Source organism: Patiria miniata, unplaced genomic scaffold, assembly GCF_015706575.1.
Source record: "Patiria miniata isolate m_02_andy unplaced genomic scaffold, ASM1570657v1 HiC_scaffold_5, whole genome shotgun sequence".
NCBI classification, from domain to species: Eukaryota; Metazoa; Echinodermata; class Asteroidea; order Valvatida; family Asterinidae; genus Patiria; species Patiria miniata.
In genome coordinates, this window is record NW_024037072.1 from 20,659,870 (window position 1) to 20,781,765 (window position 121,896).

The following is a 121,896-nucleotide window of genomic DNA, read 5'->3' on the forward strand; positions in this document are numbered from 1 at the left end:
GAAGTGTTGCATATTTCCAGAGTGATTCAGTCATCGGATTTCTGTTGAAAAGTAAATTAGAGCTTACTTTGATCATAACTCAAAGCTTTGATTCACCTTCCCACTATAAGGGGAGAAATTCTGTTGACATAAAGCATATTTTAATCGGCGCTCTTCATAAGGGGCAGATTTAAAATGTTGACAATTTAAGGCTTAATTCCTTTGATTCGCCCTCTCAACAAAGGGACGGATTTCAGTTTAACGTTGAGAGCTTAGGCGGGCGGGCTAAATACCCCCTGTTCATTTACCGTGGGACGGTATTGTTACTGAGGAAGTGTGGGACCCTTCAAGCCAAAGCGGGAGACGGTCCACGCATGAACGCACACGGTACAGCCGTGCATGGTAACGGTTTGCAGTGGGGCTTGTATGTTTAGGGCAGACAAAAGATCAGAGGATTAGCAATGTACCAGGTCTTTGCGGTCGGTGAGTAGAAGCCGCCACTGATGGGTATGAAACCGCAGGATTCATTGTTACAAAAATGGTTATTTGTAGCGGGAGCCGGGAGTGCCAACCGTGGGACGGTTCGTAGAAACAGGTCACCCGCTTTCTTTTCAAGCGGGAGCCGATAAAAGAGGGGCTCCATTGAAAGCGGCTCCCGGTAAGTGAACAGGGGGTATTTAGCCTGTCCGCCTTACTTTGATTAGCCCTCTCAATATTAGGGTCGATTTCTGTTGCCAATTTAGAGCACTCTTTGATTCACCCTCTCAATAATAAGGTGAGGATTTCTTTCGTGTCCGCACTGGACTTTTTTTTGGGAAGGTTTTACCGAGACGATGGTAAAATGAGAAATGGTCAAATGTGACCACTGTCCGCACTTGGACTTTCGACACGGGAAAATTTACCCAGACCGCGTGGGAGAAGTGACCGAGCTGTCACAGTGTCAGTATAATGACTCACCGTACACAGAAAACAAATTGCCGATCACATTTTCAGCCGCCGATACGCACAGTAATATTACACACGCCATTTGCATGCACAACATAATCGTTTACACGATATTATTTCATCTTGCATTGACACGCTAAATCTTGACAAAAAGGCCATAATTCTGACGCATTTGTGATGCACGTCGTCGAAGCGATGCCGCTGTACGATGTTCCGTGCGGCAGCAGTGCCATCAGTATTCGTTGGTTCCCATCGCATGCTTACAGAATCGAAGCTATGATGTGGGCCAGGAACCAGTGACTACGGCCTACGTACGGTATAGACCATACGTAGACCATAGAAAATAACATACATCGGTGGAGAAAGAGAATTTCCGCAAATTAATTCTCAGAACGTGATCTCTCTTCTCTGTGTATGTATTTTGTCCATTGAAATATATATTTTAAAGAGATTTTATCGCTCGGACTTGATGATACACCGCAGCGTATTTCTACAAAATGTTCGGCCACTGCACGTGCAGGTTCGTGCGGTCTCTGTATGCATCACAGGGCGCTCGGGCCGGATGTACGCTTTAGCCGCTTTTACCGACTCGCACTGTCCAAGGGCGGATCCAGAACACAATTTTTTTTGGGGGGGGGGCAAAAAACCCCAAAAAGTGGGTCTAAAAAATTACGGGTCTTAAAAAATTGGATTCTAGATGCTCTGTGGTGCGATCTGAGGCAATTTCTGACCACTTTAACCAATTTATTTTGAGGAAAAGATGGTGGTGTACTCATTGCCGGCCTTTATTGCGATGTCACAATAAAAAAAAAAATTAGTTTCGTTTGGGGGGGGGGGGGGCATGGCCCCCTTTGGCCCCCCCTCCCTGGATCCGCCTTTGTGCACAAGCATAATGCACCTAAAGCTGGTGTCGAGTGTTGTAGCAGGGTTATACATGTAAATACATGGAGTTCAATGGCGGATGTTTAAGTACGGTGTGTATACACAGTACCTGTGATACCTGCGTCCGTTCCATTCACTGCATGGACGCCATTTTGTAAAATAAAAAAACATTTTGATACATTGCAATGACGCTGGTAATTACTTTTTAGTTACAATGTGCTACAGCAGGGGCGGAGCCACAAATCGGATGGGGAAGGCGTTTTAGTCATTAGTTGTGGCTTCTGAATGCATAAAGGGGACGAGACACCGTTGTTTGAAAAACACTCCAAGTTTAGATTCGGATACTCAAAGGAAAAGGAAAGAATAAATCCTACAAATGATGGTAATTATTGTCTTGCAGATGGTAGTTTCCTTTAAAGAAATAAAATCATGAGTTTCTGATCTGTGTAGTACACGTTCTTTTAAAGGTGCACTGGCACACACAGCCGAGAAAAACACATTATATAGTGCAGTGAAAACAAGGTTGCCGTATGTGTTCTAGATTTGTCAATTCTTCTTACTTCGGACAGGTTTTAATATGGCATCAATAAACTGTGTCAAAATAAACATGAACGTGTCGTTCCTAATCTCTGTGGCACATTTTCTCCATCAGTCATGCCACCAGACCACTGATGGGGTCAGTCTCTTCAAACAGTAGGACGTGTACCAGTCTAGTCTTAGGTTTCAAATCTAATCATTTTGCTTTCAGGTGCAAACTTTTGAAGAAAAGTGTCATTTAATACATTAAATTGAGACCTCAAACTTGAATGGTGAAACACTGAGGACCTTGCATTTGCCTCGTGAAATGTTTGGAGAATTTTGTCAGCTATTAAGAGTGAGTCAAGCTGGGCTAACCTTAGTTTTTTATGTTTTCGGCACTCACGGCCATATGGGCCCAAAAAGTGTCTCAACTGGACTGGAACACATGGTTTGGACGGTCCCAGACAATGTTGGCAGCATGCATGGTCAAGTTGGGGCGTAACATTAACGGCTATTTATACACATGCAATAATCTACGAACATGAAGACAATATGATCGCTCGATCAATTCTTTATGCAATGAGGAGGAATCATTTGAAAATTTTAACTGGTTCACAGTCCCAAAGGTTTGTGCAGAAATTGCCTGGTTTGCTATTGACATACCAAAATATAACCGATTTCCCAAATTGTATGGAACATTTAGTCAATAAAGGCTGCAACATTTTCTCTTGGGCTCACGATGTAAATTAATGGATTTTGAGATGATAACATCAGGATTCAACATTCGGGTCTGTACATGAGTTCATAATACAAGCCAAATCACATGACATCTATATATATTTTTCTCTCCATCAAAACTCAACCTCCTACTCAGACTGAGACTCAGATATAGGGCACACAGACTCGCACTTGGTGTACTCTGACTTTGATTCAGACTTTATGACAGGGATGTAACGAAATTGATCAAGAAAAACACAAAATATTGGTTCATAGGGTTTAAACGGGTCCTTGCAAGCCATTGCTGTATAGCTATGAACTAGAGCTCTGCCTGTGGCCTTGGAGTTGAGGCTTTGATGACGCACCTTTATGAAATTCCAACGCACTTATTATGCAAATGACCATAAGAAAAGATCAACATCACAAGCTTGCCATAGGTTGCTGCACAACTTGCACACGCATAATGCACCTAAAGCTGGTATCGAGTGTTGAATTTTAGCAAAGCAAAAACAAGTTTGGCCCCCGACGTGTCTGCTACAAAGAGACTAGGAGGGTGTAGCAGGGTTATACATGTAAATACATGGAGTTCAATGGCGGATGTTTAAGTACGGTGTGTATACACAGTACCTGTGATACCTGCGTCCGTTCCATTCACTGCATGGACGCCATTTTGTAAAATAAAATACATTTTGATACATTGTAATGACGCTGGTAATTACTTTTTAGTTACAATGTGCTACAGCAGGGGCGGAGCCACAAATCGGATGGGGAAGGCGTTTTAGTCATTAGTGGTGGCTTCTGAATGCATAAAGGGGACGAGACACCGTTGTCTGAAAAACACTCCAAGTTTAGATTCGGATACTCAAAGGAAAAGGAAAGAATCAATCCTACAAATGATGGTTATTATTGTCTTGCAGATGGTAGCTTCCTTTAAAGAAATAAAATCATGAGTTTCTGATCTGTGTAGTACACGTTCTTTTAAAGGTGCACTGGCACACACAGCCGAGAAAAACACATTATATAGTGCAGTGAAAACAAGGTTGCCGTATGTGTTCTAGATTTGTCAATTCTTCTTACTTCGGACGGGTTTTAATATGGCATCAATAAACTGTGTCAAAATAAACATGAACGTGTAGTTCCTAATCTCTGTGGCACATTTTCTCCATCAGTCATGCCACCAGACCACTGATGGGGTCAGTCTCTTCAAACAGTAGGACGTGTACCAGTCTAGTCTTAGGTTTCAAATCTAATCATTTTGCTTTTCAGGTGCAAACTTTTGAAGAAAAGTGTCATTTAATACATTAAATTGAGACCTCAAACTTGAATGGTGAAACACTGAGGACCTTGCATTTGCCTCGTGAAATGTTTGGAGAATTTTGTCAGCTATTAAGAGTGAGTCAAGCTGGGCTAACTTTAGTTTTTTATGTTTTCGGCACTCACGGCCATATGGGCCCAAAAAGTGTCTCAACTGGACTGGAACACATGGTTTGGACGGTCCCAGACAATGTTGGCAGCATGCATGGTCAAGTTGGGGCGTAACATTAACGGCTATTTATACACATGCAATAATCTACGAACATGAAGACAATATGATCGCTCGATCAATTCTTTATGCAATGAGGAGGAATCATTTGAAAATTTTAACTGGTTCACAGTCCCAAAGGTTTGTGCAGAAATTGCCTGGTTTGCTATTGACATACCAAAATATAACCGATTTCCCAAATTGTATGGAACATTTAGTCAATAAAGGCTGCAACATTTTCTCTTGGGCGCACGATGCAAATTAATGGATTTTGAGATGATAACATCAGGATTCAACATTCGGGTCTGTACATGAGTTCATAATACAAGCCAAATCACATGACATCTATATATATTTTTCTCTCCATCAAAACTCAACCTCCTACTCAGACTGAGACTCAGATATAGGGCACACAGCCTCGCACTTGGTATACTCTGACTTTGATTCAGACTTTATGACAGGGATGTAACGAAATTGATCAAGAAAAACACAAAATATTGGTTCATAGGGTTTAAACGGGTCCTTGCAAGCCATTGCTGTATAGCTATGAACTAGAGCTCTGCCTGTGGCCTTGGAGTTGAGGCTTTGATAACGCACCTTTATGAAATTCCAACGCACTTATTATGCAAATGACCATAAGAAAAGATCAACATCACAAGCTTGCCATAGGTTGCTGCACAAGCAAGGGCGGATCCAGAACACAATTATTTTTTTGGGGGGGCCCAAAAAAAACCCAAAAGTGGGTCTAAAAAGTTACGGCGTGGGTTTCTGGGCCCGCTTAAGGGCCCCGAAAAAAATTTGGATTCTAGATGCTCTGTGGTGCGATCTGAGGCAATTTCTGACCACTTTAACCAATTTATTTTGAGGAAAAGATGGTGGTGTACTCATTGCCTGCCTTTATTGCGATGTCACAATAAAAAAAAAATTAGTTTCGTTTTTTGGGGGGGCCATGGCCCCCTTTGGCCCCCCCCCCCCCTGGATCCGCCCTTTGCACTGTCCGCACCGGACTTATCGTCTCGGGAAAAGTGACCTGGTCAGTTTTCCTGGGCGCGTGGGAAGTTTTCCTGGGCAGCAGTTGACCAGTAAAAGTAACCGCTGGACTCAGGAAAAGTAACCGAGAGGAAAACGTCCTAGGCTGTCCGCACTGGACTTAAAATGGCTCACACGGTAATGTTTGGCACAAATGCAGGCGCGGTTCTACGGGGGGGGGGGGGCTGGGGGGGGGCTGGGGGGGGGGGCTGTATCCCCCCAAAAAGTTTGTCTAGCCCCCCCAAAATAAATTCTGTAAAAAAAAAATCGGCATTAGCCAAAAGAAGGATTTACATGTGAAGTACATGCGAACGGTCTCCCCCTAAAGAAGATATAGCCGTGAGAAGGGTGCATTAGTTAATATGGTGTGAATGATTTTAGGATTTTATTGGCGCTTCCCATTGAAAATATGGCATGAACCCCCCCCCCCCCCCCCCCCCCCCCCCCCCCCCCCCCCCCCCCCCCCCCCCCCCCCCCCCCCCCACCACCACCACCACCACCACCACCTATTGATTTTCGGAGGCCTAAGTGTCTGGAAAAAATCACCGGTCAACTGAATGCAAAGTTCTGAATGAATGTTTTAATAATAGGAGTCAGTATTCCTCGTGGTACCAGGATACGTTTTTGTATTTTTAGAGCCATGTTGATACTTATTACATGTATAAGCACGGTTTGAAATTGACTAATTTTGCGTGGTTACAGATATGCGGCCAAAACCTCTGGACTCCCTACCTCTTGCCATGATCTTAAAATTCTTCGAAGCCATTGGATTCAAATCGGATGATCCGAGAATTCATGGTCATTTTGATGAACTGAGGGATATCATGCACGCATGTTCTGTGTTGCCGTGTTGTTTGGAGCGGGATTGGCCATTGCCAGACTTTGTCTGGTACCGCGGTATTAACAGTGATAATGCGTGGACACATACCGTTGTGTGGAGCGGGATTGGAACTATGCTTTGCCCGTGCGTAACGGCGGGCCGTCTGGCATTCTGGTCGCATCGCGGTGTTTGCTCGGCGCGCGCCTGGACAGTGCGAAGGTCGGGGGGGGGGGTCGTAACTTTTTGGTTATGTGTGGTAAAAACCTGATTCAAAAATCAAGTTGTTGTTTATTTAATGGGGATTCCTATGATATTAAGCATTTTGATAGGTTTTGAAAATAAGATTTATAAAACATGCTAAAAGTAAATGATGTAAATCTTACAGAATAGAAACTCAAAATTTGGCCATTTAAATTGTTGTATCTCCAAAGGGCAAACACCTATGAGCCTGATTCAAACGCCATTGATTTGTTGTGTAATTTGCTTTCAGTGATATATACAAAACTTGAGATTTCTTTCTTTAAAAGATAAAATTCGCCGGACTCCCTACAAGAGGAAACCCATTGCAAGCTGTAAAGCCAGGCACTCCAAAAACTCAGTGAATTCAACTAAAAAGATGTTAAAACTCCAACATAATCTTAGACTGGTTTTATTGATTATATTTTATTACGTGTTTTGATAGCTAGCTCGAAGGTTGTGGCCTCGGCCTTGGCCTCGGCCTCGGAGGTTGTGGCCTCGACTACAACACTGCAGGCGCGGTTCTAGAACCAATATTTTTTTTGGGGGGGGGGCTAGCACGGTGGATCCAGAATTTTTTCAGGGAGGCGTGCTGAAATGTTGACCAGTGATTTTTTCCAGACACTTAGGCCTCCGAAAATCAATAGGTGGGAGGGGGGGGGGGCTCATGCCATATTTTCAATGGGGAGCGCCAATAAAATCCTAAAATCATTCACACCATATTAACTAATGCACCCTTGTCACGGCTATTATTTCTTCTTTAGGGGGAGACCGTTCGCATGTACTTCCTGGGCAGCAGTTGGCCAGTAAAAGTAACCGCTGGACTCAGGAAAAGTAACTGAGAGGAAATGGGAAAAGTACCCACAGTCTCGGTCAGTTTGATCAAAAAATGTCCAGTGCGGACAGGGGTTAATTACCGTCCCAGTTAAGGTGTCGGATTTCTGATGACAATTAAACTTTGTATAGTATACTTTGTGGAGTATACTTTGATTCGCCCTCCAAAAATTGGGGGCGGAATTTGAAAGTTAGGGGGCGTATATTGATTCGCCCTCCCAATAAGGGTGCACATTTCTGTTGACAATATAAAGCTCATTTTGACCCCCCCCCCCCCCAATTTAAAAGTTGAACATATTCCGAAACAAAGTCCTTTAAAGGCCGGTCTTAAAAACAAGAAAAACAGATTTTATAAATCGTATTGTTTGCCTAACCAGGGTTGTAAATAAAGAAATTGTTTGCTGCAGTTGTTGGCAGTTGTTGGAACAAGTATTCTGAGTCAATTTCTTTGTTGTTCCAAACAGTCCGAATACACAATAAACTGTCTTATTGTGTGTGTGATGAAACAGGTTTTAGGGTCATTGCGTTAAAATGTTGATATTCTCTGAACGGATTGAGCAATTTCAGTATTTTTTCATCTATAGCAATAGCTTAAGAATGGTATAAAAGCGATAGTTTGAGAATTGTAGCCTCATATCTCCAGACAAGCTCCAAATATAAGATGGACAATCTACTAGAACTCGTCTGCCCTCCCACCCCCGGCTCAATGGGTGGGCGACGCAGATAGTTCATCTATCCAACTTACAAACCAAACGGCTCTTTTCAGAGCCACCAAAACTTCACAAAAGAGATAAGAGCTTTCATGTCTGAAAAAAAGAACTCCCATGTTTTATTCCTCTCACTTTTCTTCTCCTTCTTCTCCTACTCTTTTACTATCACCTCTCCTTCCCCCATGCGTTCCACAAAAATATTGAAAAGCCTTTTCTCTTTTGTTTGAAGAGTCTAAAAAGTACGATAGAACAATCCACTTATCTATTTGCGAGCATTCTTTTGTCACTCATTTTGCTTAATTCCTCTCATAAAATAAATAATGCGAGTCTGGACTAGCCCCTTTCCACAATACAAAAATAAAGATGACGGGCTGCTCCTCACTCCATCCATGTATTAAAACATAGTGTCAGAAATCTAAATCTACACGCAATGATGGTAATTGAATCGTCGCTTCTCTCCCCACCTTACTTCAACGTTCTTCTAACCCCCCCCCCCCCCCCACCCGCCCAGCTGGTTCTTTTGCGCTTGATTACACACGTCTTGCAGTGACTTTGCACCCCGTCTTGCACATGCGCTGTACCCCTTACCTCGTCCCAGCTCCCACATATAAGTTGCTGGCATGCCACTAAAACCAAAACCACAATTTCCACGCTCTCTTGCAGACCTCATTCAGCCAATACTTATTGAACACAAGTTTACATTGAGTCTGCTTGAGCATGGCGAGGAGAATAATAAAAGCCAAAAAATAACAAAACGAATGCAGCCAAGAATAGATCTGTCCAATCTCGCCAAATAAGCAAAAAGCACAAGAAATGGGCGAAGACGATCTCTCTTGAGCTGAAAGCTAAACAGAGTATGCCTTATGTTAAGAATCTCTCGGACTCTCAGCTCTCTAACATTGAACTGATTGCTCTAGGCAGGGGTCTGAACTTTATACCCACCCCTAGAAAACCAAAAAGGTCCACCATCCTTCGCCATTCCCAATCATTTTTCAGAGAAATGAGATTACGTCTAAAAATGGCAGGGAGAGTGAGACCTTCAAATTCGCATCCTTTCAAATTGCCCTCCACTTGGAATCCCCAACCTACCTTCAACCTTAATCTAGAATCATACATTGAAGGTACTTTGGAGGAATTATCCAAGTTGGAAATGAAAAAATGTAAAATCTAACATATCAAAAGCGGAACGCATCGCTCTGACCGGCCTTAAGCAAAGACGAGACATAGTCATTAAACCATTCGATAAAGGCCGCGGTGTATGTGTGTTAAACAGACAAGACTATATACATGAGGGGCTACGACAATTATCAGGCCCACATTATGAAGAGATTGATAGGGATCTGACTGGGGAAACCGCGCAACAGGTCGCTCAAGCCATACGCAGACTTCACATTGATGGAGTAATATCCAAAAAAAAACATTTGAGTTTCTCAACCATGACAACCACGACATCAAAACTCCTTGCCTCTACCTCTTACCGAAAGTTCACAAAGAAGCACCCAAAAAAACGCGGTTTGTGGGGAGGCCTATTATTAGTGGTTGCGGAGGTCCGACTCAATCAATTTCAAAATACATAGACTATTTTCTGCTTCCGATTGTCAAACAACAAAGCACATACACACGCGATTCCGGGCATGTGCTTGAAAAACTAAACAACGTGACATTGAAGCAGGATAGCCTATTGATCACATTGGATATTGTGTCCATGTATACGAATTGCCCACAATTGAATCAGTCTGCGATGCACTTGAAGTTGCCGATAACAGTCTGTACGCAATACCCAAACCTACAAGAGAACACGCTCGCTGTCTCCTGGAACTTATCATGCATCGAAACATATTTGAATTCAATGGAAAGTTCTTCGGACAGAAAATTGGCGTGGCTATGGGAAGCGAATGCAGTCCAGAAATATGCGATATAACCCTGTTCAAATATGAACAAGAAATTATTCTCCCACACAATCCCTCAATTGTGAGTTACATGAAATACAGGGACGACGTCTTAATAATATTTAACGGTAACGAAGACCAAGCCGGTGACCTCGTCCAAACTCTAAACCAAATTCATCCCACGCTCAAGTTCACGTCAGAGGTTTCAAACAGTCAAGTCACCTTCCTCGACCTCGTCATCTACAAAGGCGAACGGTTCAAAACAGAAGGGAAACTGGATACTCGAGTAGCAACCAAAAAAACTGATACCTTTCAGTATCTTGCTCGAGATTCAGCCCACCCTGAGTCAGTGTTTGGCGGTTTGATTAAGGGAGAAATAATGAGATATGACCGTATATGCACACACTCAAAAGAATTTGAGGAGAAGGTTGAATTCTTCAAAGACAAACTACAAAAACGCGGATACAACCAAGAAGATTTAGCCCTTCTTCCCCAAAAAGGCGAAACTCGCGTGAACTCTAAAAAGCGTGCAAAAACCGAAAAGAATATCCCGCTGGTCTTTGTTTTACCCTACAACCCACAAATTAAACACCCAGCTCTTAAGCAGGCCCTTCTGAAACACTGGAATCTGATCAGCGATAATGACTTTCTTAGTGCACTCTTTGCGACCCAACCCATCCTGGCATACAAACGACAAAAAAAACATAAAAGATGGCCTGGTCCGATCAAGGATTAACCCATCTCCACCATCCAACCAAGAAAAAAACTTGGATGAGGAGAACGTTCAAATCCTTTTGGAACTTCTTGAAGAACAGAACTAACATAATGGTCATTTAGGCATGGATTTCGAAATAAAAATAAAAAATAAGGAATCCACTTAGTCTGATCATTACAAGAAAAGCTAACGCGTACAATATTCTTTACCATCATTAGCAATAAAGTAAATACGTAAAAAAGAATTAAACAAAGGGTGACTGATGAAGTGCGTAAAAAGGGCACAGAAAATATGCACTGTTTCCCCCGACACACAAAAAAGAAAAACAGGTGGGACGGCATATTATCACCGGTATAAATCAAATCACTAAGTGAACTAGAAACAAAAACCACATGTACACAAACCAGTCCATGCGTCGCCTAAACACCGGATGAGATTTTGAAACTCCCGCTCTCCGGTTATCACCAATCTAATGGGCCCGCTGGCGAGGTATGTGTTGACAAGTTGTACCCCACCCATCACCGCAACCCAGCAGTGGAACTGATTTTACTCCCTATATGCGTATTGTATTGAATTTCCAAAAAAAGAAAAAAACCTTAACAAATACGCTCTAGGCAGTTTAGTCATATACTTACACAGGTATCCATACCAGTGCTTCTAAGTCTTAAATAAACGGAAATCTTCCCTTGCTGGTTGCAAATACAATGTTTTCAAAAAGATTCATCAGCTCGCAGAGCCCCTCGTACTCCAATGTTATCATACATCCCATAAAAAGAAAAGAATGAGGAACGGCCCTGCTGATATGCTGATAGAAAATCCCATCCTCCTCCCTTGTTTTAACCCTAATTCACGGCGGCAACTTTCTTGGAATGACTCTGGAACTTTCCAACAAGTTATTAGTATCAACAGATTGTTCCCTGAATTTTGCTTGCACAAAACCGGTTCTTCCTTGCTATTTTCCTAGCCATAAAACACTTCTTTTTAAGAAAACACAAGTCTGATAAAAACTTAAATGCATGGTGGCGGCCAAACTCCATTCCATTTAACTTAAAATGTAGTGGCGACATGTATGATTACGCCTCTTCCTATTAAACACAAAACACCACAAGTAGGCTCTTATCAGTCTAAACATGTTAAAACATCAGGTAATCCGCTGCAGGCACTACATGCTTCATTAGGCTTGAACCTCAGAAACTGAGGTTCGAGAAAATGCATTATATCATTGTAAACAGAACTGGTTTGATACGTTTGATCCACCACTGTTTATTAAAAGCATTCTCGAACATGGTTACATTATTCCTTTTCTAAGTTTCCCACCAAAAGCCCTCCTAAAGAATAACAAGTCAAGTTTGGTCCATCCTGAATTTGTTATCGTAGCAATGTCAAAATTATTAATACAGGAAAAAAAGTATCAAAGTAAAAAAAAGTTCGGCTTGTTTTGTATCTACGCCCGTAAACCCATATACATATTGTAACGTGCGTCGCCAAGTAGGTTCCCTGCCTGTCTGGCCAGGTCCCGATGGAGTTGAAGCACCCGTGGTTGTAGGCCACAGCACCGAGGGACGTCCATCACTCCGAATTCCATACCACCAGGGCCAGAAGCACTAGAGCAGCGGACTTATAGCTTGTTGTGGGTGTGATTGAGTGGATTGGGTGGATAGCCCAGTGGAATGGGTGGATTAACCTGTGGATTGGGTGGATTAACCTGTGGATTGGGTGGAGTACCGGTGGATTTAGGGTGGCTGACCGGTGGCTTTGGGTACTGACTGTTGGCTCCCCGTGGCTGACCGGTGGCTTTGGGTTGCTGACCGGTGGCTGTGGGTGGAGACTACACCTCTAATTAGCAACAATTAGATAATAAAGCAGAGTCAGGAGACTTCTGTGACTTCTTTGGTCCCACCAAGCCAAGAAGTTAGGTTTATTCTCTCACACTCTGCCTTTTATGCATGATCCCTATTATATTTGCTTACACTAAATGCGCATCAGTGCTGAAGTACAGAGGATGCATTAACCAATCAAAATGTAGTATTGCTCAGTAGATGACTTAAGCCACGCCCACTAACAGTGCTGGCCAATTGGATTATGATATTCCAGCATGAGCGACTTGGCACTCTAAGAAATGTCGCTACACAATTCATGTTGATGTATAAAACGTATAGTTGGTGACTCATCACAATATGTACCTAAGTTTAAATGCGAGGGCCTTCCCGATTTGGCAGATATGTTTTCCCGACAATATGATTTCTTTACCTTGACCTCGAATCCGGATACCACTACATAGATGTTTTCACTCCCCATCGAAAGGGTTTTAGTTGGAACTTTGGAAATCGAATTTGTTATTTCACTAATGTGCTTTGAACACAGCTGGTCACTGTTTTACCAAAATGCTACGACCGCTAGTTAAGAGATGGCGTTCCATGGGACATTCCGCAACTGTATATCGATTGCGGTATTTCAGGCCATGCTGATAAGATTTCAGCTCTCACTGAAAAATTGGCTGGGTTAATTTTACCCAAGAAAAGGGTAAACTGCAACTATCCAAACTTGGGTTGTTCTTTACCCAACTGTTTGGGTTATAATCACTGCTAAATTCAGCAAAAACTTGTGGCCATAAAAGACCAAATTTAGTTCGGTCTTGTATGACAACAACTTTTGGTTGAATTTAACAGAAATTCTAACCCAAACAATTGGTTATAGAACAACCCAAACAATTGGTTATAGAACAACCCAACTTAGGGTAGTTGCAGAATAATTTCTTGTTCATATTTGAACAGGGTTATATCGCATATTTCTGGACTGCATTCGCTTCCCATAGCCACGCCAATTTTCTGTCCGAAGAACTTTCCATTGAATTCAAATATGTTTCGATGCATGATAAGTTCCAGGAGACAGCGAGCGTGTTCTCTTGTAGGTTTGGGTATTGCGTACAGACTGTTATCGGCACTTTTTTGGGTAAAATTAACCCAGGTAATTTTTCGGTGAAGCAGCAAGTCAGACCTAGCATTTTCCGGTTGGAAAGTCTCCACCTCAAAAAGCGACTTTGAGCCTGGACAATTGGGAGATTGGTTAGGAATGCTTATCGATACCGTTACCATGAAAGTTAGACTTCCAAACCAAAAATGTCGAAAACTCAGACCGATATGTGAATGTTTAGACAGAAGTGCGAGTCGTGTTCCGGTACGTGAGGTTGCACGAATTGCAGGTTTTATTGTATCTAAATCAATGGTCATTAAATCGCAATGTTTTCATCCTCTTAGATAAGAAATTCGGTCCTCACTCAATCGACAGATTTGCTTCGTACAACACCACCCAGCATTCTAGATTGAGCCCTGGCTAGCTGTGAAGCCGCATATTATTTTGCCCAAGATTGGTCACTTAAAAATAATAATAGGTTTGCCCCCCTGTCTCTATATGGTTCTAAAGGCAGTGCAGTACATGTTTAAAAAAAAAACAAAGCAGCGGGTACAGTGATTGTGCCGCAATGGCCGTCTGCATCATTTTGGCCAGTCCATGATCACCTAAATGTGGGTCATTGAAGAAATTCCTAGTTGACTTTATGTTTTTGCCGAATATCCCAAATTTGTGAATCATGGGTATAGGTCAGTGCATGACATACAATCCTGGTAAACGGCTCTTTCAGGGTTCCTTATGTTTCAAACTGGTGCCCCAGAGAGGCCACATAAAGCTTATATACTCGATCGTAACCCCATCTAAAAACACGTTAAAATTGTGTAGCAGCAGGATTCCAGTCAAACCAGTGAGTTAGGCGGTTAAGAGACACCATTTTACCACCAAAAAAAAAAAAAATTGCCGACGCGCATGGCTTCGGCGACACGCGTGCACACTCTAAACCGGAGACTTTTTTGGGGGGGGGGGCCTAAAAGGGATTTTTTATACTACAGTTTCATCAGTGGGAAAGGAGAAATCAACAAACTTCAATGCACATGGCAGACAATGCATAGGCCTAAGCTGTTTAAAACAATCTGCATTTTCATTCAATTTTCAGATGAAATATGATTTATGGATCCTCCTTCTTGCCTTAAAATTGGTCTGGGTAGAAACAGAAAGCATCATGTTATTTAAAGGGCGCAGACCTGTAAAAAGGCCCAAAATTGCCTACGCCGGCCTAATCACGATTTGCATGCCCTAAAATTCTTCAGTATTACAGCATTATGTGGGCCATGACCTGGAAGTTTTGTCCAAAAAATGAAGGGTGGAAGCCGTGCACAGGACTGTGAGCTTGTGTTTCTGTGACATTTGGATGAAATCGGGCACTAAAATGGTTCTATTTTGCAATGGAGCGTATGCATCAAAATGGCGATGGACTTCAGAACTATTTTAAGGGGTGATCATCTTTGGATGGAAATTTCTCCCAAAACACATAAGATTACCCCAACAAAAGTGAACAGAAATTAAAATATGATGAAATAAGCCTTAACTTTGATGTGTGTCTCGAACACCTCAGAGAGTTGTGAGTATTTTTCATGAATTTCCGAATTGGGGCATTTATCATTGGGGTGTATGGCAGTTTATTTTATACCGGTCTGCAATCCTACTTACAAAATGGACTCGACACCGCGTCACGCATATGCGCTATGCCGCGATAGTGGTTTTCCAGTGGGCGGGACCTGAGAGAAGGGAGGCAAAAACATTCCAAAGGGGTCACCAAGGGCGAATCTGCAACAAATGCTCACAAAAAGTCGAAGGTCCAATAGGCCATCGGCCGATTAAAGCAATTTCGGGAGGAAAACGGGGAGAGGGGTTGATTGGGGGTTGGGAGGAGCTGGAACTCAATTAACATTCTACAGCCAGGGAATGCGCATAAAAGCTGCCCATGTTCAGGCCTGATATCGACCTCAGTCAGTTTTTTGGTTTCTTTCATTTTTTTTTATCAAATACGAGTTATGGATCCATCCTCTTTCCGTTTTGGGGAAAATAGCAAACTTTCGGGTATATTAAAGAGCCGGAAAGTATGCCATTTTGTCCTTGAGCTTCTGGACCCCTCCGTGACCCTTCTATGGGCAATTTACACGGGGTTGCCCTTTCCCTTGCCATAATTTTTGACAGAATGATTTTTAACCGTAATCACCCCAAGAAACACTCATGTTGGAATTTTATCCTATAGGATACACGTTCGTTTTCACATCGCGTACTTGCGTAAGAACGAAAATTATAACGACGCCAAGATTTACCTACCTACATCCGATGTATTCTAGATTTAGTCGGGTTGGCTTGAATACAGTTCCTATCAAGAGTCATTTAAGATTTGTTTGTAAATGAGAATTGGTCCTTCAAGTTTCAAAAATGTTCATCTTTGTACGAGTGCTCTGAGTTCCACTAGTCCACATGTGTTTTAGATTTTCGGAAGTGTCGCAGTTCGACCCTTGCGCCGCTCTACTCAGACCAAAAACCAAGGAATAACTCAAAAGAACAGAGGACTCAACACAGGACTTATCAATCACAAAATTAAACTATTTATTACGAGAAAGAAATAAACCAAAATTAATTATATACATCCGTTTGATTACCGGCCAAAATTATGTTCACAGTTTGTGTCCCCAGAATGTTTTAGTGTTCGCGTTATATTGCCCCATTACAAACAACGTAAATCTGACACAGCTCTATTTATTACAATATAAGTATGACACAGCTCTATTAATTACAACATAAGCATTTGGGTCCGGCTTGAGCGTCGCCGTGGGACGATTCCCCCAGGAACATGAGAGCTTGAGAACCCGGTCTGCTGCAGAGGTAGGCCCCCTACGCACCGACCGTCGGAGAGTAGGTGGAGGTTCCCGTCACGTCAAACTTCAGTGAAAGTAAAGGACAGTGGCCGCCCCGCTAGCCATCGTAGGGTAGGATTACGGGAAGCCCTGTAATATCCATTAGGGCATTCTGATAAACATGCGAGTTGAACCAACGTTTTACATTAAGAAAATACACAGGTTATAAGTTGTTGAAATATTACAACTTCACACAATGAACACGGTTTTCACTTTAAATGCCGTCATGAAACGGGATTCATCTTAAATGTGAAAATACAGAAAGACATTAAAATACAATGAATCTTTCTCAACAAAAAATCAATTCTCCCAGCAAATCATGTCATCTTCCAAAGAGAAACCAAAACTTATAAAACAAAACTTGATAAATGTAAACTCATGAAAAACATTCTTCCAACTGTAAAACTATAGTATACAATAAATGATTATATATAACTAATAATAATAATTACTCACACGGCCTTCGGCTTCGTACGGGCCTATCCGTGGGTCTGGCGTTCCCGGGAGATTGCGATGCAGTACTAACACAATGGGCCTCAATGGCCCACAAGCGGGATTTTTAAAAACTCCCCTCTAAAAGAGGGTACAAGAAGTCCGCCCGACACGCAGCCTTCGGCGGCTCCCAACTCGACAGCCTCAGCGCTGAAGGTCCACACCCCTCCGCTTAGCGAACACCCAACTCGGCGAGACACACTCACTCCGGCACCCGCCCCGCAAAACTCAATCCGAAAACACGTGGGCGAGGTTTTTTTTACCTTTTTATACCTCCCCGGAATGCCAGTTACCCGATTAACCAATTCTGAATACAAACTTACTGGATCTTGCGCCACCGTTGAGCCCACATGGGTGCAAGCCCGGAATAGGTATGCAACAAAGGGAAAAGGAATTACGATTTTCATAATTCACCTAGCATCAACCTCAGACGTTACATAACACGTTACGGGAGTACAAAGTTAGTCTATTAATAAATTAACTCGGAAAATAAAAGGAATAATTTTCACACGTCTTGTGACAGGAAGTTAGAGGTTAATTTTCAGCACTATTTTTCTCTTTCACGTCATGCGATTTTTCAGTTTCTATAAATTGGGATGCTAGTCATAATTTTACAAAGACCTTTTCCGAGGGGGATATTTTTCTACATCAATGTACCCAAAAATAATTTTAAAAACTCTGACTTTTACACCCTAATTTTCCTGTTCGAGGGGTCCGGAAGCACGCCACCAAGGGTCAACTTTTCTGTATTGTCCATCGAAGTAATGGTCAAACTATAGCCATGTGCGCTATGGCTATACTGATGAATCTCATGTTAAATCCGACTACTTGTGATCTTTAATATATATTTAGTCACCTCTTTTTATTTACACAGGTTACATAGAAAACTAAATATAAGGTAACATATAAAATATACAAAAATTATCCTCCTTTAAATGAATGTATTAAAATCAATCTAAAACTTAAACTATTGTATAAACAAAACCTCGTACATTTCTTGTTAAACAAAAAATAAATCTACCCAAACCGAATGTTTTTTTTTATACCTTTTTATACTTTGACCTTTCAATCAGGTCTATCACAAAGTTTTAACACAAACGCGCACACAACGCAACACGCACACCAGCATGCATTTGCACACAAATGCCGCGCCGTGGAAATAGTACTTTGGTTGCTACGGGTATAGTACTTTTGGCCGTGCACAGAAAGATAGCAAAAAAGAAAGTATCATGTGACTCGCTCTCGGCTAATCAAGACACAGAACTGTGGGCGAGGTGTTATAATACCAAATACTCTATCAACTATTCCGCATGAAATGGTATCGTTCGGAAGAAAACAACCATTGAAGGTGGTTTTCAAAAGTGCATTTTAAGTGCATTAGCAATGGTGTGGTGTCAAGTCACGACACGCAAAAGTGTGCTGAATGTTCCACAGGCTATTTTGTTCAATTTTGTTGTTATAAACAAAACAATCCACACAAAAAAGAAAATTATTATATGATCCTACATGTCAAAGTCAAATAGCAGGCAAAACATCCAGAATGTGACACTTTTTAGGATGGTCGAAAAATACATCAAATATTGTTGTACACAGCAAAGTAAGAATGGCCAGCTCAATGATGTGAATTGTCAATCAATGCAAACTAATACTTAATATCCCCTTCTCAGTTAAAAAAAATGTGTAACCAATATTTTTCGTCCAAAAGATATATGCGAAGTACACACTGACAATGACCGGGGAAAATTAGAGTATAGAATAAGACAACTGTTATTTTGATTTAGAACGGTGGAAGGTAACAGGTTGTGCATAATAGTTTTGATGACGAAAGATTTACCCTCAGCAGTGAGATATATATTTATTTTTTTCAGTGCATACGGTTGTTCCCCCGTCAATTGGGTCAAAACGAGACGTAAATTCCAGGTTATTGAAAGAAAATTGCTGTTATTGAACCCTAAAAGGGCCGGGGGCGGAATCCGCCCCCACAGCTATTTCTTTATGCGATAGCCTTGAATTTTTTTTTTAAATGCGCACACCAAAAGAATATATGATCCTACGTGTAAATCCTCTCGAGGTTAGTTTCTGTGGTTGTGGGACAACGGTCTCCAGATATGCAAAATCGGTGATGCATGTCATTGACTGATCTCTGAAAAGGCCAAAAAAGTCTCCGGTTTCTGGTACTGAGCTTGCCCCAAAAGTGGTGCGGCGACGCGGCTTTTTTTTTTTACCAAAGAGCACCAAGGAATGGGAAATTGCACCAAGGCAAATGATCGAAAGCACCAAGGCAAATTATGGAGGACACCAATGTACATGAGGACACCAAAAAAGCAAAATAGTACCCCACCTTGTCTGTACAATCCAAGCTTGAAGAAAAAAAAGGGGAAAAAAAAAAAAAAAACCGCGTCGCCGCGTCAATTCCGGAACTTTGGTCTGACCAGAGACCGAATTTTTTTTGGGGGGCCTAATAGTTTTGACTCAAAATGATGACAAAGATTTACCCACAGCAGTGAGATATATATATTCTTTTTCAGTGCATACGGTTGTTCTCTATTCAATTGGGTCAAAACTAGATAGAAGTTTGCTGTTATTTAAGAATTACATTTTTGCAAGTTTCAATTTGTTTGGCCATATCGCTGCTCACTATTTCATCATGACTTGCGTTAGTAAACATTATTACACAGGACACAAAATGAGTTGAACAAGTATTTGCAAATCGTTCCATTTTGCAGTTTGCTCAGGTTTGTTAGTGATCCCTTCATTTTTGCAAAAACCACTTCACGTCGAATTTGTTTCATATTGGATTCAAAAATAGGTCCGGATGTGCTCTGCAGGCAATCCCTTGCGTTTTGGGCACTGAACTGCTTGAAGAAATCTCTTTGGGCCAAAACTTTCACACTGTTTTTAAAGTAGTTAGACCAAGTATGAAACAATAATGCTTCGAATGCAGATAAATGTCTGTCTTTTGGAGATGCCTGCCATTCAGAAGCCTTTAGGATAGTCTCTAGGAATGGATGACCTCTCTCAAACCTCATGAAAGAAAGATCGAATGAATTCTGCTCCTTACTTCCCCAAACTAGAGTATTTATCAACGAGAGATTGAGTTGTCGCAAGAGGACAACATCTGCGTCAATGTACACCCCACCCCATTGGAATAGTACCGCCAGTTTTGCAAAGTCTTTTTCGTTTAAACGGGATCCAAATCTCCGGAAATGTTTGATATCAATTTTGTTTTTCATTATGTTATTACCAATGCTGGCACTGAGGCTGTGTACTTCAATTGTGTAACCGGACTCTATTAATACATCAAACTGACCTGTCTGTAAACTATCACTATGAATGATAATCCTAGCATGCGGATAATGATAAAAAATCGATTCAATGGTCCGCCATTTTGGCCAGTCCAGGCTTGTAAGGTTTCTGGTACGGTTCAGGATTAAATGGAACACTAATTGATTCGGCGTGTTTGTGGCGGGAGGTGATAGGGGTAGCAGGCCAAATTTACGAGCGCTATCGTACAAAACTGGGTCCTGTCGAATCACATTCCACTCCGTGGCCCGAAGGCGCATGCGCATGCTTACGTCGGGGTTCGGCGGGGGGTTTCTCCAGTTGAAATCACGCAGCCATTGCGCAATCGATTCTTGAGACATTTTGAAGGTATCTACAGTGTGGAAAAGAGGTGTAAGTCCCGTGACACGAGAGGAGACTTTCAAACCACGTTCTGCGCCTCCCCCGGGCATGTGTTTGGAATTGATGAAAATAACCGGTGTTCCCATGGCAACACAGGGTAGTGCGCAGTGGATGCGTTGCGTAATAACCACACGTGCCTCGGAGTAGTTTTGTATCAAATCGTATGCTGCTTGAAAACGTTCCTTGATGGTAGATTTGCCGCCACCCACACCAATATGCGTGACACGAATGGCTATCCGTTCAATATCCGGAGGGAGAAGGGCAGCAAATGCTTTATGCACGTCGGCCAGGACTATTTGGCCTGAACGCTTGTTTTCAATGTTGGGAGTTTGGATGAGGAGTGTTAGGCAGCCAGAAAGGAAGGCATCAACGTCTTTTTGCCTCAGAAACTTCAGAGTGTCAGAATCCCTGCATCCTATTGGTTCTTTAGATTGAAGGTATTTGATATATTTTGTGAACATTGGCCTGATTCGAGGACTAATATGCACAGACAGCATGATGGGGTCGATGTTTCGCGGTGGTGGCCAAGTCATCCCTTTATCTCCATACCACGCGTTGAAAAACATCCGGATATGATTATCCCTCTTTGCTTTATTAAAGTTATCTCTATCAACAAAACGGTCAACGAAAGGTAAGAATTGTATCCCAGGGAAACCTTGTACCTCATCCCCAAGATTTGCGCGCTTAGATCGACTTGCTCTGCTTGCGTACGAAAGTGTTCCGAAATGGCGTCTTCTTGCATCAACTACAGAAATCCTTTCGAGGTCAGTTTCTATGTGTGTGGGACAATGGTCTCCAGACATGCAAGATTGGTTAAACATATCACTGACCGCTCCCTGAAAATCAAACTTCTGCAACGAGCGTGGATTTCCATTGGTAATATTCCGAGAGTATTCGCGACAAAACGCTTTGGTAAGATTCGCAATGAAAGCGCTGTGCACTGGAAACCGAGACACACTGAGAACTCCATGTGTTTTAGTTTGTGTGAGGTTCGTCCCAATACTAACCCAAGCCTCTTGGTGCCCTGGGATAGTGAACTCGCCGTGTTTGATCGAGGGATCGAAATGAATGCCACCATGATGCCATAACAGAGCTAACCTCACTGCCTCGTACACGTGATCTTCAAAGTCAACACCTGTCAGAATCTTGTGGATTGGATGTCGGGCTAACCAGAGCTCCAGAGGGGTATTCTTAAAGATGTCTGGTAGCACTAGAAATTCCCCTGTAATCTCTGGGTTATGTGTACCTTGTACTGCCTTCATACACTGGGAGGTACCGCAGAATACCTTCACGGTCATACCGGGATTCCTATCCAAAAAAGCTTCAATGTTTTCTACAACATTGTATGGAATCGGTCGTTCATATACCCAAGCTGTAGTGATGACTTCTCTCGGTTGGTATTGTGTAAGTTGCATTTGTAATTGGTTCATGAGTGCATCAGATCGAAAGAATCCCACGAACCAACAAAATGACGAAATACCAAAGACGATGATGGCAGGAGAGAAACATCGCCGCATTTTCATTATCTGCTTGAAAATGCGGCCTCCTTGATTATTATAATGTCCAATGAAAATAATCAAGAGACCAGTGACTGTCCAGAATGTAAACGGTGTAGAGAAGACAATCATATTTGCCAAAATAACAAACATTCTCTTCGAGAGGTTCAACATGGCATGTTCCACAGGACTAAATGCTTGGAGCACCATTATGGAGGCGGCGTTGTAGATGAAGTGGAAGGTGGCAGAGGTGCAACTCTCCAAACGAGGCAGTTTACCTAAGCTGCTCATACTCATGATCGCAAATGGAAGCAGAATCAGGACGTTCAAGTTAGAAACCACTGCAATTTTTTGAAGAGGGTCATCCCAAGACTGACCCAACTTCTTCAGGTAGATGTTCCGTATCGGGAAAGCGATGTTAGAAATAACAGCAGCACCAAGTCCCCAGATATTGAAGGACACCTCGCCTGAGATAAACAGACATGTGCCCACCACCATGGGGATGATTGAGAACAGCACATTGCGGGTCAAGTTACCACTGTTCTTGTAAAACAGCAGTGCGAACACAAAGGTGAAGATTGGTTCACATGATTTGATGACTTGAGTTAGACTCGAACTGACTGCAGCAAAAGATGCGTTAGTGGCCAGATTTCCCACTAGGTTGCCAGTCACTGCAAGTAGCATGTGTTTGGGATTGAGACTTTCTTTGGGAAAGACTGACTTGCGACGGACTACAAGGAGCCACGTGTTGGCTAACAGCGCCCCAAAGAGGTGTTGTAGCATTGTCAATTCAATCCACCTGAGATCCTTTAAGGCTGCTGTTCCTGTCCAAGTAGTCAGACTGTCAGTGGCGTCAGGCTTGATGCCACTCACTGCTTTTTTTGATGCTATAGTGGCAACCATGTTGGCAATCCACCAAACTGCCACAAATAGTACCACTGAAGCCATGCTGCTTCTCGTCGTGGAGTTGCGTAAGCTGTATACCTGCACAGCAGGGGATAAAAGACCCAAAGAAAAGAATGGCACAAGTGAAAATAAGTGAGAAGATCACCCAAAGTAAAACAAAATAATAATTATAATAAAGAAAAAATTACCCTGATCACAAATCGAGAACATAGAGATAATTATTATAGGCCCTATGCAAACTTTAACTATCGACATCTTTGAGGAAGCCTCCACATTACGTTACACATCATCGGGTCAGCTGAGAATTTTCGACCAATCAACGGCCGGGCTAGGCGTCATTTCTTATCAAAATAAATTCACAACTTAGGACTATACAAAGTCGTCAAAGATTGGTTGACGCACGGTGCTGGCGTTGCAATATATGCGCACACCATCCGGCAGTTTTTGAGAAGTGGGCTTCACCGAATTAAAGCTCCACTTATTAAAAAATGTTAACAATAAGCCCCACTTTCCTTTTTCTTTGGTTGAGATTACTTGGAGCAATTGGGATATTATGTTGGCTTCAAACCGTCCTGGTCATTAAAATAATTAATTGTTCACAAAAATGCACCCCGTCAATGTACAACTTCATTGTAAAAAATATATAAAGCCCTCTGTTGACACACAGAAGTCTACAAAATAATCTCTGTTAGTCAGGTGGCATATGGTCGAAATCGTGACCGACTGGTCCAAAGCTCCAAGCTTGGCAGATAGATTCTTATAGCCCTAGAGAACATATTTAGAAGGGGTGATACCTGAAATTCATTTGGGAAGGGTGCCTAATTTTGCATAAATCGTTAATTAGATTAGATTAGATTGAACTTTATTATCCCTCACGAGGGAAATTAAAAGTGCCTTGACAAAGTAACGGGTTATAAAAACATACAATCATTAATTAAAAAGATGTAAAAATGCAATATAGTTACCACAAACTTATATAAATCCAGTAATTACATGTAAAAAAAAAAATACTACATATATAAACATTATTACATTACGTGAATGAGGGATCAGAGTCAGCCACACGACAGCTCATCGTTCCAGTTGCTCATTGTACCATTTGATAGCTGCTGGATCGAATGAGCTGCCGTATCGCCGTGTCCTGATCCTTCGTTGTAAAAAGCGATTACTCCTGGAGTTGGTTTGGAAGTTGGAATGTAATGGGTGATGTGAGTCGGAAAGAACTGTCTTAATTTTATTGCACATAAGAGATCTGTATAATGCCTCTGGAGACTCTTGTTGTAAACCAATAGCTTTACTGGCTTGCTTAACTATTTTGTCTAACTTAATCCGATCCTGGCACCTCATATTTCCGTAAAAACAAACAAGACAAAAAGTGAGAATACTCTGTACAATGGACTGATAAAACAGTTGTAGAATAGTTTTATCAACGTGAAAAGACTTGAGTTTGCGCAGAAAAAAACAAACGTTGTTGCAGCTTGTTATATTTTGACAACGTGCGTCAGATTTCAATTGGTCATCAGTTCCCAAGTAGTTGTATGTACAGACACTGCTTCCACACATTCGCATTTAATGATAGCTGGTGTAATTGGAGATTTATTTTTCCTAAAATCAATCACCATCTCTTAGGTTTTGTTGATATTGATTTCGAGATAGTTTTCATCACACCACTGAGTAAATTGTGCCACCTCACCAGTGAAACAATCAAGAGATTCTTGTTTGCCATCCAGAAAGCCAACAATAGCAGCGTCATCGGCATACTTAATTATTCTATGTGATGTTGCCAGAGTCGTAAGATCATTTGTATACAAAGTGTACAGGACAGGTGACAAAACACATCCCTGCGGGGCACCTGTGTGAGTGTGCTGGACGAATGAAATTGTGGAATTCACTTTAACACATTGACTTCTATTGGTTATAAAATCGTTGATCCATAAAATAAGCCTGGGGTTAACATTCCAAATCATTAGTTTTCGAGCCAGAAGATGCGGTTGGATGGTGTTGAAAGCGCTAAGCTTGAGAATTCCACAAAAAGAACTTTAACGAAAGCCCCTGCTTTTTCTAAGATACCATTTATAGTGAGGTACATTAGTAACAAAATTGCTAACCGTTACACAGTGGACAAAAGCACCATTTTTTCACCAAAGCATCTCCATGGTATACCTTTTCGAAAAAAAAGACGGACGCAAAAAATTGGATGATGGAAAGGGCATGTATGACGTCATTATGACGTCATCAGCTAATTATTACATGAAAAAAATATAAATTAATAATAATCTTCAGAACTGCAAGCATCTCAACAACAAATTTGGTATCAAATAAAAGGGGACAACAAGATCTTTCATTTGAGTGGTATGTCATTGGGATGGAATATAGTTGAGGGTGATTTTGTGTGTCGGCTAAAAGCATGAATTTTGGGTAGTCACTTTGACACCTTGTTTTAACATGCAAACAGATGTTGTTTTTAAGTCAGAGAGAAAGGCTCAAATTCTATGCCAAAAGAGTTTTTGTAATTGATTATTAGTATCTTAAATGTTTAAACTTGTTCCAAAGATAAGCGGAAAAGTGAGGTACCTTAGGGGCCATTCAGAATTTTCAATGTTTTAATATTTCGATCTATTTTCCAAATTGTGGGTGGGTGGGTCAAGCTAAATAATTGAAAATCGAAATTCACTTTCCATGGAATTAAAAAAAAAAAAAAAACAAAGAAAGATAGATCTTTTGACTTGCCTGAACTACGCGCAAGCGTTCCGATATCGCGATGCGTGTTTCTTTTCCAGTGTTGTAGTCGAGGCCACAACCTCCGAGGCCGAGGCCAAGGCCGAGGCCACAACCTCCGAGGCCAAGGCCGAGGCCGAGGCCACAACCGCGAGGCCAAGGCCAAGGCCGAGGCCACCACCTCCGAGGCCAAGGCCGAGGCCAGCTATCAAAACACGTAATAAAATATAAATCACTAAAACAAGGCTAAGATTGTGTTGGAGTTTGAACATCTTTTTAGTTGAATTCACTGAGTTTTGGAGTGCCTGGCTTACAAATTTACAGCTTGCAATGGGTTTCCTCTTGTAGGGAGTCCGGCAAATTTTATTTTTTAAAGAAAGAAATCTCAAGTTTTGTATCACTGAAAGCAAATTACACAACAAAATCAATGGCGTTTGAATCAGGCTCATAGGTGTTTGCCCTTTTGAGATACAACAATTGAAATGGCCAAATTTTGAGTTTCTATTCTGTAAGATTTACATCATTTACTTTTAGCATGTTTTATAAATCTTATTTTCAAAACCTATCAAAATGCTTAATATCATAGGAATCCCCATTAAATAAATAACAACTTCATTTTTGAATCGCCTCTGTACCCCGACCTTTAAAAATGATTTGCGGCAAGGTGCGGCAAGCTTAATCATTTCTTTTTATAGGCCACTGCATGTTTCAGTAAAAGTCTGAACTTTCTGGGTACGATCGAGTGTACTAGTCCGTACCATTTTTCCACCATAAAGATATGATAAAAACAGTTACGATTTATCAAGTAGATTTTATTTTTACACGGTGATTTAAATGAAAGTTCCAGCTCACACGGTAATGTTTGGCGCAAATGGTCGATATGGAAAGCGCGATTTCAGAATTCGTTTTTCCATCCAAATGAATGCAAAGTTCTGAATGAATGTTTTAATAATAGGAGTCAGTATTCCTCGTGGTACCAGGATACTTTTTTGTATTTTTAGAGCCATGTTGATACTTATTACATGTATAACTATAAGCACGGTTTGAAATTGACTAATTTTGCGTGGTTACAGATATACGGCCAAAACCTCTGGACTCCCTACCTCTTGCCATGATCTTAAAATTCTTCGAAGCCATTGGATTCAAATCGGATGATCCGAGAATTCATGGTCATTTTGATGAATTGAGTGTTATCATAAACGCATGTTCCGTGTTGCCGTGTTGTTTGGAGCGGGATTGGCCATTGCCAGACTTTGTCTGGTACTGCGGTATTAACAGTGATAATGCGTGGACACTTATCCCGTTGTGTGGAGCGGGATTGGAACTATGCTTTGCCCGTGCGTAACGGCGGGCCGTCTGGCATTGTCTGGTCGCATCGCGGTGTTTGCTCGGCGCGCGCCTGGACAGTGCGAAGGTCGTGGGGGGGGGGGGTCGTAACTTTTTGGTTATGAGTGGTAAAAACCTGATTCCAAAATCAAGTTGTTGTTTATTTAATGGGGATTCCTATGTCCCACCAAGCGAAGTGGTGGGACATAGCATCGCGTCTGGCAGGAAATGAACTCCGAGGCCACAACCTCCGAGGCCGACTCGGAGGTTGTGGCCTCGACTACAACACTGGAAAAGAAACACGCATCGCGATATCGGAACGCTTGCGCGTAGTTCAGGCAAGTCAAAAGATCTATCTTTCTTTGTTTTCTTTTATCTTCTTTCCGTGGAAAGTGAATTTCGATTTTCAATTATTTAGCTTGACCCACCCATCCACAAATTGGAAAAAAAATCGAAATTTTAAAACATTGAAAATTCTGAATGGCCCCTAAGGTACCTCACTTTTCCGCTTATCTTTGGAACAAGTTTAAACATTTAAGATACTAATAATCAATTACAAAAACTCTTTTGGCATAGAATTTGAGCCTTTCTCTCTGACTTACAAACAACATCTGTTTGCATGTTAAAACAAGGTGTCAAAGTGACTACCCAAAATCCATGCTTTTAGCCGACACACAAAATCACCCTCAACTATATTCCATCCCAATGACATACCACTCAAATGAAAGATCTTGTTGTCCCCTTTAATTTGATACCAAATTTGTTGTTGTGATGCTTGCAGTTCTGAAGATTATTATTGATTCATATTTTTTTCATGTTATAATTAGCTGATGACGTCATAATGACGTCATACATGCCCTTTCCATCATCCAATTTTTTTGCGTCCGTCTTTTTTTCGAAAAGGTATACCATGGAGATGCTTTGGTGAAACAAATCGTGCTTTTGTCCACTGTGTCACGATTTTTTCACTAAGGTACCTCACTATTAGCAATGTAAGTACAGCATCCTCTGCACTCCTCTGAGGACGGTAAGCAAATGGGAAATCATGTATAAAATGATAGCATCTTGATATTTAGCCCGAAACTCAAAAAAGGGGGAAAATGAGGTGTCCGTAACTTGCGCTAAAAATTAGGCGAATGGTTGCCTAACGTGGGTTCACGTTATTTTCCATAAAGTTTCAATAGAGTAACTGTGCAATTAAGCAACTTGGTGAATTTGAAGCTCATCAATACTGAGGTCTGGTAAGGCTTCTTGATGATTTCTGGAGACAAGGTAAATGCGCGCAACTTATATAGGGTATAATAGTAGCCATTTTGGATCGTCATTACTTTGTCCTCATAATAATTCAGTCAATTTTATGCTTTAGAAAATGTTATTGAAGTAAGGATGTGTATGTAGAATCAGCAAAATATACTTTTCAAAATATCAAAAAATCAAAAATACACCAAATATGGGAACAAATAATACACGGCAGGAGGGCTATCTACGATTTATGCAAATTAGGCCCCCTTCCCAAAATAATTTCAGGTGTCACCTCTTCTAAATTCTTCTCTAGGGCTATAAGAAGCTATCTGCCAAGTGTGGTACTTTGGACCTGTCGGCCACGATGTTGTCAAAATTTGGGTGTAAGCCACCTGACTATGTGGTAACGCAGAATAGGCCCTGTTAGTACATAAAATGCGCCCCATCAATGTACAATGTCATGCAAAAATGCAAATCGAACTCTGTTGTCGCACAGAACAATCTACGAATCTATGTACTTTTACATAGCCCTTGCAATAGCAATTAACTAAGATAAATTCTTTCCGAAATAACAGGGACATTTGTAGCAGTGTGATTCGGCTTGCAGTTCGACGTACGGACGTTTATTATGCCCCACGCCATTCACTGCATAATCAACCTATCGCAGTAGAATCGCGTCAACGCAGCTTGTGAAATATTGTCCAATTACGTGATATAGGACGTTATTTCAACCAGTTAGATAGACGTCACTTTTATGACCTCACACAGACGCAATAAGTTGGTCAGGTTTTGACGTCTAAGTAACTTGCACTTACATGTAGTTTCAACCATAATACTGACCTTAATTCAAGCAATTGGTAAGACTGCATGACGTCATAATTTGACCATATGTTACGGACGTTAGATTTTCAAAAAGTTACACTTTCAACCATGCCCGGACCCCCAAAACAACGCCGGAATCGGTCGGAATATGACGTTGGCGGATAGACGTTAAACCGACCAAATATACCTGCCGTGTTTCTCTACATTTCAGAATACTAAAAAGTTATCAAACAGTACCTGATTTGTAGGGTAAAATTATGAACCTGGACCCTGTCAATATTCCTTCATCAGCAAGGGTAGTTTTACCAGCTCTCCACGCCAAACAAAATGATTGACGAGACATCCAATTGGCATTGTCAATTATCCACGTATTATATACAGGTGCCCCGAAAACATACCCGTTTATTTACCCACTGTACTGAGCTCTAAACTAACCGAACTGGCTCATGCCCATAACACGCATTGAAGCAACCGCTGCCATTCGCTCGTACCCCTGCCCTGCAAACAGGAAGCTGGGATACGCTGAGAGCGTCACAGAATCTTGTAAAGGAAGTGGCCTACGACCTATGCATAAAGCATCTGGCTGCAGCTGTTCAAGACCGCAGTTAGACAATGTGCGCAAATGCTATCCGAAAAATTCCCATAGAAATGCGCACGTTCCACACCGGATGTGATTTCTGTTTCATTGCGGACCATGCGGACAACATTTTGAGCATCGCATAATGCAATAATCCGATTGCAAGTCAATTTACAACACGGATAAGTTTTACAGAATTTTCTACATTATTGCGCTTTTCAACGAAAAAAAAACATCTCTAAACTGAAATAAAAGAGTAATGAATAAGTCTTAACGGCCGTTTCAAACCTTGCAGAGTCATGACCGTGATGACGCGCAGGTCACAGGTCACGCAAAATCCAACCAATGAGAGCGTGAATTCATCAGAGTATGCCAGCGTCCTGTTTGCAGCGCGGGGTACCAGCGAACCGCTGCCATCTTGGCTCACCCATAACGCAAGCGCAGTAAACGCACTTTTTAAGGGCAGTTGGTATCGGAGTAACTCAACCGAAGATCAATGTACAGTCGGAACTATTGTTGTATTGAAGTTCTGCATGTAGCACTTTCAAAATCTAGTATATAAAAGCCTAATTCATAAGCTTTCTTTTAGTACAAGAATCATTCAAATCACTTATGTACTTTTCCAAGTTACGGAATTTTTTTAACACAAAACCACCGTTTTAAGTGGCTTTAATATGCAGTGGCTTTAATATTTTTAGTGGGACTGTTCGCGTAAATTTGGGCCATAAGGTTGCCTCGAAGTAGCTACCAGAACTTGCAGAAGGGCAAAAATAGCCTAAAGGTCAACGTGTAACTATATGTTTTCGCCACTATAGTTATCCCTTCACGTCAGTTTATTCCAAAACGAAACCACACTCCTGTTGAAGGTCACATCCATTAAACAAATTGTAAACGCACAACCTTATTACAATACGTGACCTTTTGTTTTATTATACCCTTCTTATCTTCCAAGATTATCTCTAATTTTAGGTCTCTCACTTTGAAAGTTGTGCCCTTCTGCTTAAACGAAAAATCGATCGCCAGATCTTTACCACTATTATGTACAATATTGAATACTTGTTTTACTTTGAGAAACAAAATTCTCCAAACCACATTTCCAAACTACTAAACAAAATGCCCTAAATTGCTGTAAAAAAAACCTATTTAAAGGGAATATACATCATTTGCTTTTGCTGTAATTTTCAGAAATGGATGGGATTGGGGGGTTGGAAATATAAAGCAAATATAGTTACACTGACTTTTTGGAGGTTTTGGGTTCGAAAATGCTATAAAAACCAAGAAAAACGATCATTTTCCTGTAGTCTGGTTCCCTGACTCCATATAAGAAGAAACAGAGCAGTTTACATACATTGGGGAATTGTAAGGTCAGGGAACCAGTCTAGCTGGCTCGTACCCGTTCATAGGTTTGTAATCGATTGCAAACAAGTGCGATGGTCAATTGGGGCCAGTATTTGAAAAAAAGCCAGTTGTTTCCAACGCTGATCGGCCGATCAGCGTTGGAAATTGATACAAAAATACCACTTTTCTTGAAAATGACAGTATACCAGGTGCCATAATTTTACAGGATGCTTTAGACTGTCATTTACCAACATCCTATTAAGGTATTTCGCAAAAACTTGGTAGTTTTATTTTTCGATGTTTGCAAATGTTGTATATTCCCTTTAAGGGAACGAAATTAAACAAATAATGAATGAAAAGAAAAGCAATGACAGTTCACGTAGTATCCACTAGACTACATGAGTGACTCCTTCCACTGAGTTGTTGTATTCATTATATTATTGCATGTACATGTATTGCGCCATACGCGGCAATCATCCATGTAGGACCGACTTTGTGGTACAGAAAAAGCTTGCCTCTGGTCAATGCAGTCCTCGGCACGCCCTGGGGATAGGGCGCCCTCATTCGAGCGGCGCTTCATTTGAATTTTTTTTTTTTTTTTTACTTTTACCCACCTCCTTTTATAACATTAACAGGGTCCTGACTCCGATAAGTGTTGCAATTGCACCCAGTGTGGCAATTGCAAAACATAATAAGGACATTAAAAAGTCACTTGTGAGAGTAATTGGAGCCCAAATAGAGGATAAAATAAATCAGATTCCATAGGACGTGGTAAAGATAAGAATTGTCTTCCACATTATCAGCAATGTAGACCTACATGGAAATTAAACAAATCCTCGATCGGCCGTCGGACACAATGGGTCGGACATAATCGTTCGTCGGACACAATGGGTCGGACATAATCGTTCGTCGGACACAATGGGTCGGACATAATCCGCCGTCGGACACAATGGGTCGGACATAATCGTTCGTCGAACACAATGGGTCGGACATAATCCGCCGTCAGACACAATGGGTCGGACATAATTCGTCGCTTTGCTCACGAAGTGACAAAAACCTAAAAATTTGACAAAAGTTCATTCTGAGATAATCACATTTGAAGTTATTCATTATTTCAAAAGACATTTTCGACCACTTTGCAGTAACAGAATTCGGAATCTTTTGCATTGTCCGATAGGATATGATTTGCTCTTTGTTAATTCATAGTTGTTTGTTAAAAATAGTCCGTAATTAAACAGTAATTCATTAATAAAACTTTTTTGCACTTCGTGAGAACATCAAAACTTTGGGTCCCATATTTTGCCATTTACTTTGTACACAATTTTTTTTACTTCGTGGGACTTTTTTTGACGCAACAAACTTGTTACTTTTGTGCGTCACGACAGTTGAGCGCGCGCGCGTCTGTTCTTTTTCAACATCGTTCGCGCGCGCGTGTAAGCTCCCATCCTTCCGCGTGTAGACCACTGATCTCTATATAAAGACTGGATAGCGGATATGCATACAACATTCACACAGTAGACTTTGCATATTGACCAATTCGCCCCCGGTCTCACGAAGATGGCCGCGTATATACGAACGTTCTACGCGTAAATACGCGCGCGTTGTATCAACAGTTGACGCGCATTTTGGTCACGTACACATATTATGATGTTCTAAAAAGGACACATTTCCGTGGTGGTTATTATTTCAAAAACGCCGAAAAAGTGATTTGCGGCATTATAAAAGTAATCACGACGTTAGAAAAATTGTAGTAAACCTTGGTCAGTTGGTCAGTGGTGGTGGCCAAAATATAAGTCAAGTGAGTGAACCGCGACGTTACAAAAGAAATCATGCTGTCTATAAAGACGGCAACTTGTCCTTTGTAGATCACCAGCCGGTCTCACCAATATGGCGTCAAATTCGTACATTGTGCGGCTCTTTATTAGCTATCCAGTCTTTATATAGAGATCAGTGGTGTAGACCATTGTATAATTTCTGGCCCTGCTCACGAAGTGACTTTTTGTCACTTCGTGAGAACATTTTACACATTTTTACACTTGGTGAAAATGAAAATCGCCGATTTCAGGCTTTTTGTCAATTGTTTGTTTACAATAATTAAGAAAGTATACAATATTTTGCCTTGAAACTTGGTCAAATTGTTCCTTGAGACAACTATAATAAAATGGCTAGTAAAACTCAAAATCAAATAATTATCGATTTTCGAGGTTTTTGTCACTTCGTGAACAAAGCGACGAATTGTACGTCGGACATTATGGGTCGGACATAATCGGCTGTCGGACATAATGGGTCGGACATAATCGGCCGTCGCTCGTCAAAATCTGTTGTCGGACGTAATCGACCAAACGGACATAATGGTCGTGAACAGACGCGTGATAACGGCCCGTACTGGTGGCAAATACCATGAATACTTTTCAACAAAGACCACTGCGCGCGGTGGCTTTCAGATTTGCAAGGCTCTGCGCCCGATCTGGCCTCGAAGTCTGTCAAGCCAGCGAATTATATTTTTGAGTATTCATGAGTCTACGTTTTTGGTCTTTATTATTGAGTTCTGATAAGTGATAACTACATAACCATGGTAATGCCGAGCACAATATCTTTAGCTTTAAGATGAACAATGAAATGTCGCTTTTGCTTCATCGGTTCGGCATCTTATCTCTCTAAAACGTTTTAATAAAAGCCTAATTAAAAACGAAATTTGAGTATTAAACGGTGTTCTCCTCGAAATTTGACGTTTATTTCCCGGGTAAATACTTCATCTATGACGACAAAATCTGCACAATACCATCTGTTATATCCTGAAGTATTTATTTTTAAACAATTTTGGAACAATTAAATCTTAAATAAGAAGTAGTTTAACTTACAGTTTTATGAATATTTCCGTTTTAGATGTCGTGCAAAAACCCAACACAATGGCACATCTGGAAATTCGCGATTACGCGCCAACGGGTATTAATGCCCGTTATCACGCGTCTAACCAATTAAGGCAAGTCCATTGAGTGCATTTTGTACTATAGCTCAGAACAGTCGTTTATCCTGGTGTCTAGGATCCGTGGGGCAATAGGGTGCATTATGTTCCCCAATACCTATTCCTCAATACCTACTCTCTATGCAAAAGAGTGAAAACATCACTCTCTCGCCCGAGTGTTAACGCATTAACTCTTTTTTTCCAGTGGAATTCGCTCTGATTCGAGTGAAGAAATGCTACAAAGTCATCTAAGGGAAATCACTCTTTATCGAGTGAGCCACTATACCACTCAATATTTGGAGTGATTCGATGACCACTCCAGTTTCATCAAAATGCAAGAAAGCATGTAGAAGTTGTACATTTTTTTCAAAAACTTAACCGAATTTTTAACATACATAGGCCTACTGACATCCGAGCAGATGAGAGTTCTGGGGTACATGCGTTGTTGTCCTATTATCCCTTTTATTTAAAATTTCACTTCTGGGGTACCGTTTTTCTAAGGGTGGTGGGGTAACATTTGTGTGAGTACCCCACAAGTAGCTCTGGTAAGTACGGGTCTACGGTCATACAGAATTTAGTAACGGTTAGTGTTTCCCAAAACTTCGTTTAGGCGACACAATAAAGTCGTTACTATATAATTTTGTTCATTTGTCTCAGTGTTATTCCATTGCACCGGGAAATCTCGTACCAGTCCCAAGGCTCATAAAAATGTACAAACCTATTTTATTTTATTAATAAAAAAAACTCGCGTTGTCACTCTTTAATCTATAGAAGAACGATCCCATTCAAAATGTTTAATTTTTCTCATAATTATTGCTTAATTTCAAATGCAAAAGGTAGCAATAACAATTTACATTTTAATCTTCATAATGAGAAGAACTTTTTTTTTTTAAATCCCATATCAGACAGAACAAGAGATCGTGATGCTTAACAGGCAACTATAAACCAATCTGGGCACGCTATCAATTCTATCACGAAGGCCCCTTATAAATGGCGAATGTTCAGATAATCCGTCACAAGTCACGGTTGTCAAGCAAAGCTTATCCGATTACGCAGTTTTAGACGCTGTAACAGAGCAGTGTTGTAGTCGAGTACTTTTTTTCTGAGTACCGAGTACTGCCGAGTACCTAGGATGCCGAGTACGAGTACAAGTGCGAGTATACTTTTGCTTCCGAGTACAAGAACAGGTCTCCGAGTACGAGTACTTGAACGTCCGAGTACGAGTTCGAGTACGAGCACTTCCACTTACGAGTACAAGTACTTGTATTCCGAGTACGAGTACGAGTACTTGTATTTCTGAACACGGCACCGGGTACATTATTATGCTTGAAGCCTAAAATTATATGTACTGTTAATCACTTGTGATACAAACTAGGGTTCATCTTTGTTAGCTTTTTTAATTATTTGAAATTAATTTTGTTTTTAATCGGCAACAGCAGGAAGTATTTTCCAAGGAAATGCTACACAGCTGAGATGTCGAGATACAGGCGCTACGGTTGACCGATTTCGGCCCGGCAACACAGTGACGAAAGGCACACATGTATTAGCATATTCATTAGCGTCACTCGGCGTGACTTGGCTTGGGTCTCGGTATCGACCAATAATGAAGCCGTCAAAAAGGGTGATATTTTTCCCAAAACGAGATCCCACAATATAAAAAGAGGGCGTCCTCTCTCTGCTTTATGTTTATTCATGATGTCCAGGGCTTTAGAGAATAAGTTTTATAACAAGGAATAATGGTGTTTAAATCACCGACGACTATTAACTATTTTCCAAGTTGCAACTAACGGGAGTAGGGTTTCCATAGCTACACTGAATGTCGTCGCTCAGCCTCTGTTAATAGCTTTATGTTCAGTGAAAATACCAAATCTTTACTTTGATTGAAATTAACTACTCAGTAATAACCATGTAATTTTGACCCAGGACGTTGCGACTAAGCTCAGCGTATCCAGAAGGGCATTTCGTCCTTTTTTTCATTTCTTTTTAGGAAATGAAAGAAATACTTCCCCCGTTTTAACATGTGTTTTTTTTACGAACGACAAAAAGTGGGTTTTTTTTCAGAAGTTGTGCCTTCCCTGACTGGAAATACGGATACGCTAGTGCTAGAATAGATGGAATCCAAAATATCTACTATCTCGGAGTCTTTTTCTTGTCAGCTTTAAAATGATTCAGGTACGGATCGGTGCAGGTGTAGAAGGGAAAGCTCCCACAGCGCGGGCGATCCCAGGGGCGGGGGAACGTCTGCAGAACGCTGAACTGATGCGACTGCTGCTCGGGAATCGTCAGACGGTGTCTGGACACCGCCTCCTCCACCTTGCCGATGACCTCTACGACTATTGGGTCCTTGCTGTCCAGCGGGCTAGCCTCCGAGGGGTCCCTGGTTAGGTCGTACACTAGGGGCGGGTCGTGCTGGTCCGTGCTCCAGCCCGTGCAATCACACGTGTAGGTTTGGAAGCAGCCCAGCACGCCATGGGGCCCTGGAATGAGACGACTGGTTGTGTAGTGAACCTTGTACGTGGTGTCACCTGCGTAAGAGGCATAAACAATACCTGTCAATAAACACAGTGAATCGATCAATTCCGAGCTGTGGTACACGATGAGAAGTAGGCCTATTATTGCAACGAAACATTTATACTGTGATGACGTATTCCTATCCCAACTACGGGGTCAGTTCTACGGTAGAATAAGATGAATGCATTGTACTCTTTCATTCACTATAAAATTATAGTAAATGACATTCACCTTCTTATTCCTCCATCATGCAATTACTTACCCCCTTCTGGCGTGTACCGCACAGCGTTGATGAAGACTCCACAGTAATGGAACATAAACTCATGTGTCATCTCGCTACTGTCTTTAGTCAGTAATGGCATGAGGTCCCGACCATCGTAGATCCTGTCAGTGGGCAGCTTGACTCCGGTGACTCGGCCCACTGTTGGTAAGACGTCCGGTAGGTGGGTGGGTTGAGACACCACGGTGCCTGGCGGGATGACGCCAGGCAGTTTGACGATGGCAGGAACTCGGATGCCACCCTCCCATGTGTTACCTTTGCCTCCTATATAAGAAATTCCCAAAGTCACGGGTTCTATTTTCAAAGTCATATGCTTACTCTTCAAGATTTTACTCAGTGATCACTCTCATTGCCGTATATATAACGACTGCTATATGGTTGTCTCGATATTATGATGAAACCACTTGTGTTCAGTTTTTCTGGCTTTGGAAAGCGAATAAAGTGCAATGATGATATTGCTTCTGAGTGGGCAGACAACCTGCTGGAATCAAACTCGCTGTGCCCTAATTGTTGAGTTTGAACAAACTAATCAATCTACCTTTTAAATGTGTTATTATGATCGGCGATTTATTAAAAAGCTGGATTGTATAGGGACACCTGATTCACATATCGAGTTTGCAATACCTTTATAGATTCCGTTCCAGCCGCCTTCTCGTTCGCCATCGTCTGTGAACTCCTCCACGTGACCTCCATTATCTGACGTCAGATACACAAAGGTGTTTCTCTCCAGGCCCAGTTTCTTGAGTGACGACAGAACCTCCCCGACGCTCCAATCCATCTCCTCCAGGTTGTCCCCGTAGCTGCCGTGCACGCTGTGGTTGCGGAACAGGTCGTTGTTGTAAAGCGCCGTGTGAGCCTGTACGAAGGACATGACAAGCAGGAAGGGCTGCTGCTGGTGGCTCTCCATGAATTGGACGGCGCGGCTGTGCAGGCGCTCGGTCAGGTGATCGTACTGGAGTGGCTGCTCCACGATCTCACGGTTCTCCATCAGGACGCAGTTGATCCTGATTGCCTTCCAGTACATCAAGAGTGAACCGTTGGCAGCGAGGGCTACAAACAGGAACAGCACAACGCTCCTGTAGCCAATTAATTCCATCCACTTGAGGAGCATGGCGGCTGCCAGTGCGCCAAGTACCGAGTACGCCATCTTGGCGTATACCCTTCGCGGCTTGGCCCAGGCATAGGAGACGGTGCTCTCCGTTCCGCAGTCCCGTAGGTTAGTCACGGGAAGGCCGTAGAAATAGTCAAATCCTTGCGAATTAGGATCGGAGCAGGAATTCTCATCGGTGCATGAAATGCCCAAGTGCCACTTGCCTGTTGGAAAGGGAAAGTATTGAGGAAACGACATCAAGAACTATATTCACAACAAACAAAAAAGGATTTTGTGTGAAATGGGGGTAAACTTGCAATAAGGCTTTTTTCCAAAACAGCACGGCCAGAATTCTTCGTAGTTAACCCAAGTGGACGCACCAATATCCCTCTTATCAAGATTGACCGATCTGGTTTCCATTAAATGAAACTGTTAAAAGTTGTATTTTTATCACCTGGGTCCAAAATCGTATCACTTCTTTATTAAAAAAAAGTCACGTGAAAATCTATGCGTTTATTAAAGTACCAGTAAACTGGAGTCCAATTTGCAGATCACTATTAGGCCTCGTTTTCTTAAATGGGGCTTCAATGGGTTTTAACAACAAAAAGCTTACCTTTGCCTTTCTCTAAATTTTGAGTGGGGACACAAGGGGTAGGGCTACAGGCCTTGAGTGGGGATCCAAATGCTCCCCCTCCCACCCTTACACCACTGCCTAACACACCTACCTATCATGGCCGTAGCGTATCCAGCGTCTTTCAATAATTCGGCAACCGTGGTTTCGTTAGAAGGTACACCACCACGCGCCGATATGTAAATAAACACCCTCATCCTTCCTTCGGCCCCCATACCTATAAGACGACCAAACTTGTTAAGCGAACTTTGATAAATCCATGTAATTCTTTCAATGCCCCTTTGGGGGGGGGGGGGTTGTAAAAAGACATAGTTCAAAGATTCTACATTTTTGTTGAGGAAGAAACTTAAGTTAAGGCCTACGGCAGAAACCAGGCCCAAGGCCTTCTGCAACGGTTCACCAACTATCTAATGCCGTTACAGTTTATAACTAAGGTTTTGTTCCGAGCTGTAGTAATTTCATGTAACTCTTTGGTTTTGTTTGATTACAAAGGTAGACCATTGATTAAAGTCGGACTGTCGTCGGTAAGTGCACCTACAATCCAGACTCTTATCAATTCGATAGCAGTATCGAGAATCCTAATCAGTTAGACCTATACAAGGAAACACAATATCATTAATTCAATATTAGGTTTGCCAGACACTGTATACTCAGTGTTGTCCCAAGTGATTTTGAGAAAAAAACACTCGGGTGGGACTCGAATCCACCATCGGACCTCCTGCTTACTACTGCAGACGTCTTACCACTCGACCACCGATCTTGCCGGGGTCGGCTGGCTGGTTTGAATCTGATATAGCAGCGGGTACCGCAACCAATCTATGTATTCATTAATCAAATATCATTAATGAGTCATAAATCAGTTTTGTGCATGCAGTGGTACCTTTCTCGCTTATATTTCTACCTCGGTGACATTTTGTTTTGACGAAGAATTTGTTTCGTTATCATGAACAAATTCATTTAATGATAACATCGGAAGGTCTTAAGAAACATATCAGCCTTTTGTTCCGTGTCTATGGGCATTTTCACACTACCATGTATACCCGTGTAGATATCTACACTTCTAATAGGCCGATAGCGCACCCGGGTAAGATCGAACACGGGTTGGAAAGCCATAACGTCCTCACTACCTTTAGCGAGTCCACACTAACTAACGTTGGCCGTGTATAACGGGCCGTTTTACCCGTGTGCAACACGTGAAACGTTCACACTACGCATAGCCAACACGGGTACGAGTGAATGGAACCGCGGTAAGACTGGGTCCTGACAAAGAATATTGAGGGACTTAGAACCATTCTTCTGTCGAGGTCCGGCGTAGCTCGATTTTTGGGCTACAACTGTCACGGTTGCTACAATCATGGAGCTATTAAATAGCTCCATGCTACAATGAAATACCGAATTTGGTCGCGACACTGTGCATGTTAAATTGATCACTGGCACGTGTGCAGATTTCGCCTTTGTCCCGCGTATAACTGTTGCTTGTCTCCCTAGTAATGGGGAGGAGCAAACCGTGTCAAGCGCAACACGGAGATCGTTCACACTACCAATCTTTACACGGGTAAGCTACAAATTTCGATTGTCTACCCAGGAAGAGCCTCAGTCTACACTGGTCCCGACCAGGGTAGGATTTTACCCGGGTAGAGCACTGTACCCTGTGTAGGAGCCGTGTCGGATTCTTGCTAGTGTGAAAGGGATTGCTAAAATCTCCGTTTTCGACCCGGGTCCAATACGGGAATTTTTGATAGTGTGAAATGGCTTATATAGCATTTAGCACACACATTTTAAGATGTATTGGGCCTAAGCCATACAGTAATATCTCGTGGTGTATACAGTGCTATTTTCTATGCCTTTAAAAGTTACCGCGTGGAACCAAGCTAACTGGATTTATTTTAACAACTTCGGTCTTTTGTTCCTAAAAGACTTTTGAATGGTAATAAGAAACGTATTTGTGTTGCAATCAGTGACATTCCTTTTACACGAGCAACGACTTACCATATCGGACTGGCAGCCGACCAGTTATCAGCGCAGCTCGACTGGGCGTGCATAACGGCAGGGCCATGTGCTGTGTCAGTTTGGCTCCTTCCTGGGCCAAGTTGTCGAGGTTAGGCGTCTTGATCGTGTCGTTACCAAAGCATCCAATGTCTCCCATCCCGACATCATCCATTATGAAAAGTACAACGTTCGGCGGACGAGATTCCGCGTCGCCACAACGTGCGGCTGGAGCAAACGCCCACGCAAGAATCAAAACAAGCAATTTGGCCGATGTAGTGCGCGATCTGGTGCCCTGCAGGCTACCTCCCAGAACCTTGCTGAAATCCCTCATTTTCGGAGTAGTGCTTCTTGGTCTACTTCACCAAGAGGAATAACACTTCTCCACAAGACTCTCGGCTTCGCTGTAGGTAAAATTCACTCAGTTAGGCTCTATCTATCATAAAACATGTACGCGAAAATGGTTTCGCAAACAAAATCAACGTGAGTTCAATGTTCAAGGTATAAATAGTAATTTAAAACTATACGCACCTGTTGCACCCGTGACAAGTGTTTGTTTATATTCATAAATTTGTTTGCCAATCGATTCTGTTTTCCGTGTGAAAAATTGTTGCGATAACGATAAATTGCTACGGAACATTATATAGCCACGATGCTCCATTTACGCAATACAGGGGGAAGTGCAATGAGGACAAATAGAACTAGGTACGTGCAAAAGCAGTTCAAGTGATAATCATAAACAACGTAAATAAAACATGTTCGTAATAACTGGCCATGCATGGCTTATATACAGGTCTACCAGCAATACTGATCAAGGACATGTCGTTTATAACTGGATTTATACTAATGTACACTCGAAAGCAAGTCGTCTTTGGCCTCGCAGTACACCGGTGCATCATACCAATGAGGGTTTGACAAGGTATAGGTACGATGGGCTCCATTGGCGAATGGGTAACAAGCTTTGTCTCCACATAATAGAGCAAGGAACAAAGCAATTTCAAAAACAAAAAAAGGTCTCAATAATACACTAAAATATTCAGATTTTTTAAAGACCGTTCCCTCGTCACGTTTTCGTAATCACATTATGAGAAATAAAAACCCGATGACGTCACATCTGAAATCGATATAACGTATACATGGGCGCGATTTTCTATCCTGCCTAAACCCGTGCAAAAACCCGTGGACTCGCTGTGTTAAACGGAATCACACCCACAGCGCGCTGAAGACCATTCGACAATAAATTCTAATGCTTTTGCATTTTAACCGTTGAGAGATAATCATGCAAGGTCTTTTCTGAGACAGTGTTGTCTAAATAACAGCAGCATGTCCCAATTAACACCATGGTTATTTTGCGGTGATGGCAAAAGAGCAAGACCTACAAACAAGACTGGGCAAACAGTAAAGCTGGTCCCACAGTGTGCACAATTTTTTATTCAAATGATTTAGGGCGGCTAAAAAGTTCGTAAAATATAAGCTTCAGTGGTCACGTGATTGACATGAACAATCCACTTTCGCTCATCATGGAGACTTCACTAATTGCCTACACGTGTCGTGAAAGTGCATGAATCAAGCGGTGCCAGGTGTGACAGTCAGTGAGTGATAACCAGTCTAATTCACAAGTGATAGTCGGTGAGTGAAGTAGGTAACCAGTCTAATCCACAAGAGACACTGTGAGATCATGGAGTTCATATGTTGAGATCAGTCTGGATACCAGCAAAAGTAGGAACGCCACTACCTCAGAAGTTGGGCGTTAAACAAAATTGAACCATCATGGCATTTATATATTATAATTGCCATAACCTCAACAAGCAAACCGCCAAAATAAACATATGCAATTGCAAACTAATCGAGCATGTTAATAGCACAATGGTTCCTTATGAACTGGTTTCGATTTCCGCCGGACAGTTTGGGATTTTCTTTCAGTCCGCACGCCGCACGGTTGATCACGTGCACTTCCCCTCAAAATTCTAATTCTACAGTTTTCTCCCAAAAAAAATTCCGTCACAGGCCTCTGATCCATCATTTCCGGGAGGAAATTAAATGGAAGGACAAGTAATTAATGCCATATGTCGTGTGTGAGTTGAAAAGTCGCAAATTGGAAAAGGTAGTGAAACTTTTGGTAGCCTTCCTTTAGACATGGTGAGATTGTGATGAGGTTAAATGCAGGCTCGAGTCCTCGTCCAAGACCACAGTAAAACAGATAAACAAGTTATACGTTGATACTGGCTATGTGATTTATAGATTCCGGGTCAGTTCCGACCTCGTTTCCATGGATACGATCTTGCTGCGCCATATGTTGGTTCCCATCATGCCTTGCGCGATCTTAGGAACGCGCACGCGCCCATGGAGTCGAGGCTGGGTCAGTTCTTGCAAATTCAAACACTGTTATGATTGTGGTCTATTGTTGTGTTGCACGCATGTGACAGATGGTATATTAAAAGCATATCCAACATAGGCGGTGGTTAATTGAAATTGCACTTAATATCGACTGTGTCTTGTATGATTCGGTGAACTGCATAAGTTGTAGGCTCATTTTTGTAATTGTTTATTTTGTGCTGACCCTAAACCGGCCTTATACTTGCGAAAAATGCATTCTGATCATACAGAAATGAAAAAAAATGGCGTACTCCACAATGTGTAATGGAAGACTGCTCAACAGGGTCACTGTACATGTATACTTTTTTTTTTTTACAATCAAGTGAAATGATCTCAACCTTTGTTACACCGATCTAGGTATACCGAGCAATGACCAACAACAATACACCCTGGGAATTGTAATGTAGGGCCCTATACCGTGCAGAATACAATAGGATTAGGAAGAGGCCTTGGAAACCATCCATCACATTATGTACGTAGTAACCTGCAGGCGGGACGGTAATACATGTTATACGTGTCTGTACATTAAAGGCTCTTAAATGACTCTACATTAAAGGAACTGAATAAATAAATCAGCAAAATTTGTCGTCTGTATAATTACGTTTGAAGAAAAAAGCGGAGACGCGTTCTGTCTATCTTCAAATCAACCGACCAACAAAACAGCTGGACAGGCAGCGACAGTTTACGCGTACCCTTTTGGGGTGAACTAAATATGTGTATGGACGGATTGTAGCCTATACAATATTTTTCTTCATGAACAATTTTGAATTAATAGAGGTCACAACGATGATTTACAAACCAGACATCCGAACAGTGCACATGTATACAGGAGGAACGTTGGATTCCCCGCGATGCATGTGCACATAACAAAAAGCGACCTACTTTCTGGACGTCGTTCGTTCAATCGTTGTATGTGACCGCATTTCTTTTCAACAAAAAAGTACAGATGCGAACTTCTTACATTTACAAGGATGACAGCCGCTCCGCAAGTTGGCGTTGAGATTCGGCGGCTTAGGACAGCATGGGGAGACATGAGAGCCGGTCGGTCATGTTGGTAGTTGTGTCCGGAAGTAACTCAGTGCTGTACTACTCATCATGTCAGTACATGGTGCGTTCGTTTAGCTCACCCAGGTCGACGCGGGTCAGCCCCGTGCCGTTATACGCGTTCCATTAGCTCTGACGTTATTCACGGGGCTCACCTGGGTCAGCCACCACAGACCCTGCTCGTGGAGCAGAGTCACTGGTGGAAGTATACGTCATGCATGCGTTGTCCATTCCCTAGAAACGGACAAATATGGCGGCCGGACAGCGGAAATCTCAAGTGGACGGTTAAAAGTTGACTTTATGTGAAGTCCAAAGGTACTCATTTATTGAGTTCATTGCGACTTTTGAGGCTATTATTTCAGCCCAACTATTTTTTGAGTTTTGCAGTTGACTAAAAAGCAGTAAATCTAAAACTTTTTGGCGCTTTGTCAGTGGCTACTTCCGTGTACGGCTTATAAAGGCGCCATGTGAGGATCGTGATCGGCCCGCAGTTGAGCGTTCGATTAAGCCCGGGGCAAGTTCAAGCAAGGACTAGTGGCTGGTTGGTTGGTTCGTGACGTACCTAGCGCATGCGTTCTGAAGTAGAAGTGCGAACGACTCTAGTCGACCTATTGCCATGTCAATGACCGTCAAAAAATGGCGATCGCACAATTCGTCACCGGTTTCACGACGGGACGGGCATGTGGATTTTGAAGTAAAACCGTTTTCGAGATAATCGCAAGAGAAGTTTCTCCGTTTTTTAAACTGCGAAAACTACTTCTTTGCAACAACTTTATGCAATAAGGAAACCTTGACGTAATTCTTTGACAGGTAAACTTTAATTAATTTGAACCCAGTAATTATAATTAATACAGTGGTTAATTAGCCAAAATTAATAAGTAAAGATGCCCGTCTTTTCGTGAAATCGAAAATCTCACTTTTCCACACTTAGGCCTACGCCCTTTTTGTTCAATGTGTTTTTCCATAGGGAATGGGGTGCGCGTGATTACGCGCGCGCAGCTGAGAATGCAACAAAGATGCCCGTCCCTTCGTGAAAACGAAAATCGCCGTTGACCTACTTTACGCCTTTCCGTGCAATACGTGTTGTACGTGTTCAAGGGGCAGGCATGATCGCGTCTCTTCGTGAAATCGCAAATGCAATTATCGAGATGCCTGCCCCTGGCGTTGTTGTGCCCATTCTTGAAAATCACGCATTCTCGAGAATGGGCATGCACATTCTCGAGAATGGGCGCGCATTCTTAAGAATGAGCGCCCATTCTTAAGAACGAGCACGCGTTCTTAAGAATGAGCGCTCATTCTTAAGATTGGGTGGGAATATCATGTGCACAATTTATGAATTTTGCCCAATCTTAATAAACATTGCACGACATAATTATGTTAAATGAATTGTATAGCGGTTAAAAGGGAAACAATTCACATAAAGAGGAAAGAAAATGTGCTATGCTTCTGTACTCGTATAACTACGATAATTTGAATCAAATTAAACCTGTTATTATTGCTTTTTTTCTGCCCACTATGAGAAGTTTTGTAATAACGGAGGACTGGGAACTAGTCTGGGAAGTGCTTTGTTTAGGCTAGACAAGTTACAAGTCCCTGCATGTATCATATGCGTGCCACGAAAAAAAACGATGTCCAGAAGCTGCCAAAATTGCTCTTTTGACTAGATAGAATCCAGCTCTGCGACGTTATGGTGGGATGTGAACAATAAATTGGTGGCAATTTAAATGGGAAATAGCATTAGCACTATGGGATGTCGCAGTATTCATTCTCATTCTTCACATTCTTCATTCTTACGTCCCCCCCCCCCCCCGCTTTTATTATCCCAAAAATCAGAATTCTTTGCACTAGTATTATTATGTCTCTTATATTTTCCCGGTCCCCCCCCCCCATATCAATACGCCTTTACTTATCATATCCACTCTACTTTTCAGCGCCTTGCGTTGCAACAGTATAATTATTGAGAATCAGTGAACGAGGATTCAGCTAGACTTGCCAAGCGCAGCCGGTGCTCGGCATCGACAAGACCGTTATCTTGTCGCGCATTCTCGAGAATGTGCGCTCAATCTGGAAGAGTTATTTTTTGCCAAGATTGAGCAAGGATCCAGTTGCACATTCTCAAGAATGTGCATGCCCATTCTCGAGAATGCGTGATTTTCAAGAATGGGCACAACAGCGTCATTAATGTTATTCAGGAATTGATGATGTTTGGCTTACGGAAACATGTCAGAATGATAAAGTACCATGTTTTAAAGCAAAATAGTGAAAAAACTCGAAATCGAAAAAAATTGTCAATTTTGACATGCCCGTCCCTTCGTGAAACCGGTGACGAATTATTCAACATTTGTTGTTTCTCTTTATTTACACAAAAAGAGTGATTGTGTATAGTTATATATAGGATAATCGCCAATTATTGCACAAAGGTGACAAAGTGACATAATCGTAAACTAACATCGAAAAACTGTGCAATGAAAATGTAATTTAGCGCTCACAGTTTCGTTTTCCGCCATTTTTGTTGATAGATGGTCCCCTCTGCACTATGCTATAGCATACAAATATTGACTGCTTCGAGTTGTGTAGTAAAACTAGACTCCCGAGGTGATCCATGAAGCATTCTATTAATTTTTTCCCGAGGCGAAGCCGAGGGAAAATAGAATGCTCCTTGGAGTTTGTGGCCGCGGCCTCGGCCTCACAGTTGTGGCTTCGACTACAACACTGCTCAAAAAAGCATTGCGCGATCAGCCGCAGTAGGCTGGTTCCAAATACGAAATGTAGTCGACTAGCGTAGTCTACCATCGTCGACTAGACAGAGTTCGGGCTATAACTTTAGTCTAACTACGGTTAACCATTGATCACTAATAGTTCTTGCGCGAACTTGCCCTATGCTATCACATATTTTCCAGAATCAAACTACTGAGGGGCGCATACCAGTGCCACAAATCATAATGAGCATTATTCCCCTCATTTGATACCGACCAAACTTCCAGGCTGATGGCCTACTATGGCATACAGGCGAGGATGGAAAAAAGGACTTTGCATCAATTTAGTTGCCAATATCTCGATGGCTACCTCTGCCCAGAATGTCCCGTTTTGTGAATTTTAGGTTGCTTATCAATGCCTGGTACAGAAAATGAAATTATGCCGACAATTTCAAATAATTGCTAACGCTTGATATGTTTATTCACAATACCACAATCTCGAAGAACATACACCAATGGATTTTGTTTTAAATGCATACCTTTTAAAACCTGGCTCCTCTCAGTACAGCCCATGGATGCCCCATTGTTAGGACCACTCATCATCTCATCTCTGAATCAACCAAACTTTCTGGGTTTTTTTTAGTTGTAGGCCTACATTGTTAAATCTGAGGTAGGTGCATGTGCTCGGTCATCCAAATGACCACAGGGATTACAAATACAGAGCTCATGAAGTGCTTTGGAATAGGCAACCCCCGGAAAGTTTTTTTTTAATTCATGTTAACGTAGTGCATACAAACTCATTTTTAATTTATATTTATTAACTTTTTTTGATACACTTTGTCTTGGTATACAACTGGCACAGAAAGAAACTAAGCAGTTTTTATAATCGTCCTTGTTTGGACATTAATTGGTGAACAAAACATAACAAATATATGTTCTGTGACGGAAACTTTGCGGTTGCGATTTTCAATGGGAATTGCAACACACAATTGAATGCAATGATGCAGGCCCGCAATTGTGTGTTGCAATGCCCATTGAAAATCTCACTAAAAGTGCAACTTTTAGTTTTGGGGTTTTAAGAGGTTGTGGAATGCTGAAAGTCGTTTTGTTTTTTATATATTTTTTTATTGTAGAGTAGACCCATATATATCATAATGACAAACTCCCATTCTTTTGTAATGTGCGTTTATATGTTTATAAAACTGAAATTCATCGAGTAATTTGTTGGTCGGCGAGCGCATAATTGAAATCAACAGTCGTCGGGTTCTTCGTAAAATCAGAAAAATCGTGACGTAATAAACAGGACTCGTTTATACTACGCTGCATAGGGAGTCCTGTTTATTACGTCACGATTTACTATGTTTTGTTTGCTGCCCCCAACGACGACTTTTACACAAATTGCACGTTCGGGTCGAAACAGGACCTGAAAAACAGCTCTCAAAAGTACCTTTTGTATTCATTTCATGACAGAAACAATAGTCGTTTTTATTTCATCACACCTTAGGCTACATATACCCGAAAAATGACGGAAATGTCTTCGAGCATTCCACAACCTCTTTAAGGAGCTTCAGCGCTAATGCTCTCGTTATTTCTTACACAGCGTTCCCAAGTACAGGTATCACATTGAACTGGAAAGTTTCCATGACAAAACGTATACATGTATTTCGGATTTTTTATTTTGTTCACGGAGAAATGTCCAAACAGGGACTCGAATACAACACTGCTCGTGGCCAAGTTGAAGTTACTCAAAAATTCCCAAGTTAAGAATTATTTTCAGTGAATATAATTATATTGCACAACTACGACTGTCCAAAATTCAAAGAGGTTAACCTACCCCGTCTCCTTATTAAGTTTCATCTCAATAATTTATCACATACAAAATACCCTTAAAATCTCCCCTTTAAAAAAAAAAAAAAGGTCATTCAATATTGCAAATCCGAGCTCTGTCTACGGCCTAAGGAACAATTTTGTACTGTGGCTTAAAGTACTTTCAAAAAGTGTGCTTTTGGAGATAAACACATTTCTAAAATCGAAAGCACCTTTTAAATCTGGTTTTTAATCAAAGTTTCAAATTTGATCGAAAATAAATGTGAAATCAATGTTTCTTTGATTGAGGTTTGGTCGATTCTGCTGACATGTCCTGCTTGTTGAATATTCCTGGGTAGGCGATTAGCATCAGGACTGTTGAACCACCTATATACAGTTTAAATTAAAAACAAAATGAAAAAGAAATTATCCAGAGATTCAATAAATCAATCAAACATGAATAATTTCTAAGATTTCCTGCCCAAATTATCTTAGGTTTGCTGTATTTATGTTTCCCCTTCCTGGTTTGACATACAGTTGACTCTTGTTAGTACAAACTCTATTAATACAAATTCTGGTTATAACAAACATAAAGCCTTGGTCCTGACTTTGCTTTTATATGCACAATGAATGGGACTGATGTTCCTCTTAATACAAACTTTTGATATAACAAACAATTTGGCTAGATCCGAACGAGTTTGTATTAACGAGACTCCACTGTATTATTCTCCTTGTCCCCAAAACCGATAGCTGGCTGAAGTACCATATTCTTGCATGCAAATAATAATATATTGGACAGCTTTGAGAGAGATACAAGAAAAAAACTATGTCTATGTAATAATAAATAATATATTGCACAGTCCGGGTACTATTCCCAAAGTACTGTTGGGGGGGGGGGGGAGGGGGGGCGAAACTCCCCGGGCCAAACCTATAAGTTCGTTGGGACCAAGTCTGACACCTATTAGGGTGTAGCTGATCTTCCTGAACCCAAGCTTTCCCAAGACGAGAGACCACTCAGAGCGACCTCAAGGCTTATTGGGGAGCAGGTCAGTGTTGAAGGAAATGTACCGCTGATTATAAAGATTGTTATTACTCTCTGTTAATTGCACAATAAACCAGCAAGAAATACACCTTGATAACAGGATTGTCGGCACAACCAATGTGATCGTAATTTATTATACAATAATCAAGAAATACACAGCAGTGATTGAGTCTTTATGAGGTTGTTAATTAATTACTCTTGTGAGACAACTAACAGCTCACATATGCAGCAAACTTTACGCGCACAGCCCGAACAATGTGCGCAATGTACATGTACACCAATGTAAGTAGTACACCAATGTAAACAATGCACGCCAATATAAGTAATGAACACCAATGTTAACAACGCATGCCACTGTAAGTAATGTACGCCAATGTAAACAATACTTGCTGTTCAGCCTGAACCTGATTACGCTTTACCATGCAAGCTAGCGTCAGCATCGTACATTGCGCGTCAGCATCACACAGCAAAACTTGAGCAATCTGGGCATGTACACAGTGCAAGTCAGCATACACAAAACACAGAGCGCGAGCAATACACTACCTTAATGTCCACGACTCAACTCACCCGCGCGATCACGTGAGACTACCCCTCACGTAAACACGCAAATGCTGTACAAGCATATTTGCATGTACTTAACCTATGGGCCTCTGCGAACGTGCATTCAGTCACTGTGAGCACTACGCCACGCCCAGTCACGCACGCACTACATTTATAGTTCATGACATTAGAATACGATCACGTTCCAATAGCAACCGAGCATGGTGGGGTATGATCTCATACTCCATAACCTAATACAAAATAAAAGGAAAGTGTACCAAAAGCTTAACTTTCCCTTTATATTTCAATATAAAACATAAGGGAATCGCTGATTTCGAAGCTCATTAAATGATCACAATATATTGTACACGGTATAGGGGCACAAGAACACCAAATTTTACCTAATTAAATATTCACAAAATTTCACAGGGAAAGAATACTGTAATGTGGGGAGCAACTGCGCTGGCTCTGCTCCATTGATGTCGACCGGATCCTGGGTTTTCACTCACCAGACGAAGGAAACCACAGAAACTATTCTTCAGGGTTTCCGGGCTCTTGGCCATTTATTTTTGCCACTTTCTTACACGAGGCTCTCTTTTCATAGAACTCACCACGAAGACACATTATACAAAAATGTCACACAACTGAGTCGACGCGGTCTGGCAACGGGTCTCCCTGGCCAAGCGCAGGGGTCCCGACGCTACGGTTGCACCGTGAGTCCGTGCTGGCCCCTCTGCCCCCTCTACCCCCTCCAAGGACCCTTGTTTGTCCCCGAACAAGGCGGCACCTCCACTGGGGTCTCCTGGTCTCTGCTGTGGTCACCTCTGGGGTCTCCTCTGGGTTCTCCTCTGGGTTCTCCTCTGGGGTCTCCTCTGGATTCTCCTTTGGGTTCTCCTCTGGGTTCTCCTCTGGGGTTTCCGCTGGGGTCTCCTCTGGATTCTCCTCCGGGGTCTCCTCAGGGGTCTCCTCTGGGTTCTCCTCTGGGGTCTCCTCTGGGGTCTCCTCCGGGGTCTCCTCAGGGGTCTCCTCTGGGGTCTCCTCTGGGGTCTCCTCTGGGGTCTCCTCCGGGGTCTCCTTTGGGGTCTCCTCTGGGTTCTCCTTTATTGACTCCTGTGCGGAGCAACTGAGCCTGCTCATAACTTCCGGTCTTGAGCAGCTCTGTCAGCTCCACCAACTCTGCTCCATAGACTTCCTTGCGGAGCAACTGCACCGGCTCCACTCCATTGACTCCCGTGCTGAGCAACTCCATCGGCTCTGCTCCATTGACTCCTGTGCAGAGCAACTGCACGGGCTCCGCTCCAATTGACTCCCGTGCTGAGCAACTCCAAAAGCTCCACTCCATTGACTCCCGCGCGGAGCAACTGCGCCCGCTCCGCTCCATTGCCTCCTGTGTGGAGCCGACCCACAGGGGAACACGCATCCGACGCATGGAGATGCACGGAACGGAGCCGTTTCCGAAAGGAAACGTGCGTCTGTCTTATGAATGTGTGTGTTACAGGCTGTTCCGGAGGGAAACATGCATCCATTGTATGAATGTGTGTGTTACGGGGCTGTTTCCATCGTGGGCCCTGGCACTTGTGTTGATGCAGAAGGGGCATCTCTGGATGACCAAGCCCGGCCACCCCTGCTGCATCAACAGGCACAACTCGGCAGTGTTCTGAATGGAACAGAGCGTCTGTTGCGCCACTTACACAGCGTGGGGCGATACCCCCTTGGGACTTGGCACTAGGCTTACTGGCACAACCATCCTGTAGCCTCCCAAAATGAAGCCCCGCCCCTGCTGCATCGACAGGCACAGCCTGACAACCTCAGAGTCATCCAATGTGACGAACGCTTTGCTGGCCATCTCTAATTGGTCTACGCTCTGTGAGGCCCTGATCCAGCATGCGTACCCGCCGTGTGACGAGTCAGACGCCAGACTAACTTGGTGTATTCATGGCGAAAAACACTCCAAATTCTACCTTTTTTTCCTCCGTCAGACATATGCCACGGCTGCACCAATGTAACATCGACAGGATCCTGGGTTTTCACATGCTAGACAAAGGAAACCACAGGCATTATTTTCAGGGTTTCGGGGCTGTAGGCCATTTATTTTTGCCACTTTCTTACACGGGGCTCACGTTATACAAAATGTCACACTTCTGAGTCGGAGTAGTCCTGCAACGGGTTCCCCTGGCCAAGCGCAGGGGTCTGGACACTACGGTTGCACCATGAGTCCGTGCTGGCACCCTCTGCCGGCAGCCTGGCACTGACGTTTTAATATACAGAAATTGAATCAAATTTTGTTGATTAAATATTCACAAGAATGTTTACAGAATACACCATGATTTTATACAATTTAGAGGAAGAATGGTTGGATAATTTGAAGTGATTTGTACACATACTTTACCTGTTCAATTTAGGCCAGTTACAAATCAACAAGATTTTGAAAATTATGAAAATGGGGGGATTTTGATTAAGTGATTTTTCCTAATGACAATAAACATTTAATTTTAGTGAAAACCAACTCAACATTTTAAACAGTTAGATTGTTCAAAGCTGGTTTCCCATTGCGCTGGTTTCCCATCGCGCTCTCTTCGTCTGCCTAGACTTGACCAGCCTGAAGTAAACCCCTTGTGCTCCTTGATGGTGACTCCCTTGCCATCTGGAGGCCAGTCCAAATGGTACTGTTTAGTTCCTGTTGGATCTACCTTTTTGAAAACATGTACATGTACATGTTTAAATACATGAAAAGGCATTTTTGTTATTTTTGCATCAAAGAAAGAAAACATGGTTTCATTACCCATCAAAAACAAATATTAGGCTTCATATTAAATTTATGAAAGATCTAGGTGCGAAGAATGACTCAGGCATGTCAAACAAGTCGTTAACTCAAGCTATACTAATTGTTCCCTGCTGGTAGTAGGCATTCAACTGGTGCTGAACTGCCTTAAGGAAAATAAATCTTGAGATAAAAGAGAGATAAGAAAGCCTGGTACAGTCTCGATGAAAAAACCGACTTATAGGGCCAATGTATTTGGGTTTTCTTTTAAAAGAGATTCACGGCATTATTTACAAAACTTTGCTGGGAATTTCAACGAAACGCCCAATAGCCCTCACAAGCCTATTGATACTCGCTTCATTGGCACTCCGACTCGGTACTGCTGTAAGGGTGCAACCCTTCTCTTGTAAATACAGGGGCAACCCCTTCCCTGTGTATGCCATCACATCCAACTCATCATGAATTGAACTAACCTCAACCTGGGAGTTCACTTCCGCTGTCGTTCCCTTACGGGCAACTCTTTTCTCCCTTCCGGGATTAAAGACCAGCAGCGGAACATCGGCTTCAGTCTCAACCAGAGATCTGGCCAACACCAAGCCTTTCTTGGCAAGGTCACCGCCACCTTCCACTTGGACCATGGCTGGCCCAAGCAAGTCAGGACCCTTCCAAGCAATTTTGCCGGGGACCACAGCTTCATGACCTGGCGGGATTACCGTAGTTCTAGAAACTACAACGCATCCCACAAAGGGCTGGCCTGCACCATTTGTGCACTAAATTTGCTCATCATTGAGCCTCCACTCCTTTAATTGGAAGTCTATGTTTCCACCTGGTGGCATGAGAAAATCCATGCCCAGGATACCACTATTTTTGATTTCAGCAAATACTGCCATCACTTGGTGCGTGGTCCTACCAACTTGCACCTCAACCAAAGCTATGCCTAGCACAGCTTACTGGCTTCCGTCCACCTGTTATACCTGGACGTCTACCATCTCCAAGATGGGTCTTTTCTCTTTTGGGATTTGGTAAAACACCCCACTACTTATTAAAGTGTCGGTGGACCCCGTGTCAATCAAGAATCGACACTTGGTTGCTCTTACCAACCCATCCACAAGCAACCCATACCGAGGACCATGGCTTGGATCAGGCACAGTTATTACTCGTTGCCCATCCTCACATTTGGACCTCACATTTCCATTTTTGGTTGTACCGAGTCTACTTTTGAACCCTCTCGACCACTCAGCCTTCCCGCGGGTCCTCGGGGGAGGGGGGGGGGGGGGCTGACTGTCATTTCCCTTTACACTGATCCTGGACAAATTGTCCTTTCTCACCGCACTTGAAACACTAAAAGGGTTCCAGGTTCAGCTTTCCCGGGCTTGTTTGTCTTGGGAGACAGCACTCCCTTGCATGTCCCTGGCCTTTGCTCTGGTCGAACAATGACTTGACCACCTCGGCCACATATTTCAATGTCTTGGCCTGCTCGTTGAGACTTTCTTCTAGGGTTCCTAACCTCTGCTGTGTTACCGAGTCTATAGCCGTCGCCAATTTGGCGGGCTTTCGGTCCAGCAATCTGTGCTGTTCGACCTCAAAATTATCAGTTTCCAGGGCAGCCTGGACTGCTTTGTCCAAAGTTTTTGGACGGGCTCTATTGATGCCCTCTCTAATTGAGTGTCTGTCAATGGCATCTATGAAGTGGTTCTTTGCCAACTTCTCTCGAGCATCTTCTGGTATTTCAGGGTTCGCTCGCAACATTAACTCATGGATTGCCTGCCGTAACTCTAGCAATCCCTCTTTCGGCTTTTTGCGCCGGTGTCTGAGCTCAACGAGATACCTCTCACTCTGTCAAGCTGACCCAAGCCTACGCTCAAGCAACTTGAACAGCGCACTGTACGTGTGCTTTTGACCCAAGTCATCCACCAACCGTAGAGCATTCCCTTGCAAGCTTGCTGATAACCACTTCACAGCTTGCTCTTTGCTCCACTGGTTTAGCTCACGCCATGACTCAAAATGGCAGAAGTACTCCTTCCAGAGCACTTTCCCACTATACCGTCAGGGGTTAAGTTTGGCCTAAGATTTAATTTGGTGGCTCCAAACTTCCCTTTGGACCTAAGTCACCACATGGACATGTGCCTCTCATTTCAGTGGCCAAGGACCTACTGATGAGGTGTCCAATCTTTCAGCTGAACTGCCGTCTTTCGCCTCGACTGGTTGAGTTGCAAAACTTTGCAGTTCACTGTGCTCCTGTGTAGGGGTCACCTTTTTCCTGAACGAACGGGTTAGTACTTGGCCTACCCTGTTCCACACCACCTTTCCCGGACAGGAACAGCATCAGGTCGTCTAGACTCACACGTTCCAAGGTGATTGGCGCCAACCCTGCTAGGGGTTTTTCCTTTAGTCTGAGTCCTTCAGAGGTGTACTCTCTTAAAGCTCACTTACATCCCAAATTTTGGGACCCATTCAGGCACCACCTTTGTGCCTGACTCTCGTCTCCCCGTTGCTCTAGAGACATACAAAGTAGTCTCTTCAGGCAACCTTAGCTCAACATCGGTATCTACCTGATGGAAGATACTCTGGCTCCCACCTGGCGTGCTGGGGTTCCCTCTCTTTGGGGAACCACCCAACTGCAACTGCATGGCAGCGAGCACCAATCTTTCCCAAGATGAGCGACCTCAAGGCTTAGGGAGCAGGTCAGTTTTGGAGGAAATATACCACTGATTATGATGATTGTCATTACTCTCTGTTAATTGCACAATAAATCAGCAAGAAATACACCTTGATAATCAGGATTTTCGGCACAACCAATGTGATCGTAATTTTTTGTAATTTATTATACAATAATCAAGAAATATACAGTAGTGATTGAGTCTTCATGAGGTTGCTAATTATCAGGTTCATTTATTTACACTTGGAGACAACTAACAGCTCACAAAGGCAGCGAACGATAGGCGCACAGCCTGAACAATGTGCCCAATGTAAACAATACACTGTTAAGGCAACAATGTAAGTAATACACACCAATGTAAGAAACAAACACCAAAGTAAACAATACACATCAACGTAAACAATACACGCCAATGTAAGTAATGTACGCCAATGTAAACAATACACGCCAATGTAAGTAACGTACGCCGATGTAAACAATACACGCCAATGTAAGTACGGTACGCCAATGTTAACAATACACGCCGTTCAGCCTCAACTGATTACGTTTACCCATGCAAGCTAGCGTCGGCATCGTACAGTACATTCACTTGTACGGCTGCGCGTCAGCATACACAGAAAACAGAGCGGGAGCAAAACACTACATTAATGTCCGCTGTCCATGACTCAACTCACCCAGGCAATCACGTGAGTATCCCTCACGTAAACATGCAAATGCTGTACAAACATAATGTACATGTACTTAACCTATGGGGACCAATAATGTACGTGCATTCAGTCACTGTGAGGGCTAAGCCACGCCCAGTCAGGCACGCACTACATGTACAGTTCATGAGCATTGGAAATTGATACAAAAATAACGCTTTTCTTGAAAATGTCAGCACACCAGGTGCCATGATTTTACAGGATGATTAAGACTGTCATTCACTCATTCAACAGTCCGGTAATGTACTTCATAATAATTCAGTAGTTTTGTTTTTTGATGTTTGCAAATGTTGTAACAATTTCAATACTGTGGCTAAATGTTCACTCTTTCACATAATAACTGAAAATTTTGCTCAAGCCTACTGTAATTCGTGACTTTATTTTGGGCATTTTTTTGCAGTACAACAAACCTGCCACGATGAGAGGTGATATTACTCCAACTGTAAGGGCAGCCGTCTTGAATATGAGGAACTCGGCAGCAAAATAGGCAAGGGCTAGCACAAAGGAAAACAATGTAGCTATGTATAACCTGTTGGTGAAGAGGAACAAAAATTAGTTGCCACAAAATAAGTTGCCACGCAGTCTAGCTATGTTCATTTGATTAAAGTACTGTATACCACAATGCTGAAGAATCAGGCACAGATTGCAGAGCCTATGTCAAATGATGGTGTTTGTTAGGCTGACCCTTGAACTGTGGTCAGGGGTGAAAGGTCACGAGAACACTCCTATTAATAATACACAGTGTCTGCCCAGGAACATTGGGAGCAATGGCGAGAGAAACTTTTGAAAGATTTTCTCCAAATGCCACGTGTTGCTATAAGCCTGATCACAAATAGCAAATTAAACTACTGCGCAAAGCATTATGGGCAGGATAAGGGGGCAAAGAACCACGCACCAAAGCTGTGTTCGAACGCGCACGCCTTGTTAAGCCATGCGGCATATGCGTTGACAGCGTACGTACCTGGTCAATGTCCCTGAGTCTTCCCGTGATGCTCTCGGATTTTGCTATTTGCGATACTGCTTATGGATTTGAGGTGCGGCAATTCAAGCATTTTTTTAATGTGGATTTTCAAGTAATGCTGTATTAGCTAATTTTTTGTTTTAACTGAGAACTGTGTTTTACTGTGCTCAGTATCAAATCTGTAAGAACTAGAAAAGAGACTTACAATATGTTTCTCCTACATTTACATGTACTACTTCTCTTTCATCTCTCCTTATTGCAATGTTGCAATAAGCATGGAGGAAAACTGCTAGAGTACTTACGGTTTGCTATTGATGTTCAGGGCGCACATCGCTCGGACAACACCAGCAAGACAAGTCCAGGTGCCAAACAGTCTGCCTAAGGCTGGGGTGACTGCCAAAATAATTGAGGAGGTTATTAAACGTGCTTTGCTTGACATTGTGGTCATGAATTTCTTAAGAAATGATTACCAATTTTGAGACTATCCGCTCTGTACACAAGTACCCCCTCACCGGCAAAGAAAGTACAGTTGAGGGTGACCGAACGACGCCATCGTATCTTGCCTGACTGCAATATTTTGCCGCGAAGCGTGGCCACTGCGTGTGCATAGTACAAATCCCCTGGTGTACATGCATCACACACAAGGAACGGTGCACGCGCGTCAACCAGCAAAATGTATGTGTCCCGCCCACAGGACGTCGTTGATAGGTAAAAGGGCGCCCTCTTTCGTCAGTGCACAGAGCCCATACATGCTGTGAGGGGATCTATTGGCATTTGTACAATGATGCATACTGTACGTGGGAACTTGTCAGCTGTATCTTCATCATTGTCAGCTGTTTGATCTTGGGGCCCTTTCCAAAACGTCTTTAGCCTGACTACCCTTGGGCTCAGGCTCTGTACGTAGTGGTTTAATAAAGTTGGACCTAATTCAGACTTCACTTTCCCTTGGAGAAGAAACTCCTCCAAAGCTACCGTGACGTGAACTCATTTTGGGTCTGCGTAAAAAGTCTAAGTCGCATTCCTGTAACTGGATGTAAAACCAGAGGGGTTCAACAGATCTGTGGTCGAAGTGGGAAATGCATAATAATTTCATGCAACAAGAGCATGACCGCGAAGCTCAGAGCTGGCTATAACTATAGTACCAATTGAAAAAATATGTGGTGGGATGTTCTGCAATATTATTAATAGTGTCGGACTGACTTTTTCTTCTGTTTTGTCGGCTTCTGACCCTTTCAAGGTAAAAAAAAACAAACAAACTGAAACTGTTTTATTTTTCCTTAGTATTTTTTGGAAAGATGCCCATCCAACCCTTGAGTTTTTGCCTGTTTCAATCCTTGTATTTATTATTTTTTCTGAGCTACACTACAACTACACTGCACAGGATCTAATGTGATTGCACTTAATGCATGCAGGTACAGCAATGTACATTGTAAATCCTATACTTCCTTCAACTCTTAAATGTTCACGTAATAAAATGTACTGTATGTAGGCCAACATTACTACATGTACTCGCCTGCAACACCATGGAGTTTTGCCTACAATACATGCACTACCTACCTGCATCCTTTTCCAGTGTGTAAATCCTTTCTGCTAGGAAGGAGCTGTCCACGAAACATTGCAGCGAAGTGACTAAAGCCGTCAGACCTACAATGCCAACCCAAACGCGGACTACTGTTTCTAACATGACTGAGTTAGGACCTGAAGTTTAGAAATGTAGATTGTAAATTACTTGCTTGAACTTACATGTACATGTACACTAGATCGACACGACTCGACTAGATCGACAAGCCCAAGACACGTGCCACTGTACCAAGTAGGTAGCGCCCCCATGGTTTGGTCTTTGGACTCTATCCGAAGCTGAAAATAATACAATGTTTCGAATATGTCAGCCCATTAGTAGGGTAACAAGACGACACATTTATGAAAAGTAAGCATAACAGGTCTAGGTAACAGACATAGTAGAAGCTTTTTTTGTCGGCGGCTACGACTATTCGCTGTAACGTGCGAATTGCAACAACAACGTTACCGACGGCCCGGCCATAGCCGCAAGATTTGACGGAGTGTGTGAACTTTAATATGCGGCTGCGACTCGGAGTGAACAGTCAGTCGTGAAGCTTGAATTTTGAAGTCTGCTAAAACACTTTACAGTTATCATTATGATGTAAATGTTAAGTGAGTGTGAGCTCTAGTATAGTGTTTTCTGGTATAGCCTACTTAGGTTTTATTGATTCGAATTGTTCATTATATTAAAACTAAAATGGGAAAGAATGTTGCAGCAACCTGACGCCACTCAGCGGTTGTGTACAAAGTCGGGAGAGTCTAGCTTGAGTAACTCCAGCTGACATGCTCCATATTAAAGGGAATATACAACATTTGCAAACATCGGAAAATAAAACTACCAAGTTTTTGCGAAATACCTTAAAAGGATGTTGGTAAATGACAGTCTAAAGCATCCTGTAAAATTATGGCACCTGGTATACTGTCATTTTCAAGAAAAGTGGTATTTTTGTATCAATTTCCAACGCTGATCGGCCGATCAGCGTTGGAAACAACTGGCTTTTTTTCAAATACTGGCCCCAATTGACCATTGCACTTGTCTGCAATCGATTACAAACCTATGAACGGGTACGAGGCAGCTAGACTGGTTCCCTGACCTTACAATTCCCCAATGTATGTAAACTGCTCTGTTTCTTCTTATATGGAGTCAGGGAACCAGACTACAGGAAAATGATCGTTTTTCTTGGTTTTTATAGCATTTTCGAACCCAAAACCTCCAAAAAGTCAGTGTAACTATATTTGCTTTATAATTCCAACCCCCCAATTCCATCCATTTCTGAAAATTACAGCAAAAGCAAATGATGTATATTCCCTTTAATTCACAACATGTGAATGAATATGGAGCATGTCAGCTGGAGTTACTCAAGCTATGGAGAGTCAAGAACATTTTCTAAACTATGTTCAAGTTTTAGTCCGAGTAACTTGGTGGACCCAACTTATTGTCTTTTTAACATTCGAATGTTAAAAAGGTGATAAGTTGGGGCCAAGTTACTCGGTCTAAGTTAAAGTAGGGAGGGGGCCTCTTTCCGGAAAGATTCCCATATCATATCTAGATCTGGCCATCACTAATTTTTCCTTTCACAAGTTTCAGTGATCTATCAGCCATCAGAGAGTGATAATAATGTCCTAAAAAGTCCATTATCTGCACAGGTAACGCTTGCATACGCGCGCGCGTTGTCACACACAAATTGAAGGCATGGAAGGTGACAGACTGGGACCGTGAGTGCATAAAAACGTGCAAAATTACTACTGACGTTTTTTTACTCGCCATTCAGCTAATTAATGCCCACACAACACATACATCAAAATGCTTAAGTTGCAAGCATGTCACCTGCGAAATTTGAGACCTTAAATCCAATTTTAAGGCAAGTTTTTGACAGTTCAAAAACTATCCTTGTCATTCTCCATGCTCTAGAAATGGTCGTGTGAATTCCCAAGGTATTCTGGGTAGGTGTAGGAAGAGCCTTGCAGCTTACTTGTTTTTTAATCGATGGCCAAATGAACATAGCGCCCTCTGTTAAAAAATGAAACATTCTGCATTCACTCAGACCAACAAGAGGGCGCTGTTTTATCTACACGATGAAAATGTTTTAGCTGAGGAGTCTTTTTGCACAATGCATTGCAGTACACATAAACGTGATGTTTGCGTTTGGATTTCGATAACTCCCTGCAAAAATAGAATTAAACGCTGCATTTTTGGTGATGCAATGCTCACAACAGCAACTTTGCAGGGCAGAAGTTTCAGGGATTATTGAAGAAACTGTAGTGAGTAAGAAGCTTGCACATGTGATTCACACTGGTATTGTTATGCAGCACAAACTTTTGCACATTATGGATACCTTAAGTTTTGGGACTCTCATACACAGTATTGAGAGTCCCAAATTTTCGGACTAGGAAGGTGAGTGCGTAGAAAAAGGGCCGCGTAGTTTTAGGGGGTCTGAGTCTGACGATGCCCTGTTTTATTGTTTATTGAGAAAACACTAAGAGGAAACTTTCAGACCACTCTCTCATACGGTTTGTGCACAGGGTGACAAGTGATGGCCAGATATATTTATGGGAACATTTCCTTCATGGAGATGATGTATGAAAAAAAAGGTGTCAGGTTGCAACATTCTTTCCTTTTTTCCCCTAAAATGTTAGACTGACATAACCCGTTTCGCAGCTATTGCCATCTTGCTTGAAATCGTGATTTTGCAGTGGCATGAGGGGCCAGGGGGGAGGCTCATGTGACCCAAACTGAAAATCCGTAACGTAAAAGGCATGGGGAGGTCAGGGCTGCTCTGAAAATATCTCTCTTTTTTCATTGAACAGTAGTTACAGTACACAATGTTGGATCTGTATCTGTATGGTTACGTTGCAGAAACCTATTCAGACATTATCGCAACGGAGTATAGGTACTCAAGGCACTGGGAGTTATGTCTATTATTTGATGAATGAAGTACATGAGTTATATGAGACCCATTATGTAGCACCTTTTAAGAGTTTACAAGGTGCTGCGGCCACTGCCAGGACACCGGGGCGAACCCCTTCTCTTAGCGACAAGTGTTACTGGGTTCTTTAACGTGCATTAGACAACACACGGGACTTACGGCTTTACGTTCCATCCGAAGGACGAAGCAAGAATGGTTAAGTGCCTTGCTTAAGGGCACAAGTGTCTGCCGGCGGGCTCGAACCCACGTCACTGTTGACTAAACACCAGAACACGAGTCCGGTGCTCTTAACCGCTAGGCCATGACACGCCATATTGAATTTTAAAAACTGATGGGACATTGAGCTGTCCATGGGTGAAATGATTTCTGTTAAGATGTAAACTGTAAAGCATTGCAATTCAGTCTTTGGACTGCGAGAATGGTAGGAACAATTAAAAAAAAAACCTTCAATTCAATTCAATTCAAAACAATTATTTAAAAAATACCTCACGCACATCGGCACCAAGCTCAAAAAGGGAAAATAGATCGCGAAAAAGTAGTCCCGTGAATGCGCATGTAAGAACACATGAGGAGTGTCCGATCGTGAGTGTGATCATATTAAAGTGCGGCCTCCAAAAAGGAAGCGGCTGGGATGCTAAACATCTAAGAACAAATTATTTGGCCTTAAGTAATTAAACAATCGTGTAAACGTGTCCATTTCAGATCACAAATTTTATTAAGAGAGTGCACTTTTTCCTTACCTAACAGGCGACCAGATATGTTTCTCCCAAGATAGTGATACCTAAAGTTGGCATGGAAGGACTCCGCTCATGCCCACACAAGGTGGGCAGTGCCACGCTGTGGTTTGGACGCCAGGTTCGCCAGTATGTGACCGTGGAACCTGTCATGTTGTTTTACATGCTCGGCAGTTTCCTCCAGTACTCGGCTGTCATACAACTGCTGTACCTCAAGCTCTGTGTGATCAAGTTCAACGATACTTCGGCGTGTCAGAGTCTCAGCAGTCACCCGGATATGGAGAAATACACGCAGGACGCAGGGTCCAACTGGCTGATCATCCTCAACGCTTTCCTGACGGTGGCTTCGATAGCCAGCACTCTGTTCTACGGCGCGTGGTCGGATCGAGTCGGACGACGGGTCACAATCATCCTTCCAGCCGTCGGTTCTATTATTAACGGCATCGTCTTGATCCTTTGCGCAAGGTTCATGCTATCGTCACCTTGGTATGTCGTTGTGGGGACTGCCTTGATGGGGCTGTTTGGCAGCTTCCCCACCCTCACCACCGCCGTGTTCAGTTACATGGGGGATGTGACCAACTCCGACAACAGGACCATGAGATTCAGCATTCTGGAAGCCATGACCTTCTCCGGCAGCTTCATCGGGCTCATCACGGCCGGTGTGGTCATCGATAATGCCGGCTATATCGCAGCCTTTGCTTACTACATCGCCTGCAATGTCGTGGTGGTTCTCTACACCATATTCTGGTTGCGGGAGTCGGTTCCCAGTTCGTCCCCTTCGAACGCTGCCACAGACAGTGACATCAAGGTGCTCGTCGATGACATAGACAGTCAAGTCGAAACGGACCTGGGGACGCCGGATGCCGCACCCAAGGGTTGTTGCCGGGAGCTGGTTCGGTTTGAGAACGTCAAAAGCATCGTACGGATTCTCATTAAAAAGAGGCCACATTACGGACGGCTGCAGATATTTCTACTGATATCATGCCTGTTCACTCTTCAGCTAGTTGGAGAAGGTAAAAATGCCCCATACGTTCTTCAGCCCCTCAATTTATGTCGAGTTTTTGCAGATGTAAAACCTGTAAGACCATGGAGAGAAGAACTTATGCATCATTGCAGTCCGGGACCTTGAGCCCAGAAAACATGCAAAACCAATTCAGGCCAACTTCACTCACTCTTTAGCATACAAAATTCCTAAAAATTTTCATTAGCCAAAGACAAGGGCCCAATTTCATAGAGCTGCTTAAAGATACAGTATATAGTCCATCATTTTTAATTTGTGCATTTTGTTTGTTTGAAGCAACAAAAGTGCTCAAAATCTTAAGAAGGGTACTGAACAACTAAGTTTACCTCATGAAGTTTCAGCCCAGCTTCAGCTGTAGTACATTCCGAGAAAAACAGCATTCTGAGGATCTCAATTTCAAATCAAAAGTTGCTGAATCTGTTTTGAATTGGGCCTGAATTCAGCGTCTGAGACACGTTCTCACTGAGCCGATTGCAGCTACGCGATGTCGCTACGCGAAGACTCACCATTGGAAAGGCCTTCTTTCGTTGATTTCTTCAAAATGACAGCTTGCCGGAAAGAATAATTTCACAGGGAGTTTAGTTCCCTTACTATCTTTCAACCAAGTTTGTTTTTCAACAATAATTACGCCAGTTACTTTTTGGATAGCTGCAAATGATGGACTCTGTCTTTCAGCAGATAATTTGCTTAAGCACGAAAAAACATTGCTTAGTAAAATTAGGTTACCGGCCAAAACTCCATGTGATGTACATTGCTTGTGACTGGTATTTAGCTGTTGTTTACTTAGCATAACAATCGCAAAGAGTTTTGGCCGGTAACCTGATTTAATAAAGCAAGACGTTTTTGTGCTTAAGCAAATTTTTTGCTTAAACAGCTCTGTGAAATTGGCCCCTGGTCTTCAGTATTTCACCAGCCGAGTTTGAAATATGGACCTTTATCAACAATCCGAACAGCAACTTCCGAGATTTGAATTTTGAGGTTAGATAGGTGCCCAGGTACCCGTGATTTTTTTTTTTTTCCAATTGTGTACCCAGTTCCCGTATTCCGTAAATCATAGAGCTATATTAAATTACTAGAGCGCTAACTTCGTGTACAAAGTAATGCCTGCTGGGCGCATCCATGTTTGTACGCAAACCTTTGGAGACCTAGAAATTTTGTACGGCTTTTGTACGGCTATTTGCATATCTGCGTTTGTATTCCAAACCGAAACGCACGATTAGCAAATGAGCGTGTCATTTTACTTTACGCAAACAGTGCGACGCGTGCGCGTATTCGCTGCAGATGCTCTTTTCCATCACGTTTTTTTGAACCGTCAATGCACGTTGTTTGCGTAAGTTCTACTTGCGCGTTGCATGTAGAGTACACTTTTAAAATTCAATCCATCTAATTTCATTATGTTCTACAAACACGCACATGAATTCAAAATGTCTGCGCCCAGGACCGCTTCAAAGCGTCTCCGCACGCAGAATGACGAGTTAGCGCTCTAGTAATTAAATATAGCTCTATGCCATAATTACACACCCATAGATTGTAGTCGGGTTATTTGCACATGGTGTTTCAGGCTTGACTTTTGACAGTTAGATTTTGTTTTGATTCTTTCAGGATTTACTGACACAATCATTCTGTATCTCAAGAAGGATCCGCTTGAATTTGATGCCTCAACAATCGGTAAGTACAATGTACTGCTACTACCAGTGCTGCACCATACTTTTTAAAACCCGGTCTGTTTTCTGTTAAAAAGAAAAACACTGCACATATTTGTTGAGTTGTAGCCTCCGGATGTCAAATTGCTTTAAGATGTCACAAAGCTGCAGTAGAACAACATTGACCGGGGAGCAGGGGAGGGTATGCTCATTGTGTGGACGTGTCCCAACCATTTTGGCCGGGATTGTAGCATCCTAACATTTTTTTTTTGTACTGGCTCTCTAGGATTTTTCCAGGGTCTCAAGAACGGCCTGACAGCGTTGACCCTGATCGTCGGAATGCCGTTACTGAGATTGACCAGACTCCACGACACGGTCATTGCCTTCGTAGCGCTGCTGTTCCGCAGCGGGGCATTCGTTATGATAGCCTTCGCTCGTCAACGTCTGACAGTATTCCTGAGTAAGTAAATGACCTAACCTTGGACTTCAAATTGGGAATTCTCTGCCACTTGGTCATTCTATAAATATAGGGTCCACTTTTGTTTTCCCTGTCTCTGTTACATCTGACATCTATGATTTTGTCATTCTGCATGCACTTCTGATGGAGGCAGTAGACTTCAAGAGTGATTATGAATAGCCAACTACCTACACAACAAATCAGAAATGGTTTGAAGTCATTGTTAACCCTTACCCCCTTGAGTGATTTACTAGGAACCTTCCTCACTCTTACAAAATCCAACACCACATGGTAACTCAACACCCAAACTGTTGGACTCTGATTATGGTGGTATGCCTGGTCCCATGTAAAACATAATCAGTTATACTAGTGCAGTACTCACTCAAACAGCTAGAATACAACAAAACATGTAGTTTAATTTTGCAGGGTTGGGGTTGGTTAGGGGAATGATACTTGAATGGCAAATTACAAAGTACCAAGGTAAGGCCAACAACAAAAAATAGTCGGTCTCTGGTCAGACCGAAGTTCCGGAATTGATGCGGTGACGCAGGGTTTTTTTTGTGGCTTTTTTTTTTTCAAGCTTGTATTGTACAGACAAGGTGGGTACTATTTTGCTTTTTTGTGTCCTCATTATACATTGGTGTCCTCCATAATTTGCCTTGGTGCCCTTTATCATTTGCCTTGGTGCAATTTCCCCATTTCTTGGTGCTCCTTGGTACAAAAATTTGAGGAGGCGCGGCAATGTTGTAGCTTCCGTGTTAATTTCAAGAAAAAAAAAGTTTGACGCGCATGATTAAAATCGACGCGCGCGCTGACCAGAGACCGAGTATTTAATTTTTTTTGGCCTAACAGGGACAGAATTTTTTTCCCGGTTTATTTTAGGTTTTTCACAAGATGACTTAACCGAACTGACCCGACCGAAGTCGTTTTCAGGTCGGGTCGTGTCGGTTTTGGGTTGGGTTTGCACAACATTTCAGTATATATACACATGCATGCATGATTATATTTTAGATTTAATAGTTTCACATTAATTTTGAATCAATATTTTTCTTGTAAACAGTCCATTCTTCTTGGTTTTTTTCTTGTCCTTACTTCAGTGCCGATTCTCTACTGTCCCTCTGGCATCCCTGCCGCCGTCACACGAGCCCTTCTCTCCAAAAATGTGGGACTCAACGAACAAGGTAAGGGCCCGTGACCATTCAGCCCCGGTATGAAAAGGGCCCCCCAGTATGCTCGTCCCCTCCCAAGAAGTCCTCTCGTACCGTCCCAGCTACCGGCCCAGGAGCTGGTCCGGTTGCTAATCAGGAACTCCTCTATCCTGGGGTCCATTGTTTGCAAGTATTGACACATGTAATATATCCCAGAAGAAACCCGCTTGTGGTTTTCATCTCTCAGCGCAAAACAATAGAACACTTTCGTCGGCACAGAACAAAACCCCTGCCATGCGGTTTCACGCACAATGGCACCGTAAATTACCTAGGCGTTATGGAAGGATTTTATCTTTAATCCGGTATTTCTGCAATTGTTCTGCTGTGGACGTTCTCTGAAGGGCAATAAATTGATGCGCCTGACTGACTTCAAAACTTCTGGTCAGACAGGACCATGTACCGGACGAGATTGGGCTGAAGACCGGACTGGCTTTGGACCGGACGAGGTAACGGGGGGCCCTTTTCATACCAGGGCTGAATGGTCACGGTCCCTAAGCTTTCCAATGCAACTGTTGCTGTCATAATAAAGCGGAACTGCATAGCACTGAAGGAATGTATAAGTAATGAAAACAAAAGTTAAAGCAGTGCCCGCCGGGAATTATTCTGGCTGAATTTTCGGCCTGACTGGGCCTTCAGCAGAGCTGCACTGACCAGCTGTCATGCATGGACACTACTTTGAAAAGATCTTTCCAACCATCAGGCGTGCAAGTTTTTTTTTTGGATCAGCTGATTTCGTCTTTTTTTTACTTCACATTTATGCCATTAAAAATTGAAAAACAGTGTATAAAGTCTTGTCAACATTTGGATTTTCCTCTTTTTTGTGTGGTTACTTCCTAGTTGCATGCCTGAACCATGCTATGCGAGGAGGATTGCATTTGTATAGAAAAAAAATGCTCAAATAAGGAGAGTATGGTCCTTTATATTTACAGATTCGATAATGTACAGATATTACAATTCCTTTTTTTTTTCCCGTTCACTTTTAATCAAACCTGCCACTATTACCATTCCCTCAAAAATCAACCCGAAATGGCCACTATTAAAATGACCAGTGTCAACAACAATGTCTGATAATCAGCCAGTTTTTGCCAGTTCACCTCCACATCAAGATTCGACGATTTTCAGGCTGGCAAAAACAATCTGCTTTGTTGAATACAATAAAATACAGGGGAATGTTTTGGAGCAAGAGTATTCAGAAACCTGCCACTGTAAAGCACAGGCTCTGGCACGTTGAATATAGATTTCTAGGCCAATGAACAACAGTATGAACCCTTTTTTTTTGATTTTGTGGAAAATTGAAGATAGCTGACTAAATGCTTACCATTGCCTTCCACAGAATAAGCACTGATTTATCTGGTTTGTTTTATGCAAATGGGAAATTAGTCAAATTGTGATGTGTTCATGCATAGTTAGAGAATCAAACTAGTTGACAATAACATGGTTAATTTTGGTGAATAGTCGATATTAGCTTCCTGAGGTATAACGTATTGGAAGTTGACGAACTAAATGTACCGATAGTTCCTGAGGTGAAGCCGATGGAACTAGAATATCAACTTCCAATACTGAGGAGAGATATTATTAACTATCGACTCGAAATTAACAATGTTATATTTGTTTTGTTATACCTCATACATATTCACCAAAATTTAGTCAAGTTATATACGCATTAGTTACATGTATCTCAGCAAAATGTTGATGTGCGTGTACCCACATCTTTTCATATAACGTGGGCAAGTGCTACCCCGTGCGCTAATTCCACAATAGTTTCGCAAAGCGCATGCGTAGTGGACTAGCGCACAGGTAACCCGTGCGATAGTCTACTATGCTTTTGTAATTTGCCCTGAGTGTGATTCCTTGCGTACGCGCTTGGTAAACAGCAAAACTAGCAGCTGAAACATAAGGGTGGATGGACCAGTGCGAATTCGGCTCTCGGTCATGAATATGTATGAGGTATAGTAATTGATTATTACATGTACTTGTTCACATCTCTTCAGGTGGGCTGTTCTCCCTGACTGGTGCCCTTGAAACCATGACAACCTTGCTCTCCTCTGCAATCTTCAACGCCCTGTACCCTGCCACCAAGAGCATCATTGGGGGAGGCTTTGTCTTCATTGTCATGGCAGTCCTACTCATCATACCCATGCTGTTGATGATGTAAGTTATCCCTCAGAGGTACAGATGGCCCAATAAGGCCAAGTAAAAAAAAAAAATGTTTAGTCTTGCCTTTTTGAAAAAAAGGAAGGAGGCCCTTTTTTTTTCTCCAAAATGGCTGCCCGGCCGGGCTGCGTAATTTTTTTTCCTAGGAGGGTTAGGGGCAATGTCATGAATAATTCAGTTTTTCCTTTGAATCATTGCAAGACTTAGGTTCTCGTTCTATTTTCCCCTTAATTTAAAATTATCTCAGTGATAAATTTGGAGAAGAAAAATAGCTGATGAAAATGAGCAGCGACGACGTGGATTCGAACCAGGGATCTTTGTATCCATAGCTCATCTCGCTATCCACTAGGCTACTGTGTGGTAGCTCGACGACAACCGTTCTTTAAAATGCTTAAATGTATTGTAACTAGTTGAGTAACTAACAACAATGCTGTTGATGTCATTGTCCGTTCTCATGGATAAACATGAATTATTCATGACATTGCCCCTAACCCTCCTAGGAATAAAAATTACGCAGCCCGGCTATTTTTCAAGATGGCCGCAAGTTTTTTTCTTTAATGGCCGCCACTTAAACTCAGGAAATGACACACCAGCTTTATATGGGCTACATGCAACAGACAAAGAGGCCCAAATGATGTCACTGTTGAAAATTTATCATTTTTTCGTTTAAAAAAAAAGGGAAAAAAAGGAGCGCCCTTCAAAAAGGAAGCGGGCGGGGACACTTAATATTTTGGGTTTTTTTAATTGGCCCTACCAGGACCTGCCAAACGGAAAATAGATGTTGGGTTTCCGTTAACATCGCCAAAATATTAAAGGGTCAGTCGGTTGGGATTGTTCGGTCGGAAATGTTGCTCAAGTCCCCCCAACTCATAATACTTTGTGCATTAACTAGAGTGCGAAGTTGGGTACAGAACCCGCAATAAACATTTATGAAGGAAATCTCGTGTCATGAAATGAAAAATTAGGTCTCCACGTGCTGCCTATGGTAAATTTACCCCAGGGAATGTGTTTCTTTGTAACAACATTTAAAGGATAAAGAATATTCAACCTTTTGTGTCATACTTTTTTCGACTTTTTAACACTTCCAAACCTTGTTTTATGCTTAAGGTGGGTCCATGATCTTCAAAAGGGAAACACAGCCTACAACCTTGCAAGGCAACCAGCTAGCGAAGGTAACGAATCCTCGATTTATGGAGACACCTAAACCACCTCAATAACATGAATCCAACACCGTTGAAATCATCTCTCACAATGTGAGTTCATACATGTTCAGTGTACCAGTACATGACTCATCTTAAAGGCCAACTCTAATGATGAATAGAAAATGATTTAAAAAAAAAGCGTGCTGACTTGGACACCAAGTTATTTTTCATTAAAAAAATCAAAGTTGTGGGATGTATGACACCTATTTATCTCTGATTTGTGTAGAAACATTCTGCCTAGTAATGCTTTTTAGATATTTTGATTTTGATGGTTTATGGCTGGAGAACGATGCTGTAATTCTCCCAGGAATTTTTGCAGATGTGTAAATGCAATACCCCCACCATTTCCAAGTATTGATGTCCATGTTGGATTTTAATAGCATCTAACTGAAGTATACAGTAACAAACATAATTTTGGCAAAAACAAAATGTTTGTTTCACTCTTGTTGTAGTTGCTCTTTGAGCTTGCTGTGTGAATAGGTCCATCAGTTATAAGATGGAATTTTGCGTCGGGGTGATATAAATCAAGTTAGGTTTTTTTTTTTTTTTTGCCCTTCACAGACGTTTAAACACTGTATACTCAGTGTGTTACCTCCCGAGTGAAAGTTGGAAAAAATCACTCTGGTGGGACTCGAACCCACGACCTCCTGCTTTCTAGTGCAGATGTCTTACCACTCGACCACCGAGCTAACGGATCGGTTGGCTGGTTTGAACCAGGGCAAACCTAATTTGATTTATATCACCCCGACGCAAAATTCCACCTTATAATAGTTTATGCGGTACCCGCTGCTATGTACATCAGATTTGAACCAGCCAACCGATCCTGTTAACTCGGTGGTCGAGTGGTAAGACATCTGCACTAGAAAGCAGGAGGTCGTGGGTTCGAGTCCCACCTGAGTGATTTTTTCCAACTTTTACTCGGGAGGTAACACACCGAGTATACAGTGTTTAAACGTCGGTGAAGGGCAAAAACCTAATTTGATTTAGGTCCATCAGTGAGAAAATTACATGAAATAGATGCTTTTTCTAACCAAATAGAGAAATTGGAGAATTTTACCCATTGAGTATCTGTTTTTTACTGGGAGAAATGCTGAGCTTGTGCAGTATGCAAACAAATACCATACACCATCTTCATAAAATCCACCCTGAAGCTGACATCTGGGGTATCATTATTTTCCATGTCTTGTACATGTTCATGTACATCCCTGTAGTAAAACATCAGGAGGGGAAAAGTTTAACATGGGGGAAGACTTATGTCACAACAAGGGTGCTAACACAAAGAGAAGTAACAAAGATGTGGGCCCAATTTCATGGCTGCCCAAAACCAAACCATGTTTACAGTACTCGCAAAGAAATGTTGTGCTATACTACTATCGCCATGGGCTCCATGCGCAAACAAGAGAGGGCGCTTTTTGACTACTTTTGAAAGCCCCATGGACGAGACACAATGTGTGTGCATACTGGTTCACACGTGAAATATGCATGACTAATTTTATTCTGAATGTGCACAATGCAACAGTGTCTTTGCGTTTTGGACCATGATAGGGTATGACCAAATGTTAAAATGAGAATCTACTGCTCTTGGTTGGATCCAGTGGCGTAGCCCGGAATTTTTCAGGGGGGGGGGGCTGGAACATTTCATGGGGGGGGGGGGGCGTCATGTAGATCAACGATAATTTTTTTAGAAACTCAAAATCTCAGTGGGGGGGGGGGCGACTGGGGGGGACAAGGTTTCATGGGGGCTATCGCCCCCCCCCCCCCCCCCCCCCCCCCCCGGCTACGCCACTGGTTCGATCATACATTTTCCCTTACTTTCTTTGAACATTTTTTTTTGGGGGGGGGGGGCGGGGCTGGCAAAGTTGGGACGCATTACAACTGTTTTGACTCCAACACAATTGTCTTTGGGTTTTGGACCATGGTAGGGTATGACCAAATGGTAAAATGAGAATCTACTGCTCTTGGTTGGATCATACATTTTTCCCTTACTTTCTTTGAACATTTTTTTTTGGGGGGGGGGGGGCGGGGCTGGCAAAGTTGGGACGCATTACAACTGTTTTGACTCCAACACAATTGTCTTTGGGTTTTGGACCATGGTAGGGTATGACCAAATGGTAAAATGAGAATCTACTGCTCTTGGTTGGATCATACATTTTTCCCTTGCTTTCTTTGAACATTTTTTTTTGGGGGGGGGGGGGGGGCGGGGCTGGCAAAGTTGGGACGCATTACAACTGTTTTGACTCCAACACAAGTGTCTTTGGGTTTTGGGCCATGGTAGGGTATGACCAAATGGTAAAATGAGAATCTACTGCTCTTGGTTGGATCATACATTTTTTGGGGGGGGGGGGGGGGCTGGCGAAGTTGGGACGCATTACAACTGTTTTGACTCCAAAGACCTACACGCTTACCATTTTGTGGTCTAGTGCCATTGACATAACATTATGTACTTTCCATCCTTTCCTTTTACTTCTCGCACAGGTAGATTTGGACATTTAGAGCTGCAAAGTTCAACCATAGATTCATCCAGCCTGTAGCAGTGTACATCTCACTTTAATATTTGAAATAAAGTATTCCAAGGCTTTTTTTAATATCAAAATAAGGTGCCACACTGTTAGCTTTTTGGTGTTCAAAAATGAGTGTAATTTATCTGTTGTCAATTATGGCCTTCAACATTTCACAGGATGAAGTTGACGTTGCAAGTTAATTGCCAACTTTAATTGTGTTATAAATGGACAACTGCTTCAGCAAGCATAGATTGTGGATTTGGGAGTCAAAGTGTGCATTTCTTTTCAAAGTGCTATGTATATACTGTTGAAACCAAGTAAGGTGACAAAATTTGACGAAAATGACCGTCCAACTTCAAGAAATTATTAACTGTTAAAAGAAAAGACAAATTTCAGTTGATTGACTTATAAAGCCTGATCAAAATTGTAAATTAATATGCGGGTCAATTTTGAAGGAAAAAAACATCTAATGTAAGAATGTAGCAATATAATCAGTTTGGTGTTATTTTAAAGCTGATCTTTTAAGTGTATCTTTACCTCAAGAAGAGGAATTTTCAATTTTGAATCCTGTTGGTGGACAGTAACTTGTACTGAATTTAAAAAAAAAAAAAAAAAAAAACACAATTTATTTTGTATTAAATTGTGATAATTTCTCAAATTCTAAATTTCTTGGATTATGGTATTGGGCAAATGAATTACGTTACGTCCCAGATAAGGTCATGGTATATACATGTAAAATAATGAATGTTTGTGAGTGCAATGCTAAGAATAATTTCATGAGGTGACAGATGGAATGTTCCATTCCACGAGGTGAAGCCATGTGGAATGGAACATTCCATCTGTCACCTCGTGAAATTCTTTCCATTGCACGAATGTGTAACATTCATTATTTGTTTTATGCAACACCAGAATAAATCCTTGTCATCTGACTTGTCAGAGCCGCCAAAAGTGTGACCGTGCAATGAAACTTCCACTTACCCTGGATTGGGATTTCTATTTTGCCGTGCATCGAGATGAATATTCCGATGACACCTAATCAATGACCCACCAATCAGACGACATGTCTTTATTAAGGCTTTGTATAATGCAACATATTCAAGGAAATTGAGGGAAAACATGTTTTTTTTTTAATTCTGTTTATTTGAAAATCTAAACTCAAACTGGTTGAAGTATATGAACATATTTTGCAAATGTTCATTATTATACAAATAATGAATGTTTATGAGTGCAATGGTGAGAATATTTTTATGAGTTGAAAGATTGAAGGTTCCATTCAACGAGGCGAAGCCGAGTTGAATGGAACATTGCATCTTTCAATGAATGAAAATATTCTCACCATTGCACGAATGAAAAATCATTCATTATTTGTTTGATATAACATCCAAGTAGATCTTTGTCATTTGATTGGAGGATAAAACTTTAAGAACAAACAAAACTCACAAAATGTTATCATATCCACTACTTTTTTTTAGCTTGTTCAAGGCTAACTATGGTTTGAAATTACGTAAGTTCTTAAAATAATGTAAAAAAAAAACTCATCAATGCAACTGCATCCACTTCAAAGGCAAGTTTTGAACTGCTATGACATGGTCTAAATAGCGCAAAGATAACACTGGGCCGCTGCGCATCTCAGCGTGCAATAGATCAAAAGAGATGGAACGAAAATGCACGGTGAATGGAACCAAAAATGCATGGCTATGACGTAGGCCGTGCAATGGTTCGATTAATGAATGCCGTGTGACCTACAATCCTCCAATCAAATGACAAGGATTTACTTGGGTACATGTATTATGTAATTGCTTTTAACCTCTGGAGTATGAGCTTTTTCAATGAGAATTAAAACCTGAGGAACAAGATGAAGTGGACCGAGTATTTGAGCTTTTGATTATTGGTAGAAATGTGAGTATTTGGACAAAGGGGCGGGGTAAGTAGAAAACGCCCAAACATCACTGAATCACTGGAACTCGGCCACGGTGAAGCCCACCGCAATTGGGCACCGCGATACAACAAGGGAAAAGGAGTGGAAAGGAGCCCTGATGATTTCCTTCGCCTCGTGTGCACGGGACAAAAGTTTTTATTCCGTTCCCCCCCCCAAAACACACTTAGGCCGAAAAGTAATGGCTACATGTATGACGCTTTTAGTGGATTTTGTTGAGAAAAAAAAAGACGACAAATCCTGGACATATTGAGAGAAAATGTCCAAAAAATTTGGACCCTTGTACATTTACAATAGACCGCTTTTGCTTTTGTTGCCAGGCCCATTTATGCAAATGCATGCATAATTATGAATTTATTAGTAAAAGGTCCCTGATTCAGTGTCGCATGACTAACGACCCATCATTCAGATAACTGGAATTTATTCAGGCATTGTACAAAGTACACTGTTCTTTACCTTTACATGATCATGTGATGTGGAATTATTACATGCTCGTTGGTCCAAGTCAATTTTCAACTAATTTCGTATTCAAATAGAAGTAAATTTTAATTGTTTCCAGATTAAATTAATCAGTTATCGCTTAAAATAAAGCAGAATCTGTGGGAGAGGTGTTCTAAAACAAATATTGACTGCATTATCTCCTGATGTAGTAAAACTAGCCTCCCTCGGTGAACCAGGGAGCATTCTATTTTCCCTCGGCGGTGCTTCATGGATCAACTCGGGAGGCTAGTTTTACTACACCACTCGAAGCAGTCAATATTTGAATAATATTGACTGACCCAAAACATAATGTGTGCCCTCTACTTGGCCCTAAAATTGCGAGTCTAGCGCTGTCACTGGCAGAACTATAAAAGGCCGTAGAAGATCTGGACTTCTCAGTTTTAACAACCTGCAGTTATAGCAAGAGCAGACACTGACTATTGTAGAGTTCGCTCTTCCAGTTCCAGGTTTCGCATGAAGGCCTCCAAAACTGACAAAACAAGCTCACAAAATTTTTTCAGATATCCCTCTCTGGGGCTGTCATTCAGTTTTCCGTTGTGATTTTCTTGGAGGGAAGGATTTTCAGTTGACCAAACAGGATTTTGTGGGTGTCCACAATGTCTTTCTTTCGGTAGCATCTCATGTAGAACAGGAGCCTCTCCTCCAGGAATTCTGCTGCATCCAGCGTCAAGACCAACGTGTGGTGCTTCAACATGCTGTACACGTTCATGCCTTCAAGGAATAAAGAAAGTGTGTTCATGTTAAAGGTCTGTATTAACATTTGGGCTTGTCCAAAAACAGACTTGCGTTGTTTAATATAGAAAATAGTAACTTGGTTTATAGATAATATAAGCCGAGGGAACATAGAATGCTCCATGGATCACCGAGGGAGGCTAGTTTTACTACACCACGAGATAAAGCAGTCAATATTTTGTTTTATAACACCTCTCCCACAGATTCTGCTTGATTTTCAGCGACAACTGATTAATTTCATCTAAATACAACTAAAATGGTAGCGCTTTGGAACAATACGCGCAACGCGCACACCCATACACATGCATTTGCAAACAGTACTGGTTATGTGTATAGTACCTTGGCTGCTACGGGTATAGTACTTTCGGCAGTGCACAGCAAGACAGCAAAAATAGCGAATGCCATGTGATTCGCTCTCGGCCACTCAAGATACAGAACCTGTTGGTGAGGTGTTATAATTTGAAATATAACTGTATGAACACAATTTCACATCCTAATAACCACGGTATGTACAATTGAACATGGTACCGATATAACAGGACGATGAAGACACTCACCTTCCGTGGATAGCACATTGTACGTCTTGATCCCGCTGACTGCCTGTAGGAAATTCTCGGGCATTTCTTGAATAGGTTTGCTGATTATAACAAAAAAAAGAATGACCGAATTGTAAAAATGTATCAATACTGCTGGCATTTGGGTTATCCCAGCTTGTACAATCGAAACTCATTGACATTTTTTTTTTTTTCAAAATTAAAAACTAAAACAATTCGTGTTGAGGTTCGGGTCAAATTGGGGACATTTTTGGCATTTTCTTTGGTCGCCAAAGATAGAAGCAAGAGTAAAGAAAAAATCAAGATCAATTTATGGGAGACACATATTGGCGGAAATGCTGCATCTCTTCCGAATGACAAGGACAATTTTATATTAAGCCTGATGCAATGTTTAGACTTCTCAGAATTTGATGGCAGATAAAGGCCAACAGCCACAATACTGAAACACAATTACGAAACTTTGCTATGCGATGAGATGAGGCTCGGGTGTTTAAGAAAACTCTGCTGCAGCCGTGGACCCACACCCATCACAGCCAGCAGTGAGTCAAATGACCCAAGCATCCAAGACAAGCTTTTCAATGAGATCATCACAAGCCATTACAATTAGTACACAATGACAATCACACACAGTAATTCTTCTTCTTCTTCATTCATTCATTTTCATGATGACTTGATGAGTTGGGCCCAACTCTCCCTGTCGAGCATAGTGTTGGAAAGAGATGGACCACTCAGACCAGTTTCTAGCTCGATGGATGTTTTCAGGGTCATGTTGGGATGACCTTTTCGTCGAGGGGCTTCAGGATTCCAGAGGAGAACTTGACTAGCTGGCTCATTATGTCGATAAATGTGACCAGCTAGCCGAAGGCGACGCTGTCTGATGGTGGTGGAGATAGGGGGAAGGGCACCATACAGAACAGAGTTAGGGAGATGTTGTTGCCAAGGAACGTTCTGAACAGCCCGCAACATCCGTGTATAGGTACCATCAATGGACACAGAGATCTGTTTGGTCAGGGTCCAGGACTCGCAACCGTAGAGGAGGATGGATTCTACTGAGGTCTTGAAGATCTTAAGTTTGGTGGTCTTGGAGATCGAGGATCTCCATACTTTGGTCAGTGAGAACAGAGCAGACCAAGCTTGAGCTTTTCTACACTCGATGTCATGAGCTGTGTTGGTGTAGGAGCCCAGATACTTGAAGTCATCAACTTTATCGAGCTTACTGCCATCTAGTGCAGTGACGTCATCAGAGGTAGATGGGTTGATGACCATGTACTTAGTCTTCTTTGCGTTAAGAGAGAGACCAACGGACTTGCAGCAAGCTTCTACTTTATGGAGGAGAGATTCGGCAACAAGGAGGGTGTCAGTAATACTACTTTTAATACAATGTAAAACATTTACTCACTTGTCTACGAAGAGAACAGATCCTCCCCAGTGCCTTTGCATGGCCACATCTTCCAGAAACTTCAGGTAAAAAAAGAAAGTAAAGAACAAATAACAGGCCCTGATTTACTGAGGGTACGTTTTGGTCGGGGTACCCGCTGCTACATCAGGCTCCAACCAGCCAGCCAACCCTGGCAAGCTCGGAGGTCGAGTGGTACTTAAGACGCCTGCACTAGTAAGCAGGGGGTCGTGGGTTCGAGTCCCACCTGAGCTTGTGATTTTTTTCTCACGAACCTTCGGACAACACTCAGGCATGCAACTTTTCCTCGGATCAGCTGATTTCCTCTTTTTTTCACTTCCAATGTGTGCCATTGAAAATAGAAAAACACTGTACAAAGTCTGGGAAAGATTTGAATTTCCTCTTTTTTTGTGACTTCCCAGTTGCATGCCTGAACACTGAGTATACAGTGTTTATAAAATACGTCGGTGAAGGGCAAACCCAGTATAAAGCAGATGCATGCTCAAAAGTCAGTTTTAAACCTGAAATTATGCTTTATATGGTCGGTTATTTGAGGAGCAAATCTGGACATGCATTTGTGATGTCTCGACAAATAGTTGCACTGCACTCCTGCAAATATTCAACTCCAGTAAATGTTGCTGCGACTGTTCCGAACTTTGCCTTGCATTAACATTTGCGTGTGAAGCATGAACCTGCGTTTAATTACCTGGGGTTCAGGTGATGGTAGGTCCAAGGAGTCCACTATGTGCAGGTTGTCCTGGGCCAGCTTGACGGTCAGGGCAACCCTCAGACCGTGGGCTCGCACCTTGACAGGCAACTCGTACCAATAGCTTCTTGGGCCGCGGGGACCTTTGGCTCGACCACCTGAAAAGGACCAGGAAAAAGGATCATTCAAAAAATAGAATGTACACGTACCACAAAGAGGTTACCATGGAGTGGTAGAGTACTTTCAAGTTCTGGCAAGTCAATCACAATTCATCCAGTTTCAAGCCAACTGACCGGCTATTTAAGTGAACTGTGACAAGGCATTTCTTTGTCATTGTTCATCCCCTGTAACATGGAACTCAGGCAAAAAAAAAAAAATAGTCGGTCTCTGGTCAGACCGAAGTTCCGGAATTGATGCGGCGACGCGTTTTTTTTGGGGGGGGGGTGGCTTGTATTGTACAGACAAGGTGGGTACTACTTTGCTTTTTTGTGTCCTCATTATACATTGGTGTCCTCCATAATTTGCCTTGGTGCCCTTTATCATTTGCCTTGGTGCAATTTCCCCATTCCTTGGTGCTCCTTTGCAATAGAGGGCGTTGTTGTAGCTTCCGTGTTAATTTGAAGAAAAAAAAGGTTGACGCGCATGATTAAAATCGACGCGCGCGCTGACCAGAGATCGAGTAATTTTTTTTTTTTTTGCCTTATTTACGATTAGACTTTTTGGTGACTTGCTGTGAAGTTGACTACAAGTCTGAGCACTTTTTTTTTCATGCAGTTCATCATGGGTTAAGCCGACATTGTTTAATGGTGCTTTTTTGGGGCACAAATTCACTAGAAAGTTTTTTTTAGGGGGATTTGTAATTTTGGTTGAGGTTGAAATTTATAAATGAATACGAGCTTGGTTGACATTTTTCTGAAATGTCAATATGGAAATTTTGAAAACCGATCCATAGCCATACCGATTAACCCTAACCCATATCCTTCAAAAATCCACCAACAAGTTTTACAGATATCGGAGGATTAATGGAACTAGCATCTATTACTTTACATGGGACATAATTCCTCAGGGTTTCAAACGCAATGAATATTCCATTGGGTTTTTGCACAGCAGTCAGGAGGATTCAATCAAGAAGATTCACGGTAAAAACACCCAAGGGAGGTAATTAGAGTGATTACCTACCTCCCTTCCAGATCGGTGAACGGATGCTACCATGCCTTGCTCTTCCTGTTCCCTTCTGTCGCCATGGTTTCCGTCCTCCCCCTCTCACCTCGGCCCTGGTCTTAGTCTTGGCTAAACTCTGTCAGAGAGCAACTTACAATTTCAGTTTTTACAATTCAGGGTATTATTTAACCCTAACTCCCTGCTGAGATGTAGCCTCAACCCTGCAAAATCCTCCAATTGGCCTCATGGAAAAATAGCGTATATATAGCCTCAATCCTGCAAGTTCTTCCATTATTTCTTGAATATGGTCCGTGGAGGGGTGACCACTGCCTGAATCCTGCAAAATCCTGCGGCAGTGACTGTCAATATGTTGAGGCTTGACCAGTGACATCCTGGAGCAGTACGGAGGATTTCAAGCATAATCCAGGCCTATATTTATGCATGGCTGAGCAAAAACAACACACGGTCTGGCCCAAGACCTTGACAAAGTGCATCCTACGAAATCAGTAATGCACTTTTGCCATGTAACCTCAATCCTCCAAATTCCTCCACTTTGGCAAAGAGGATTTTGAAGGATTCAGGGCGGTTAGGGTTAAAAACGCACAAATTTGCTGATTATATTGTTTAGATGATACACTTTTAGGAAGCCATGATCTGGCAAGACAAAATTTTGTCTACTATCTTTTCCAATTCAAAGAAACCAAGAACAAGTGAAGGCCTGCACCTGAACTGACAATTAATTCATCACATTCATTCTCTTTCATTTGTAATAAATTTTAGCCACGGGCATGATCTGAAATTTATTGTAATCCTAAATTTGACCCATTTACTTTTTAGAACTTTCCTTCATCATGCATGGGGTAAAAAAAAAACACACTTATTTTTTATTCATAAGAAATGAAGCAATCGTATGTTTAAAGACACTTACTATTCTTTTGTAGTCCCTTTGCCATAAAACATTCCGATACAAAACATCAATTCTGAAAAAGAAAAAAAACATCAGGTATTGATTTTTAAGTTTTCACAGCAATTTTATAAAATAGCAAAACAAAACACTGAAAACTGTTACTAGATTTTCCTAGTGGTAAGACTCTGCACTAGAAAGCAGGAGGTCGTGGGTTCGAGTCCCACCCGACTGGTTTTTTTTCAACTTTCACTCGGGAGGTAACACACTGAGTATACAGTGTTTATACGTCGGTGAAGGGCAAAACCTAATTTGATTTACATCACCCCGACGCAAAAATTCCATCTTATGAATAGATTTTCCTATGGATCATGGTTCCTTGTCAATAATCCATGGTTTCTTTCATGGCTTCTCCTGTGGTTTTTTTCTCCGACAGTCATAGCAAGGTTGACCCGAGGGCTGCCTTAAACTCCAGCTGCATTTTTATGTAAAGTTCTGACCATGGCACTGAAGCCAAATGTGTTGTGTGAAATCTTTTTAATGTCAGCTGTGGAAGTTTGGAGTTTCCCAGTATTGTTGATGTACCCTAACGTGGCGCGGCCCCCAACGTGGCGCACTTTGATTTTTCGCCTGTAGCGCCTACCTAGAGCAAAAGTTTTAACTGAAATTTCACAGAAAGTGAAATTTCATCAAGTTCTAAAGACTCCCGTTCATAAATCGCGAGTTTATTTACCCGTAACAAAGTTAGAAGAAAATTTATTTTGGCGTGATTTTCTGATTTCATTTTCAAGTGCAAAGTGAACCCTTTGAAAAAGCCCCGAAAAATAAGAAAATAATTTTCTGACAAACATCTAGCTGGGTATGCAAGTAAAGATAATAATTATTTATCAGAATTTATCAGATTTACAGAAATTCTTAAATGTTAATTTGGAATTTTCCGAGATTTGTTCAAGTGCGCCACGTTAGGGAACACTCTGCCAATTTGTGCCCAATTTCAGGACGCCACCGTTTTTGAATTTTGGATTGTTCACAGAGGTTAAATAGCAAGCATTAATAAGGTAAAAGTACTGGTATTTTACTGTATGAATTCGAGGTTTGTCAACAAAGAGGTTTGGCAACACTACACGAGGAAAGTCGGGTAAGCTTCGAGGTGCGCCACGTTAGGGAACACGACTATAATGGTCAAGAACCTAAATCTGAAGAAAAACCCTATCTTTTCTACGCCTACCTGGGCATGGTTGCGAAGACATCAGGATGTAGATCTACCATGCCTAGCTTGATATTCTCCAGGGTGCTGATTGTCTCCAGCCAGGCCTGGGGCTTCTCTAGACACGCCGGGGCATCCACCGGCCTCCCTGTCATCAGGGGTAGATTCTGCCATCTCTCAGGACTCTCAAACTCTGCCACAAAGTAGAACATGAGAATTCTCTAGTGGGGGTTAACAAGTTTTTGGCTTTCTCTCAGAATTTGGCTTCAGCCCCAAACTTTATTTTATGCAATTTTGGTCCAGTTTCTGTTTTAGAGACTTGGAATACTGTAACAGGGCCATTAGATTACTCTCACCACATGTAGATGTGATCGTGACGCGATAGTCTCTTTTAAACGTTACACAGCCACACAAAAAAGTCGGAACTGGCCTGGAGACAACTGGATCCACTTTGATTTGAACATAAACCTTTATTCCCTTGCCATTTTTTGTATATAAGAACCTCCATGAATCCTCCAAATTCATCCACTGAGTAGGAACCAAACATTGTCACATTCTTTGTACTTCACTTTTTAAGGTCCCCAAACCTCCTTGTCAAGTACAGGGATGAAGTTGAGTCCAGTTACAAGTCCATCACAAGTCCAGTCACAAGTCCATCACAAGTCCATCACAAGTCCATCACAAGTCCATCACAAGTCCATCACAAGTCCATCACAAGTCCTGTCACAAGTCCATCACAAGTCCATCACAAGTCCATCACAAGTCCATCACAAGTCCATCACAAGTCCATCACAAGCCCATCACAGGTCCATCACAAGTCCAGTCACAAGTCCATCATAAGTCCATCACAAGTCCATCACAAGTCCATCACAAGTCCATCACAAGTCCAGTCACAAGTCCAGTCACAAGTCCAGTCACAAGTCCATCACAAGTCCATCACAAGTCCAGTCACAAGTCCATCACAAGTCAATCACAAGTCCATCACAAGCAACAGTGGATGGACAGTAACAAGGGAATGCTTTCGTCACAGTTCCTTTAAATACTCTTTGTGAGCTTGGATGACTTGTGATGGACTTGCAGGGACTTGCAGGGACTTGTGATGGTCTTGACTACATCCTTGGTTAAAGGGAATATACATCATTTGCTTTTGCTGTAATTTTCAGAAATGGATGGAATTGGGGGGTTGGAAATATATAGCAAATATAGTTACACTGACTTTTTTGAGATTTTGGGTTCGAAAATGCTATAAAAACCAAGAAAAACGATCATTTTCCTGTAGTCTGGTTCCCTGACTCCATATAAGAAGAAACAGAGCAGTTTACATACATTGGGGAATTGTAAGGTCAGGGAACCACTCTAGCTGGCTCGTACCCGTTCATAGGTTTGTAATCGATTGCAAACAAGTGCGATGGTCAATTGGGGCCCGTATTTGAAAAAAAAGCCAGTTGTTTCCAACGCTGATCGGCCGATCAGCGTTGGAAATTGATACAATAATACCACTTTTCTTGAAAATTACAGTATACCAGGTGCCATGATTTTACAGGATGCTTTACACTGTCATTCACTAACAGTCCAGCAAGGTAGTTCAAAATGATTTGGTAGTTTTAATTTTTGATGTTTGCAAATGTTGTATTTTCCCTTTAAGTAAGATCAACTGGGCCTTCCTCACTCCTGCTAAATCATACTAAGGATCTGAAAGGGTTAGGGATAATGGAATCCTTTACAACGAAAAATTTTGAAAAAAGACAAAGGAATGTTGATGTCACATTTCAGTTGAATAGCATGTCACTGTACTCGAGACTTATGTATGATCACTTGCAAGCAAGTTCGGGTGTGAAGTAGAGTTAACCATAGTTGGACTAACTTCACTCAAACGCAGGATAGTTGGGCTCCTCTAGTCGATTATTTGGAACTGCAGCCTGGGGTATGGTTCCATCGCTGGTTACCAATAGCCGCGCGTATCATACAGCATGGCAGGGCACCAGGATCATGAAATTTTGTGATGATGTTTTGAACATTGTTTGGCGTAAGTTCTGTCACAAATCAACCGAGAGTCGACTAATGGTCCTCGCCGAACTTGCTTTATGATTGACTTTTATTAGGACCGAACAATATCTCTAATTTTGGCCAGCACTCCTGCACTGAATCACAACATCTTTCTCACCTGTATTGACAACCTGTATTAAGTTCTCGCCCTGGTTTGTCCCTTGGTCAGACTGTTGTAGATGTCTGGCTGTTGTGAAAAGACTCTGTTGAGGTTAAAGAAAAAGGACTGCTGATAATTCTGATAACGGAGCATATCTCAACTGGGTCATTGTATAGGCATGATAGGCCTAAATGTAGGGTTCAAAGTACGTGACATATGAATTACAAATAAATAAATTTTAAAAAAAGCAGCGGGCAGGGAAAAAAGGAAGTGGGCGGGGACGAGAAACTGCCTATAATGTATAAACCAACGAAAAATAAAAAAAGCCTTTCCAAAAATTGTTGATGCTATTGCAAATCTGAAATTTTATTCTCACTGCTAAATTACGCAAAAACAGCTTCAATTCTCAGTCATACAAGAGATAATTCCCTTCCCTTTTATTAAAGGTTTTAGAAATCTTGGAATTTTTCACTTTCAGCAGGTTCAGCACCCAACCTTCCGTCCCATCCGATGGTTGGTTCAATTCTTCCCTGTGCAAATGCTGTGGCACACTGCACTGGCATGCAGTGACAAGAGTTAATGCACTAACCTTTCGTATTCTTGGAGGATCCGAGAAATTTCGAAAGACTGAACAGTTGTTGCACAGCCGTGAGATTCTGGTGAATCGCGACAACATGATTGTAAAACTATAGGTAGTCCTATACACGACTGTTTACAATTAATCGTACATAATCATGTAGAAACACGTGCACAATCGGTGGCAGATGTTGATTCTCGACGATAGTCGGCCTAGAATTAAACCAATTGTTGTCACGTGAGGGCGCTATCTACATTGTTGGCGCACATTCCGAAAGGCATGAAAGGGCGAAAGGCAGGCCTAGATCGTCCGTATATCAGGCTAATTTTCTGCGGAAAAAAACGCCGAAAAACCCTTTTGATTCGACAGTTAAAAAGAGTACAACGTGGAACCCTTTCTAGGTGTTGAATATGGGTTCAAATGAGACATTATTTTCGTTGGAACTGGCAGTGGAATCACTGCGCATAAACTCGTCCACTGTTGTGTGCCACCTGCCGTCCGTTGCATTTCGCCTGCTCGACTTTCCCACGCTGCTCCTTCACCATGTGGACCCGGAAGAGGCGCAGAATATCAAAGAAAAGATCATTCTGGACAGCTTTGGAGACATTCCATGCCAGCTGCAGGAACTGAAAGACCACCGGGGCAACTTTTGCATCAACAAATGTAAATCTTCCTTGTTCAAGATGGACCCGCAAATGCTTCTGTCGTACTTGAGGAACACGCCCCTGTACGTAATGCTCATCGACGTCTGGCCCAAGGTCCCCAAACTGGTTGCGAATTGTACAGTTTCCTTGCAGACTACAATGGAGGAGATTTCGCATGACATTGAGCAAAATGGTTCAGATGTTCCGTCGGTTCATGGCGATCGAGACAGTTACAAGTTGTACAATCTGATGGGAAGTGAGGTGGGATGGATCGTGGTGCGATACCGGATGCTCAGCATGGGTGCTAGTCTGATTCCACATATTCCTCAATCAGAAATTACAAAGAGAGGGTCCGAGACTGTTGACCTGGCACTGGCAGTGACCCCAAGAAAGAGCAAAGATGATGGAGTTGTTCGTGATACGAAAAAGGGAAACAAGGAGACGGACGTTGTGCTGGAGGACTTGGAAGTGCAAGGTCAACCAAAAGGCATTTCTGTGGCCGTATCCACTATTGATGATCGTGATTTTATTCCTAAACCTGCTGGTTCAGAGAAGAAACAACAAGCAACGCAAACAATAAAAACCACAAAAGGAAGTGGCCACCGTAAAAATGTATTTCAGAGGTCAACACAGTTAATTAGAAATGATGACCTTATTGTTAACAATACCCATTGTCCACCTCCTTTGTTCTTCAACACAGCAAATGAAGATGTACCAGCATCCTCAGATCAGCACAGGCATGTTGAGTCAGTGAGGAGGATTGATCAGGACATTCAGTATTTCCTATCAGGTAGAAACGCTGAACCCAAAACGAGAGCTGAAAGTTTTAGTGAGGACTTGAGTTCATCAAGTCAGACTCAGTCTGACGACATTGTTCATCAGATTGAGACACACTACAAGTTCCCCTCAGAGGAACAGAGTACAGCTTCACCAAGTTGGAGTGTACGAAAGACCCATCGGGCACTGAGGAAGGAAAAATCACATGCGAAAAGAATGGAAAGGCAACCCGAGGAGAGAAAAACAAAGAGTGAAACTGAGTCAGCTCAAGAAGCTGGTTATCAAGCATCAGATATCTGTAACAGGTGTCAGTTAAAGCTTGAGCCCAATCAGCGCTCCCAGCTGCCGGTTCTTGAGGCTTTACTTCAAGAATTGAGTCTACTCCATGGAAACTCCCTTCACAATAGAGCTGCAACTCTATCAAGAACACCTGCCCAAGTTCACGTACAACATGCTGTTGCCAAAAATCAAGTGACTATAAAGGAACCAACAGATGAGAAAGAAAACGTTCACGTAAACCAACCAAAAGTTGTACATCAAACCAAGCCATATCGTCACAAGCACAGGGAGTGCGCTAAGCCCCCACAGGGAGTCCCACCGACTAAGGGATGGCTGAGGCAACAGAAGCCGGTCCCGAAGGTCAAACGCAGGACGAAGTTGCGCTTTGGCATGACAAACTCGCAGAAGTTAAGATTGCAGAAGAACAATCCCGAGCTCCTCAGGGAGATGGAGATTCAGGAAGCAAGGATGCGAGCCTACCAGGAGGAGAAAGAGAAAGCGATAAAGAATCATCATGTCACAGATGAACTGGACTTCATTGATGCCGTCAATGAACATGACATCTCAACAGAGATTGCCCACCATTTTGAGGGGGAGGATCAGGCTGTTCACGCACGACATCCGCAGAAGAAATTGCCGTCAAGAGCTGATAGTGGAAAGTCGTCTGCATCTCAAACGAAAGCAGCGCAACAGAAAAGGAGAAAGGGTTCGTTTTATTGATGCTTTCACTTGAGGAATCCAGATCCTAACAAAAATTGTGCACCAAGTCCCAAAATTCTCATTACATGGGTTTTTTTTATCACTTCATGTGTTTCATTGTTTATTCTGAATTTCAGTCCTTCTGATTTGAAAAATCACCTGGAATTTTGTAGCTGTGTGATTTTTCTAGGCGTGTGATTCTGTGGTCCAAGCTGGGGCTGAACAATCTGGTATTGTTTTCGAAAATATTCATCTTGGTTTACAATAAAGCCATATTCTCTTCAGTCTTCACCAACGTACTTTATTTTTCACAAATTATGAAGTATAATTATGCCGTAAATGTATGCCGAGGTGTGCGGTACAGAGGGATTCAGGCGTGCGATTATTCGCACTTCGCAGGAAGCACTTATGCGTGTGATGGCGCGGGGGTGTGATCGCACGCCTCAAAACAGGACTGGAATTTGGGAATTTGCAACAAATTTGTGTATACTGTATTTGATTTTTATTGAAATTGTTGGGTTTTAATTAAACTCATTGTTTATATCCACTTTTTGAACTGTTTAGTGTTCATCCTATCATGTTCCAATTTGGCTGCATCATAAGTTCATTTTTTGTACGAATAATATTTTTCTCACTTGATATCCATTTTTGTTTCAATTCAAACACAGAGCACTCAGACCAGAGAAACCGCCAGATCGTCAGCCCAGAGCAGCCCCCTGTGGCGGCGCCCCGCAGACCCAAAGGAGCAACATATTCCTGGGCAGATAAATCCTCTCCTCACTCAGAGGATGGAATGGGAACTGACCAGGAAGCAGCTGATGATGGAATAGGGGCCAGTGGAACAGAAGCTAGTGACTTTCGGTTCGACGGGAGCAGAAGGGACAGCAGGGGATCGGTGGTACAAAAAGGTACAGCAAATCTAAATTCTCTCTGGGGTTTTTTAAGTTTTTGTTTATTTTTCTGTCTATCCATCATTAGTTCCCATAAACAGATACATGTACATGTTTTATCATTTAACCCTAACCATCCCAACTCCATCAAAATCCATCCCCCCATTTGGTGGATTTTGGGGGACTTGGTCCAGAAGGCCTGGTGTGACTAAATATTGATGGAGTATGATGGACTTGGGCCTAATGGCCTGAAGCAGTGCTAGGGGTATCCGATTGATTTTGCCTAGCTTCCTGTACTGCTATTGTGATAAAAGCCATGTGTAGCAAGTCCATGAATGTCAACCAGTGCGTCGGTGGTGGATTTCATTATGTCATGTACAGTTTTGTGTTGGACGCACAGTGAGTGATGGATTTTGATGGACTTGGTCCAGTTCCTTGTAAAATACGCTAGGGAGTTAGGGTTTTAATGTTATGGAAATTGAAAGCAGCTGAAAAGGCATCAAAGGAGAAAACTTATTATAACTGCTGTAGAAATGTAACTGTGGTGGAAATTGGTAAATTATTTTAAAATGATAGAGTTAAAGATGCAAAATGATAACTGTTGAATTACCAAACTCAATCGTTCAGTTTAATACAAAAGTACGAAGCCTGCCGATTTCAAGAAAATGAAAACTCATGTTATTAACATACAACAGAACTTTGATGTGGCAAGGAATGTCACTGTTTTCTTTTACAGTGGTTTGGGATGCTTTTATTTCCTATCTCAGCCATTGATATCATGCCATCATAGTTTCACCTCTGGTATGAAAACTTACAGGATGTAAATCTATATTTCAAGGAATGTGAAAGTTACCATCCCTAAACCTGCTCAATCCAACAGGATCCAACTATTTGACATACCCGCTGGTGCCTGTTGGATTGAGTAATAAACCCCTTGTAGATATTCCTGTTAAAATGTGTTGGATCAGCAGGCAACTGAAAACATTCAGAGTCGGATTCTGTTGGATACTGGTAAATAACGTTATGTTGGACTCGGTTGGAGACAGCAGACGACTGAAAAATGAGGCACAGTTGGATTTTGGATTGAGCATGCCAGTCATTTTATACTTTCAAGAACCCAACAACTTGGCAAGTTGGGTTGCGTTGGAATGTGTTGGATTGATTGAGCAGGAAACTCATATGAGTAACCGTCAGACTCTGTTGGATTTTGCAGGGTAGTCCTGGGAACTACTAGGGGGTTAGGGTTAAAGAGATTGTGGAATGCTGAAAGTCATTTTTTTTTTTTTTCTTATTGTAGAGTAGACCCATATATATCATAATGACAAAGTCCCATTCTTTTGTATGTGCGTTTATATTTTTATAAAACTGAAATTCATCCAGTAATTTGTTGGTACCTTTTGTACTCATTTCATTACAGACACAATAGTCGTTTTTATTTCATCACACCTTAGGCTACATATACCCGAAAAATGACGGAAATGTCTTCGAGCATTCCACAACCTCTTTAACCCTTACTCTCTGAGGGTAGTTTACTGCATGTCAGTTGGTTATGCCAATGCCCTCCAGCTGCAGTTATTTGGCAGATAACAAGTCTTAGCAGTGAAGGCTCCAATTGGCAGGAGTTGGAGGCCCTGGAGGGTGCCTGATACTGACCAGCTGGGGGCACTCACTTTGTTATCAGAGGACTCTCATTGTTCTCTGTGGCATGTATTGGAGTGCCTGTCCAGTTACCCTTGAAATGACATGGCAGATATTGGAGGGCCATGCAAAAAACATAGGAGATTTTCTTGAGGCACATATTGGCATGCGTTGGAGGGTCAAGTAGGGTAAGGGTTAACATAGCTGATTAGGTGCAGTGTTGTGTGAATGTTTTATTTGATATCACCTTTGTGTTTTTTTTAACTGATGTAGATTTAAGCAGCAGTGAAAAGAGCGCCAGGAGTATTGACGTCTATCTGCCAAGTGCATCAGTTCCTGAGTCTGACTCAGGGAGCAACAGTGATGATTCAACTGACACCGACTTACAGTTTTCATCTGCATCGAGTTATGTCAAGCATCCCAAAGCAATCCAGATACCTGGCCTGCCATCAGAACAGGACTTGCCACAGGAGGCTGTGAATCAATCTGATGATCCGACAGACATACAGTACTCGGATGACTTTGTGGGATCTGACAATCTCGCCTCGACGGGGGAGCAAGAGCTGGCTCCTCTTGCATCCAACCATTCTGATTCTTACCATTCAACTCATTCAAGCGTGTCAGGCACATCAAGGAGCAGCAGCGTGAGAACCACCAAGTCTCAAACCACTCAGATTGCGGGGAAAACTCCTGAAGCGTCTGGCCCGAGACCCAGTGGGAAGCCTGCCAATCCCCAGACCAGACGCCTCAGCATCCCCAAACCCAAACTCTCCAGCATATCACCTGTGCCGGTCCGAAAGACCTCCAAGACGTCAACCCTCTCCATCAACACGGCAGTCGTAACCCCCGACCCTCCTTCAGAGACCAAGCGATCTCAGACTCCTCCAACTCCTAAACCAAGACCTTCCCTCTTGAGGTCTGCCAGTTCCTTTTCAGAGACCTCCTTGCTTCAGTCCACTGTTCCCTCGTCGGAGTTCAAGACGGAAGACTCTCTCAATCCTGGACAGTGGACGAAGCAAGACGAATCTTCAAACAGCTACTCTGATGATTTCAACAATTCAGAGCCTATCAGTGATCACAGTGACACTTTTTAGTATAAGATCTGAAGAGTATAATCTTAAGGAAATAATATAAATCATTTGCTTGAACTTGAAGGCCAAAGTAAACAAAACTTCAGTGGATCAGCCATTATTTGTACAGATATTAATGTGTGCATTTGAATTACGATGTGATCTGTGAAAACTATTAACATGAGTAAAAATGTCTTATATGAACCCTTGCTCTCTAAATTCCAAAGAGTGAAAATTCTTTCCATTTAAGTGAAGATTCACTCCCCCAGTCGGAAACTAGGGACTAGACATTTTAGAGTGCAATTTCTTCAATTGTAAAGATCGAGTTTTCACTCGAGCTTCGACTGAAGTGGCTCATTTTTCAGACTATTTCAATCGAAAATGAGAGTGATTTTTACTCTAAAATGTCTTGTCCCTAATTTCACTCTTTGGAATTTAGAGAGTGTCCTTCCAGACTGTCCAAGATAATTTAGTATTTTTCTTAAGAAAATGTCCAATGTTAATGCATCCACATTACGTGTAAATGCATTGACATAACAGTGGTAAGCAGCCACACACTCCAAGGATTAAGAACCTGCTAACTCACTTCATTTGAAGTTTCTTTGCTGGTCAGCTTCAACACACCCATGCACCATGTCAAACTGACTGGTGCAATTGCACTTAGAGAGCAAGGTTAACTTTTTTTTTTTTAAATACAGTATGAAAGCTGAGACGGCTCTTTCATCAACTGGTTCTACCTTTATCAACAACATCCACCTCAAAAGTTAGATTTTATGAGTTGGCAATTTTTTTTCAAAACGTAACATAATGTTAAGAATGTACATGTGTCATTACAGTCGAACACCTTTACAACAAGATCCTTGGGACTTTGTACCTTGTTATAACAGGTACCTTGTATTAACAGTAATGAAAAACAAAGCCCAGGAACCTAAAATTTTGCTTGTTATAAGCTTGTATTAACAGTGCGCTTCTTATCAGGGTTCAACTGTATTTAGGAGCTTTAATTTTTGAATGGTTAAAATCAGAGATTAGGTACTCAAGTAAGACTCTATTGTACAACGTATTCAGTGGGATGTTATGATAAGGTAGAACGGAAACAGGTATGTTTAGAACCTTGGAGAGAAAAAGCAGGATTTTATTGAGGCAGAGAAAGGGCTCCAATCAAACAGTGTTGTACAGCCAAGGAATATCTTAAAAATAAATAAAGATATTTGTTCCAATACACTTTGGGCGGGGCCAAGCCCTGTTATCCCCAAATATATTTTGGACCTTGAACAAAATCCCAAAAGTAGTATAGATTTTGTACATGTGCATGCACCAGAATTTGGTAATCATTAGGTGTATACATAGGCAACATAGCAATTGTATGTTAATTTGATATGGGTTATTATTAGTGTGCTTAAAGTTGAGTTCCTGGTGCTCTTCAACCAATTCAAAGTTTTTTTCTACATGTATTCATAAATTTTCAACTTGGTATGTTTTGCGAGCAAACTGGCTCCCGATCCGTACATTATCGATTTCTCTGATTGTGGGGCGGGAACCTACCTACCTCGCGAGTACGAAATTATCGTCTGGCAACCAATAATTCAAAATTGTAAAGTAATAATATAGCAACTAAATGTGAGCCGATTTATTTCGGTCGATGTCTAATTTAAAATTGAATAACTTTTGTTTTATGCTAGAAATATAGCAATTTAGATAAGGAATATATTTTTTTCGGATGACACTCGAAAATAGCATGAGGAACAAAACTTTAAGCTTCAACATATACGAACAAAACCACTGAACTTTTTTCCCCCCAGACAATATTTGACAGGCATGCTTAGGCCCCTATGATTCTTGTTCTTTTTGGTTCAGAGTCACCTAAGGAAAATATTTGCTGTGTCCCCAGTTTTACAAAAGAAACAACAAACGGCTATAGTTACAGGTTGTCTGCATATGATTGATACATTAATTGGTACAATCGGTGACAGAAGAGGAAGCAAGTCTAAAGATATTGCTTTCTCTTTGAAAAGAAAATATTTATTCAGGCACCATTTTTAGAACAAAAAATTGATATCAAATACATGTACAAACTGTTGAATTTTATTCCTGGTTTCTTTACTGATTGAATGAAAGATTTGTAATATTTAGTCTCTGTAGTTAAACAGAAATCATTAGAATTGTGATGCTATTACTATTAGTTGTAAATAAAATAAACATATTGAAAAAGAATTGAGAATCGCCTTTTATCATTTATTGTTTGACTTGTGCAGTGCGAAATATTTCCTAGTGCAGTTTACTGTTCATCAAACAACGAATAAGACGTTACTGTTGGGGACCTCCCCATTCGAAGATTATAGGCCAGCTTAGTCGGAGCGTAGGATCAATTTGCTCTTTGTGCTTTTATTTTCGTTTGGAGCAATAAAATTGCTCAAAATGGTGCATAAGAATGTTTCCTTCCTGGGTACATGTTAACATTATTTACAGGTACATGATGGCACAGCAATGGGTACTCGCATGCCGCCCTCTGATCCTTTGCATGTCTCTCCGTGGGTTACTGTGACTTGAAGAACGCATGCTTGCTATGCATGTCACCCCAGGATCTGCTGGAACAGAGCATCCTTGCTCTATGGTTGGAGGTACACTGGTGATGTATTTTTTTCATCTGGACCACTGAGTGATGAGGCAAGTCTACGAGACCTGATTGTTAGCTGAAGTCCCCGCCTTGGATGCATCCTCCCACCCAGCATGGCGCTTTTAAGTGCAGTTGTAGTGTTGTAATTGTCAGATCCACGTCCAGGAGACTGACTCCTTTTCTGGCCACTCTTCCATCTGAAACTGCTCACAGATGGTAACATACTTTGCGACACTAATGTCATGTATCTCATCTCTTGCAGGGTTTGTGGTTTCCAGTATGCCGGGGAGATCAAGAGCTTACTAAAGAAGCGTTTACATGTTATGGTCACAGATCAACTGAGACTGAACTCCTCCTTCCTGGCAAATCCTCTTGGGGTTTATCACCTCCATTGTCCTCCCATATATGTTACCCCATGGAGCTATAAATTACCCACTGTCGCACTCCTTTGTGTCGTCCCCCCCCCCCCGCTATAATTATCACCTCCCATCATGATGCATCACCCCCTCCTCTCGCAAACTTCCTTCTGCTGCCACTCTCATTTGTTCTCCTTTCCATTTGTCTGTCGGGGATTGTTTTCTTTCGATCGAAATGAGGAATCCCACAAATGCGGGCGCCATTCAAATTGGTCAAATTGCGCCATCAGTGGTTATGTGTTAAACCAAGCCCGGACTCGGCCATCATTTCGTGGTGAATTTTTTTCAACAAGGTTCTTTAATTTAAACTTTCTCGTTTTGTAAGGCTCTGCGAAGTTCGCTGAATAGGACATGATTTTCGGGAATGAAGGTCCCTTTCGCAAGTTTTGGGTACGACATGACAATCGTTGAAAACAGTTAGAAGGTAGTTGATAGAAACTCCGGGAAAATGATCATGATCGTGACTTGGAATCGATCGGCATTGATAGGACTGCTGGCGGGATTCGCTCTGCTGTGGGCACCTGTGGCGCGTTGTGAAGGTATGCGGACACTAGGCCTTGATTTTGTTTTACTTGGGTAGGTACGTTGCCGGGGCAAGTAAAGTCAGGAAAGAATGTTGCATCCTGATGCCACTTTTTCATCATGTATTATCTCAATGAAGGTCAGTCGCTACAAAAATGTTGAAAAGACATGAAACCGGGACTGAGTGAAAAACATTTCCAATTTTGTTAGAAATAATTTGAAAATGCACTCGACTGTCCATAGACTTTGCACACAATCAAAGAAATGGCGTGTGGATACTACATTCTTAAAATATTATATTTTAGCATATATATATAATAAATAGAAATATCGTGGCCTCGTGGTTGTATATAAATGGGTTTTTTTAGTCATCATTTTAACAAGTAGATTTTAAATGCTTCTCATCAATAAATTCATTATTTTAAAAGAATATATATATACCGGTAATGGGTTACCACATTAAAGGGAAAATACAACATTTGCAAACATCAAAAAAACGAAATGATCAAATTATCACAAAATACCTTACTAAATTGTTGGGGACTGACAGTCTAAAGCATCCTTTAAAATCGTGGCTCCTGGTGGGCTGACATTTTCAAGAAAAACTGTATTTTTCCAACGCTGGTCGGCCGACCAGCGTTGGAGAAAACTGGCTTTTTTCAAAAACTGTTCTTAATTTTTCATATTTAGTTATTCTGACTTTTCTTTGCAATTGATCACACACCTGTGAAGGGGTACAAGCCTGCTAGACTGATTATCTGACCTTACAATTCCCCAAAGTGTATTAATTGCTTCGTTTCATCTTAAGTGGGGTCAGGGAACCAGACTACAAGAACATGATAGGTTTTCTTGGTTTTTCCAGCATCTACAAGCCCAAAACATGAAACAAGTCGGTTTAACAATATTTTATATAACATAATAATCCTCCAATCCATTTATTTCTGAAAATTGCAGCAAAAGCCAATGTTGTACATTCCCTTTAGAGGTTAAATATAATTAGTAATTGAAACTTCGCAAGTTTAAAGTAGAGGACATTTGTTGCATTTGGTATTTTCTTGGGGGAAAAAACAATCAACACTGTACAGTAGTTTTACCCATTTACAATGATTTTCATCCATTTGATAACTTTACGTTCGTACTGTGTAAAAATGACTGTGTAAAATGAGAAGTGGCAATTGAACAATACAATTTCTTCAAAGTTCTTATGGACAGCACAAAGTACTCATGGACAGCACAAAATACTCATGGATGGCACACAGTACTAATGGATGGCACAAAGTACTCATGGACGGCACAAAGTACTCATGGACAGCACAAAGTACTCATGGACAGCACAAAATACTCATGGACGGCTCAAAGTACTCATGGACGGCACAAAGTACTCATGGACGGCACAAAGTACTCATGGACAGCACACAGTACTCATGGACAGCACACAGTACTCATGGACGGCACACAGTACTCATGGACGGCACACAGTACTCATGGACAGCACAAAATACTCATGGATGGCACACAGTACTCATGGATGGCACACAGTACTCATGGACGGCACAAAGTACTCATGGACAGCACACAGTACTCATGGACAGCACAAAATACTCATGGACGGCTCAAAGTACTCATGGACGGCACAAAGTACTCATGGACGGCACACAGTACTCATGGACGGCACACAGTACTCATGGACAGCACACAGTACTCATGGATGGCACACAGTACTCATGGACGTCACAAAGTGCTCATGGACAGCACACAATACTCATGGATGGCACACAGTACTCATGGACGGCACAAAGTACTCATGGATGGCACAAAGTACTCATGGACAGCACAAAATACTCATGGACGGCTCAAAGTACTCATGGACGGCACAAAGTACTCATGGACGGCACAAAGTACTCATGGACAGCACACAGTACTCATGGACAGCACACAGTACTCATGGACGGCACACAGTACTCATGGACGGCACACAGTACTCATGGACAGCACAAAATACTCATGGATGGCACACAGTACTCATGGATGGCACACAGTACTCATGGACGGCACAAAGTACTCATGGACAGCACACAGTACTCATGGACAGCACAAAATACTCATGGACGGCTCAAAGTACTCATGGACGGCACAAAGTACTCATGGACGGCACACAGTACTCATGGACGGCACACAGTACTCATGGACAGCACACAGTACTCATGGATGGCACACAGTACTCATGGACGTCACAAAGTGCTCATGGACAGCACACAATAATCATGGATGGCACACAGTACTCATGGACGGCACAAAGTACTCATGGATGGCACACAGTACTCATGGATGGCACACAGTACTCATGGACGGCACAAAGTACTCATGGACAGCACACAGTACTCATGGATGGCACAAAGTACTCATGGACGTCACAAAGTGCTCATGGACAGCACACAATACTCATGGATGGCACAAAGTACTCATGGACGGCACAAAGTACTCATGGATGGCACAAAGTACTCATGGCGGGCACAAAGTACTCATGGATGGCACACGGTACTAATGGCACAAAGTACTCATGGATGGCACAAAGTACTCATGGATGGCACAAAGTACTCATTGCGGGCACAAAGTACTAATGGACAGCACACAGTACTCATGGACGTCACAAAGTACTCATTGCGGGCACAAAGTACTAATGGACAGCACACAGTACTCATGGACGGCACAAAGTACTCATGGACAGCACAAAATACTCATGGATGGCACAAAGTACTCATGGACGGCACAAAGTACTCATGGATGGCACAAAGTACTCGTGGACAGCACAAAGTACTCATGGATGGCACAAAGTACTCGTGGATGGCACAAAGTACTCCTGGATGGCACAAAGTACTCGTGGACGGCACAAAGTACTCCTGGATGGCACAAAGTACTAGTGGACAGCACAAAGTACTCATGGATGGCACAAAGTACTCGTGGACAGCACAAAGTACTCCTGGATGGCACAAAGTACTCGTGGACAGCACAAAGTACTCATGGACGGCACAAAGTACTCCTGGATGACACAAAGTACCTGTGGACGGCACAAAGTACTCCTGGATGGCACAAAGTACTCGTGGACAGCACAAAGTACTCCTGGATGACACAAAGTACTCGTGGACAGCACAAAGTACTCCTGGATGACACAAAGTACCCGTGGACGGCACAAAGTACTCACAGCCAGCACAAAGTACTCTTGGACGGCACAGAGTACTCGTGGATGGCACAAAGTACTCGTGGATGGCACAAAGTACTAATGGATGGCACAAAGTACTCACGGACGGCACAAAGTACTCGTGGCCAGGACAAAGTACTCGTGGATGGCACAAAGTACTCATGGACAGCACAAAGTACTCGTAGACGGCACAAAGTACTCGTGGATGACACAAAGTACTCGTGGACAGCACACAGTACTCGTGGATGGCACAAAGTACTCATGGATGACACAAAGTACTCATGGACGGCACAAAGTACTCGTGGACAGCACACAGTACTCATGGATGGCACAAAGTACTCATGGATGACACAAAGTACTCGTGGACAGCACACAGTACTCATGGATGGCACAAAGTACTCGTGGACAACACAACGTACTCATGGATGACACAAAGTACTCATGGACGGCACACAGTACTCATGGATGGCACAAAGTACTCATGGATGACACAAAGTACTCGTGGACAGCACACAGTACTCATGGATGACACAAAGTACTCATGGACGGCACACAGTACTCATGGATGGCACAAAGTACTCATGGATGACACAAAGTACTCGTGGACAGCACACAGTACTCATGGATGGCACAAAGTACTCATGGATGGCACAAAGTATTCATGGACAGCACAGAGTACTCATGGACGGCACAGAGTACTCATGGATGGCACAACATACTGATGGACGGCACAAAGTACTCATGGACGGCACAGAGTACCCATGGACAGCACAAAGTACTCATTGGTGGCACAAAGTACTCATGGACAGCACAACGTACTGATGGACTGCACAAAGTACTCATGGACGGACAACGTACTCATGGACGGACGTTCTAGCCAGACAGACTTGTGGGGTGATAGCATTGTGTTCCCATTATCCCTTTTTCTAAAGATTCCCTTCTGGGGTGATGTTTTTCCATTGTGTAAAACAATGGAAAAAGGGTGGTCTGGTCAGAACGGCACAACGTACTCATGGACAGCACAAAGTACTCTTGGACAACACAAAGTATTCATAGATGGCACAGAGTATTCATGGACAGCACAATGTACTCATGGATGGCACAAAGTACTCATGGACAACACAACGTACTCGCGGACGGCACAAAGTACTCGGGGACGGCACAAAGTACTCAGGGACAGCACAAAGTACTCATGGATGGCACAAAGTATATGGATGGCATGGAGTACTCAAGAACAGCACACACTAACCCTGGATGGCACAAAGTACTCACGGATGGCACAAAGTACTCACGGATGGCACAAAGTACTCAGGGACGGCACAAAGTACTCAGGGACGGCACAAAGTACTCACGGACGGCACAAAGTACTCACGGACGGCACAAAGTACTCACGGACGGCACAAAGTACTCACGGACGGCACAAAGTACTCACGGACGGCACAAAGTATATGGACAGCACGGAGTACTCAAGAACAGCACACACTAACCATGGATGGCACAAAGTACTCATGGACAGCACTCAAGATTTATGGACAACGCACAATACTCATGGATGGCAGTATGTACTCATGAATGACAAACAGTGCTCATAAAAGGTTCACTGGTTAGGAAACTTACAAATATTCACGGTTGGCATACTATAGTCAGATACCACACATAAAAAAAAGAAGGATTGTTTACATTGGCCAAAGAATCAATGTTAAAGCTGATATACATGTGGTAATATGACTCCTTTTCTACAATATAATGTCAGAATCAAACAGTTCGTAACAAGTAACACCGACTACATTTTGACTTCCCTGATTTGTTTTCCCTTCAGATTATGAAGACCATGTGTTTCTCAGTTGCCCACCAAATATCACCATAAACCTCACATTGGTAAAAGCAGAGGCTGTAGCCACATGGCAACCTCCCGAAATATCAGACACCTCGGGTGATTACAACTTCACCTCGGATCACAGCTCGGGAGATGTATTTCCTATAGGAGACACCACTGTGCATTATACTGCTACAGATGCATCCAGCAATACTGCAACTTGTGAATTTGTTGTCAGCGTAAAAGGTAACTATGTTATAGTGATTGCTTTAAAATTTGTGTAAGAACTTGAGTACAAGTATTTTCATCAATTGTAACACAATGGGAGAAAAGGCAAAGTATGGAAGATTTGCGGTAACACCGTTTGAATATTATCTCTTTTGAGTTGTGTGGTTTTGAGAAGAAACAGTTGTTTTAACTCGACGTTTCAAACAGTATGCTGTCTTCGTCATCAGGATACTGATTACGAACAGTCAAATTGAAAAAAATGGTTCTTCTCTGAACCCCACAACTCAAGAGAGATATATTCACTTGGTGTTACCGCAAATTGTCCATGCTCTGTTCATGTCCAATATGCAATACCTACAAGTCTCGTTTAAGGCAAAACATGTACACCTTAAAAATATCATGGTATAATATCTGAATTTGCAATGTGATTGTTGCACTGCAAACAAGCTAAAGACAGCGATTTCAAACAGCATTTTAGGCTACAGAACTAGTTCGTATCCAGATTTGTTGTACATACTCAAATCTTCACAATTAGTCACTAGTCTATCACACATTGTCAAATTACAAGTCAAGTGAAAATTTATTTCAATAGACTGACCAGGGCATTCTTTTGTCATTGTTCTTCCCAAGTTATTTGTAATCTTACCCTGTAATTGGCTTGTCCGAAGCATCCTCTTTCCAACTATCATTTAGATCATTGAAACACTGTGTGAGTGAGATTGCCACAGTATCCATTGTTCACGTGGATATTTCTCATACAATTATCATTATTAATTATTTCTGGTAATGAAACCAAGGATTCCTCAAAAGCTCCAAGGCACTGTAGCTTGCAAGCCTGAAGAAACCTGTGGAGAGAAGACTATGAGAAGAAATTACAGTTTTAGAAGTGGGAGGAAAACCTCAGAAGAATATTCTGGGGAAACCAACGGAATCAGGCAGGGACTGAAAACCCAATCCACATGTGGACCGGGGCTGGAATCGAACCCAGATCACAGCGGTGGAAGGCGAGGAAAGTACCGTTACCCCACACTGACTCCCCATGAACCCTCTGCTCTCAACCCAGCCTTCTTGTGACTAACATTTTTTTTTCAAACAGATTTGAGAGTTCTCGAGTTCAGCAATTGCCCCACAGACATCACTCAAATCCTGCAGAGCGGCCAATCCAGAGATGTGGCCGCGTGGCGAGAGCCAATCATCTCGCTGGAAGGCAGAGAGGTCTCTGTTACAGCCAATCACAGGCCGGGCGAGTTGTTTGACCTGGGTCGCACAGAGGTCAGCTACACTGCCGTGGATACTCTGGGGAACTCTGCATATTGCAACTTCATTGTCATTGTCACTGGTAAGAATCTCTTCTTTTTTGTTTTGTGCAGTTGTTTTTTCAATGCATGTACAGTGGAATCTCGATAAGTCAAACCTCGTGGGAATTGGCTTAAATTTTGAGTTTTGAGTTATCCAATGGATTTTCTATTCAACAACAATTGATTGGAATAAGTTTTTACTTTGAGTTAGAAAGGTTTTCTTGAGTTGACAGGTTTTGACTTTTCGAGATTTCACTGTACTTGTTAACTCACAACCTGTCTGCAGCTTCTCCTTGCAGATAAACTTGTTGACATTCCTTTGTTCTTGAGCAGTTAAGAGAAAACGCGTGTCATAGAGTTACTACTTACACTGAAACTGAATTTGAACTTCGATTTCCTTGAACTTTCTACTGCACTATTTTTGCGACGGATAACCATAACCCAAAAATGCCTCTAAGAAAACATTGTGTTGGCCTGTGCAAGTGGCAGAACATCTTAAGGTTCTACATTGTGTGGACATAAATGTATTTTGTTCGCGGGTCCACACAGGGACTGTAATCTATGTATGCCCTTGCACACCCACACACACCTGTGCTTGTTTTACATACGCTATGTGGACATTCCTTTTTTTTCGTGTAGTTAAGAAAAACTGGAGAAAAACAATATTTTACTGTCACTGTGAATACTCTTTGAATGACTTTCTTGAGTGTTCCTCTTCATATATTTACGACAGATAACCCTAACCCAAAGGCGCCCCTAAAGCTGTTTTTCGTAGAGGGGGAAAAGCTCGTGTGGACTTGGCTTAGCCCACAGAAGCCTGCATCGTGTAGATCCGTTTTATAAAATGGAATTTTTGCGTCGGGGTGATATAAATCAAATTAGGTTTTGCCCTTCACCGACGTTTAAACACTGTAAAACACAGTGTGTTACCTCCCGAGTGAAAGTTGGAAAAAATCAAAAAATCGGGTGGGACTCGATTCCACGACCTCCTGTTTTCTAGTGCAGATGTCTTAACACTCGACCACCAAGCTAACAGGGATCGGTTGGCTGGTTTTTTTCCAACTTTCACTCTGAAAGTAACACACTGAGTATACAGTGTTTAAACGTCGGCGAAGGGCAAAACCTAATTTGATTTAGATCCGTTTTGTTTTCAGGTCCATGACATGTTTGTTTTTTTTCTCCAGGATATCCCTACAACCATTTTGTCCTTATCGAAGACTCCTTCCTCCCTGGCCGTGATGACCGCATCCTGTTACATTCCAGCGTGGAGGAATGCCTCATTGCCTGCATCAAGGAGGAGTCATTTGTCTGCCAGTCCGTAGATTTCAGTGCTAAGGAGAAGTGTATGCTGAGTCGCACCACAGCGGCTGATCTGTGGGGGATACTAGCCAAACATGAGGGCTTCGCTCACTACGAGAGACTGATGGGTAGGTGTTATGCTTCTGAGTTTCTTTCAGTCAATTTCTCCATCTTTTCACCATTTAAAGGCACATATAGGATCATTTGCAATTACCCAGGAAATATCTACCAATTGAAAGACAGTCTTGCTCAAAGTGAAGATAGAACTAGTCAAATGCCCAGTGAAATTACCCTGCCTGAAATGGTATTGTTTGGGGTGCTCGCGGGTACACTTTGTTAAGGTTCGACATTAGGGCTGTCCATTTTCGAATAATTTAGTATTCGATTATTCGAAACTGCATTTGACCGAATTTTCAAATATTCGAAACTCGCCGATCAAGTTTTACACACGCCAGCTGCAACTGCACTGGTCGAAAGTTGTAAAGCGTTTTTGTTTTCTCAAAATGTATAGTATCTTCTGAGGGGAAACGTCAGCAGGTTATGCGCTCTTTTTCAGCAAAGCCGCAAGCGAAACAATTCGCAAAAAGCAAATGATATTCATTTACAAAGCAATGCCAAGAGGAAAATGCATTGCTTTGTAAATTATTTCATGAGCTAAGGCCAAAAAAATATTTCTGCTTCAAATTACATGGCATTTGAAAATAGGGTAGTTAGGTAGGGATTTTTTTTTAGGCATTTTTTTTTTCTATGTACGATCATATGGAGGCGTCTGCATGTATAGTCAAGGGTAAAAGATAGTAAATGATGGGTTTGGTTGTTTTCTTTTCTCATTTTCCCATAAAAAAAATTAGGGTAGGGGCTGTCAGAATAGGGTAGGTAGGGAAACTGGAAGCAAAAATATATATTTTTTTGGCTTAACATGACCGACTTGTACTGCAGTCAATCTCAGGTTCTGTTGACTCTCACATGCTGCTTGTGGCAAGGTTAAGGTTTTTGCCAGGTTTTTTCATATTCTTTTTGGAAAGAAGTAGTAAAAATGAATGATTAAGTGTTAAAAACCAATCAGTGAACAAAATGGTACTAAGAAAGCTTTTAAGTATATTTGTTTTGGAGGTATTTTAAATTGTTATAATTTTGCTAAAAATTTATGTGGGAAATAATTTTGTTCTCAATTTGATAACTACCTGGCAGTATTTGCAAAACACAACTTCAATCAGTGAACTTTCAGTAAACCTTAATTGATTTGACCTGTAATATCTCTCAAATTTATTTTAAATGGGTAATAAATGTATCTGTAGAATGTTTATTGATCCATACAAGTCAGTATAACATCTAATTAAGTACTTAAAACAAAACAAAAAAAGAACCCCTTATTCCTGCATGTTGGCTGAAATGTTCTTTTGGGGTCTGAATCTGCATGTGTCTACATGGTTATGAGGAACACTTTCAAATAATTCTTAATCCCTGTCTAACACTTTTAACATCATACTTATTAGATTTGTATACTGTGTTAATTTTATGTCTGTGTGATATTTATCCCCTTAACTACAGAGGGTACCAGGCCTGTTTTGATCGGCTGCCCACAACACATGACACTACCAACCGAAGCTGGTCAGGCTTATGCCACTGTCAGCTGGCGGGAACCAACCATGAGTGACGGGGAACCAGCCGTGATCAAAGGCACTCACTCTCCGAAGTCCAGGTTCTACGTCGGAGCGACGAGAGTGGTGTACACAACCAGTGACAGCACAGGGAATACTCTAAGCTGCGACTTCTTTGTGACCATCAAGGGTGTGTTAAAAGTCACTTTTACAGGGTGTCCCCCAAAAAACTGAACCCTCAAAGCACCCTCTTTTTCACAGTTTTTTTTTTTTTTTTAAACGCATCGCAAATTCATATTTGACAAGCATCGTTCATTAGCTTTTCAACCATGAAAAGTTCCTTCCAATCAGAAGAATATTTATCAAGTTATGGCCAGTTCAAAAAAAAGTGCTGCTTTTTCATTTTGTCCACAGAGAGCTAATGTTTGCCTGCTGCAGTGAGAACAAGGGCTAAACATCGAGTAAACATCTAAGAAGTTAAATGAAACGGTCCTTTTCAGGACGACCATTTCTTCCAAAAAGAGAAATGACCATTTTGGCGAAAATACCAAAAATAACAAATAAAGGAAGATAGAAGAAATCCATTACATTCCTAATACATGTAAGTGACAATTCGTCACCATCACCACGGAGTGACACTAACCTCGAAAAATCGATATTTTGTGATTTCGATTTTTTTTCCTGATTTGTGATTAAAAAAAATACACATAATCTATCACCTCAAGAAGTTACTCAACACATAGTTAATTAGTTTTGTCAAAACATTAATTAACATTAATTTACATTTGCAACTTAATGGGTCAAAACCGGAAAATGCGTTTTCACGAAGATATACCATTCTTTCGCGTGTAAAGTGCCTGCACACTACGTGTCAAAAACGGGTTTTGCGTTTTCACGAAGTGACACAAATGTTACGTGATATGCGCGACTCACTTCTGGCGTTTTCATGAAGTAGCGCTAACCCATTATACACGTGGTTAGTGTCACTTCGTGAAAACGCGAACACAGCGTAATCTGAATTTTGAGTTTTCACGAAGTGACGTTATGGTTAATTAGTTTGATAACTCATTAATAGTAATTTATTTCAATGAAAATCATACATTAACGTGACATTCAAGATCCCAGCTTTCAGACACTGTAAAAAAATATGAATTTTGAGGCTAAAACGATGTTCAGATCACCGTTTCAAAACATCGCCAACTTAAATCGCTTGTATCTCAAAACACACATTTTCCACTTCGCGGGGGTTAAGGTCACTTCGTGGTGTCGGTGACGAATTAAGACCATGGACAAAATTTAAAAAAAAAAAATTTGAATTGTGGCCATAACTCAATAAATGTTTTTCTCCAAAATTGGAAAAGATGTTTTCGTTGTTGAAAAGCTAATGAGCAAAACTTGTCAAATATGTATCAAGATTTGGGATGCTTTTTTTTTTTTAAAAGCTGTGAAAAAGAAGGTTGCCTTTAGGGTTCGGTTGGTTTTTGGACACCATGTTTGTAATTGATTTCATCCTCAGTGAGTTGTTAGAAATTCCGGAAAAGTTTGCATTTTTGTTATCATAAACCCTTAACCTAAACTTGTTCATCATTTGATCATGTGATGTTAAGTGGCTGATCATTTTTACAATAACTTAAAATGTCCAATATTGAAATTGTTATTTGATAAAATATCTAAATTGCCAGTGTTACCATAAGGAGGATTTGGGGTCAACAAAGCAATAATAGTGACATTTGTAATGATGTTGCACAAAATGTCACAGCATAATTGTTTCAAATAAGCTTCTGTATTTATTAAGAACTGCGAATAGCAGTCAATTATTTAAAAAATGCTTTCATCACACAAAAATATGACAGACTACATGTCTGGTATCAGTCTTTTCTTCTGTTATCTAACTGCATTTCGCTTCTAAATGTTTGGATACAAAATTGTTTTAAAAATCAGAAATTGATGGAATATTACAAAAAGCAGTATTGTAATGGGTCGACAGGGTTGTAACAAAGTCGTCACAGTTCATCGTAAGTGATCACAAGTCATCTGTGAGTCAATCACAAGTAGGTCACATGTAGCTTGTGATACCAAATGACAAGGGAATTGCCATTGTCACAGATCAATGGAATCGGCTTGTGAATTCAGACTGAAGGACTTGCGATGACTGACTACAAAAATGAGGATGCAGATCATCCTCACAAGTCAAACACAAGTCAGTCACAAGTCAAGTCAAAAGTTATCCCGTCTCAATTCAAGTTACATGCTTTTCATATGAATTGTGTGAGTACTGACCTTTTAACGTGATTTTGAGCTTTACAAGTGATTTGAATTATGTGTAGCCTTTGTAACCAAATTACAACTGTGGTATCATTATGTGTTTTCAGATGAAGAGCCTCCCATCATAAGCAATTGTCCGCAGAACATCACCAAGGTTACGAGTGACCAGGAAGCAGTTAAAGCATCATGGGTAGAGCCCACGGCAACCGACAACTTGGGACCCCCTCAGCTGATGAGTAGTAATCACCGACCAGGCAATTGGTTCCCACCTGGTTCCACCACTGTAACATACAGTGCTCGGGACAATGCGGGGAACCGGGCAGAATGTTCTTTTGTCATTCTCGTGGAGGACATTCCAGGTATGTTTTGTTGATGTTATAGACAAATCCGAGCACACTATCAAGAAGGCCCCCTGCAATGGCGAAAGCATTGTGCTAGCTATTGTTCAGATAATCCATCATGGGGCAGTTGCTTTGTACAGTAACAAACACGCTTGTTTCTCCATTCAAGGGGCCTCGTGAGTAAAAAGTGATCGCACGCTAGCATTTTTCTATACAGGGTGTCTCCAAACAAAAGTAGTAGTCAACAACATTTTTTTTTCTGAGGATTTTTTTTTTTTGGAAAAAATTTACCATGAGATGATAGAGTGTTTCTTTATCCTTGACAATTAAGTTTTTGCTCTGTGTGATTTGGACGTTTGGTTTAAAAGTTACAGTGAATCTTGTAAAGACTTGTCAAAATCTGTTTGGGCCACTTTCTTCCCCTTCTTGGTATGTGAATGCCTTTCATTAGATACCAAGTGGCCCAACTTGGAATTCAAGTCATTTCATTTAATTAGCTGTATCTCTGGACTGGGGTGTTTAATTGAGATGGGATAAAGTGTAGAGTATTTACTATACCTTCACACTCTATAGATAAGTTTTGCAAAAGAGAGTGCTAGTATTTTTAATATTTATGGATTGACTGCTGCATTTTTTTTTTTTGAGACACCCCTTATAGGGTTGACTTTTCAAAAATATTTAATAGCTCATTGTTTTTCATTCTTAATATTTTATGTAGTTTGTTTTCTGTAAGTGTGTTTTTTATTATTATTTTTAATAAACTCTGTAATTCAAACAATAGGCTGCTTATACCGTTAAAAGTAAACCTAGATAAAGAAATAAATTGAGTCGGTTGGAAGCCTTTATCATTGAAGAGAATGTTGAAAAAAAAAATCACCGGAGAACCCTTCAAAGGTTTAAAATCTGATAATTTCTTGACTGTGTTGAAATGAAATAATTAGCGTTGTTTTGTGTTGTTTAAACATGAAATGTGATCTAGCCTTCCCCCGTTTTAACATGTAAACATATTGTAAAATCCTGAAAATTAAGAAAATGTTGAATTCAAGAAAATCTTCAGTCTCCTTTCTCCCAGATTATAAAATGTGTTTCTTTTTTTCTTCGACTTAAACAGACTCCAATTATATTTGGCTTCACCTGGTACTTCACAACATCACTTACTCTGATGCCCTGCAGGACAACAACTCAGTGGAATTCCAGAAATTAGCCTCCACAATTGAGAAAGATGTGATTACAGGTTTTCCTTTTTATTATTTCATATTTCTCGAAGTATTATGTTTTTTATTTTGAATGATCGATTTTGCCGACAGAAAAATTGATATGATTTCTTATCGTACATTCCATCAATGCATGCTTTATACACTCCTTATCTAATAAATGTATCTCCTTATCTATAAGTGTCTCATTCGTTTTCAAAATAAAATTACTTTTGCAAAAAACAAATCTTAATTCACACTTAAAGTAGATATGAAAATCTTACAAATTACACAATGTACATGAGACTTTTTTGCATCAGTAACTAAATGTGGATACAATGTTAACCATATTTGTTTTTTGTGTATTGCATGCTGTACTTTTGGATGGTGCTTCTTTAAATAGATAGTTACTGAATGATGCAAAGCCGGTTTTTTTTTTTAAAAGTACGTCCTCAAAAGGTGTTGCCCACCCCCAAAAATTATGGACCCCCAGAACTCTTACCTTATGGCCACTTTGAATAAAATCTATCACTTCATTTTTTTCTTCAGGTTTTAAACATCTTCCGTGATGATGGTACAGTATTGGGTGTTAAAATAGATCGGTTCAGGTGAGCTTTAGTATAATTTACTTGACATTTCTTAGTTGAATAATTGAATTAAGTGACCAATTCTTGCTAGTTAACAAAAAAAATCAGGAAACTGCTAGAAAAATTGTAAAGGATATTGCCAAAGAAATTTTACTATTAAAGGAAATAATTACATGTTGCAGTTTTTTTTATCATTTTCCGAAAGTAAAAAATTAAGTTGATTTCAAAATTAGGAGATTTTGAGCCCCACTCGGATAATCTAACAGAATAAAAAAAATATTTTGCCTCTGAAAAAGGCCTTGCTAAGGCTGTAATATCGGGCCATTTAAACTTTATGATTTGCATATTTCTGGTCAGTCCAGTCAGTTAATAGCAATTTGCAGCAGTTTAATATATTTTCATTTTCAGGATTAAATAAGCTTTGATTCATTTCTTTGGCAGGTCTGACACGGATGATGGTGTAGCTGCTGATGTGAAGATAGGATTCTCCGAGCCTCTTAACCATGAAGATCAACAGAGTAAATTGCATGCGATTCTTGCGGCTATTCTGAACAGAGTACTGGCAAACGTGGCAAAAGTTAAACTCGAGCAAGATAATGGTGGGTATTGCATCCTTGCTGCTCCTCTGGTTGGGTCTTTGCATGTTATACCAAGAAAAAACTATATTTTGAACCAAACATATTTTTAAAACAAGATTAAGCTTACATGCCTAGTTGACATGAAGCCAATGCCTAGTTGACATGAAGCCAACAAGGGCGGATCCAGAACACAATTTTTTGGGGGGCCAAACATTTTTTTGGACCCCCCAAAAAGTGGGTCAAAAAAATTACGGCGTGGGGTTTGGGGCCCGCTTAAGGGCCCCGAAAAATTTTTGGATTCTAGATGCTCTGTGGTGCGATCTGAGGCAATTTCTGACCACTTTAACCAATGTTTTTTTGAGGAAAAGATGGTGGTGTACTCATTGCCTGCCTTTATTGCGATGTCACATTAAAAAAAAAAAAAATTGGTCTCGTTTTTTTTTGGGGGGGGGGCCATGGCCCCCTTTGGCCCCCCCCCCCCATGGATCCGCCGTTGGCAACCAAAAGTCTAATCGTCAGTCAGTCAATGATTTAGTCAGTCAAGGGACAATGGGCTCCGTGCACAAGTACCCCCTCAACGTTAAGAAAAGGAGACTTGGGGGAGACCACTGGGAGAAACATTTGAACACATTGCTGATTGGCGTTGCGGTTTGTCCTAGCTGTCCACGGGGCTCGCGTAAATAAAAATGCCTCTCTTGTTTGCACAAGGAGCCCATAGGCTGACACTTCTAGCAAAAGCAAAAAACCCAAATGGAGACACTGATTGTTTCCCTTTTTAACCATAATAACTTGACTCGTATGTAACAAGAAACGTGCAAGTATTTTGGAGGTTAAAATCCACCAATTGTTCAGTTAAAAAAAATAAATCTAGTCAGTTTTCCATTATGAAAGGAAAACTGACTAGGTGCACTATAATATTTTTTTAGTTGATCAAAGAAATTGACTTGTGAGGAGTTCGACCTCCGGATTGCTGTTCCGGTGCTCTGCCAACTGGCTATACGGCATATACGAGTTTACGGCTTCTGACTAGTGCTCGTTGAACAAAGACATTGACAAAAATGAGGGCCCGCCAATATAAGGCTGGATAGCTCAGTTGGTAGAGCACCGGAACGGTAATCCAGATGTCACAGGTTCAAACCCTGCTCCAGTCAATTTCTCTGTTCAACCCCTTAAAAATTACTATAATGCACCTAGTCAGTTTCACTTTGTGGTTTATTTGAAAATTTAAAATAATGAAATGTAATTGCTGAATTTTTTTTGAGTGATCCCTGATACCTGTTTCTCAAGTTTGAAATTGTGTATTATATTTTTTTCTGCAGGCAAGTTTCAGATTTTAGATGCTTGCACACTTTCGCCATGCCCGGCCACCATGAATTGCAGGGCAATTGGCCTTCAGTGCATTGCCATGTGTACTGATAATGCAGAGTATTGCCTGAATGGTGGTCACTGTGGGACCAATGAACAGAACCTTATTACATGCAAGTAAGTTCAAACATTATAAAACTTTTACAAGTTCAAATATAACTTTTTAAAAATTCTTCAAAGTTAGTTTTTTTGATTCTGTACATTTCTCTGACATTATCTTGGAGATGGCAAGTGAAAATTGTTGTTCTAGAAGTTATCTTTAAGCAACTGTAAATTAAATATCATTCCTTAGTTTGCCAACAGCTGTTTACAGTCCTTTTTAGCTGCAGGAAAGCAGCTCAACAAATCATCATGTCTCTCCGCATAGTCCGTTGGGGAGTTTAAGTTAGATAGTTAGTTTAGTTAGTTTAGTTAGTATACAAACGTTGATAATTGCTCCTGCATATTTTGACCGATTTCAACCAAACTTTGTCAAAAGTATCAGTAGCCCAACCCCAACATGCCACATGACCAAACTAGGGTCAAAGGTCATCATGGGGTCACTGGGGTCAAAAACCTGATTTGTTTACTCAAAACACTACTTCCAGAAATTACATGGCACAATCATGCGACTTGTGCATGAACACAGATTTGTTGGCCCGCAGCTTACAAGATATTTGCGATTGAGCTAATGTTACAACATAACATCTTTTTCAACCACTACTTTGTTTGGAGTTTGCCTATCACCATTGTACAAAGTAAAAGAAATGTCCGTCACGAGCCAACATGGCCCATCAGGCCAGCATTTATGTCCCGTTTCCTTGACACGAAACAACTGAAAATATTTCTATTCCCACTGGATGGGATGCCAGTCCATCACAGGTTACTCCCTGGTTAATGCCGGCACCCATTTGTACTCCTGGGTGGAGAGAGGCAAGTGTAGGTGAAGTGGCTTGCCCAAGGACACAACATATGACCAGCAGCTGGATTCGAACCCCTGATCCTCTGATCATGAGCCAAGAACCCTAACCACTAGGCTACACTCCCCCACAATTGTACGAAGTGTATGTTCGGAACATGGACTTGATTCTCACTGTGACTTTTCCTCCTTCTTCATTGTTCTTCAGCTGCCACGGTGAAAATCAAGTGTACACGTACTCTGGTGACAGGTGTGATTTGACAAGAATGGCCTTATCTGGTAAGCGTGCCTCCCTGGATGGCTTTCAAATATTTTGGGGTGGAGTTCCACAGAAGGGGGAGGCTAGTAAGTGTTAATTAGCCTCCCATGTACATGTGACGTTGTGCAAAGTGCAGGCAACCAGTTTTCCGCTGAATGTGAACAAATCAGTACCATCTTTGCATGCAAGGATTGCACCTGAGCATAATAAACGGATGTGACGACAGCATGATATGCTTGAGGCACCGAACTATTTGGGTCATTTGGCATACCCAGCCAATCAAATCCATTGAAGTCAACACTAAATAAGGGATTTTTCCCTAAGGCCAAAAAATAAAAAAGTCACCAATTTCTGGTATGGAGCTTGCCCCAAAAGTGGTGCAGAGACACGGCATAAAGCTTATACTCGATCGTAACCCCATCTAAAAACACGTTAAAATTGTGCAGCAGCAGGATTCCAATCAAACCAGTGAGTTTGGCGGTTTTGAGACATCATCTTACACTGAAAAAAAAAACTTTTTAATTTTGCCGACGCGCATGGCTACAGCGACGCGGGCGCATACCAGAAACCAGAGACTTTTTTTTTGACCTAATGTTTTGAATTCTTTTGTTTTACCACATGACTTTTAATTCAGATAGCCAGTAAGAACAGACACGCAAGAAGAAGTGGTGCTGTTTTCAGATGCTCAAGTAAAAGTGAAAAGATACAATTTTGGGAAAAAGAGAGTGTACATAAACTCTACAACGGTCATGGTTTTATGGCCAAACTAGAAAGCACTCAGACAGTGCAAACCTCTGCCAAGGCTAAACAATTCCAGCCCGCCATATTGTCAGTATGCTCAAAGAAATACCGGTACTTGCATAAATGGTGACGAATCCCTTGAGAAATCCTGGATCCAGACCCAGATCCAGATCACCTCCAAAATCTAATCAATTTGTACTTGTACCAAGGACCACCCCCAAAAAAAATTTCAGGCAAATACATCCATATCTTATTTTTGAGTTATCTTGTTAACAGACAAACCAACCAGCCAACCAATCAATCAGCTAAATCCAATGAAAACAAACATTATAACCTCCTTGGCAGAAGAAACAAGTATAATGACACGTCCACCAGATTTTTGTTGGTGATGGGGTGCGAGTGTCCTTTGAAAACATTACGATTCACATTTGTGTCGTTAAGGGCATAGCCATGCTGTCCATACTTCTTTCCCAGTTTTAAATTCTTTTTAGGGCTGGTTCATTTCCAGCACAAAAGCTAACGACTGAACATGACTTTGTGATACAGCAGTTTGTGAACTTGTGTTGCAGAAAGTGTTTGCAGTTTCTGCAATTTTGCAAAGTTGAGCACATTCCGTCTCGGGCGAACTTTGCCACAAACATTTGGGGATACCAATTTCACGTTGCATTCACATTCAAATTAAGCATGGAATGACCATTTCTACTGTGATACAGGCAAACAGCTGACTATCATCTCCCTTGGGGGTGTGTGGGCCGCCATCATGTTGGGAATGTTGGCTATGTACTGCATTGCATTCAGGTGCAGGAGACGTAGGAAAGGGTGAGTGAGTGGTAGGCCTTACTCTTCATGGATGTCAATTTTCAGGCTATAACCCAAATTCTGGCTTTTTCATTTTTTTTTTTAAACAACTCCGGCATACCAGACCTTCACAGACCGGAAATCTGTATGAAATCAGAATTTTTTTTTTTTAACAACGATATCACTACATGTCGTCGTTCAGCCACTAGGAAAATGTGTAGCGTTGTTCGATAGTCGCGTGTACATTTAGTTTCATTGTTATGCATTCGACTCAACGCAATCACATTTTGTTGGCATACGAAAGACAGGTATACTGATGTGCAAGTCTCGGATCATATCATTCATGCCCTGAATTGATAATTGTATGTTCATTGTTGACTTGCTTAACCAGGGGCGGATCCAGGATTTTCAAAAAGGGGGGGCACAAAAACTTTGTGCGCGTTGCACACATAACGAAACTGAAGCGCGAAATCCCTTGCGGGCAGGGTTGAGGGCACTGGAAGCTCTACGATTTTAGATGTTCTCTCCTACATCATGAGTACTTTAAGCCATTTAGAGCAAAATTCACAATGTTTATTTTTTACTTTTAATAACACTATTTTTGCCTATCAAATATAGAATTTAAAGTCACTGTTGATGTAAGTTGAAAATGAACCCCAAAATTAGAAGGTGCTGATGACAGCCCCCGGGTGAAAAAAATGAACGTGTTATTTTGCGAGCGAGCGGAGCGAGCGAGCCAAAACAAGTCATGTTTACTATTAAAACATACATTTCCACCCAGAAATTTGCCTTGCAAACAAAGAAAATAAAATAAATTGAATTTCATTAGGGGACAGCCTGCCCCAAGCAGCCCCTACCCCCACCCCACCCCACGGCTGAGCAAATCAACCGGCCCAGAAAATTTCTCCGTCCCAATTCCTTTGAAAAATGTTGTATAACTTATAAGCCTGCTGAGTATTTCATTACGAATAGTCTTTACAAACAAAAAGAAGAAATAAAACTTTATTTCAAAACCATCTCGATTGTCATAAAAAAAATTGATATTAGCAAAATTTCCCCGTAGCGTTTATATGTTTAGTCAAGACTTCAAAAAGACTGCCGCCTGTGTCCCAGTATAATGTGAGGTAACTGCGGTCACATATATACTTACTTTGTATATACACTTGTATACACTTTAACCACCATTTTTTTCCATGTTCTTTTGAAGTCTGCAGGCTAAATAATTTAAGACGAAATGAATCGTCTGCATTCTGCAAGTGTTGTCGAATCACTTCAAGAAATGTCAAGGCCTGAGGAAAATCGTTTATTTGTATTTTTTTTGGGGGGGGGGCTCCGATTTTCTTTAATAGAAAACAAAAAAACAACCTTTAATTTAACGGAAATGCAAACTGCATCAAAATTCCAAATTCCAAAATATGAAAAAGTTTGTCTGCACAAATTTCCCGAATGTGGCAGCATTCCTGAGCTGTTATCAAAGGCCTTAAAGTTCGGTGGCCTACAGCTGAACCCAAATGTATATATGCTTTGTAACGAACAAGAGTGGCATTGTATCAATTTGAACAATGCGGCTATCAATCATTCTCTGGAAAGGCTTTTCGGAGCTGAGATTTTATTGGGCATTTTTTTTTCTCAGAGACAGGGGAAACCTTTATGCGAAAAATGTGGGAAACTGAATTGAACGTGAAATTTCACCTCCGTGTTGTGTACATGCACATAGATAAACGATTGGGGGATGATATTCCAAGTCCAAATAATTCATTAAATGTAGGGCTCCCGATGTCTTTTTTCGTAGTACGATTTTATTCTTCGCTTATTTAAAAAATAAAACTGCATGGCCTACATTATTTTTGTAAATGTTACTGTAAAATATTTCGGAATACATTTTGAAATTAAGTTTGAAGTCAAAGGGCTGTTGATAATCTTATTCGTATTCCTTTTAAAATTAGGAAAAACTAAGCATAGTTCGTATTAAAATTTCCCCTGGAATCTACAAAAGAATTAACTGAGAGTTCAGAACTTAATGGGCTAGGGTTTTGAAATCGTTTTACTTTAAAAATAAATCGAGAGAACAAGACATACTAAGTCGTATTAAAATAATTCCTATTTATTTGATGTCTCTCGATTTGAGGCAAAAGGGATGACGATTAATTCTTCGTGTATCTAAAAAATAAAATGCATGGCCTACATTATTTTGTGAAAATGTTTTACTCTAGAATATATTTTGGAATATATTTTGACGCTATTATTTGAGGGATGTTGTTAATCCTGATCATATTCATTTAAAAATAAGAAAAACCGAGCATAATTCGTATTAAATTTCCCCTGGAATCTACAAAAGAATTAACTTCGAGTACAAACTTTAACGAACTAGGTTTTTTTTAAATCATTTTGCTTTAAAAAAAAAGTTTTTGTAGAGAACCAGACGTAAATCTCTCTCTGAGGCCGGGAAAATAAAAGAAGGGGGTGGCGATTTTATTCTTCATTTATTAAAAAAAATACATAGCCTACATAATTTCGTGTACCGGTACATGTTCTACTCAAGGGTGGATCCAGAACACAATTTTGGGGTGGGCCAAAACAAATTTTTGGTCCCCCCCAAAAAAGTTTTGGTCCCCCCAAAAAGTGGGTCAAAAAAATTACGGCGTGGGGTTCAGGGCCCGCTTAAGGGCCCCGAAAATTTTTTGGATTCTAGATACTCTGTGGTGCGATCTGAGGCAATTTCTGACCACTTTAACCACTGTTTTATTGAGGAAAAGATGGTGGTGTACTCATTGCCTGCCTTTATTGCGATGTCACATAAAAAAAAAAAATGGTTTCGTTTTTTTTGGGGGGGGGGGGGCATGGCCCCCTTTGCCCCCCCCCCCTGGATCCGCCCTTGGTTCTACTCTAGAATATAATTTGGAATACATTTTGACATGAAGCATTAAATGCAAGTGCTGTATTAAATGTGCCCCTAGTCCAGCCGGGAAATAAAAAAGTGTCTTATAAAAATATATTCTTGCTTTGAAAGAAATTTTGAGACAATGATTGACAGGCGACCTTCAAAACTTATACATTGTATATTTTTGTTGATAATTATGTATAATAGTTATGTTCCAAGCGATTGATTTGATGACCGCCCGTCCGCCCGCCATAATGACTCCTCAAAAAGGAAAAAGATAGCCATGTTCTCAAAGGGATGTATTTAATGCCCGCCCGCCCTAAGATGACTCGTTAAAAAAAAAAAAAAAAAAAAAAAAAACAGTTGCAAAAAGGGGGGGCACGGGCCGGGTGTGCCCCCATCTTGATCCACGCGTGGCTTAACAGTGTGTGGCAACATTTTTTTCCGGCCTTGGGGCAAAAAAAAACCACTGGCATCTCTGATTCTTGATTAAATCTATCTTGTCAATCGCACAGATCCATGCACAGACAAATTTGTTTATGGTGTAAATCGAGGATTTCCTATTGTTCCTCTTCCCTTTTCTTTGTACTCTTTTTCGCAACAGCTCTCATTGATTTTGTACACGTTTTCCAACTGAGGAGTCCTGTCCTCGATTCACAGATGATGTTGCGTGTGTGTATCCTCGATTTACACCATAAACAAACGCGAGTGTGTAAACACACATACTGAAATTTGTATCCTTGTGGAGACACTTCTTTATTCTCGTGTACTAAAAGTTTTCGAGTTTGAAAGTACAGTTTCAAAATGCTCTTATTTTAACCAGAATTAATTTCCTTGGCTGAAATTCAGACTTAATATTCCTTTTCAAAAACTCTACCATTTTTGACACATCAACATACCTATTTCGTGAAAACCTTGTGGAGACGTATGCATCTATAGAAATTGCCCTGTGGAGACGTATACAATCTGTTGTTACATATTGTGTGCATGTCTCCAGAGGGCACGGTGTATCAGATCTGCACATCACACACTGCAATGTAAGGTTCACATGCAGGTGACACATAAGCATTCTTATTATTGCTATCATTAACTCTTTCTGGTAAATAAAACCAAGGATTCCTCAAAAGCACCCTAGGCAGTGTAGCTCACAAGCCTGAAGAAACCTACAGAAGAAATTACAATTTTAGAGGTGGGAGCAAAACCCAAGAAGAAAATTCTGGGGAAAACCCGCAGAATCAAGTAGGGACTGAAAACCCAATCCACATATTGGCCCAGGCAGGAATCGAACCCGGGTAACAACGGTGGAAGCGAGGAAAGTACCGCATCACTAACCTGACGCAACAAACATGGACATTAACAAAAGGGGTTGCAAAAACAGGTAAACAAACACCCCCCCCCCACTCACGATTTCCATGCTAACTACCGGTACTTGCTCAGTGATGTTCTAAAAGGACATATGCTGACGTGCCCTTTAAAAAAAATCTGTTACCAGATTTCTCTCTTGTTACAGTGAAGCCAGCATTCCCTTGCATGTCTTCGCTGACAGCCCCGCTGAGGTGCCAAGGGGTACACATATGGTGACCAGCGACGACCTGGGATACACCTCACAAGGAGAAGATGAGCTGAGCCCGGCCGAGAGTGATAGCCACATACGGATCCACTTGGAAGACAGCAGGGAAGAATCTCCTTTGGATCAGTCAGAGGGGAGACCTGGGGGCAGGCTTGGTGCCCATGACAGCATGGTTGGCCCCCATGAAGGTAGTGCGAGACCCCATGATGGCAGCACTAGACCCCGCAATGAAGTCCCTGGCACCCATGGTGGAATCCCTGGCACCCATGATGGAATCCCTGGCACCCATGGTGGAATCCCTGGCACCCATGATGGAATCCCTGACACCCATGATGGCATCTCTGGCACCCATGATGGAATCCCTGGCACCCATGATGGAATCCCTGGCACCCATGGTGGAATCCCTGGCACCCATGATGGCATCCCTGGCACCCATGGTGGCATCCCTGGCACCCATGATGGAATCCCTGGCACCCATGATGGAATCCCTGGCACCCATGATGGAATCCTCAGTCCTCAGGGCAGCAAAGCTAGCCCCCAAGAGAGCAGTCTTGGCTCCCATGACAACAGCGCCATACCTGGCCAATCACAAAGCAGCAGCAGCTGCTCCTCATGTACTTCTTGCAGCAGCGCCTCAGATTCCTCCGACTGCCGATCTCACACCTGCAGTTCCTGCACCTGCGACAGCGGGACAGAAGTCGTCCAATTTCCCAGTTTGGGCGATTCCAACACTACACCCAAAGGTGCGGCTATTACCCCAACAGCTACTCCCCCTCAGATGACAGTCCAAGTGGATGTTGAGAGAATCCCCTTTGAGCCGTCCGACAGTACGCACTCGTACGATGGAATGATACCAGACCCGCTTGTCGAAAGTGACGTATCTGTAGATGAATCAGTTCCCCTCATCAACCCACATCCACAGGCACTAGACCCACCAGAAACAACCCCTTTCTTATCCCACTGCTTTGACAGAGAAATGCCTGAATGTGACCAGCCGATAAGTGAAAGTGCTTCCCTCCTCGAAATACAACCGCAGGTGAAAAGAGAGAACATGTCTGAACAAAGGTCTGTGTCATCTCACGGTACCCATTCCTATGAGGGAACAATACCGGATCCCGTTTCAGAGTTTGATGAGCGCCGTGACAAACAGTCCGGTGATATACGCGACCCAACGCCAACAGGTGATGGTGCCCCCATAGAGTTGTACAACGATGAGAGTTCCTCTGGCCAGTTATTTAATATCCCATCTATTCACTTTGTTGAAGAAAGTGACGACATTGTAATGACCGAAGAATACTTTGTCTAAAAGAGTTCAAAATGGCCTTTTCTCTTTCTACATGGCTTGAAGCAGCTGGGTACTGAAATGAGAAACTGAAGATGTGAGGAAACATTTCAGTTGGTATTACTGTTGAGCAACGGTGAGGGACATTGTGTAAAAGAGGATCCGAAAGTGAGAGAGCATAACCGCAAAAGATTTTTTTTCAAAGCACCCCCTCAAGTTCACCACCTGTTAAAGGGAAAATACAACATTTGCAAACATCAAAATATAAAACTACCAAATCGTTTTGAAATATCTTGCTGGACTGTTAGTGAATGACAGTGTAAAGCATCCTGTAAAATCACGGCACGTGGTATACTGTCATTTTCAAGAAAAGTGGTATTTTTGTATCAATTTCCAACGCTGATCGGCCGATCAGCGTTGGAAAAAACTGGCTTTTTTTCAAATACTGGCCCCAATTGACCATCGCACTTGTTTGCAATCGATTACAAACCTATGAACGGGTACGAGCCAGCTAGTCTGGTTCCCTGACCTTACAATTCCCCAATGTATGTAAACTGCTCTGTTTCTTCTTATATGGAGTCAGGGAACCAGACTACAGGAAAATGATTGTTTTTCTTGGTTTTTATAGCATTTTCGAACCCAAAACCTCAAAAAAGTCAGTGTAACTATATTTGCTATACATTTCCAACCCCCCAATTCCATCCATTTCTGAAAATTACAGCAAAAGCAAATGATGTATATTCCCTTTAAGTTTACATTATATTGTATTATACAACACCTGGATAAATCCCTGTCGTCTGATTGGTAGGTCGTTGATCACATGTCACTGAATTATTTGTCCCAAGCCACTGCCTGCCTGCATCGCAAAAAAAGGAAGTTCCATTCCATGTTAAATAGAAGTTCCATTATACAGTCACATGATTTGTGGCTCTGACCAATCAGATGACGAGGTTTTATTCAGGTGTTGTATAAACCAAAAATGAATGTCTGCCTTGTCTTTAAGGTCCAGCGTCCTTAATAGTTTACTCAGCGCGCCGGGGCGCACTGCGGCGCCTTTGCGGCATTTTTTTTGCCAGCATTGATACGTTAATCAGGCTCACAACTCAGCCTGACGTTCGGCCCGCCCTGGCGCGCTGTGAAGATTAGCATTCAGCGCACCTTGGCCAGCCGGTAAGACTACATGTATCTTGATCAACAACAAAAGACGACGAACAAATGCTATTCATCAGTCCCCAAAGATGCCACTGAAGTTTCAAAAGCTTGTTTAACTTTAAGTACTTTCATTGTTGAAGCTAGAAAATACACGTCGAACGCATGGCACCACCGTAGTAACGGCTTTCAATTCTGGTCGCCAGATTCCACTATAGCCTGTAGGCAACTGCCAAGAATGATCGATATCTCCAGTGACACGTATGTTAGTTTGGTTTTATTTAACAAATTTCGAAAATTCCTCTAAATTTGGTTATTCTTAACCCTTTCAAGGTCATATATACACAGAGTAATTAACACTGTTTCAGCCCAACATTCCAAAGTCTGGTTAAACGAAATATTGAGCCACTGGTCAAACCCAAAAATAGTTGTTAGGTTTCAAGGAGGCAAACATGATGAACTAGTATTCCTTTATGCTCCATAGTTGTTCACCCTTCTGACTAAATCTTTTGTTTTCAGTAACTTAGTTGGCTGAAATTTTGGAACTCCAGTCTAAAAGAAGTGTTATTGAAATATGGTTATCTTTATGAGTAAATTTGATATGATCTGATTTAAATCAAATGCAGTTAGTTATTCAACTAATCAAGTTCTTTTGGTTAAATAAAACAAAATATAAAAAAAAACTGTGTAGTTTATTGTGTGTTTCATGCATTTAGGTAGAACGTCAAAATTGTTTTTGCTTCCGATTACATGGCATTTGAAACTAGGGTAGGTAGGGGACATTTTTTTTTTTTGGGGGGGGCCAATTTCTTGGTTGTGTACGATCATACGGAGGCGTCTGCATGTAGCCAAGGGTAAAAGGTAGTAATTGATGGTTTTCAGGTTTTTTTCCTCATTTTTTCCAAAAGAAAATTAAGGTAGGGGCTGTCAAAACAGGGTAGGTAGGGTAACCAGAAGCAGAAGTATTTTTTTTTTGGCCTTATCATGACCAAGGAGAGTTCAATTGGAATACAAATGCTACCAGGAAGCCATTTGACTTTCAGTTGTTCAACTTTTGTGAACTCTTGCCATGACATTACAAAAACCATTCACGATACTGTAGCATTCACGTGAACCGTCCTTGATGGTACATGTACAGATGTTATCTAAACATTATGCAATTGTTGCCTGCTGTGGTGCAGTAGTCCGTGGCATTTTATATTTCTGATGGGTTGCAAATGGGCTACTATCACACCTTTGCTTTGATACACACTGTATTTTGATGATACCGACTCTGGCTGTAATCTTCTTGAGCATTACTAGATGATTGTATAAAGTTTGAAAAATACATTTTCAGGTTAATTCACAGAGCACTTAACAGTTCTGTCACGGACATTACACAGCACTGGAATCGCCCATTGTTGCCATTCTCCAGTGGTTGATCCACGGGAGGTTTAGGGAGTCTAACCCCCCCCCCCTCCCCAGGGCCATAAAAATATAGGAAAATCATGCAGAAAACACACAGCAAATGCCTGCTACCCCCCCTCCCCTTGGCAGCTACACCCCCCTTTTTTCCCAAACCTAGATTCCCCTTGCACTGTAGTTTAAAGGCAGAGCTTCAGACCAGTCAAATTTAAGAACAGACCAAGCCACAGTACATACAGTTGGACGTCGCTATAATGCACATGGCAGGATCCACAGAAAATGTTTGCAATGGTGATCGTTCGGTACAGCGATTTTAAGCTGCCAGTGCTCCGGTATACACGTGCCAACTGTTGAATCACGAAATTACACAGTGTTTTCGCTTATACGGGTGGCTTTGTCCCTTTTATTCCTTGGGGAAATTATAGCCACTTTTCACTCTTCTGTTGACAGCTTTCAACAACAATGTTTGGTACGTTATGAAACACAAAACTCTATAGCCAAAGATGATGTTCAGTATAGCCGAATGTTCGGCATAGCGGTGTTCCTTATAGCAACGTTCCACTGTACATACCGTACTTTACACAGTATCCTTTGAGAGTGAATGGTTTAAACTGCAAATATTTTAATACCTTAGATTAGAAACTTTAAGGAGGTTGTGGAATGCTTGAAGACAGTTCCGTCATTTTTCGGGTATATGTAACATAAGGTGTGGTGAAATAAAAACGACTATTGTGTCTGTCAAGAAATGAGTACAAAAGGTACTTTTGAGAGCTGTTTTTCAGGTCCTGTTTCGACCCGAACGTGCAATTTGTGTAAAAGTTGTCGTTGGGGGCAGCAAACAAAACATAGTAAATCGTGACGTATAAACAGGACTCCCGATGCAGCGTAGTATAAACGAGTCCTGTTTATTACGGCACGATTTACTATGTTTTGTTTGCTGCCCCCAACGACAACTTTTACACAAATTGCACGCTCGGGTCGAAACAGGACCTGAAAAACACCTCTCAAAAGTACCTTTTGTACTCATTTCATGACAGACACAATAGTCGCTTTTATTTCATCACACCTTAGGCTACATATACCCCCAAAATGACGGAAATGTCTTCGAGCATTCCACAACCTCTTTAAGTT

The 121,896-nt window shown here is 41.7% G+C and overlaps 7 protein-coding genes and 2 long non-coding RNA genes across 14 annotated transcripts; 3 read left to right on the forward strand and 6 right to left on the reverse strand.

Annotated features, from left to right (window-relative positions):
• Nucleotides 1-16,249: 16,249 nt before the first annotated feature.
• On the reverse strand, nt 16,250-17,325 carry LOC119742003. Its single transcript, XR_005272798.1, has 2 exons — nt 17,038-17,325; nt 16,250-16,671 (listed from the first exon to the last, which is right to left on the reverse strand). It is a non-coding gene; the product is annotated as an uncharacterized LOC119742003 (long non-coding RNA).
• A 2,405-nt stretch (nt 17,326-19,730) lies between these two features.
• LOC119740482 lies at nt 19,731-23,246 on the reverse strand. The gene has a single exon (XM_038215806.1). It carries the CDS (start codon nt 23,199-23,201, stop codon nt 19,731-19,733), a length of 3,471 nt encoding a protein of 1,156 aa, XP_038071734.1. The 5' UTR covers nt 23,202-23,246.
• Nucleotides 23,247-35,566: 12,320 nt separating this feature from the next.
• LOC119741914 (steryl-sulfatase-like) lies at nt 35,567-44,523 on the reverse strand. Of its 2 annotated transcripts, none has more exons than XM_038217860.1 (6): nt 43,983-44,523; nt 40,649-41,049; nt 38,754-38,876; nt 37,563-38,252; nt 36,921-37,202; nt 35,567-36,672 (listed from the first exon to the last, which is right to left on the reverse strand). In XM_038217860.1, the coding sequence occupies exons 2-6, from the start codon at nt 40,977-40,979 to the stop codon at nt 36,278-36,280; spliced, it is 1,821 nt and encodes a 606-aa protein (XP_038073788.1). In that variant the 5' UTR covers nt 40,980-41,049; nt 43,983-44,523; the 3' UTR covers nt 35,567-36,277. The 2 variants fall into 2 exon arrangements, with proteins under 2 accessions (XP_038073788.1, XP_038073789.1); XM_038217861.1 differs by lacking the exon at nt 43,983-44,523 and adding an exon at nt 41,177-41,367.
• A 3,733-nt stretch (nt 44,524-48,256) lies between these two features.
• Nucleotides 48,257-59,098, reverse strand: LOC119741044 (ergosterol biosynthetic protein 28 homolog). The gene is made up of 4 exons (XM_038216650.1): nt 58,792-59,098; nt 57,537-57,627; nt 56,684-56,802; nt 48,257-48,954 (listed from the first exon to the last, which is right to left on the reverse strand). The coding sequence occupies exons 1-4, from the start codon at nt 58,916-58,918 to the stop codon at nt 48,857-48,859; spliced, it is 435 nt and encodes a 144-aa protein (XP_038072578.1). The 5' UTR covers nt 58,919-59,098; the 3' UTR covers nt 48,257-48,856.
• Nucleotides 59,099-59,187: 89 nt separating this feature from the next.
• LOC119741043 (proton-coupled folate transporter-like) lies at nt 59,188-73,368 on the forward strand. 4 transcript variants are annotated; one of them, XM_038216647.1, is made up of 8 exons: nt 59,188-59,406; nt 62,469-63,468; nt 65,079-65,144; nt 65,406-65,579; nt 66,674-66,757; nt 68,776-68,935; nt 70,046-70,191; nt 72,616-73,368. In XM_038216647.1, exons 2-7 carry the CDS (start codon nt 62,514-62,516, stop codon nt 70,140-70,142), a joined length of 1,536 nt encoding a protein of 511 aa, XP_038072575.1. In that variant the 5' UTR covers nt 59,188-59,406; nt 62,469-62,513; the 3' UTR covers nt 70,143-70,191; nt 72,616-73,368. The 4 variants fall into 4 exon arrangements, with proteins under 4 accessions (XP_038072575.1, XP_038072576.1, XP_038072574.1 ...); XM_038216648.1 differs by having other exon boundaries at nt 72,620-73,368; XM_038216646.1 differs by having other exon boundaries at nt 70,046-70,110.
• Nucleotides 73,369-75,244: 1,876 nt separating this feature from the next.
• Nucleotides 75,245-84,674, reverse strand: LOC119740875 (39S ribosomal protein L4, mitochondrial-like). The gene is made up of 9 exons (XM_038216333.1): nt 84,474-84,674; nt 83,903-83,987; nt 81,760-81,931; nt 80,556-80,607; nt 79,646-79,763; nt 78,467-78,624; nt 77,764-77,822; nt 76,368-76,447; nt 75,245-75,789 (listed from the first exon to the last, which is right to left on the reverse strand). The coding sequence occupies exons 1-9, from the start codon at nt 84,558-84,560 to the stop codon at nt 75,602-75,604; spliced, it is 999 nt and encodes a 332-aa protein (XP_038072261.1). The 5' UTR covers nt 84,561-84,674; the 3' UTR covers nt 75,245-75,601.
• A 43-nt stretch (nt 84,675-84,717) lies between these two features.
• Nucleotides 84,718-92,672, forward strand: LOC119740874. Its single transcript, XM_038216332.1, has 3 exons — nt 84,718-86,867; nt 87,529-87,768; nt 89,662-92,672. Exons 1-3 carry the CDS (start codon nt 84,872-84,874, stop codon nt 90,480-90,482), a joined length of 3,057 nt encoding a protein of 1,018 aa, XP_038072260.1. The 5' UTR covers nt 84,718-84,871; the 3' UTR covers nt 90,483-92,672.
• Nucleotides 92,673-93,632: 960 nt separating this feature from the next.
• Nucleotides 93,633-118,440, forward strand: LOC119740947. 2 transcript variants are annotated; one of them, XM_038216453.1, is made up of 13 exons: nt 93,633-94,030; nt 99,032-99,274; nt 100,353-100,595; nt 101,739-101,981; nt 103,405-103,644; nt 105,827-106,078; nt 107,172-107,284; nt 107,803-107,861; nt 108,282-108,439; nt 109,738-109,900; nt 110,890-110,960; nt 112,395-112,500; nt 116,853-118,440. In XM_038216453.1, the coding sequence occupies exons 1-13, from the start codon at nt 93,940-93,942 to the stop codon at nt 118,234-118,236; spliced, it is 3,366 nt and encodes a 1,121-aa protein (XP_038072381.1). In that variant the 5' UTR covers nt 93,633-93,939; the 3' UTR covers nt 118,237-118,440. The 2 variants fall into 2 exon arrangements, with proteins under 2 accessions (XP_038072381.1, XP_038072382.1); XM_038216454.1 differs by having other exon boundaries at nt 93,634-94,030; nt 116,871-118,440.
• On the reverse strand, nt 102,726-121,480 carry LOC119740948. The gene is made up of 3 exons (XR_005272708.1): nt 120,690-121,480; nt 110,484-110,485; nt 102,726-102,738 (listed from the first exon to the last, which is right to left on the reverse strand). It is a non-coding gene; the product is annotated as an uncharacterized LOC119740948 (long non-coding RNA).
• Between the last annotated feature and the right edge of the window lie 416 nt (nt 121,481-121,896).

Excerpts from the sequence above, each read along its gene's own strand:
- LOC119741044 (XM_038216650.1), bottom strand. The coding sequence starts at position 58,918 with ATGTTAGAAACAGTAGTCCGCGTTTGGGTTGGCATTGTAGGTCTGACG. Across the intron at positions 57,628-58,791 it reads CACACTGGAAAAGGATGCAG|TCACCCCAGCCTTAGGCAGA; the intron begins GTAGGTAGTGCA and ends TTATTTTGGCAG. Across the intron at positions 56,803-57,536 it reads CTGAACATCAATAGCAAACC|GTTATACATAGCTACATTGT; the intron begins GTAAGTACTCTA and ends CTTCACCAACAG.
- LOC119740875 (XM_038216333.1), bottom strand. The coding sequence starts at position 84,560 with ATGTTGTCGCGATTCACCAGAATCTCACGGCTGTGCAACAACTGTTCA. Across the intron at positions 83,988-84,473 it reads ATCCTCCAAGAATACGAAAG|AGTCTTTTCACAACAGCCAG; the intron begins GTTAGTGCATTA and ends TAACCTCAACAG. Across the intron at positions 76,448-77,763 it reads TCTGTTCTCTTCGTAGACAA|CAAACCTATTCAAGAAATGC; the intron begins GTGAGTAAATGT and ends TGTTATAATCAG.
- LOC119741043 (XM_038216646.1), top strand. The coding sequence starts at position 62,514 with ATGGAAGGACTCCGCTCATGCCCACACAAGGTGGGCAGTGCCACGCTG. Across the intron at positions 63,469-65,078 it reads TCTTCAGCTAGTTGGAGAAG|GATTTACTGACACAATCATT; the intron begins GTAAAAATGCCC and ends TGATTCTTTCAG. Across the intron at positions 68,936-70,045 it reads ATACCCATGCTGTTGATGAT|GTGGGTCCATGATCTTCAAA; the intron begins GTAAGTTATCCC and ends TTTATGCTTAAG.
- LOC119740874 (XM_038216332.1), top strand. The coding sequence starts at position 84,872 with ATGGGTTCAAATGAGACATTATTTTCGTTGGAACTGGCAGTGGAATCA. Across the intron at positions 86,868-87,528 it reads GCAACAGAAAAGGAGAAAGG|AGCACTCAGACCAGAGAAAC; the intron begins GTTCGTTTTATT and ends ATTCAAACACAG. Across the intron at positions 87,769-89,661 it reads GGGATCGGTGGTACAAAAAG|ATTTAAGCAGCAGTGAAAAG; the intron begins GTACAGCAAATC and ends TAACTGATGTAG.
- LOC119740482 (XM_038215806.1), bottom strand. The coding sequence starts at position 23,201 with ATGGCTTCAGTGGTACTATTTGTGGCAGTTTGGTGGATTGCCAACATG.
- LOC119740947 (XM_038216453.1), top strand. The coding sequence starts at position 93,940 with ATGATCATGATCGTGACTTGGAATCGATCGGCATTGATAGGACTGCTG. Across the intron at positions 99,275-100,352 it reads ATTTGTTGTCAGCGTAAAAG|ATTTGAGAGTTCTCGAGTTC; the intron begins GTAACTATGTTA and ends TTTTTCAAACAG. Across the intron at positions 106,079-107,171 it reads TCTCGTGGAGGACATTCCAG|ACTCCAATTATATTTGGCTT; the intron begins GTATGTTTTGTT and ends CGACTTAAACAG.
- LOC119741914 (XM_038217860.1), bottom strand. The coding sequence starts at position 40,979 with ATGAGGGATTTCAGCAAGGTTCTGGGAGGTAGCCTGCAGGGCACCAGA. Across the intron at positions 38,877-40,648 it reads TCGGCTGCCAGTCCGATATG|GTATGGGGGCCGAAGGAAGG; the intron begins GTAAGTCGTTGC and ends GTCGTCTTATAG. Across the intron at positions 37,203-37,562 it reads CTGGAACGGAATCTATAAAG|GAGGCAAAGGTAACACATGG; the intron begins GTATTGCAAACT and ends TTTCTTATATAG.